Source organism: Phyllobates terribilis, unplaced genomic scaffold, assembly GCF_046119375.1.
Source record: "Phyllobates terribilis strain yellow unplaced genomic scaffold, ASM4611937v1 Scaffold_11__3_contigs__length_659146591, whole genome shotgun sequence".
Lineage (NCBI taxonomy): Eukaryota > Metazoa > Chordata > Amphibia > Anura > Dendrobatidae > Phyllobates > Phyllobates terribilis.
Genome location: NW_027362771.1, coordinates 629,570,414 through 629,714,592, shown reverse-complemented (window position 1 = coordinate 629,714,592; position 144,179 = coordinate 629,570,414). Strand labels below are relative to the sequence as shown.

General features: G+C 44.4%; 3 protein-coding genes across 3 annotated transcripts; 1 reads left to right on the top strand and 2 right to left on the bottom strand.

Annotated features, from left to right (window-relative positions):
• Nucleotides 1–14,217: 14,217 nt before the first annotated feature.
• LOC141167484 (olfactory receptor 2A12-like) lies at nt 14,218–31,609 on the bottom strand. Its single transcript, XM_073654885.1, has 2 exons — nt 31,604–31,609; nt 14,218–15,135 (listed from the first exon to the last, which is right to left on the bottom strand). The coding sequence occupies exons 1-2, from the start codon at nt 31,607–31,609 to the stop codon at nt 14,218–14,220; spliced, it is 924 nt and encodes a 307-aa protein (XP_073510986.1).
• Nucleotides 31,610–47,309: 15,700 nt separating this feature from the next.
• On the bottom strand, nt 47,310–95,817 carry LOC141167483 (olfactory receptor 1500-like). Its single transcript, XM_073654884.1, has 2 exons — nt 95,635–95,817; nt 47,310–48,227 (listed from the first exon to the last, which is right to left on the bottom strand). Exons 1-2 carry the CDS (start codon nt 95,815–95,817, stop codon nt 47,310–47,312), a joined length of 1,101 nt encoding a protein of 366 aa, XP_073510985.1.
• A 57-nt stretch (nt 95,818–95,874) lies between these two features.
• LOC141167482 (olfactory receptor 2A12-like) lies at nt 95,875–110,449 on the top strand. Its single transcript, XM_073654883.1, has 3 exons — nt 95,875–95,889; nt 107,297–108,177; nt 110,362–110,449. The coding sequence occupies exons 1-3, from the start codon at nt 95,875–95,877 to the stop codon at nt 110,447–110,449; spliced, it is 984 nt and encodes a 327-aa protein (XP_073510984.1).
• Nucleotides 110,450–144,179: the final 33,730 nt, after the last annotated feature.

The window sequence follows — 144,179 nt, the reverse complement described above, 5'->3', positions numbered from 1 at the left end:
CTCTGTCCCCTCTCTTATACATCCTAGTGACGGAGCACCTGCTCTCATCAATTCGCCATAACCCCAATATTAGGTGGATTGAGGTGGGAGGCACCGAGTACAAGTGCTCTCTATTTGCTGATGATGTCCTAGTATATATCACTCAATCACATATATCCATCCATGCTGTTATGGCTGAAATAGATCACTTTGTTACATGGTAAAATTTTAAAATCAATGCAGCGAAGTCTGAGGCCCTCGATGTCTCCCTCCCCAAATCCATATAGGATTCCATCCAGTCCAACTTTCCCTTTGCCTGGCCCTCACAGGGTATCAAATACTTAGGAATTCCTATTCATAGAGACCTCTCCCATCTATGTTATCTTAATTTTGGGCCCTTTATTGAACAACTCCATACAGACCACGGTTGGCAAGTTAGAACTGTAAGATTCACTACGTGAACCACTGGTGTTTTGTGGAAAAGCACATGTACACTGCGTTCCAAATTATTATACAAAAAGTGTTTAGGAGTGATAAGGGAAGAATTTGTTTGTTTGTCAGTTAAACTCATTGATGGTGATGTGTGTCAGGGCTCTTTATATCACTGTAAGCAATTGCAGACACCTGTGCTAATTAGTTTGGCAGGTGTCTCCAATGAAAGGCAAGACTACTTAAGAAGGCTCTCTCACATTATTAAGCAGCCTACATTTTCTGCCAAAATGGGAAAGAAAAAGGATGTGTCGGCTGCTGAGAATCAACAAATTGTGGAGTGTTTAGATCAAGGCATGACTACAATCAACATTGTGCGATGATCAGGATGAAGTGTCTTGGCAATCAAGAAGTATGTAGCTGATTCACAGTACACACGTGTGCGTGCTGATAAGGGCAAATTGAGGACTCTTTCCTACAGGCAATTACGTCAGGTTGAAAGAGCAGCGGCAAAAAAGCCTTGTCATAGCAGCAGACAAGTTTTTGAAGCTGCTTGTGCCTCCAACGTCCCCCGAACAACAAGATGCAGGGTCCTTCAGAGGTTTGCAGCTGTGCATGCGCCATCCTGTCGACCTCCTCTATCCACTTCACACAAGCAGAAACGGCTCCAGTGGGCCAAACATTACATGAAGACTGATTTCAAAACTGTTTTGTTCACGGATGAGTGCCGTGCAGCGCTCGATGGTCCAGATGGATGGAGTGGAGGATGGCTGGTTGATGGACACCCCACGCAAACACGGCTACAGCGCCAACAAGGAGGAGGTGGAGTAATGTTTTGGGCTGGAATCATGGGGAGAGAGATTGTCGGCCCCTTTAGGATCCCTGAAGGCGCTAAAGATGAACTCCATAATGTATGTGGATTTTCTCAAACAGCACTTCCTGCCATGGTTCAAGAAGAAGAACCGTGTATTTCACAGCAAGATCATTTTTCTGCATGATAATGCACCATCTCATGCTGCACATAAAACATCTGCATCTCTGGCTGATATGGGCATAAAAGGGGACAAACTTATGGTGTGACCCCCATGCTCCCCTGACCTCTACCCCATTCAGAACCTTTGGAGCATCATTAAAAGGAGTGTCTATGATGGCGGGAGGCAGTTCACATCTAAGCAACAGCTCTGGGAGGGTATTCTGTCCTCATGCAAAACAATTGAAGCAGAAACCATCCAAAACCTGACAAATTCAATGGACGAGAGAGTTCAGAAGCTCCTTTCGAACAAGGGGTCCTATGTGAAAATGTAACATCACCTAGAATAAAGTTTTGAGTTGAAAACTGTTTGATTTCAGTTTCTAACTACCTGCTAATGCTTATAATTTCAAATATGACCATTTTTTTGGTCTTTATTAAAATGAAAAGGTTGATCGAAAAGTTTGGGGGATCTAAGAGTGTGGCAACCCAGTAGTATTGATTACTTCGAATTCTGACAATATGAGGGTCATGCTGCAGGTAGTGCAGCAAGAAGGCACTTATGTGTCTTGCGCATCTCGGAGCCCCAAAATTATTTTCCGGGCTAGATGCAGCTAAAAATTATTATTAATTTTAAATCTGGTGAAGCTTTAGTATAGATGGCCTAATAGGATCAGTGCTGCACACTGCTACAAAGCCCAAATTATTTTCCAGTCAAGATACAGATAAACATGATTAGTAATTTGAAAGCTTAAAACGGTTGGTAGGGTGATTTTAACCAATCATCAAGCTTTTACTCTCCCCAGGATGACACAGGGGTAGAAAAGTCGTTTCGGATCCATGATTTGTTCATCTTTATGAACGTGAGTCTGTCTACATTATCAGTGGAGGGCCGCGTGCGCTTATCTGTCAGCACACCACCAGCAGCGCTGAACACACGTTCAGAGAGAACGCTGGCTGCGGGGCATGACAAGATCTCCAAGGCGTAAGTGGCTAGCTCCGGCCATTTATCCAGATTGGAAGCCCAAAAAGAGCAAGGGTCCAGTGACACAGTCGTGGCTTCAATGTTTACTTGGAGATACTCCTGTACCATCGTCTCTAGGCGTTGACTATGTGTCAGACTTCTTGTCTCCTGTGGCCATGCAAAGGATGGGCTAAAAAAGTGGTGAAATGATTCCGCAAAATTGATGTTACCAGCAGATACTGTGGTTCTGTTACGGTTTGAGTGCTGAACGCTTGACGGTCCCACTGTTGGCAAGTTGGAACTGTGAGATTCACTACGTGCACCACTGGTATTTTGTGGAAAAGCACATGTAAGATTCTGCAACAGTCTCTGCTGATACTCCTGCATGCGTGCATCCCTTTCTATGGCAGGAATAATTTCTGCAAATTTAATTTTGTACCGGGGATCTAACAGTGTGGCAACCCAGTAGTCAGGATTATTTCTAATTCTCACAATTCGAGGGTCATCTTGCAGGTAGTGAAGCAAGAAGGCACTCATGTGTGTTGCGCATCCAGGAGCACCAAGTCCCTGTTGTGTGGGTGGCGAGGTAACAATCATGCTTCCTTCCTCTGTCCTCTCCCCCCAACCTCGCACAACAGAAATGTGATCAAGGTCTCCCTCATCTGATGAGTCTTCCATCAGTTCGTCCTCCACTTCTTCCTGGGCTCCTGCACCTTCCTCACTAGTTTGGCTGCTACCATGCGCCCTGGTAAAACCATCTCCCCCACCCTCACATGCCTGCCGCCTTGGTGCTGCCGACCGTCTGGACCTTGCAGATGTTAGCCCTTCCGCATACAACTCCTCCTCCTCTACTTCCTCCACCTCCTCTTGTGCCACCACCTGACTCCGAATTCTGTTTAACATATGCTTCAGCATGTAAATCACCGGAATAGTAATGCTGATAATGGCATCGTCAGCACTAAACATCTTCGTCGCCATTTCAAAACTGTGCAGAAGGGTGCATAGGTCCCTGATCTGAGACCACTCCTCCAGCGTGATTTGCGCCACCTCTGAATCTCGTTGGCCCAGGCTATACGTCAGAACGTATTGCACCAGGGCTTGTCGGTGCTGCCATAGTCGCTGCAACATGTGCAGAGTTGAATTCCACCGGGTAGGCACATCGCATTTTAGCCGGTGAAGTGGCAGGCCCAACGACTTCTGTAGAGATGTAAGTCGCTGAGCTGCGGGATGCGAACGGCGGAAGTGAGCACACAGCGACCGTGCCCTCTGCAGAAGGCCATCTAGTCTGGGATAGTGGGCTAAAAATTGCTGGACAACCAGGTTCAACACGTGAGCCATACAAGGCACGTGTGTGACATTGCCCCGGCGAAGGGCCGCACCCAGGTTTGCAGCATTGTCGCACACGGCCTTCCCTGGTTTCAGGTCCAGTGGAGACAACCATTCATGAAATTGGTTCTCCAGAGCTGACCACAACTCCTCAGCTGTGTGACTCACATTTCCCAGACATTTCAATGTAAAAACCGCCTGATGACGTTGAGCCCTACTGCCAGCATAGTAAGGAGGTGTGCAGGATCCCTTCTGCGCAGTTAGAAAGCTTGTGGCATGACCAGACAGGCTTTGGGTGCAGGTGGAAGACCGAGAGGAGGTTGAGGAGGCAGAAGCAGTGGAGGAACTTTGACATAAAGAGGATTGACGCACAACTCGTGGGGACGGCAAGACTTGGACAGCAGCCCCTTGTCCTGCTGTCACCATAGTTACCCAGTGCCCAGTCAGCGACATGTATCGCCCCTGTCCATGCCTACTCGTCCAAGTGTCTGTGGTGAAATGCACCCTGTCACACACAGAGTTTCTCAAAGAAGCGGTGATGTTGTGTGCGACATGCTGGTGGAGCGCAGGCACACCTTTCTTTGAGAAGTAGTGCCGACTGGGCATCTGGTACTGGGGCACTGCGACGGACATAAGGTCTCGAAAATCCTCTGTGTCCACCAGGCGGAAAGGCAGCATTTCTGTAGCCAAGAGCTTGCAGATGGTGAAATTCAACCTCTTAGCTTTCTCATGGCTAGGAGGAAATGGTCTTTTACTTGTCCACATCTGAGGGACCGAGGGCTGGCTATTGTGCTTAGACGGGGTTGATAAGGGTGTCCCCGGCAAACTGCCGGTCTGAGAGGAAGATGCAGGCGGACATGTTAGGTTGCCTTGATCCAAAGGTGGTGCTATCGATGTCGGACAGCGCTCAACACCAGCTGGTGTTACCACCTCCAAAGAAAATGATGACCTGCCAATCACGCTGGCTGTTGCGGGTAAAGAGGTGGCAGGTCTGCGCCCCAAAACAGGTGTGACTGCTGTCCCCCCAGTCACAGAGGATGAAGAGGCCACGGATGCACAAGATATGGCAGACGGTGATTGGCCCGGCCGGCTAGGCCGCATTGTAGCACACTGAGCTTCCCACTGCAACTTATGCTTCATGTCCATGTGCCGGTTCATGCATGAAGTACTCAAACTATGTATTTTTTCTCCTCTACTTAGCTTTTGCTGACAAATGTTACAGATAACACGAGTTGGGTCATCTTTATCGATCTGAAAAAATGCCCAGGCTATGCAAGGCTTAGCACCCATGCGACCTGAAGAGCCACCACGACTTGTGGTGAGAGGCAGAGTTGTGTTTGAGGATGCAGTTGTTGACGTGCTTCCAGTACTACGTCTCTGTCCAGGAAGGCGCAACCTGACCTCGTCGTCACTAGCATCTTCCTCCACCGCCTCTGCTGACCTCATCTCTTGGCTGACTGTGGGTTGACAGTAAGTGGGATCTCCGACCTCATCATCATCACCCTGTGCGTTATCACACCCGTCGTCCTCAGAGCCAACCTGTTCCTGCCCTGACAAAAAACTAAAGTTGTCGCTCCAATCAGGTATTTGAGTCTTATCATCGTCTTCCTCATTGTCTCCACCAACAGGAGTTACTGTTTGGGAATGAGGGTCTACATTATGGTCAGAACCTTCTGCGTCTGGTCCTGGATCCGACTCATAAAGATTCTGGGCATCAGTGCAGATCATTTCCTCGTCTGGATTCACAGAAGCGCTGGAGTCGACCTCTGATTCCCAGGCTATAGTATGAGTAAACAGCTCTGCAGACTCAACCATCTGTTCTACCTCATACTCAGACGGGCAGCTGGAGATTTGGGAGCTGTGAGGAAGCAAGTGCGATTTGGGTGACACCTTTGAGGACTGGAGTATTTGTGATGTTGAAGTTGATGTGGAGGAGAGCCCACTTAAAGGAGCACTTGATATCCATTGAAGCACCTGCTGTTTTTGTGCCTCATCTGGAATTTGTAGCGATTGGCGTGGCCGTAAGAAAGGGATCTTATCACATTGTCCGCTAAAAGAAGTAGACATTTTAGTTTGGCTGGAAGATGGTCTTTCTTCTGCAGATGTTACTGTTGCTTTAACACCTACCCCACGGACACAACCTTTTTTCCCCTTCCCAACACGCCTATTCCCCTTTCACCCAGCAGCAGGCCTTTTTCCACTCATTTTGGTGGTTAACTAATTCACAACTCTGGAGTTGTTTGCACAAAAAAACAATGGATGGTAACCGAGCAGAGCTGAGTGGCCAAACTGTGGTATTAGGCCAAAACTATTGGCTGGGTTAGATGCAGAAAAAAATTATTTTGAATTTGCAACCTGATGGAGGTCAGTATAGATGGACTAATACAAATAGTCCCACACACTGCTAGAAGCCCAAATATTTTTTCAGAGGTACTGTAGATGCAGATAAAAATTATTTTTAATTTGCAAACTGATGGAGGTCAGTATAGATAGACTAATAGACCAAGTCCCACACACTGCTAGAAGCCCAAATATTTTTTCAGAGCTAGATGCAGAAAAAAATTATTTTTAATTTGCAACCTGATGGAGGTCAGTATAGATGGACTAATAGACCAAGTCCCACACACCGCTAGAAGCCCAACTATTTTTTCAGAGCTAGATGCAGAAAAAAATTATATTCAATTTGCAACCTGCTGGAGGTCAGTATAGAAGGACTAATAGAACAAGTCCCACACACTGCTAGAAGCCCAAATATTTTTTCAGAGCTAAATGAAGAAAAAAATTATTTTTAATTTGCAACCTGATGGAGGTCAGTATAGATGGACTAATAGACCAAGTCCCACACACTGCTAGAAGCCCAAATATTTTTTCAGAGCTAGATGCAGAAAAAAATTATTTTTAATTTGCAACCTGATGGAGGTCAGTATAGATGGACTAATAGACCAAGTCCCACACACCGCTAGAAGCCCAAATATTTTTTCAGAGCTAGACGCAGAAAAAAATTATTTTTAATTTGCAACCTGATGGAGGTCAGTATAGATGGACTAATAGACCAAGTCCCACACACTGCTAGAAGCCCAAATATTTTTTCAGAGCTAGATGCAGAAAAAAAATATTTTTAATTTGCAACCTGATGGAGGTCAGTATAGATGGACTAGTAGACCAAGTCCCACACACCGCTAGAAGCCCAAATATTTTTTCAGAGCTAGATGCAGAAAAAAATTATTTTTAATTTGCAACCTGATGGAGGTCAGTATAGATGGACTAATAGACCAAGTCCCACACACTGCTAGAAGCCCAAATATTTTTTCAGAGCTAGATGCAGAAAAAAATTATTTTTAATTTGCAACCTGATGGAGGTCAGTATAGATGGACTAATAGACCAAGTCCCACAAACCGCTAGAAGCCCAAATATTTTTTCAGAGCTAGATGCAGAAAAAAATTATATTCAATTTGCAACCTGCTGGAGGTCAGTATAGAAGGACTAATAGAACAAGTCCCACACACTGCTAGAAGCCCAAATATATTTTCAGAGCTAAATGAAGAAAAAAATTATTTTTAATTTGCAACCTGATGGAGGTCAGTATAGATGGACTAATAGACCAAGTCCCACACACTGCTAGAAGCCCAAATATTTTTTCAGAGCTAGATGCAGAAAAAAATTATTTTTAATTTGCAACCTGATGGAGGTCAGTATAGAGGGACTAATAGACCAAGTCCCACACACCGCTAGAAGCACAACTATTTTTTCAGAGCTAGATGCAGAAAAAAATTATATTCAATTTGCAACCTGCTGGAGGTCAGTATAGAAGGACTAATAGAACAAGTCCCACACACTGCTAGAAGCTCAAATATTTTTTCAGAGCTAAATGAAGAAAAAAATTATTTTTAATTTGCAACCTGATGGAGGTCAGTATAGATGGACTAATAGACCAAGTCCCACACACTGCTAGAAGCCCAAATATTTTTTCAGAGCTAGATGCAGAAAAAAATTATTTTTAATTTGCAACCTGATGGAGGTCAGTACAGATGGACTAATAGACCAAGTCCCACACACTGCTAGAAGCCCAAATATTTTTTCAGAGCTAGATGCAGAAAAAAATTATTTTTAATTTGCAACCTGATGGAGGTCAGTATAGATGGACTAATAGACCAAGTCCCACACACTGCTAGAAGCCCAAATATTTTTTCAGAGCTAGATGCAGAAAAAAAATATTTTTAATTTGCAACCTGATGGAGGTCAGTATAGATGGACTAATAGACCAAGTCCCACACACCGCTAGAAGCCCAACTATTTTTTCAGAGCTAGATGCAGAAAAAAATTATATTCAATTTGCAACCTGCTGGAGGTCAGTATAGAAGGACTAATAGAACAAGTCCCACACACTGCTAGAAGCCCAAATATTTTTTCAGAGCTAAATGAAGAAAAAAATTATTTTTAATTTGCAACCTGATGGAGGTCAGTATAGATGGACTAATAGACCAAGTCCCACACACTGCTAGAAGCCCAAATATTTTTTCAGAGCTAGATGCAGAAAAAAATTATATTCAGTTTGCAACCTGATGGAGGTCAGTATAGATGGACTAATAGAATGATGCTATGCCCAAAAGGTTTTACTTCACTAGGTGCAGTAAAAAAATTGGTATTCTATACACAGGTGTTATATCTTGCAACACAGATAGGCTACTCCACTGACTAACACACTCTGCAATAGGCCAAAAAGGATTAGCTTTGCTAGATTCAGCCAAATGCTGTGAAAAAAACTTGCACAGCACTGGCACAGACCTGCCTGGCAAAAACTGATAGGAACTCATGTAACCTAGTCCTGAAAAGGACTCCAATTACAATTAGTCTTTACTCCCACAACCTATCTATTTAAGAGCACAGACCTCCCTGATAAAAGTCGTAGGAAATGCTGTAACCTAGTCCTTAAAAGGACTGCAATCACAACTATTCCCTACTCCCAAGCTATCTGTATATTTGTGCGAAAATTGGCTTGAAATTAACAAGGTATAGCGCACACAGCAACAGCGGTGCCGTCTAACACGCAGCTGCAGCAGTGAGAAAATGGTGGCGACGGGGAAAATGGCTTGGTCTTATAGGGCAAGGACATGTGACATACACTGCCAATGACACATGCCCTTGCTTGTGTGAAACAAAGCACTTCGCTCCGTGTGTGCGCTGCTGATAGGCTGACAGATTGCACCTCCCCACTGCAAATGCGGGAAAGAGAAAAAAAAATGGAGATCTTCATTGTTCCTGCAGAGATCCATCCCCTGCCCCTCCCCCCACCCCGCTGTACACTCAAACTGCGTATTAACATTAATTTTCATCATTACTGAGAAAAAATCCAGTTATGATTTTGGTGCACGAACAGTTATCGAACATATCCTCGAACAGCCGAATTTTTCTCAAATTGTTCGTGTTCGCCGAACGGCTCGAACACCGCCCAAAACAGCTCGAATTTGAGATTGGCGAACAGTTCGAGTAGAACAACGCTCATCTCTAAAGCTAAACATATTTGAAAAAGAATTATGGGACATCGCTTTAAGGGTATGTACACGCAATCCTGAGCCGCTGCCGGTTTGACGCTGCGTGCTTATGCAGCGTCAAACCTGCAGCGGCCAGAAGTTACAGCATAGCGGATGGGATTTGTAGAAATCCCATGTCCACTATACATTCATCTGTTCCTGCGGATCACCCGAGGACACAGACATGCAGCGCATCTTTCAAGACTTCACCATGTCAATTTCTCTTGCGGAGTCGCTAGTGTCTGCTAGAGAAATCTGATCAGTACAATGTATTGAATGAGGTGAATCCATATGGTTCAATGAACACATGCGGATTCACCTGCGTTCAATAGAACGCAGCACTTTGGAGCCAGCATAAAGTATTCTGTATCCAAAACGCTGCCAGTCCAGATCATGTGCACATACCTTAACCCTTGGGTTACCGTCAAACTAGGAGTGAGTATTTTCGCTTGGTCCAAAATGCTGCGTCATAATGCCACACTTCTTTTGTCAGTACATGCGGATACACCACATGTAATAACATTTCAATTGGTCAAAATCTGCAGCGGAGACTTGCGTCTTCGCTACAGAAATTGACATGCTGTTGGTGAGTTTACGCAGCATCAAAAACAAGCACAATGGGCATGGGATTTCTTATCAATGAAATAAAATGAAGAATTAAATTAAATAAATGGTGTGGGCTCCCGTGTCATTTTCTTAACCAGCAGAGGGAAATCTGACTGCTGGGGGCTGATATTACAAGCTGGGGAAGGGGCCTTTAGCCAAAGATGTTCCTTATCTATTAATAACAGCTCACAGCTGTTTGCTTAGCCTTACTGGCTAAATTACAGGAGGACCCCAGAAAAAAATTGACGTAGTGCCCCACTATAAAAATCTAACCAGCAAAGGCTAAACAAACAGCTGTGAGCTGGTATTAATAGCCAGGTAAGGGGCCATGGATCCTGGCCTGCTCCGAGGCTAATAACATTAGCTGATCTTCAGCTGTTTGAACTCCGTTGACCTCAGTGCCAGCAGCTACTTGCAATACACTGTGGGAGCCATAGTGCTCCAGCCAGTGTATCGTCAGCTGTCAGATAGCACGGTCACATCTCCGGATGTGGATGTGCTATCACGAACATCGACGTTGGACATTCGGTATATGGACTATGGCGGACAGGTGAGGGTGAGGTTGGTTTATTATTTTATCTTTATTGCAGGGACATGGGTATCAGGGATTAGCTGTAAAGTGAGTATATGGTGTTTTTTATTTTTATTTTTTACAGGGGACGAGAGCATTGGGGTCAAGGTGTAGGTATAATAAGTGATAGGTGGGTATAATGTGTTTATTACTTTTGTTTAAATAATTATTTATATAAACTTTTTTTTTCTTTCACTTTCACTGCGCAAGTGTAGCTGATGAGAGATTACTTCTCCCATCAGCAGCGCTTGGGCAGCTTGTGTACTGTGACAGAAGGCGCCGGATGATGGAGCTAGTAGTCCTATCAGCATGCGACAGTAACCTGCAGTAAGCTTTTTACCACAGGTCACTGTCACAACTGCGAGATCACGCTGACACTTGTCTGCCCCTAATTTTTGGAAATGTTTGGACTTCAAGTTGGGTCTCCTTCATGTGTGCTCCCTGTACCAGTAGGGCTCCCAGACCGGCAGGCCTGCACTTACTTTCAGTCAAATACCTGTGTTGCTATACTTACAATTTTCTAACAATAGTCTACGAAGCTGATATTTTTCCCACTTGAGTGCGGCTGAGCACAAAAGCAGTTTGAGCTGTTGCATGAGGTATCAGGGCTCCCAGAACAACAGGCCTACACTGGTCTCTCATCCACCTCTTAATTTTAACTTAAATTCAAAGCTGTAAATGCTGGCCCAGACCCTGTCTCATGCATGGCCCATGCTTGACTGCTGCCGTGCCATTATAACATTTCTACTGTGGGTCAATTGATGCCAGTTTTGCTGGTGTCTGCCCCTAATTTTTGGAAATGTTTGAAATCAAAACTGGTTGGACTCCTGTTCACGAAACAGAACAGAACATTGAAAGGTTCGCTCATTTCTAATCTCGACTGACACAACCATCCATGAGAAACTGTAGAGATAAAATACTAAGCTCAGAAAAGGCGACCACATCCTGTATATGCAAAGTACAAGAGATTACTACAAAACCAAAGGAAGAAGCCAGACTATAAGTTGGCATACATGTAAAGTGTAAGAGCACATTCACACTGTGGCCATTTCAAGACTCTGCTATGCTTTTGCATTGCAGAATATTAGAGCTGTCAATCAAGCAGATAAATGCTGCTTTTACTATTAACAACGGCATCAAAGGGGTTAAATTCCCACATTCAGCCCTAGCATCGACCATAGTCATTACTGCAGAGTGTCAGCTATGATGTATATATACTAGTGAGCCGATTTGATCTTCGCGCCATACAATGATTTGTGGAAACACACTTCCCGTAGTGCCATATATGTATGGCAGATGTCGGTAAGGGGGTAATGATCTGATATTTTTTTATTGTTGTTGTTTTGATCTGTACACATTGTCTCAAAGTTTATTCCAGTAGTTAAGTGCATACTAATTTGAACAAGGCTAAAAAAAGTAGAATAAGTACTTTTTAGAAAATTATTGAAATATAACTTTTGATTTGTAATTATAAAATATATACCAACATACAAGACAAACATCATCAATATTAAAAAACATGTAGGGGCATAGGTTTATTACTATTAAGTCTCTTGATCTTTCTCCTGTTTTACCAGTGGTATTGGCTGGCATACATTCCTGCGCAGTGGCGCCTCCACTCATCGGCGGCTAAACCTACTTTCCCTATCAGGCTTTGTATAGAGAAAGAGGGGTTGGAGACCAATCTTTTCAAAAAAAGTGCTATTGTCGTTATAGAAAAGAAAAAGAGACAAAGTGTAATCAATTGGTATTAAGAGGAGGTGCAAATCACATGGATTATAAAATGTATCTAGTGTAAAGACAATTCGCCTTTGGCATAAGGTGAAAGTAAATTGTATCTTGATGGTATCAAATATTGGAAATCAGATACTACAAGATATATGGAAGGTAGGTAAACCGGAGATATATCAGTTGAGGAACATGTTCTTACTCCTATCAATTATCTCACTCTTAGGGCTCTTTCACACATCAGTATCTCCCGTACGAGTGGTGACAGTTTCCACACGTGCCTGAGACAGTGACACATTCAGACCCATTCAAATGAATGGGTCTGTGCACATCTCAGTGTGATTTCACAGACCTTGTGTCTGTGTGCTCCACAAGGAGACAAGTCCATTTTTCTGCAGTTACATGGTCCACAAAACCTTCCACACGGATGATGTCCGTGTGTCATCCGTGTGACACGTACCAGTGCCTGGGAATAGCGCTGTTCCCAAGCACTGGTGCTGAACGCTGCCTTCATCATGGCTTGCTGCCCGCGCTGCGATCAGCACCAGCAGGACAGTGATGAGGGTAGCTGTAGTCTGTTCCCGGTGTCCCCACATGTCAAAATAATAAAATAATAAAATATATGTATTCACCTCTCCTAGGTGTCCCCTGCTGTTTCCATGTGACCGCTGAAGCAGAGAAGCCAAGTAGAATGAGCGGCTCTGGAGCTGTGCTCAATGAGTGACAGGACACCGCTCCTGAGATGCAGCTCTCGAGCAGCTCAATCTCCCTGGCTCCTCGGCAGCAGCGGTGAATACATGGATTTTATTATTTTATTCTTATTTTGACTGGTGGGGACACTGCAGGAGCATACTATCACTACCCTCATCATTGTCCTTGCTGGTGATGATGGCAACGCCGGCAGGGAACCGTGATGAGGGTAGTGTTCAGCACCAGCGCCTGGGAACAGCGCTACCTGTTGCGCTTATTCCCAGGCACCTGTCCGTGTGATCCTCATGTGGCACATGAGCGGCACACGGATGCAACACGTAAAACACACATGGACACACGGGCCATTTTTTCCGGTACCAGAGATATGCGGACGTGTGAATCCGGCCTTTCTCCTACCTTGCACTAAAGGTTGTCACCATAGACCTGCGCAGATGGCGCCCCCACTCAGGGGCTTACCCTTCTTTCCCTGTTACGCTCTATTGATTGGAGAGATGATGAGGGGACACCAGTGCCATAGATAGATAACACACGTTATAGCCCAGTTTTAATGATAAGATAGAAAACAAAGAAGCCTTTCAGTAAGGCTTGGCAGAAAAACTCCACATTAAATCAGAGTAGATGTACAGTCAGAATCGTAACATCTCATAAATATCAATATACGTCCATATAATGAATTTTCTTAATAGAAATGAAATTGGGTGATCAAACCAAGGTGTGGTTAAAACAGCCAGTAAGACTGAATAGATACAGATCAACAATGCTCAACATAATATACAACTTGATTGGACATCTTAATGGCAGGCAGGCTTTTTAGGTGTAAGAAAATGGAACTTTTGACTTTTTGGATTAAAAAATTAATTTTTTCAAAGATTTCTCAGGTTATTATAGCAGCATGCATAAAATATCTCCCATCCATGGGTCAACCTACTGTCAACACAGCACCTGTACTATGCTGAGGACACACCCAGCAATCCAGTGATCGCTGGGACCAATTGATGGATCACCACTGCTGAGTATTCTCTTTTCTATGTATCACTCATTGAGCGCTATATATCTTGGAACAGAGAATACATAAATGATAATAAATGACTTACATGCACTCCACATGGTCTTCGACTCTCTTTCATACCTGGAGACCAAGCTTGATCCTACAATAAAAGATGCTTTAATACAGCATTTTCAGAAGAAATAACTGCACACTTGGGACCCTCACTGCCCACCATCACAAATCCGTTCTGTACTACTCACACCTGAAAAAAGAAAACATCTATCAAGATCAATTGTCTTCCAAATAAATACTTTTTAATGAAACTTTACAAGATAATGCAATGAAAAACAAGTAGGCTGAGAATCTTCAGTCTCAGTGACATGAGCAGTATTATTGATAAATTACTAGACTATTCACTTATAAACTACTCCTTGTACGGCTTTTATAATATCTTTATTCCTTAGACAGTATATAATGGGGTTGATCAAAGGAGTAAACACAGTGTATAGCAGGGATAGGATCTTACTCGTGGTGAGTGTACGACCCTTTGATGGGAAAATATAAACACTGATCATTGTCCAGTAGAATATGGAGACCACAGTGAGGTGGGAGCTACAGGTGGAGAAGGCTTTCTGTCTGCCGGTACTTGATGGGATCCTTAAGATTTCTAAAGCAATATAAGTATAGGTCACTACAATGACTGTGGTTGGACCTAAGACAATAGGAAAACCTATCAAATATATCTCCAAGTGAACCATGTAGGTATCAGAACAAGCAAGTTCTAGTAAGGGGAGAATGTCACAGAACACATGGTCAATGATATTTATGGCACAGAATTTTAGTTTTGCTGTAGTTATGATGTAAATCAAAACAGTAGAAAATCCAAACACCCATATGATGACAGTCCATATTGTACAATATCTACTTGTCATGATGGTGGAGTAACGAAGGGGATTACAGATGGCCACATATCGGTCATAAGACATCATACCAAGGAGAAAACATTCAACTGTTTCTGAGGCACCTAAAAAATAAAACTGAGTGATGCAGACAACAAAAGTAATGGTCGACCCATTGTTCAGTAGGATGTGGAGTATCTTAGGGACAATATCTATGATCACCAAGATATCACTGATGGACAGTTGTGAGATGAAGAAGTACATTGGAGTGTGGAGGTTCTTGCTGGTGGACACCAGGGTGATTATTAGGAAATTCCCACATATTGTCCCACAGTAAATCACAAGCAAAAAGTTGAACAAGAAAATTCTTGAACCTTGACTGACTTGAAATCCTAAAAGGAAAAATTCTGTGATCATAGTCAGATTGTTCTCCTGTATGTAGAAGAAATGTTATGATATAATTAATAAGCATTCAACTTATCCAAATACATGTTTTGGACTTAAATATCTAACTACAGAGTACGTAATGTACCCTAATGTATATTATATAAAAATGTATGTTTATTAGTGTTGAGCCACCCCCGTAGTGTTCGAGTTCGGTTCGGTTCGTCAAACACCCTTGTGTTCGTCGAACTGTTCGTCGAACTGTTCGTTGAACTCCTTCGAACACCTTTAAAACCAATGGCAGGCAAACAAAAACACATAGAAACACATAGAAAACACCTTCAAAGGTGTCCAAAAGCTGACAAACTGCTCAGAAGACATAACTAACACATGGAAAAGTGACAAGTACATATAGTCATGCGAAAAGAAAAGAGGTGGAGGAGTAAAAGGAGGGGGAGACACAGATATAGGCATGTCATGCAATTCTAAAATCCAAAAAGTGAGAAGCTGACACGGCCAGTCCGTTCCTGCCCGTGCCACCTCCATGTCGCCGGGTTTGTGCCAGAGCCGCGGTGGACCCTGACGACCAGCCCCCCTCTCCTAATACTGGTGCCTGTCCGCTGGTGGGTCCAGCAAGCCCCCCTGTGGTGGAGGCAGGTCTAAGCTTTTTAATTTAAATTGTCTCTCTAATTTGAATTAATACACTTTAAATCCTTTTACAAGGATCTATTGGAGGGCAAGTCTCATGCCAGCAGCTGCGTAATTCCTGCTCCAGTAGCGTCCACTAAAGCTGCTGCAGTTAAAAAGCTTTTATAAGGATCGAGCTCAGGGGTCCACCGCAAGGCGTCCTACCGCCAGTCCCAGCCCCTATGCCTTGGGGTGCCTCCTGATGCTCTTCACTGAGTATCCCGGGGTCCCGAAGCATTTCCTTTGAAAAAATTAAGTGTCCAAACTACAGGTGGAGTAGCTTGCTTAAGAGCTGGGATAATCCGCTGACTAGCAGACACTGCTACTAGGTACAAAGTATTTCCTGGGCTAGATGCAGTTAAAAATTTGTAATTAGATACTCTCGTTGGATGTTGAGAAAGCATTCCATAGAGTCTCCTGGCACGCCATATATTATTCTCTTAAAAAGCTTGGGGTAGGGGTCTAGGGGACCCTTTTATAGCCAAAATCACGGCCCTGTATCACAATACGTTACCTAGGCTGAAGATAAATGGAACTGTAGCACCTCGAGGGCTCGGTTGCTACAGAGGTATTGCACCCAGAGGTGTGATATCTCACTCTCAGGTAAGGATGGAGTGTGGATCAGTTCCCCAACACCTGCATGCATTACACCACATTGCCGTGGGGCAGGGCGACCAATATGCCCGTGAGATGGGCATGACAGTCCCTGTCCCTGGCTGTAGTGGGGTGAGGGAACACTGAGGAAGGGGAACCCTGTAGTGCAGGAGCAGGGAGGAAGCAGTTCCTGGGTGCATTGAGAAGGGAGTATAAAAGGTGGGCACCATCTTAGTTCAGTACAGAGAAGTCTGTGCAGAAGTGACAGGGAGCAGGGGCTCTGCATGAGCTCTGCTTGGGAGGCGGGCCTAGTATTAGAGGCCCAGGCCTGGAAGAGGAGAAGGAAGGAAGAGGAGTGGAGAAGGCTCCAGGAACGAGGAACAAAGGGATCCCAGGGGTGCGGACAGGCGAGTCGCCACCGCACGCCCGAATCCACCCGCGTGGAGGGGTCAGGCCAACGGTGGAGACCGGTCCCCGAAACTAGTGGAGGCGGGAAACGACCCTCAGCTAGAAACCGGAGGCTGTGACATTTTATGTGGCGCAGCCCCTCACTACACCCGCTAGGAAGGCGCCACATAGGGTCAGGGAAACTGGCACCAAGTTTACCAAGACGAGGCCCGAGGCAGCCGGACATAAGCGTTGGTAAGAAAGGCCAGACAGAGGACACACAAAGGGGGTCCTGTGAAGCACTCCAAAGTTCTGTAGGAGTTGTCTGAGCCCCTCACCTGGTGAGCACAGTACGACGTGGGCAGCCGTTACCTGCAGAAGTGGTCTGGATAATAAGAACTGTGAGTAAAGGCCTTTGACTTCATCACTGTCTCGGTGTCGTTACTGCTGCTGCCCTGCACCATCACTCCCATCCTCAGCATACACTGCACTGAGGCTATACTCCTCCTGTGGGGAGTTTTACTATGCTCTGCTGCACCCACAACACCAGCCTCAGCGGTCTGCCCGGCAGCGGCGGTTCACGCTGACCGCAATCCACGGGTGGCGTAGTCGGACATTTAAACATCATAACCACATAAATAGTTCCGCCACTGGTTTGACCGCCCTGAGCCAGGGAATCGGGTCGCAACCACGGAGACTACAACCACCAGCATCCACCAAAAAGGGTCCGGCTCCGGGGGTCCCAAGGCCCAGGGGCGCGTCAGAACATTTTCATCACCTTTCATAATCACCAATGGGACAAGGCAGGGATGTCCTCTGTCCCCTCTCTTGTACATCCTAGTGACGGATCACCTGCTCTCATCAATTCGCCATAACTCCACTATTAGGTGGATTGAGGTAGGAGGCACCGAGTACAAGTACTCTCTATTTGCTGATGATGTCCTAGTATATATCACTCAATCACATATATCCATCCCTTCTGTTATTGCTGAAATAGATCACTTTGTTACATGGTCAAATTTTAAAATCAATGCAGCGAAGTCTGAGGCGCTCTATGTCTCCCTCCCCAAATCCATACAGGATTCCATCCAGTCCAACTTTCCCTTTGCCTGGCCCTCACAGCGTATCAAATACTTAGGAATTCGTATTCATAGAGACCTCTCCCGTCAATGTTATCTTAATTTTGGGCCCTTTATTGAACAACTCCATACAGACCACGGTTGGCAAGTTAGAACTGTAAGATTCACTACGTGAACCACTGGTGTTTTGTGGAAAAGCACATGTACACTGTGTTCCGAATTATTATGCAAAAAGTGTTTAGGAGTGATAAGGGAAGAATTTGTTTGTTTGTCAGTTAAACTCATTGATGGTGATGTGTGTCAGGGCTCTTTATATCACTGTAAGCAATTGCAGACACCTGTGCTAATTAGTTTGGCAGGTGTGTCCAATGAAAGGCAAGACTACTTAAGAAGGCTGTCCCACATTATTAAGCAGCCTACATTTTCTGCCAAAATGGGAAAGAAAAAGGATGTGTCAGCTGCTGAGAAGCAACAAATTGTGGAGTGTTTAGGTCAAGGCATGACTACAATCAACATTGTGCGATGATCAGGATGAAGTGTCTTGGCAATCAAGAAGTATGTAGCTGATTCACAGTACACACGTGTGCGTGGTGATAAGGGAAAATTGAGGACTCTTTCCTACAGGCAATTACGTCAGGTTAAAAGAGCAGCGGCAAAAAAGCCTTGTCATAGCAGCAGACAAGTTTTTGAAGCTGCTGGTGCCTCCAACGTCCCCCGAACAACAAGATGCAGGGTCCTTCAGAGGTTTGCAGCTGTGCGTAAGCCATCCTGGCGACCTCCTCTATCTACTGCACACAAGCAGAAACGGCTCCAGTGGGCCAAACAATACATGAAGACTGACTTCAAAACGGTTTTGTTCACCGATGAGTGCCGTGCAACGCTTGATGGTCCAGATGGATGGAGTGGAGGATGGCTAGTTGATGAACACCCCACGCAAACACGGCTACAGCGCCAACAAGGAGGAGGTGGAGTAATGTTTTGGGCTGGAATCATGGGGAGAGAGATTGTCGGCCCCTTTAGGATCCCTGAAGGGGTAAAGATGAACTCCATAATGTATGTGGATTTTCTCAAACAGCACTTCCTGCCATGGTTCAAGAAGAAGAACCGTGTATTCCACAGCAAGATCATTTTCATGCATGATAATGCACCGTCTCATGCTGCACATAACGCATCTGCATCTCTGGCTGATATGGGCATAAAAGGGGACAAACTTATGGTGTGACCCCCATGTTCCCCTGACCTCTACCCGATTCAGAACCTCTGGAGCATCATCAAAATGAGTGTCTATGATGGCGGGAGGCAGTTCACCTCTAAGCAACAGCTCTGGGAGGGTATTCTGTCCTCATGCAAAACAATTGAAGAAGAAACCAACCAAAAACTGACAAATTCAATGGACGAGAGAGTTCAGAAGCTCCTTTCGAACAAGGGGTCCTATGTGCAAATGTAACGTCACCTAGAATAAAGTTTTGAGTTGAAAACTGTTTGATTTCAGTTTCTAATAACCTGCTAATGCTTATAATATCAAAAATGACCATTTTTTGTTCTTTATTGAAATGAAAAGGTTGATCGAAGAGTGTGGGGGATCTAAGAGTGTGGCAACCCAGTAGTCAGGATTACTTCGAATTCTGACAATCTGAGGGTCATGTTGCAGGTAGTGCAGCAAGAAGACACTCATATGTCTTGCGCATCTAGGAGCCCCAAAATTATTTTCAGGGCTAGATGCAGCTAAAAATTATTATTAATTTTAAATCTGGTGGAGCTTAGTATAGATGGCCTAATAGAATCAGTTCTGCACACGGCTACAAAGCCCAAATTATTTTCCAGGGAAGATACAGATAAACATGATTAGTAATTTTAAATCTGGTGGAGCTTAGTATAGATGGCCTAATAGAATCAGTACTGCACACTGCTACAAAGCCCAAATAATTTTCCTGCCAAGATACAGATAAACATGATTAGTAATTTGAAAGTTTAAAACAGTTGGTGAGGTGATTTTAACCAATCATCAAGCTTTTACTTTCCCCAGGATGACTCAGGAGTAGAAAAGTCATTTTGGATTCATGATTTGTTCATCTTTATGAATGTGAGAATGTCTACATTATCAGTGGAGAGCCGCGTGCGCTTATCTGTCAGCACACCACCAGCAGCGCTGAACACACGTTCAGACAGAACGCTGGCTGCGGGGCATGACAAGATCTCCAAGGCGTAAGTGGCGAGCTCCGGCCATTTATCCAGATTGGAAGCCCAAAAAGAGCAAGGGTCCAGTGACACAGTCATGGCTTCAATGTTTACTTGGAGATACTCCTGTACCATCGTCTCTAGGCGTTGACTATGTGTCAGACTTCTTGTCTCCTGTGGCCTTGCAAAGGATGGGCTAAAAAAGTGGTGAAATGATTCCGCAAAATTGATGTTACCAGCAGATACTGTGTTTCTGTTATGGTTTGAGTGCTGAACACTCGACGGTCCCACGGTTGACAAGTTGGAACTGTGAGATTCACTACGTGCACCGCTGGTGTTTTGTGGAAAAGCATATGTTAGATTCTGCAACAGTCTCTGCTGATACTCCTGCATGAGTGCATCCCTTTCTATGGCAGGAATAATTTCTGCAAATTTACTTTTGTACCGGGGATCTAACAGTGTGGCAACCCAGTAGTCAGGATTATTTCTAACTCTCACAATTCGAGGGTCATGTTGCAGGTAGTGCAGCAAGAAGGCACTCATGTGTGTTGCTCATCCAGGAGCACCAAGTCCCTGTTGTGTTGGTGGCGAGGTAAAAATCATGCTTCCTTCCTCTGTCCTCTCCCCCCAACCTCGCACAACAGAAATGTGATCAAGGACTCCCTCATCTGATGAGTCTTCCATCAGTTCGTCCTCCACTTCTTCCTGGGCTCCTGCACCTTCCTCACTAGTTTGGCTGCTACCATGCGCCCTGGTAAAACCATCACCCCCACCCTCACATGCCTGCCGCCTTGGTGCTGCCGACCGTCTGGACCTTGCAGATGTTAGCCCTTCCGCATACAACTCCTCCTCCTCTATTTCCTCCACCTCCTCTTGTGCCACCACCTGACTCAGAATTCAGTTTAACATGTGCTCCAGCATGTAAATCACCGGAATAGTCATGCTGATAATGGCATCGTCAGCACTAAACATCTTCGTCGCCATTTCAAAACTGTGCAGAAGGGTGCATAGGTCCCTGATCTGAGACCACTCCTCCAGCGTGATTTTCCCCTCCTCTGGATCTCATTGGCCCAGGCTATACGTCAGAACGTATTGCACCAGGGCTTGTCGGTGCTGCCACAGACGCTGCAACATGTGCAGAGTTGAATTCCACCGGGTAGGCACATCGCATTTTAGCCGGTGAAGTGGCAGGCCCAACGACTTCTGTAGAGATGTAAGTCGCTGAGCGGCGGGATGCGAACGGCGGAAGTGAGCACACAGCGACCGTGCCCTCTGCAGAAGGCCATTTAGTCCGGGATAGTGGGCTAAAAATTGCTGGACAACCAGGTTCAACACGTGAGCAATACAAGGCACATGTGTGACATTGCCCCGGCGAAGGGCCGCACCCAGGTTTGCAGCCTTGTCGCACACGGCCTTCCCTGGTTTCAGGTCCAGTGGAGACAACCATTCATGAAATTGGTTCTCCAGAGCTGACCACAACTATTCAGTTGTGTGACTCACATTTCCCAGACATTTCAAAGTAAAAACCGCCTGATGATGTTGAGCCCTACTGCCAGCATAGTAAGGAGGTGTGCAGGATCCCTTCTGCACAGTTAGAAAGCTTGTGGCATGACCAGACAGGCTTTGGGTGCAGTTGGAGGACCGAGAGGAGGTTGAGGAGGCAGAAGCAGTGGAGGAACTTTGAGATAAAGAGGATTGACGCACAACTCGTGGGGACGGCAAGACTTGGACAGCAGCCCCTTGTTCTGCTGTCACCATAGTTACCCAGTGCCCAGTCAGCGACACGTTACGCCCCTGTCCATGCCTACTCGTCCAAGTGTCTGTGGTGAAATACACCCTGTCACACACAGAGTTTCTCAAAGAAGCGGTGATGTTGTGTGCGACATGCTGGTGGAGCGCAGGCACACCTTTCTTTGAGAAGTAGTGCCGACTGGGCATCTGGTACTGGGGCACTGCGACGGACATAAGGTCTCGAAAATCCTTTGTGTCCACCAGGCGGAAAGGCAGCATTTCTGTAGCCAAGAGCTTGCAGATGATGAAATTCAAACTCATAGCTTTCTCATGGCTAGGAGGAAATGGTCTTTTACTTGTCCACATCTGAGGGACCGAGGGCTGGCTGTTGTGCTTAGACGGGGTTGATAAGGGTGTCCCCGGCAAACTGCCGGTCTGTGAGGAAGATGCAGGCGGACATGTTAGGTTGCCTTGATCCAAAGGTGGTGCTATCGATGTCGGACATCGCTCAACACCTGCTGGTGTTACCACCTCCAAAGAAAATGATGACCTGCCAATCACGCTGGATGTTGCGGGTAAAGAGGTGGCAGGTCTGCATCCCAAAACTGGTGTGACTGCTGTCCCCCCAGTCACAGAGGATGAAGAGGCCGCGGATGCACAAGATGTGGCAGAAGGTGGTTTGCCCAGCCGGCTAGGCCGCATTGTAGCACAGTGAGCTTCCCACTGCAACTCATGCTTCATTTCAATGTGCCGGTTCATGCATGAAGTACTCAAACTATGTATTTTTTGGCCTCTACTGAGCTTTTGCTGAAAAATGTTACAGATAACATGAGTTGGGTCATCTTTATCGATCTAAAAAAATGCCCAGGCTATGCAAGGCTTAGCACCCATGCGACCTGAAGAGCCGCCATGACTTGTGGCCAGAGGCAGAGTTGTGTTTGAGGATGCAGTTGTTGACATGCTTCCAGTACTATGTCTCTGTCCAGGATGGCGCAACCTGACCTCGTCATCACTAGCATCCTCCTCCACCACCTCTGCTGACCTCATCTCTTGGCTGACTGTGGGTTGACAGTAAGTGGGATCTCCAACCTCATCATCATCACCCTGTGCGTTATCACACTCGTCGTCCTCAGAGCCAACCTGTTCCTGCTTTGACAAAAAACTAAAGTTGTCGCTCCAATCAGGTATTTGAGTCTCATCATCGTCTTCCTCATTGTCTCCACCAACAGGAGTTACTGTTTGGGAATGAGGGTCTACATTATGGTCAGAACCTTCTGCGTCTGGTCCAGGATCTGTCTCATAAAGTTTCTGGGCATCAGTGCAGATCATTTCCTCGTCTGGATTCACAGAAGCTCTGGAGCCGACCTCGGATTCCCAGGCTATAGTATGAGTAAACAGATCTGCAGACTCAACCATCTGTTCTACCCCATACTCAGACGGGCAGCTGGAGATTTGGGAGCTGTGAGGAAGCAAGTGCGATTGGGGTGACACCTCTGAGGACTGGAGTATTTGTGATGTTGAAGTTGAGGTGGAGGAGAGCCCACTTAAAGGAGCACTTGATATCCGTTGAAGCACCTGCTGTTTTTGTGCCTCATCTGGAATTTGTAACGATTGCCGTGGCCGTAAGAAAGGGATCTTATCACATTGTCCGCTAAAAGAAGTAGACATTTAGTTTGGCTGGAAGATGGTCTTTCTTCTGCAGATGTTACTGTTGCTTTAACACCTACCCCACGGACACAACCTTTTTTCCCCTTCCCAACACGCCTATTCCCTTTCCACCAGCAGCAGGCCTTTTTCCACTCATTTTGGTGGTTAACTAATTCACAACTCTGGAGTTGTTTGCACCAAAAACAATGGATGGGAACCGAGCAGAGCTGAGTGGCCAATCTGTGGTATTAGGCCAAAAGTATTGTCTGGGTTAGATGCAGATAAAAATTATATTGAATTTGCAACCTGATGGAGGTCAGTATAGATGGACTAATAGAACAATTCCAACACACTGCTAGAAGCCCAAATATTTTTTCAGAGCTAGATGCAGAAACAAATTATATTGAATTTGCAACCTGATGGAGGTCAGTATAGATGGACTAATAGACCAAGTCCCACACACTTCTAGAAGCCCAAATATTTTTTCAGAGCTAGATGCAGAAAAAAAATATATTGAATTTGCAACCTGATGGATGTCAGTATAGATGGACTAATAGACCAAGTCCCACACACTGCAAGAAGCCCAAATATTTTTTAAGAGCTAGATGCAGATAAAAATTATTTTTAATTTGCAACCTGGTGGAGGTTAGTATAGATGGACTAATAGACCAAGTCCCACACTGCTAGAAGCCGAAATATTTTTTCAGAGCTAGATGCAGAAAAAAATTACATTGAAATTGCAACCTGATGGAGGTCAGTATAGATGGACTAATAGACCAAGTCCCACACACTGCTAGCAGCCAAAATATCTTTTCAGAGCTAGATGCAGAAAAAAATTATATTGAATTTGCAAACTGATGGAGGTCAGTATAGATGGACTAATAGACAAAGTTCCACACACTACTAGAAGCCGAAATATTTTTTCAGAGATAGATGCAGATAAAAATTATTTTTAATTTGCAACCTGGTGGAAGTTAGTATAGATGGACTTACAGACCAAGTCCCACACACTGCTAGAAGCCCAAATATTTTTTCAGAGCTAGATGCAGAAAAAAATTATATTGAATTTGCAACCTGATGGAGGTCAGTATAGATGGACTAATAGACCAAGTCCCACACACTGCTAGAAGCCGAAATATATTTTCAGAGCTCGATGCAGAAAAAAATTATATTGATCTTGCAACCTGGTGGAGGTCAGTATAGATGGACTAATAGACCAAGTCCCACGCACTGCTAGAAGCCCAAATATTTTTTCAGAGCTAGATGCAGATAAAAATTATTTTTCATTTGCAACCTGGTGGAGGTTAGTATAGATGGACTAATAGACCAAGTTCCACACACTGCTAGATGCCCAAATATTTTTTTAGAGCTAGATGCAGAAAAAAATTATATTGAATTTGCAACCTGATGGAGGTCAGTATAGATGGACTAATAGAACAAGTCCCACACACTGCTACAAGCCCAAATATTTTTTCAGAGCTCAATGCAGAAAAATATTATATTGAATTTTCAACCTGGTGGAGGTTAGTATAGATGGACTAATAGAATGATGCTATGCCCAAAAGGTTTTACTTCACTAGGTGCAGTAAAAAAATTGGTATTCTATACACAGGTGGTGTAGCTTGCAACACAGATAGGCTACTCCACTGACTAACGCACTATGCAATAGGCCAAAAAGGATTTGCTTTGCTAAATTTAGCCAAATGCTGTGAAAAAAACTTGCACAGCACTGGCACAGACCTGCCTGGCAAAAAGTGATAGGAACTGATGTAACGTAGTACTGAAAAGGACTGCAAATTCAATTAGTCTTTACTCCCAACCTATCTATTTAAGAGCACAGACCTGCCTGATAAAAGTCGTAGGAAATGCTGTAACCTAGTCCTTAAAAGGACTGCAATCACAACTCTTCCCTACTCCCAAACTATCTGTAGATTTGTGCAAAAATTGGCTTGAAATTAACAAGGTATAGGGCACACAGCAACAGCGGTGCCGTCTAACATGCAGCTGCAGCAGTGAGAAAATGGTGGCGAGGGGGAAATGTCTGGGTCTTATAGGGCATGGACATGTGACATACACAGCCAATGACACATGCCCTTCCTTGTGTGAAAAAAAGCACTTCGCTCCATGTGTGCGCTGCTGATAGGCTGACAGACTGCACCTTGCCATTCTAAATGCGGTAAAGAGAAAAAAAAGTGGAGATCTTCATTATTCCTCCAGAGATCCATCCCCCGCCCCGCTGTACACTCAAACTGCGTATTAACATTAATTTTCTGCATTACTGAGAAAAAATACAGTTATTATTTTGGTGCACGAACAGTTATCGAACATAACCTCGAACAGCCAAATTTTTTTCAAATCGTTCGTGTTCGCTGAACGGCTCGAACACCTCCCAAAACAGCTCGAATTTGAGATTGGCGAACAGTTCGAGTCGAACACCGCTCATCTCTAATGTTTATGACTAGTGATGAGTGAACCCATGGATGTTCAGGTTTGCCGTGTTCAGCTGTGCTTTTTAAAAAATCTGGATCGGGACCTGAAGTTGACCCAAGCTTGACCACGGACAACGAACCACATTTAAGTCAATGGGGACCCAAACTCAAGAGCTGTAAAATGGCTGTAAAAATGATTGTAATAAGGGCTAGGTGGCTGCAAAAGGAAGAAAAATGGGGTAAGGGCAAGACAAAAGCCCTGCAGTGGAGGAACTTTGAGATAAAGAGGATTGACGCACAACTCGTGGGGACGGCAAGACTTGGACAGCAGCCCCTTGTTCTGCTGTCACCATAGTTACCCAGTTCCCAGTCAGCGACACGTTACGCCCCTGTCCATGCCTACTCGTCCAAGTGTCTGTGGTGAAATACACCCTGTCACACACAGAGTTTCTCAAGGAAGCGGTGATGTTGTGTGCGACATGCTGGTGGAGCGCAGGCACACCTTTCTTTGAGAAGTAGTGCCGACTGGGCATCTGGTACTGGGGCACTGCGACGGACATAAGGTCTCGAAAATCCTTTGTGTCCACCAGGCGGAAAGGCAGCATTTCTGTAGCCAAGAGCTTGCAGATGATGAAATTCAAACTCTTAGCTTTCTCATGGCTAGGAGGAAATGGTCTTTTACTTGTCCACATCTGAGGGACCGAGGGCTGGCTGTTGTGCTTAGACGGGGTTGATAAGGGTGTCCCCGGCAAACTGCCGGTCTGTGAGGAAGATGCAGGCGGACATGTTAGGTTGCCTTGATCCAAAGGTGGTGCTATCGATGTCGGACATCGCTCAACACCTGCTGGTGTTACCACCTCCAAAGAAAATGATGACCTGCCAATCACGCTGGATGTTGCGGGTAAAGAGGTGGCAGGTCTGCATCCCAAAACTGGTGTGACTGCTGTCCCCCCAGTCACAGAGGATGAAGAGGCCGCGGATGCACAAGATGTGGCAGAAGGTGGTTTGCCCAGCCGGCTAGGCCGCATTGTAGCACAGTGAGCTTCCCACTGCAACTCATGCTTCATTTCAATGTGCCGGTTCATGCATGAAGTACTCAAACTATGTATTTTTTGGCCTCTACTGAGCTTTTGCTGAAAAATGTTACAGATAACATGAGTTGGGTCATCTTTATCGATCTAAAAAAATGCCCAGGCTATGCAAGGCTTAGCACCCATGCGACCTGAAGAGCCGCCATGACTTGTGGCCAGAGGCAGAGTTGTGTTTGAGGATGCAGTTGTTGACATGCTTCCAGTACTATGTCTCTGTCCAGGATGGCGCAACCTGACCTCGTCATCACTAGCATCCTCCTCCACCACCTCTGCTGACCACATCTCTTGGCTGACTGTGGGTTGACAGTAAGTGGGATCTCCAACCTCATCATCATCACCCTGTGCGTTATCACACTCGTCGTCCTCAGAGCCAACCTGTTCCTGCTTTGACAAAAAACTAAAGTTGTCGCTCCAATCAGGTAATTGAGTCTCATCATCGTCTTCCTCATTGTCTCCACCAACAGGAGTTACTGTTTGGGAATGAGGGTCTACATTATGGTCAGAACCTTCTGCGTCTGGTCCAGGATCTGTCTCATAAAGTTTCTGGGCATCAGTGCAGATCATTTCCTCGTCTGGATTCACAGAAGCTCTGGAGCCGACCTCGGATTCCCAGGCTATAGTATGAGTAAACAGATCTGCAGACTCAACCATCTGTTCTACCCCATACTCAGACGGGCAGCTGGAGATTTGGGAGCTGTGAGGAAGCAAGTGCGATTGGGGTGACACCTCTGAGGACTGGAGTATTTGTGATGTTGAAGTTGAGGTGGAGGAGAGCCCACTTAAAGGAGCACTTGATATCCGTTGAAGCACCTGCTGTTTTTGTGCCTCATCTGGAATTTGTAACGATTGCCGTGGCCGTAAGAAAGGGATCTTATCACATTGTCCGCTAAAAGAAGTAGACATTTAGTTTGGCTGGAAGATGGTCTTTCTTCTGCAGATGTTACTGTTGCTTTAACACCTACCCCACGGACACAACCTTTTTTCCCCTTCCCAACACGCCTATTCCCTTTCCACCAGCAGCAGGCCTTTTTCCACTCATTTTGGTGGTTAACTAATTCACAACTCTGGAGTTGTTTGCACCAAAAACAATGGATGGGAACCGAGCAGAGCTGAGTGGCCAATCTGTGGTATTAGGCCAAAAGTATTGTCTGGGTTAGATGCAGATAAAAATTATATTGAATTTGCAACCTGATGGAGGTCAGTATAGATGGACTAATAGAACAATTCCAACACACTGCTAGAAGCCCAAATATTTTTTCAGAGCTAGATGCAGAAACAAATTATATTGAATTTGCAACCTGATGGAGGTCAGTATAGATGGACTAATAGACCAAGTCCCACACACTTCTAGAAGCCCAAATATTTTTTCAGAGCTAGATGCAGAAAAAAAATATATTGAATTTGCAACCTGATGGATGTCAGTATAGATGGACTAATAGACCAAGTCCCACACACTGCAAGAAGCCCAAATATTTTTTAAGAGCTAGATGCAGATAAAAATTATTTTTAATTTGCAACCTGGTGGAGGTTAGTATAGATGGACTAATAGACCAAGTCCCACACTGCTAGAAGCCGAAATATTTTTTCAGAGCTAGATGCAGAAAAAAATTACATTGAAATTGCAACCTGATGGAGGTCAGTATAGATGGACTAATAGACCAAGTCCCACACACTGCTAGCAGCCAAAATATTTTTTCAGAGCTAGATGCAGAAAAAAATTATATTGAATTTGCAAACTGATGGAGGTCAGTATAGATGGACTAATAGACAAAGTTCCACACACTACTAGAAGCCGAAATATTTTTTCAGAGCTAGATGCAGATAAAAATTATTTTTAATTTGCAACCTGGTGGAAGTTAGTATAGATGGACTTACAGACCAAGTCCCACACACTGCTAGAAGCCCAAATATTTTTTCAGAGCTAGATGCAGAAAAAAATTATATTGAATTTGAAACCTGATGGAGGTCAGTAAAGATGGACTAATAGACCAAGTCCCACACACTGCTAGAAGCCGAAATATATTTTCAGAGCTCGATGCAGAAAAAAATTATATTGATCTTGCAACCTGATGGAGGTCAGTATAGATGGACTAATAGACCAAGTCCCACGCACTGCTAGAAGCCCAAATATTTTTTCAGAGCTAGATGCAGATAAAAATTATTTTTCATTTGCAACCTGGTGGAGGTTAGTATAGATGGACTAATAGACCAAGTTCCACACACTGCTAGATGCCCAAATATTTTTTTAGAGCTAGATGCAGAAAAAAATTATATTGAATTTGCAACCTGATGGAGGTCAGTATAGATGGACTAATAGAACAAGTCCCACACACTGCTACAAGCCCAAATATTTTTTCAGAGCTCAATGCAGAAAAATATTATATTGAATTTTCAACCTGGTGGAGGTTAGTATAGATGGACTAATAGAATGATGCTATGCCCAAAAGGTTTTACTTCACTAGGTGCAGTAAAAAAATTGGTATTCTATACACAGGTGGTGTAGCTTGCAACACAGATAGGCTACTCCACTGACTAACGCACTATGCAATAGGCCAAAAAGGATTTGCTTTGCTAAATTTAGCCAAATGCTGTGAAAAAAACTTGCACAGCACTGGCACAGACCTGCCTGGCAAAAAGTGATAGGAACTGATGTAACGTAGTACTGAAAAGGACTGCAAATTCAATTAGTCTTTACTCCCAACCTATCTATTTAAGAGCACAGACCTGCCTGATAAAAGTCGTAGGAAATGCTGTAACCTAGTCCTTAAAAGGACTGCAATCACAACTCTTCCCTACTCCCAAACTATCTGTAGATTTGTGCAAAAATTGGCTTGAAATTAACAAGGTATAGGGCACACAGCAACAGCGGTGCCGTCTAACATGCAGCTGCAGCAGTGAGAAAATGGTGGCGAGGGGGAAATGTCTGGGTCTTATAGGGCATGGACATGTGACATACACAGCCAATGACACATGCCCTTCCTTGTGTGAAAAAAAGCACTTCGCTCCATGTGTGCGCTGCTGATAGGCTGACAGACTGCACCTTGCCATTCTAAATGCGGTAAAGAGAAAAAAAAGTGGAGATCTTCATTATTCCTCCAGAGATCCATCCCCTGCCCCTCCCCCCGCCCCGCTGTACACTCAAACTGCGTATTAACATTAATTTTCTGCATTACTGAGAAAAAATACAGTTATTATTTTGGTGCACGAACAGTTATCGAACATAACCTCGAACAGCCAAATTTTTTTCAAATCGTTCGTGTTCGCTGAACGGCTCGAACACCTCCCAAAACAGCTCGAATTTGAGATTGGCGAACAGTTCGAGTCGAACACCGCTCATCTCTAATGTTTATGACTAGTGATGAGTGAACCCATGGATGTTCAGGTTTGCCGTGTTCAGCTGTGCTTTTTAAAAAATCTGGATCGGGACCTGAAGTTGACCCAAGCTTGACCACGGACAACGAACCACATTTAAGTCAATGGGGACCCAAACTCAAGAGCTGTAAAATGGCTGTAAAAATGATTGTAATAAGGGCTAGGAGGCTGCAAAAGGAAGAAAAATGGGGTAAGGGCAAGACAAAAGCCCTGCAAACAAATGTGCATAGGAAAAATACTTAAAGGGGTTATTTCACCATAGCAATCATGGTAATATAGGAAGTAAATGAATAATATGAAAATTTTAACAGTGCACAGAGACTGAGGCTTTCACCCACAAGTCCAGTTAAAAAACTCACCCACAGAGCATGGGTGAGAGTATCTCCACAGAAGCAGCTTACAAACTTCACCACTAGATCATAGGGCTCAGTTCCCTCACAGTACCCTACGTTGAAAAAAATACTATTTAAAGCAAACAACCACATCTGCTAGGGATAATGTAATTCTACTCTGTTTCTATTTTCTTGTTTGTTTGAACTGGGGCCGTGATTAGCAGGGGACCCGGTGGATCACAAAGTGAAAGACCAGGATGCACTCTCTGTCATCCAATCTCACACCACCCATAGTCAGGGCTGTAGAGTTCACACGTTTAGCGGAGAAACAGGATCTATTTCGGAGACGCAACCTGATAAATGTGTACCTGTTACGGGTCAGGGAGGTGGAACCTCTGTGCTTCAGTGCAAGGAGGGACAAGAGGGGCGTAACTAAGTACCTACTCAGCTTGATCAAGGTCGCACAGCGGTTCAATCGACTCCTTGAACCAGGGAGGGACCGAGCAGGGGGACCAGGTGCAACTCTGGGACCGACCTTGTGTGAGAGCAGGTGACTCCCAAGGGTCAGATTGCTGAAGCTGACCGGTACAATGGATGAGCACGGCTGGAAGGCTGACGGGAGGTCTGGGTAGACAACCTAGCGGGCACGACAGGTAACAGGCAGGTGCTCCAGGTAGGCTGGCAGGCGGGCACAACAGGTAACAGGCAGGTGCTTCCAGGTAAGCAGGCTGGCGGGCACAACAAGTAACAGGCAGGAGCTTCCAGGTAAGCAGACTGGTGATCCAAGCATGAAACTGGCAGGCAGACTGGCAAGCAGGACTGACAGGCAGACAGGTGGGCTGGACTAACAGGCAGACAGGCGAGCAGGACTGACAGGCAGACTGGCGGGCAGGACTGACAGGCAGATTGGCGGGCAGGACTGATAGGCAGCAGGACCTGAGGGCTGAAGCAAGTGTTAGCACATGGAACAACAACCATTGTACACGCACCTCCATATTGGAGGAGGTGCTCTAAATAGGGGAAGCTCTCCGGCCATTGGCCGGGGACTTTTTAGGATGACGCCTGCGGCCCCTTTAAGAGGGGGGAGTGCGTGCGCGCCGTAAGCACAGTGCCTGGGAAGCTGCGCGCAGTACACGCCACAGTAGCTGCAGGACGGGAGCCGGAAGACGCCGGACCAGGACCGTGGTGGTGAGGTGAACCACAACCGGGCAGAGACGCCGATGCTACAGTGCCACATCCAAGAAATGCAGCAGTCAAGAAAATTAACCACTTCTCAAGTGAGTCAGGAGCTGATATTACAAGACAGAATAGCAATCCATGACAATGTCGAGGCTGTATAATTAGAATGATTAGTTAAATCCTTTAATGAGCATTAGGCTGGGCCACAAAGGTAGAGTAGAATAATTTTGGCAGGACACTACTAGTGATGAGCGAGCACTAAATTGTTTGGATGTTCGTTACTCAGGACGAGCAAATCATAATGCTCAGGTGAAAACAGCGGCTTTTAGCACAGTACTAACACATTAATAATGCATATACAGGTTGCAGAGTAAACGCAGCATTTTTTTTGTTGCAGAGTGCAACAGTCAGAATCTCTCCCTCATACCAGCTGCGTTCCATCCCTACAATAATTAGAGCATAATGACGGCGGCACTCGCGATCCGGCCTTTGTACAGGCTTGGTCAAGTCGTGCGCAGGCCCATCACAGCTATGCCAATACTTGGGATGGCTGTGACGGCTCTGTACATGCGCACAGTTCAAAAGCTTGTTGATTGGCTATGCTGCAGCCTTTAAACAAGCTTTATTAGACTGGCAAAGCCGAACAAGAAACCGGACGTACAGTAAAAAAGTCAGTGTTTAGGGCTTGGTAATAGACACTGGGTGTCCGGTATTGACCTCGAACTTTCCCGTTTGGGGTCTCTCATCCCTATTTATGACAAATGGTCCTTATCTTCATTCCATGGCAAAGTGCATTCAAAGCATAGATTTAAGCCATTTGTCTGCTATTGATTCTCGTGGTCATGGAACTATGAATTCAATAAACCCTTAAAAATTCCACAAGTAATTATCACATTACATGTCTATTCCACAAGTCATATCAAAATTACACTAATAATGATAATTTTGCTTCATTCCAGTAAAAAATTAATATAATTAAATACATGTATTATTCCTATTTTTAGCAAGCTAAGTATAAGAAATGTATAACAAAATATAATAAAATAATTTTATGTGTAATAAATGAAAACTGCAAATTGTAATGGAAAATAAAAACCTCTTGCTAAAACTGTAAAGTTAAGTTACACCAAATAGCAGAAGGAGAGCCCAAAGTCACCCAGACCAGAACTGGTTAGATTTTCAAACTTCATTTCACTATACAAAATTGAAATAAAATAAAACAAAAAAACAATTCGGAAGGACAAAAAATGGGATAAGTATCAGTTTTGAACAATTCTTTGCACCTTAGTATTACTCCAATTTGAATCCATTGTTAATCATTTACATTTAGAGTCGAAACAGGACTGGTCCAACAAATCTAGAGAAAAAACAAAACATGAAATACAGCATTGTCACTGCATAAAATATATTTTTTTATTTCTAAACATATAGCTTGTCCTGTTTCCTCGATGATAAACAATAGCACAAAGAAAACACAATTACATACAATTAAATTTAATAGCTTGTAAAAGATGAAAATAGAATTTTCATAAACCGGTGCGAATTTCACTCCTATTGCAGTTCCATTACACTGCAAATAAAATCCCCCCCCCCCAAAAAAAATAATTATGTTCCAGGATGTATTCCAAAAAATCAAGAATGAATTGCTTTTGTGTATCCGCAATCAGTGGGTCAATTTCTAAACACTTTCCCACTGCTCTCAAACCTTTCTCATGTGGTATGCTGGTATGGAGAGCATTAACATCTAGCATTATCCAAATCATATTGTTTTCCCTCTCAATATCCTTCAAAGGGGACAATAAATGCCCAAAGTCCTTCAAATAAGCAGGTAGACTCAGTACAAACCTCTGGAGCTATCCACATATTCAGCCAGTGCAGTGGTAAGGCTGTTACAGCCAGCAATAATTGGGCATCCTGGTGGTTTTTAGGGGTTTTATGGAGTTTGGGGAGAAAATAAAAAAAAATGTGTTGAGGGATTTAGAAAATTAACATAATTTCCTTCATCTTTTGTTAAAATTCCATTTTCATATGCTTTGAATTAAATGAGTGAATTTAGGTTTATACATAGGCAGGGGGTCTTTGTCCAATTTTCTATACGTGGACAAATCATCCAAAATTCTATTTGCTTCCACCATATAGTAACCAACATCCATAATAACTGTCCCCCTCCCTTATCTTTTTCTTAATAATAATTTTATCATTCTTCAAAGCTTTTTTACATCTCTCATTTAAAAAAACGGATCCCCTTTTCCAGAATGTAATTGTCTTTATCCAAATCCCTAAGATTATTCAATACCAGATCATAAAATGTATTAATACATGGGCCTTTACTATTCACATGATAAAAAATTTACTTTTTCTTTAGTGTATTGTGGATAGCACCATTGTACATATATTCTGCTAGAGTTTCTCAATCCTGTAATTCCAAGCCTATCAAATCCTCTGGTTTATCCTTAACCTTCCGTTTCTTGATTTCATAATGACTAGTGACTGTAATTCATCCAGAGGAAGTCCGTGTTCGTTGTCTGGGACTGAACAGTAGATGTTTAGTACGGACGCCGAACTTTAATATTCAGGTTCGCCCAACTCTAGTAATGGATGTTGATCAATATATAATGGAAGCAAATAGAATTTTTGGATGATTTGTCCAGGTATAGACAATTGGACAAAGACCCCCTGCCTATGTTTAGACCGAAATTCATTCATTTAATTCAGAGCATAAGAAAATGGGATTTTATCAAAAAATTTAAGAAATTCTGTTAATATTCTAAATCCCTCAACACTCTTTTTTATTTTATCCCCAAATACCATAAAAACCCTAAAAAGGACCAACCCAATTATTGCTGGCTGTAACAGCCTTACCACTGCAGTGGCTGAATATATGGATAGTTCCAGAGGTTTGTACTGAGTCTACCTGCTTATTTGAAGGACTCTGGGCTTTTTTTGTCCCTTTTAAAGGATATTGAGAGGAAAGTGATATTGAGGGAAAGTGGTTAGAGATTGACCCACTGATGGCGGTTACACAAAAACAATTCTTTGGAATACTTCCTGGAGCATAATTTTTTTTTTTTTGGGGGTGGGATTTAATTTGCTGTGCAATGGGCCCTCAATGGGTGTGAAATTAGCACCAATATATGCAAATTTATACATGGGGCGTTTGACGAGGGGTTTATACATAAAACATTTTTTTTCTGCATATTTTCACTTTTACAGATGATTTATTGATGACATGGTTTTCATTTGGAAGGGGCCCAAGGAGACACTTATTGATTTTTTTAAATATTTGAATGGCAAAGAGTGGTGGTGAGTTTTTAGTGAACATTTTAACAGTCAATAAATATTTTTTTCTGGATTTAAACCTATTTATAAAAAAGGAAATATTCATTTAAAATCACTTTTAAGACAGTGAATGCAAACAGTTTTTTGGGATTTTAGGATTAACCATTTTAAAATATGGAAGACAAACATGCCATTCAGTCAAATGATGTGCATGAGGAGGAATTGTGCAGAGGATAAAGATTTTTTGGTTCAGATGAATAAAATAGCCGATAGATTACAGGAAAAAGGCTATCCTAAACAAATCATAGAAGGGGTAATAAAAAAAGCCCCCAAAGAAGATAGATCCCAGTGCATCAGTACTAACATGAATAAACAAGAACAAAGCCTAGCCTGGGAAAGAAAATATGATTTGGCTTTTGTCACTAGATATAGCAATAATGACAAACTAATACAATATATCTTTAAGAAGCATTGTGGGATCCTGTACAATGATCCATACTTGGTGAAGGATTTAAGTAGCACTCCAACTATGGTTTATGGGAGAGCAAAAACAATGAAAGAAATCATGGTCCCCTTCTATCCAAATTTAAAGAAAAAGAAAATCAGTAATGATACTAAAAATAAGTGGTTAAATATTAACAGGGATTATAAATGTGGGAAAGAAAAGTGTGATACTTGTTAAGTGATCACCCACAGACAAAAAAACAGTTAAGAGCAACAATACAAGAGAAGTTTTTCAAACACAACAGCTTTGAAATGGGGGAGCAATTTTGTTATTTATGTACATGAGCGCCCTTGTGGACTCCAGTATGTAGGAAAACTACTATGATGACCCTAAGAAAAAAGATTAGCAAGCATATATATAACACCAAACATAAAAATAAAAATCGTAGTGTATCTAATCATTTTTCGGTAATGCATGGTGGTGGTTCAGTTGTCTAAAAGTAATAGCTAAAGAACAAGTAATGCATTCCCTCTGCAGATTCAAGGATTTATGCAGGAAGGAGATGTTTTGGATTTTCTGCCTTGGATTGTTTGACACCTAAAGTGTTAAATATCTCAGCAGAAAAGTTTTTTGGTGATTTGTTATTTAAATATAATTTAACCTATGCATATTGTAGTTTTTATTTTTATTACTTAATGCTGTTAGTATTTTTTATTTTGCTTATTTTGTATAATATATAGATGCTTTAAAATATGAGAGTATAGCCTTAACAGAATGAAGATTTGTCATTTCCTGGGAGGGACATCTAAGGAAGAAATGTGCTGTAGTATATGAAGCAGTTAGAATTGTTTTTGCCCAACCAGATGAAGGGGAAACCTAAAACCGGTATATTTGTCTCTCTTTGTTTATTTGTTATTGAGTTGTAAAAGTTTTTTCATCTATTAAATTAATTCTGCAAGTCTCTTGTTGGATTGGCAATCACTCAAGTATATGGTTTAGCTTTCACTGCATTGTTCAGTGTGCAAGAAGAGAGGCTGACCTTGAAGAAGGGGGATGCAAATCTTTCTCTCCCCTACGAAGAAAGTGTAGCTTCAGTCCTTCAACTCTCCTACTCCCCATGTGGACCTTCCGTGCTCGTCAGCTGGCGCTCCTTTTTTTGTTTGTTTGTTTTTTCAGTTGTCTAATAACGCAAGAATCCTTTCAACACATACATTATTATACTGAATTTTTTTTTTAGATGTAAACATTGTATTTCAGACACTTTGGGAGACACTTTGGGCGAATTTAGCATCCAATGATTCACAAATGTTTCCTTAGAATACTTACATCAGATATTTTTTGCTCTTTAAGATTCTTCTATTAATCTCAATGATTCCTTTGACTCTAGTGGGAACAGACTGATTTGGCAAACAGAAAAATAGTCGAGTTGTGCAGCCGTCGGGCAGATGAATGAGCTACAACAAAAATTTATATAGACAGTATAAAACAAGGAAATGTGTGTCATAAGTCATGGGAGATTTGTTTGCCATTCTCTCTAGAGTCCCCTTTGTTTTCTTACATATAAAAATAAAATTAATACATTTAATAAATTGATTTTGAAAAAAAGGTGACTATTAATTTGTTGTAAAACTTTTAAATGAAAAACAAGAAATAGTGTTAACATATGAAATTGTTTTGTTTTAATTTTTACCTAATTTTTTTATTTATTTCATTATTGTTCCTAAATTTCCAAGTAACATATCACAAAAGATGAGTGTGAGAAGATGTGCTTATTGGGGTTTTCAGGTTTTATATAAAGAAAGCTTACTAAGTGACAGAGCCCTATTTTAGCCCTATTTTTTTAAATCTGACATGTCACTACATTTGGATTTACTAATTTTAGTGATTCTGAAATTGTTTTTGTGACATTTTATGCTTCATGCTAGTAGCAAATTCAGATTATTATAAATTGCCTGTATTAATAAAAATATCAGATATTTGGTGACAATTTTTTAAAAAAGTCGTTTTTAAAATTAAAATTTGTAAGCCCTTAAAATAGATAGTGTCACGGGTGTATCAGAGGTGACAGACAGTCGCCCTGCAGTTGGTTACAGGAAATCTCTTCGTTTGGCATTGCAGACAGCATCTTTCATAAGAGGCTGTCTTTAGGACCTAGCGGCTACCTCACTCTTGCTAATTAGCTCTCTGGCCAGGTTGTATATTTAACTGGTGGTGTCTGAGAGGGAGTTGCCGGCTATATTCATTTCTACTTGTGAGGCTTAGCAGGAGCAGTACTTCGTCCTCTCTGAAGCTTGAGGTCGTGTGTATATTTGGACTCATCTAAAGCTAAGCAATTTCCCCCTGTTTTGTCTTCCATTGTTGTCTATAGTGTTTAGTGGAGGTTGACTAGTGCTCATCTCCTTCCATCCCTAGCCGTAGCCGTACACCAAGGAACATAGGACAAGGCACGCGTGTGGCGATTGCTGAAGACGCAATATAGGGACAGTAGTTGAGACAGGGTGACGGTAGACCAGACTAGGAGGTCTCCACTTCCCACCTTAAATTAAATCAAAATACCATCCATTATCCATACCCCCTTCCTCTGATTCCTGATTTTTTCAGCCAGATGTAGGAGCTAAGGTATTCTCCATGTTGGATTTAAGGGGAGCCTACAATCTGGTTAGAATCATAGAAGGGGACGAATGGAAGACAGCGTTCAATACCCCGGAAGGACATTTCATGAGTCTGGTTATACCATTTTGCTTGACCAATGCACCTGGGGGTCAAACATACCACTAAGTCCCTTCTACGGCCCTATTGGTGGCCCCAGAATGTCAAGGACTTTGTAAACGCGTGTCCTGTCTGTGCGAGAGATAAATCTTTTTGCCAGAGACCGGCGGGTTCTTACTCCCTATCACCCGTGAAGGTTTCTACACATAGAGAACCAGTTGGCACTGCTTCCCGTCCTAAGAGAGGGTACCCTGTACACTGGAGGGGTCACTGTTTCGTGAATCCTCTCTGTGACCCGTTGGACCACTTCCTTGCCCCCAGGCTCATGGAGGAAAATGAGCATCAAGGGGAGGGGGATGTTAAAGGGGGAGTATAATGTTAGGCGTCGGTCTGGTGCTGGATTCGAAATGGGTCCAGGGCCTTCTGTGGTCTCCCATTTCAGTCTAGCCAGGGCTGATGCTGCTCAGCATCACCATCAGCCCCAACACCTAGCTGGTCTGTGAGCACTGTTTGTATCCCAGGTAGTTGTGCCTAGAAATGTTAAACCTGGGTTGTTGAGGGAGATAGGGCTTGTGAAGTCTAAGTCCAGGATTCGCCGCACTGAGCACGTCCATGACCTGGCAGATCATGATTGGTGGTTTGGCACCCACCTGACCCGGTGTCCTGGCACCGCCTGATTGGTCCACGGGTAACGTCACCAATGGCGCGTCGGTGGGCAGGGCTTAGTCTTTAAAAGGCTCGCCCACCAAGATGGCGACGCGCTCAGATCATTTGGGCTGGCTGTTTGTGGTGTTCACGCTTACTCTTGGGCTTCTCGTAGAGTCATAGCTTTAGCTAGGCAGGTCTGAAAAAGTCTGTTCCGCCTGTGAGCTATATAGAGCAGGTTTGCTCAGTCCGGTAGCATGCTGGCTAAGTGCTCGAATACCCGGCGGGAATCACACCCGCACGCTAGTGCCTTCTCCTAAGCGTAGCGCCTGTATCGAAGACAGGGCTACTGCTCCTAGTCCGGTCACACGTCTCCCTGTGGTTCTTGGAGATTGTGTGAACTGCTTTAGCGCCATTCCCCATAGCGTAGCGCCTGTATCAAAGACAGGGCTACTGCTTCTCCCATGGTCGCACTTTTTCCTGCGGATCTTGGAGATTGTGCGAACCGTCTTACCCTTTCCGTGTGCATTAACACAAAGGGCTAAGATATTTGATAGGTGCGTTACTGGTCATTCTCCCTCCATGCAGTTAGCGGAGATAGAGCGTACTGCTTTACCCGTTCCTGTGTGAAGAAACACAGAAGGGTTTAACATTTAAGTTGTCTCTTGGCAGCAGTCCTTCAGGTTGCATCGCGGACCCCGGGGTCGGTTGCTTTCCATTTAAATAAAGTTGTCTGCAACCGCCCTCTTAACAGTCATATTTGACACTAACCTTTCCTTTACTCCCTATATCCGATCACTCACTCGCTCTTGTCACCTGCATCTTAAAAACATCTCCAGAATCCGACCTTTTTTCACCTTTCAAACTGCTAAAACTCTTACTGTCAGTCTTATTCACTCTCATCTTGACTACTTACTCTTTGACTCTTACCAAACTTTCTCCTCTCCAATCTATCCAGAATGCGGCAGCCAGGGTTGTATTTCTGTCCAGCCGCATGACCAATGCCTCCATCTTGTGCCAGTCATTACACTGGATGCCCATTCGCTACAGGGTCCAATATAAACTCATCGCTCTCACCCACAAATCTCTCCACAGTTCAATACCGCCTTATTTTTCCTCTCTCATCTCTGTCTATAGCCCTTCTAGTTTCCTCCATTCTACAAATTACCTAAGAATAACATCCCCGATAATCCAAACCTTGCACCTCCGTCTCCAAGACTTCTCTCGTGCTGCACCAGTTCTCTGGAATGCTCTACCCCAGACAATCCGGCTGATGCCTAGCCCACACGTCTTCAAGCTCCCTTTTCAAAGCTCTCTTTAAACTAGTCTACCACCTGAAATGCTCAGTAAACTAAGTTTCCCCTATTCCCTCCTTCTAAATATTTTTCTGAATCTGCACCCTAATAGTCATCTGTCTCCACACCCTCCATGCACACAATAACTGCACTCGATACTTGAATACTGTACTTAAACATACCGGCTGATGACCGGATCATGCAGTCTTATGTGAAAATCCCTACTTATTATAATTACTGTTATGATCTGCTACAGAGACTAAGGAAAGGCAGGAGATCTGTCCCTACAATAGAACTAAACTAGATCCCTATGATGTAACGGGGAACCTGCGATCAGACCCGCTAAAGTCCTCGGCTAGTCTGAACGCAGACCTATAGATGTGGGGGAGGGATCCCTACAAGATCTAGGGACTGGAATAAGTTGGACACCTCCTAGCAGAAATAGTAGCAGTCAAAGACAAACACACAACAAAAAGCAAAGAGGTCATAAGACCTAGCAAAACTAAAAGAGAACGGCAATAGAGCAACAAGCTAGCTCAACAGTAGTAAATACAAATGAAGTCCAGCAAAGCCAGGAGGGCGGAGCCGGATTAAATAGGCAAAATGGTCTTGTGACCAGCAAAATAAAAAAAAAACTAACAGGAGAGTTGTAACAATTACCAGACCTGAAATATCAAGCACTTTTCACCTATTGTGTCCATCTATTTCCTTGTAGAACATAAGCTTGCGAGAAGGAACCTCACTCCTTATGTAATTGATTAAACTGTCTTACCTTGTATTAAATTTATTGTACGTATATGTCCCCAATTAAATGTAAAGTGCTGCGGAATATGTTGGCGCTATATAAATAAAAATTATTATTATTATTTGAATTATTAGGCTGTAAAGTGCCTAACTCAAATATCTAACGTAATTCTTTTCTTTATGACATCTTCTCAATCACCCTGAACCTCAACTGGTTCACTGAATGTCTGTTCTCCAGAGAATGTCTAGAAACAGAGTCCAGTATGGATTGTACTCCATCGTGGTCTTGCCAACAAAGACTGGTCAAAATTGGCATACAAAAATGTAAAAACTAGATGAACATGTATACTTCTTAACAGTTAGCAGATGAGAGAATGTATTTCCCTTGATCAAATCTCAGCAACAAGCAAGAGAGATTCCCTATTCTTGGAGTACTCAATGTCATCTGTAGAGATATCTTGGATGAACCAAAATCCAATCTCACCAACCAATCCTTTAAATTCTGACCTCACCTATAGGATACGAGGTTGCCAAGATTTTACAGTGATTTTTATGGGTGTTATCGCCTGCTTTTTTGCGCAATTTTGGCCCATTTTTTTCAAGATTTTCCCTGCTTTTTTTCAGTGCATTCAATGCATTGAGAATTGACATGCTGAAAATTATTTTCTATTTTTGCTTTTGATGCGATTTGCCTGCATTTTTCACCTATTGAATGCACTGAAAAAAATGAAGTAAAAAAATGATGCAAAAACGCAGAGAAAATTGACATACTGATGATTGTTTTGTGCACCAAATCTGCAAGTCAAAAGATACTGAACGTGTGCATGACACTTCACATTTCTCATTCACTTTGCTGCAGAGTCTTTGGTGCGGTTTTTGCATGCGTTTTTGTACAGCAATGAATGCTTTTGAAGCTAAAGATATTTGAAAAAGAAATATGGGACATCGCTTTAAGGGTATGTACACAAAATCCTGAGCCGCTGCGGGTTTGACACTATGTGCTTATGAAGCGTCAATCCCACAGCGGCCAGAAGTTACAGCATAGTGGATGGGATTTGTAGAAATCCCATGTGCACTATACATTCATCTGTTCCTGCGGATCACCCGAGGACACGGACATGCAGCGCATCTTTCAAGACTGCACCATGTCAATTTCTCTTGCGGAGTCGCTAGTGTCTGTAAGAAAAATCTGATCAGTACAATGTATTGAATGAGGTGAATCCATATGGTTCAATGAACACATGAGGATTCACCTGCGTTCATTAGAACGCAGCACTTTGGACCCAGCATAAAGTATTCTGTATCCAAAACGCTGCCTGTCCAGATCGTGTGCACATACCCTAACCCTTGTGTTACCGTCGAAGCAGGGGTGAGTATTTTCGCTGGGTCCAAAATGCTACGTTATAATGCAACACTTCTTTTGTCAGTACATGCGGATCCACCACATGTAATACCATTTCAATTGGTCAAAATCTGCAGCGGAGTCTTGCGTCTTCGCTACAGAATTTGACATGCTGTTGGTGAGTTTACACAGCATGAAAAACAAGCACAATGGGCATGGGATTTCTTATCAATGAAATAAAATGAAGAATTAAATAAAAAAATGGCTTGGGCTCCCGTGTCATTTTCATAACCAGCAGAGGGAAAGCTGACTGCTGGGGGCTGATATTACAAGCTTGGGAAGGGGCCGTTAGCCAAAAATGTTCCTTTGCTATTAATAATAGCTCACAGCTGTTTGCTTAGCCTTTACTGGCTAAATTACAGGGGGACCACAGAAAAAAATTGACGTAGGGTCCCACTATAAAAATCTAACCAGCAAAGGCTAAACTGACAGCTGTGAGCTTGTATTAATAGCCAGGTAAGGGGCCATGGATCCTGGACTCCTCTGAGGCTAATAACATTGGCTGATCTTCAGCTCTTTGAACTCTGATGACCTCAGTGCCAGCAGCTACTCGCAATACACAATGGGAGCCATAGTGCTCCTGCCAGTGTATCGTCAGCTGTCTGATAGCACGGTCACATCTCCGGATGTGGATGTGCTATCACGGACATCGACGTTGGACACTGGGTATATGGACTATGGCGGACAGGTGAGGATGAGGTTGGTTTATTATTTTATTTTTATTGCAGGGACATAGGTATCAGTGATTAGCTGTAAAGTGAGTATATGGTGTTTTTTATTTTTATTTTTTACAGGGGATGAGAGCATTGGGGTCAAGATGTAGGTATCATAAGCTATAGGTGGGTATAATGTGTTTATTACTTTTATTTAAATAATTATTTATTTAAACTTTTTTTTTTCTTTCACTTTCACTGTGCAAGCGTAGCTGATGAGAGATTACTTCTCCCATCAGCAGTGCTTGGCACTTTGTGTACTGTGACAGAAGGCGCTGGCTGATGGGGCTAGTAGTCCTATCAGCATGCGCCAGTAACCCACAGTAAGCATTTTACCACAGGTCACTGTCACAGCTGTGAGATCACGCTGACACTTGTAAGCGTGATCCTGCAGCATTTTGACAGGCGGTAACAATCTTACCGCCAGTCACAGCCCTTGATTGCCGTGCTGTCACGCAGATGGCAACACGGGAAACCAGGGATGTTTGTGTTCGGGGCCAACTTTTGCTGATTTTTGAGAAAAAGCTGGGTAACCCGAACACGACTGTGCCATATTCGTGCCTAATTTGAAATTGGTGATCGGTTTCCAAATAAATTCGCACATCTCTACCCACTTTGTGTGAACCCTGAGGCATGCAGACTATTATACAATTTCTATTTTGGGAAAATTTATGCCACTTTAGTGGAGTGTGGCAATAATTTTTTGAAATGTGAAGACTTCAATTTGGGTCTCAATCTGGTGTGTTATCTGTAGTGGAAGGGGTGTCAGAGCCCTATCATACTGTTTCTACTCATGGGATATTTATTCCACTTTAGAGGTGTCTGCCCCTAATTTTTGGAAATGTTTGGACTTCAACTTGGGTCTCCTGCATGTGTGTTGCCTGTAGCAGTAGGGCTCCCAGACCGGCAGGCCTACACTTACTTTCAGTCAAATACCTGTGTTGCTATTCTTACATCTTACTCTATAAAGCTGATATTTTTCCCACTTGAGTGCGGCTGAGCAGAAAAGCAGTTTGAGCTGTTGCATGAGGTATCAGGGCTCCCAGTAACAGCAGGCCTACACCGGTCTCTCACCCACCTCTTAATTTGAACTTAAATTCAAAGCTGTTAATGCTGGCCCAGACCCTGTCTCATGCATGGCCCATGGGTGACTGCTGCTGTGCCATTATAAAATTTATACTGTGGGTCAATTGATGCCAATTTTGCTGGTGTCTGCCCCTAATTTTTTGAAATGTTTAAACTCAAAACTGCTTGGACTCCTGTTCAAGAAACAGAACATTGAAAGGTTCGCTCATTTCTAGTCTCGACTGACACAACCGTCCATGAGAAACTGTAGAGATAAAATACTAAGCTCAAAAAAGGCGACCACATCCTGTATTTACAAAGTACAAGAGATTACTACAAAACCAATGAAATAAGACTATAAGTTGGTATACATGTAAAGTGTAAGAGGACATTCACGCTGTGGCCATTTCAAGACTCTGTTATGCTTTTGCATTGCAGAATATTAGAGCTGTCAATCAAGCAGATCAATGCTGCTTTTGCTATTAACAACGGCATCAAATGGGTTAAATTTCCACATTCAGCACTAGCATCGACCATAGTCATTACTGCAGAGTGTCAACTATGATGTATAGCTGACACTCGCTGATGATTTTGTATGCTATACTAGTGAGCCAACTTGATCTTCGCCCCATACAATGGTTTGTGGAAACACACTTCCCGTAGTGCCATATATGTATGGCAGATGTCGGTAAGGGGGTAATGATCTGACATTTTTTTATTGTTGTTGTTTTGATCAGTACACATTGTCTCAAAGTTTATTCCAGTAGTTACGTGCTTACTAATTTGAACAAGGCTCTAAAAAGTAGAAAAAGTACTTTCTAGAAAATTATTAAAATAGAACTTTTAATTTGTGATTATAAAATATATACCAATATACAAGACAAACATCATCAATAATAAAAAGCATGTAGTGGCATAGGTTTATCCCTATGAAGTCTCTTGATCTTTCTCCTGTTTTACCAGTGGTATTGGCAGGCATCCATTCCTGCGGAGTGGCGCCTCCACTCATCGGCGGCTAAACCTACTTTCCCTATCAGGCTTTGTATAGAGAAAGAGGAGCAGGAAACCAATCTTTCCAAAAAAGTGCTATTGTCGCTATAGAAAAGAAAAAGAGACAAAGTGTAATCAATTGGTATTAAGAGGAGGTGCAAATCACATGGTTTATAAAATGTATATAGTCTAAAGACAATTCGCCTTTTGGCATGAGGTGAAAGTAAATTGTATCTTTATGGTATCAAATATTGGAAATCAGATACTTCAAGATATATGGAATGTAGGTATGTAGGTAAACCGGAGATATATCAGTTGAGGAACATGTTCTTACTCCTATCAATTATCTCACTCTTAGGGCTCTTTCACACGTCAGTATGTCCGGTACGAGTGGTGACAGTTTCCACACGTGCCGGAGACACTGACACAGGCAGAACCATTCAAATGAATGGGTCTGTGCACATCTCAGTGTGTTTTCACTGACCGTGTGTCTGTGCGCTCCACACGGAGACAAGACTATTTTTCTGCAGATACACGGTCCGCAAAACTTACCACACGGATGATGTCCGTGTGTCATCCATGTGACACATACCAGTGCCTGGGAATAGCGCTGCTCCCAAGCACCGGTGCTGAATGCTGCCCTCATCATGGCTTGCTGCTGGCGCTGCGATCAGCTCCAGCAGGACAGTGATAAGGGTATCGGTAGTCTGTTCCCGGTGTCCCAACCTGTCAAAATAATAAAATAATAAAATCTATGTATTCACCTCTCCTAGGTGTCCCCTGCTGTTTCCATGTGACCACTGAAGCCGAGAAGCCAAGGAGAATGCGCGACTCTGGAGCTGTGCTCAATGAGAGACAGGACACCACTCCTGAGCTGCAGCTCTCGAGCAGCTCATTCTCCCTGGTTTCTCGGCAGCAGCCGTGAATATATGGAATTTATTATTTTATTCTTATTTTGACAGGTGGGGACACTGCAGGAGCACACTATTACTGCACTCATCATTGTCCCTGCTGGTGATGATGGCAGCGCCGGCAGGGAACCATGATGAGGGTAGTGTTCAGCACCGGTGCCTGGGAACAGCGCTGCCTAAAGCCCTTATTCCCAGGTGCCTGTCCGTGTGATCCTCATGCAACACATGTTCGGCACACGGATGCAACACGTAAAACCCACATGGACACACAGGCCACGGATATGCAGACGTGTGAAATCGGCCTTACTCCTACCTTGCACTAAAGATTGTCACCGTAGACCTGCACAGATGGTGCCCCCACTCAGGGGCTTACCCTTCTTTCCCTGTTACGCTCTATTGATTGGAGAGATGATGAGGGGACACCAGTGCCATAGAGGCATAACACATGTTATAGCCCATTTTTCATGATAAAATAGAAAACAAAGATGCCTTTCAGTAAGGCTTGGCAGAAAAACTCCTCATTACATCATAGTAGATATACAGTCAGAATCATAACATCTCATAAATATCAATATACGTCCATTTAATGAATTTTCTTAATAGAAATTAAATTGGGTGATCAAACCAAGGTGTGGTTAAAACAGCCAGCATAGACTGAATAGATACAGATCAACAATGCTCAACATAATATACAACTTGATTGGACATCTTAATGGCAGGCAGGCTTTTTAGGGTCAAAAAAAGGGAACTTTTGACTTTTTGGATTAAAAAATACATTTTTTCAAAGATTTCTCAGGTTATTATTATAGCAGCATGCATAAAACATCTCCCACCCATGGGTCAAAATACTGTCAACACAGCACCTCTACTATGCTGAGGACACACCCAGCAATCCTGTGATCGCTATGACCAATTGATGGATCGCCACTGCTGATTCTTCTCTTTTCTACATATCACTCTTTGAGAGCTATATATCTTGGAACAAAGAATACATAAATGATAATAAATGACTTGCATGCACTCCACATGGTGCTCAACTCTCTTACCTGGAGACCAAGCCTGCTCCTACAATAAAATAAGCTTTAATACAGCATTTTCAGAAGAAATAACTGCACACTTGGGACCCTCACTGCCCACCATCACAAATCCTTTCTCTACTACTCACACATGAAAAAAGAAAACGTCTATCAAGATCAATTGTCTTCCAAATATATACTTTTTAATGAAACTTTACAAGATAATGCAATGAACAACAAGTAGGCTGAGAATCTGCAGTCTCAGTGACATTAGCAGCATTATTGATAAATTACAAGACTATTCACTTATAAACTTCTCCTTGTATGGCTTTTATAATATCTTTATTTCTCAGGCTGTATATAATGGGGTTGATCAAAGGAGTAAACACAGTGTATAGCAGGGATAGGATCTTACTTGTGGTGAGTGTACGACCCTTTGATGGGAAAATATAAACACTGAACAGGGTCCAGTACAATATGGAGACCACAGTGAGGTGGGAGCTACAGGTGGAGAAGGCTTTCTGTCTGCCGGTACTTGATGGGATCCTTAAGATTTCCAAAGCAATATAAGTATAGGTCACTACAATGAGTGTGGTTGGACCTAAGACAATAGGAAAACCTATCAAATATATCTCCAAGTGAACCATGTAGTTATCAGAACAGGCAAGTTCTAGTAAGGGAAGAATGTCACAGAACACATGGTCAATGATATTTATGCCACAGAATTTTAGTTTTGCTGTAGTTATGATGTAAATCAAAACAATAGAAAATCCAAACACCCATATGATGACAGTCAATAGTGTACAATATCTACTTGTCATGATGGTGGAGTAACGAAGGGGATTACAGATGGCAACATATCGGTCATAAGACATCATACCAAGGAGAAAACATTCAACTGTTTCTAAGGCACCTAAAAAATAAAACTGAGTGATGCAGTCAACAAAAGTAATGGTCGCCCCATTGTTCAGTAGGATGTGGAGTAACTTAGGGACAATATCTGTGATCACCAAGATGTCACTGATGGACAGTTGTGAGATGAAGAAGTACATTGGAGTGTGGAGGTTCTTGCTGGTGGACACTAAGGTGATGATCAGGAAATTCCCACATATTGTCCTACAATAAATCACAAGCAAAAAGCTGAACAAGAAAATTCTTGAAACTTGACTGACTTGAAATCCTAAAAGGAAAAATTCCATGATCATAGTCAGATTGTTCTCCTGTAAGTAGAAGAAATGTTATGATATAATTAATAAGCATTCAACTTATCCAAATACATGTTTTGGACTTAAATATCATACTACAGAGTACTCAATGTACCCTAATGTATATTATATAAAAATGTTTATGACTAGTGGTGAGCGAACCCATGGATGTTCAGGTTTGCCGTGTTGTGCTTTCCTTTTAAAAAATCCAGTTCGGGACCTGAAGTTGACCCAAGCTTGACCACGGACAACGAACCACATTTAAGTCAATGAGGACCCAAACTTCAGAGCTGTAAAATGGCTGTAAAAATTATTGTAATAAGGGCTAGGGGGCTGCAAAAGGAAGAAAAATGGGGTAAGGGCAAGACAATAGCCCTGCAAACAAATGTGCATAGGAAAAATACTTAAAGGGGTTATTTCACCATAGCAATCATGGTAATATAGGAAGTAAATGAATAATATGAAAATTTTAACAGTGCACAGAGACTGAGGCTTTCAACCACAAGTCCAGTAAAAAAACTCACCCACAGAGCATGGGTGAGAGTATCTCCACAGAAGCAGCTTACAAACTTCACCACCAGACCATGGGGCACAGTGCCCTCACAGAGCATGGTAAACAATGTGTACTCTGTACAATGTACTGTGTGTACGGCAAATGCATCTGAAAAAAACATAGTAGGTACCGAATCCCAAAGAGTTTACCTTGAAAAAAATACTGTTTAAAGCAGACAACCACGCCTGAATACTTCAGCTAGGGATAATGGAATTGTACTCTGTTTCTATTCTCTTGTTTGTTTTAACTGGGGCCATGGATCACAAAGTGAAAGAACTAGATGCACTCTCTGTCATCCAATATCAAACCACCCACAGTCAGGGCTGTAGAGTTCACACGTTTAACGGAGAATCAGGATTCTATTTCGGAGACGCAACATGATAAACGTGTACCTGTTACAGGTTTGGGTGATGGAACCTCTGTGCTTCAGTGCAAGGAGGAACCAGAGGGGCGTAACTAAGTTCCTACTCGGCCTGACCAGGGTTGTAAGGCGGTACAATCGACTCCGTGAACCAGGAAGGGACCGAGCAGGGGGACCATGTGCCACTCTGGGACCGACCTTGTGTGAGAGCAGGTGACTCCCACGGGTCAGATTGCTGAAGCTGATCGGTACAACGGATAAGCATAGCTGGAAGGCAGATGGAAGGTCCAGGTAGACAACCCAGCGGGCACGACAGGTTACAGGCAGGTGCTCCATGTAGGCAGGCGGGCACAACAGGTAACAGGCAGGTGCTTCCAGGTAAGTATGCTGGCGGGCACAACAAGTAACAGGCAGGTGTTTCCAGGTAAGTAGGCTGGCGGGCACAACAGGTAACAGGCAGAAGCTTCAAGGTAAGCAGGCTGGTGAGCACAGCATGTAACTGGCTGGCAGACTGGCAAGCAGTACTGACAGGTAGACAGGTGGGCAGGACCGACAGGCAGACATGCCGGCAGGACTGACAGGCAGACTGGTGTGCAGGACTGACAGGCAGACTGGTGTGCAGGACTGACAGGCAGACTGGTGTGCAGGACTGACAGGCAGACTGGGGGCAGGACTGACAGGCAGCGGGATCTGAGGGCTGAAGCAAGTGTTAGCACACGGAAGAACAACCATTCCACAGACACCTCCATATTGGAGGAGGTGCTTTAAATAGGGGAATTTCTCAGTCCATTGGCTGGGGACTTTTAGGATGGCGCCTGCGGCCCCTTTAAGAGGGAGGGAGCGTGCGCATACCCTAAGCACAGTGCCTGGGAAGCTGCACTCAGTGCGCACCACAGTAGCTGCAGGACGGAGCTGGAAGACACCAGACCAGGGCCTTGGCAGTGAGGGGAACGGTGTCTCTTTCCGGCAGGAGGCAGAGATACCGATGCTACTGTACCCCCCTACTTACGCCCCCCCTTCTTTAAGCCCGAGAGAAATTTTTAAAAAAGAAGAGGGACATGAATGTTCTCCTTGGGTTCCCAAGACCTATTCTCCTGGCCAAACCCCTTCCAATCCACAAGAAAGAAAGACTTTCCTCTTACCCTCTTGGTGACCAAAATGTTTTATACCTCAAAGACGTCCTCAGTGGAGACTGGAGCTGGAGAGGTACCTGGATCATCAGAGAATGAATTAAGGACAACAGGTTTGAGGAGGGATACATGAAAGGAGTTGGGAACCCATAAGGTGACTGGGAATTTCAGCTTGTATGCCACGGGATTGATTTGGTTCAGAACTTCGAACTGACCAATGAACCGCACACCCAACTTATAGGAAGGTATCTTGAGACGGACATATTTGGAGGAAAGCCAGTCCTTGTCTCCCGGACGAGATTGAGGAGGATCAAGACGTCTCTTATCAGCATGCTTCTTCATCCGCTCGGAAGACTGAAGAGACGCAGATCTCTTCAATATGACGTAGTGGTCATGGGAGATTTCAACTATCCATTAATTTGCTGGGAATCTCTCTCCAGTAAAACTAACAGGTCAAGCAAATTCTTATCCTCTCTTGCTGACAACTTTATCTTCCAAAAGGTAGGGGAGAAAACAAGGTGATCTGCTACTTTGGATCTAATCCTTATAAACAGGGAGGAAATGGTTGAGGAGGTAAAAGTGGCTGGGACCCTAGGAGGCAGCGATCATGCTATTATAGAATTTTGGATAACTAGAGGAGGAAGACATATGAAGACTCAAACTTCAAGGTTACATTTTAGAAAGGCAGATTTTAAGAGACTCAGAAAGAGAATAGGAGAGATCGAATGGCTGGATGTCCTTAAGGACAAAAATATCCATGAAGGATAGGAAATTTTTTCAAAGGACAATTATTAATAATCCCAAAAAGTAGGAAGAATGGGAAGCATTTAAGGAAACCAGGATGGATGAACACAGAACTTAAACACATGCTATAAAGAAAGAAAGAAATGTTTATCAAATTGAAAGTGGGAGGCATATCTAAAGAAGATTATAATGCAGTCTGTAGATCCTGCAGGGCACGTATCAGGTTAGCTAAAGTTGACAATGAATTAAGGCTTGCAAGAGATGTCAAAAGCAATAAAAAAGGATTTTGGGGGTATGTCAAAAGTAAAAGAAAAGTCAAAGATGCTATAGGATTTTTACAAAATGAAAATGGTGAAATGGTAAGAAAGGATGATGAGTAGTGTTGAGCCACCCCCGTAGTGTTCGAGTTCGGTTCGGTTCGTCGAACACCCGTGTGTTCGCCGAACTGTTCGTCGAACTGTTCGTCGAACACCTTCGAACACCGTTAAAACCAATGGCAGGCAAACAAAAACACATAGAAACACATAGAAAACACCTTCAAAGGTGTCCAAAAGCTGACAAACTGCTCAGAAGACACAACTAACACATGGAAAAGTGACAAGTACATATAGTCATGCGAAAAGAAAAGAGGCGGAGGAGTAAAAGGAGGGGGAGACACAGATATAGGCATGTCATGCCCTTCTAAAATCCAAAAAGTGAGAAGCCGAGACGGCCAGTCCGCTCCTGCCCGTGCCACCTCCGTGTCGCCGGGTTTGTGCCAGAGCCGCGGTGAACCCTGACGGCCAGCCCCCCTCTCCCAATACTGGTGCCTGTCCGCTGGTGGGTCAAGAGAGCCCCCCTGTGGTGGAGGCAGCTCTAAGCTTTTTAATTTAAATTGTCCCTCTAATTTGAATTAATACACTTTAAATCCATTTACAAGGATCTATTGGAGGGCAAGTCTCATGCCAGCAGCCGCGTAATTCCAGCTCCAGTAGCGTCCACTAAAGCTGCTGCAGTTAAAAAGCTTTTATAAGGATCGAGCTCGGCTGTCCACCGCAAGGCATCCTAGTGCCAGTCCCAGCCCCTATGCCTTGGGGTGCCTCCTGATGCTCTTCACTAAGTATCCCGTGGTCCCGAAGCATTTCCTTTGAAAAAATTAAGTGTCCAAACTACAGGTGGTGTAGCTTGCTTAACAGCCGGGATAATCCGCTGACTAGCAGACACTGCTACTAGGCACAAAGTATTTGCTGGGCTAGATGCAGTTAAAAATTTGTAAGTAGATACTCTCGTTGGATGCTGAGAAAGCATTCCATAGAGTCTCCTGGCACGCCATATATGATTCTCTTAAAAAGCTTGGGGTAGGGGTCTAGGGGACCCTTTTATAGCCAAAATCACGGCCCTGTATCACAATACGTCACCTAGGCTGAAGATAAATGGAACTGTAGCACCGATGGCTCGGTTGCTACAGACGTATTGCACCTCACCCAGAGGTGTGATATCTCACTCTCAGATAAGGATGGAGTGTGGATCAGGACCCGAAACCTGCATGCATTACACCACATTGCCGTGGGGCAGGGCGACCAATATGCCCCTGAGATGGGCACGACAGTCCCTGTCCCTGGCTGGAGTGGGGGGAGGGAACACTGAGGAAGGGGAACCCTGCAGTGCAGGAGCAGGGAGGAAGCAGTTCCTGGGTGCATTGAGAAGGGAGTATAAAAGGTGGGCACCATCTTAGTTCAGTGCAGAGAAGTCTGAGCAGAAGTGGCAGGGAGCAGGGGCTCTGGATGAGCTCTGCTCCGGAGGCGGGCCTAGTAACAGAGGCCCAGGCCTGCAAGAGGGAGAAGGAAGGAAGAGGAGCGGAGAAGGCTCCAGGACCGAGGAATGAAGGGATCCCAGGGGTGCAGACGGGCGAGTCGCCACCGCACGCCCGAATCCACCTGCGTGGAGGGGTCAGGCCAAAGGGGGAGACCGGTCCCCGAACTAGTGGAGGCAGGAAACGACCCTCAGATAGAAACCGGAGGCTCTGACATTTTATGTTGCGCAGCCCCTCGCTACACCCGCTAGGAAGGCACCACATAGGGTCAGGGAAACTGGCGCCAAGTTTACCAAGAGGAGGCCCGAGGCAGCCGGACAGAAGTGTTGGTAAGAAAGGCCAGACAAAGGACACACAAAGGGGGTCCTGTGAAGTGCTCCAAAGTTATCTGGGAGTTGTCTGAGCCCCTCACCTGGTGAGCACAGTACGACGTGGGCAGCCGTTACCTGCAGACGTGATCTGGATAATAAGAACTGTGAGTAAAGGCCCTGAACTGCATCACTGACTCCGTGTCGTTACTGCTGCTGCCCTGCACCATCACCCCCATCCTCCGCATACACTGCCCTGAGGCTATACTCCTCCCGTGGGGAGTTATGCTACGCTCTGCTGCACCCACAACACCAGCCTCAGCGGTCTGCCCTGGAGCGGCGGTTCACTCTGACCGCAATCCACGGGTGGCGTAGTCGGACATTTAAACATCAAAACCACATAAATAGTTCCGCCACTGGTTTGACCGCCCTGAGCCACAGAACCGGGTCGCCACCACGAAGACTACAACCACCAGCATCCACCAAAAAGGGTCCATCTCCGGGTGTCCCAAGGCCCAGGGGGTGCGTCAGAACATTTTCATCACCTTTCACAATCACCAATGGGACAAGGCAGTGATGTCCTCTGTCCCCTCTCTTATACATCCTAGTGACGGAGCACCTGCTCTCATCAATTCGCCATAACCCCAATATTAGGTGGATTGAGGTGGGAGGCACCGAGTACAAGTGCTCTCTATTTGCTGATGATGTCCTAGTATATATCACTCAATCACATATATCCATCCATGCTGTTATGGCTGAAATAGATCACTTTGTTACATGGTAAAATTTTAAAATCAATGCAGCGAAGTCTGAGGCCCTCGATGTCTCCCTCCCCAAATCCATATAGGATTCCATCCAGTCCAACTTTCCCTTTGCCTGGCCCTCACAGGGTATCAAATACTTAGGAATTCCTATTCATAGAGACCTCTCCCATCTATGTTATCTTAATTTTGGGCCCTTTATTGAACAACTCCATACAGACCACGGTTGGCAAGTTAGAACTGTAAGATTCACTACGTGAACCACTGGTGTTTTGTGGAAAAGCACATGTACACTGCGTTCCAAATTATTATGCAAAAAGTGTTTAGGAGTGATAAGGGAAGAATTTGTTTGTTTGTCAGTTAAACTCATTGATGGTGATGTGTGTCAGGGCTCTTTATATCACTGTAAGCAATTGCAGACACCTGTGCTAATTAGTTTGGCAGGTGTGTCCAATGAAAGGCAAGACTACTTAAGAAGGCTCTCTCGCATTATTAAGCAGCCTACATTTTCTGCCAAAATGGGAAAGAAAAAGGATGTGTCGGCTGCTGAGAAGCAACAAATTGTGGAGTGTTTAGGTCAAGGCATGACTACAATCAACATTGTGCGATGATCAGGATGAAGTGTCTTGGCAATCAAGAAGTATGTAGCTGATTCACAGTACACACGTGTGCGTGCTGATAAGGGCAAATTGAGGACTCTTTCCTACAGGCAATTACTTCAGGTTGAAAGAGCAGCGGCAAAAAAGCCTTGCCATAGCAGCAGACAAGTTTTTGAAGCTGCTTGTGCCTCCAACGTCCCCCGAACAACAAGATGCAGGGTCCTTCAGAGGTTTGCAGCTGTGCATGCGCCATCCTGTCGACCTCCTCTATCCACTTCACACAAGCAGAAACGGATCCAGTGGGCCAAACATTACATGAAGACTGATTTCAATACTGTTTTGTTCACGGATGAGTGCCGTGCAGCGCTCGATGGTCCAGATGGATGGAGTGGAGGATGACTGGTTGATGGACACCCCACGCAAACACGGCTACAGTGCCAACAAGGAGGAGGTGGAGTAATGTTTTGGGCTGGAATCATGGGGAGAGAGATTGTCGGCCCCTTTAGGATCCCTGAAGGCGCTAAAGATGAACTCCATAATGTATGTGGATTTTCTCAAACAGCACTTACTGCCATGGTTCAAGAAGAAGAACCGTGTATTTCACAGCAAGATCATTTTTCTGCATGATAATGCACCATCTCATGCTGCACATAAAACATCTGCATCTCTGGCTGATATGGGCATAAAAGGGGACAAACTTATGGTGTGACCCCCATGCTCCCCTGACCTCTACCCCATTCAGAACCTTTGGAGCATCATTAAAAGGAGTGTCTATGATGGCGGGAGGCAGTTCACATCTAAGCAACAGTTCTGGGAGGGTATTCTGTCCTCATGCAAAACAATTGAAGCAGAAACCATCCAAAACCTGACAAATTCAATGGACGAGAGAGTTCAGAAGCTCCTTTCGAACAAGGGGTCCTATGTGAAAATGTAACATCACCTAGAATAAAGTTTTGAGTTGAAAACTGTTTGATTTCAGTTTCTAACAACCTGCTAATGCTTATAATTTCAAAAATGGCCATTTTTTTGGTCTTTATTAAAATGAAAAGGTTGATCGAAAAGTTTGGGGGATCTAAGAGTGTGGCAACCCAGTAGTCATGATTACTTCGAATTCTGACAATATGAGGGTCATGCTGCAGGTAGTGCAGCAAGAAGGCACTTATGTGCCTTGCGCATCTCGGAGCCCCAAAATTATTTTCCGGGCTAGATGCAGCTAAAAATTATTTTTAATTTTAAATCTGGTGAAGCTTTAGTATAGATGGCCTAATAGGATCAGTGCTGCACACTGCTACAAAGCCCAAATTATTTTCCAGTCAAGATACAGATAAACATGATTAGTAATTTGAAAGCTTAAAACGGTTGGTAGGGTGATTTTAACCAATCATCAAGCTTTTACTCTCCCCAGGATGACACAGGGGTAGAAAAGTCGTTTCGGATCCATGATTTGTTCATCTTTATGAACGTGAGTCTGTCTACATTATCAGTGGAGAGCCGCGTGCGCTTATCTGTCAGCACACCACCAGCAACGCTGAACACACGTTCAGACAGAACGCTGGCTGCGGGGCATGACAAGATCTCCAAGGCGTAAGTGGCTAGCTCCGGCCATTTATCCAGATTGGAAGCCCAAAAAGAGCAAGGGTCCAGTGACACAGTCGTGGCTTCAATGTTTACTTGGAGATACTCCTGTACCATCGTCTCTAGGCGTTGACTATAGGTCAGACTTCTTGTCTCCTGTGGCCTTGCAAAGGATGGGCTAAAAAAGTGGTGAAATGATTCCGCAAAATTGATGTTACCAGCAGATACTGTGGTTCTGTTACGGTTTGAGTGCTGAACACTTGACGGTCCCACGGTTGGCAAGTTGGAACTGTGAGATTCACTACGTGCACCACTGGTATTTTGTGGAAAAGCACATGTAAGATTCTGCAACAGTCTCTGCTGATACTCCTGCATGCGTGCATCCCTTTCTATGGCAGGAATAATTTCTGCAAATTTACTTTTGTACCGGGGATCTAACAGTGTGGCAACCCAGTAGTCAGGATTATTTCTAATTCTCACAATTCGAGGGTCATGTTGCAGGTAGTGCAGCAAGAAGGCACTCATGTGTGTTGCGCATCCAGGAGCACTAAGTCCCTGTTGTGTTGGTGGCGAGGTAACAATCATGCTTCCTTCCTCTGTCCTCTCCCCCCAACCTCGCACAACAGAAATGTGATCAAGGTCTCCCTCATCTGATGAGTCTTCCATCAGTTCGTCCTCCACTTCTTCCTGGGCTCCTGCACCTTCCTCACTAGTTTGGCTGCTACCATGCGCCCTGGTAAAACCATCTTCCCCACCCTCAGATGCCTGCCGCCTTGGTGCTGCCGACCGTCTGGACCTTGCAGATGTTAGCCCTTCCGCATACAACTCCTCCTCCTCTACTTCCTCCACCTCCTCTTGTGCCACCACCTGACTCCGAATTCTGTTTAACATGTGCTCCAGCATGTAAATCACCGGAATAGTCATGCTGATAATGGCATCGTCAGCACTAAACATCTTCGTCGCCATTTCAAAACTGTGCAGAAGGGTGCATAGGTCCCTGATCTGAGACCACTCCTCCAGCATGATTTGCCCCACCTCTGAATCTCGTTGGCCCAGGCTAACGTCAGAACGTATTGCACCAGGGCTTGTCGGTGCTGCCACAGTCGCTGCAACATGTGCAGAGTTGAATTCCACCGGGTAGGCACATCGCATTTTAGCCGGTGAAGTGGCAGGCCCAACGACTTCTGTAGAGATGTAAGTCGCTGAGCTGCGGGATGCGAACGGCGGAAGTGAGCACACAGCGACCGTGCCCTCTGCAGAAGGCCATCTAGTCTGGGATAGTGGGCTAAAAATTGCTGGACAACCAGGTTCAACACGTGAGCCATACAAGGCATGTGTGTGACATTGCCCCGGCGAAGGGCCGCACCCAGGTTTGCAGCATTGTCGCACACGGCCTTCCCTGGTTTCAGGTCCAGTGGAGACAACCATTCATGAAATTGGTTCTCCAGAGCTGACCACAACTCCTCAGCTGTGTGACTCACATTTCCCAGACATTTCAATGTAAAAACCGCCTGATGACGTTGAGCCCTACTGCCAGCATAGTAAGGAGGTGTGCAGGATCCCTTCTGCGCAGTTAGAAAGCTTGTGGCATGACCAGACAGGCTTTGGGTGCAGGTGGAAGACCGAGAGGAGGTTGAGGAGGCAGAAGCAGTGGAGGAACTTTGACATAAAGAGGATTGACGCACAACTCGTGGGGACGGCAAGACTTGGACAGCAGCCCCTTGTCCTGCTGTCACCATAGTTACCCAGTGCCCAGTCAGCGACATGTAACGCCCCTGTCCATGCCTACTTGTCCAAGTGTCTGTGGTGAAATGCACCCTGTCACACACAGAGTTTCTCAAAGAAGCGGTGATGTTATGTGCGACATGCTGGTGGAGCGCAGGCACACCTTTCTTTGAGAAGTAGTGCTGACTGGGCATCTGGTACTGGGGCACTGCGACGGACATAAGGTCTCGAAAATCCTCTGTGTCCGCCAGGCGGAAAGGCAGCATTTCTGTAGCCAAGAGCTTGCAGATGGTGAAATTCAACCTCTTAGCTTTCTCATGGCTAGGAGGAAATGGTCTTTTACTTGTCCACATCTGAGGGACCGAGGGCTGGCTATTTTGCTTAGACGGGGTTGATAAGGGTGTCCCCGGCAAACTGCCGGTCTGTGAGGAAGATGCAGGCGGACATGTTAGGTTGCCTTGATCCAAAGGTGGTGCTATCGATGTCGGACAGCGCTCAACACGAGCTGGTGTTACCACCTCCAAAGAAAATGATGACCTGCCAATCACGCTGGCTGTTGCGGGTAAAGAGGTGGCAGGTCTGCGCCCCAAAACAGGTGTGACTGCTGTCCCCCCAGTCACAGAGGATGAAGAGGCCGCAGATGCAAAAGATATGGCAGACGGTGATTGGCCCGGCCGGCTAGGCCGCATTGTAGCACACTGAGCTTCCCACTGCAACTTATGCTTCATGTCCATGTGCCGGTTCATGCATGAAGTACTCAAACTATGTATTTTTTGGCCTCTACTTAGCTTTTGCTGACAAATGTTACAGATAACATGAGTTGGGTCATCTTTATCGATCTGAAAAAATGCCCAGGCTATGCAAGGCTTAGCACCCATGCGACCTGAAGAGCCACCACGACTTGTGGTGAGAGGCAGAGTTGTGTTTGAGGATGCAGTTGTTGACGTGCTTCCAGTACTACGTCTCTGTCCAGGAAGGCGCAACCTGACCTCGTCGTCACTAGCATCTTCCTCCACCTCCTCTGCTGACCTCATCTCTTGGCTGACTGTGGGTTGACAGTAAGTGGGATCTCCGACGTCATCATCATCACCCTGTGCGTTATCACACCCGTCGTCCTCAGAGCCAACCTGTTCCTGCCCTGACAAAAAACTAAAGTTGTCGCTCCAATCAGGTATTTGAGTCTTATCATCGTCTTCCTCATTGTCTCCACCAACAGGAGTTACAGTTTGGGAATGAGGGTCTACATTATGGTCAGAACCTTCTGCGTCTGGTCCTGGATCCGACTCATAAAGATTCTGGGCATCAGTGCAGATCATTTCCTCGTCTGGATTCACAGAAGCGCTGGAGTCGACCTCTGATTCCCAGGCTATAGTATGAGTATACAGCTCTGCAGACTCAACCATCTGTTCTACCTCATACTCAGACGGGCAGCTGGAGATTTGGGAGCTGTGAGGAAGCAAGTGCGATTTGGGTGACACCTTTGAGGACTGGAGTATTTGTGATGTTGAAGTTGATGTGGAGGAGAGCCCACTTAAAGGAGCACTTGATATCCGTTGAAGCACCTGCTGTTTTTGTGCCTCATCTGGAATTTGTAGCGATTGGCGTGGCCGTAAGAAAGGGATCTTATCACATTGTCTGCTAAAAGAAGTAGACATTTTAGTTTGGCTGGAAGATGGTCTTTCTTCTGCAGATGTTACTGTTGCTTTAACACCTACCCCACGGACACAACCTTTTTTCCCCTTCCCAACATGCCTATTCCCCTTTCCACCAGCAGCAGGCCTTTTTCCACTCATTTTGGTGGTTAACTAATTCACAACTCTGGAGTTGTTTGCACAAAAAAACAATGGATGGTAACCGAGCAGAGCTGAGTGGCCAAACTGTGGTATTAGGCCAAAACTATTGGCTGGGTTAGATGCAGAAAAAAATTATTTTGAATTTGCAACCTGATGGAGGTCAGTATAGATGGATTAATAGAACAAGACCCACACACAGCTAGAAGCCCAATATTTTTTCAGAGGTAGATGCAGGAAAAAAATATTTTCAGTTTGCAACCTGATGGAGGTCAGTATAGATGGACTAATACAACAAGTCCCACACACAGCTAGAAGCCCAATATTTTTTCAGAGGTAGATGCAGAAAAAAATATATTCAGTTTGCAACCTGATGGAGGTCAGTATAGATGGACTAATACAACAAGTCCCACACACAGCTAGAAGCCCAAATATTTTTTCAGAGGTACTGTAGATGCAGATAAAAATTAGTTTTAATTTGCAACCTGATGGAGGTCAGTATAGATGGACTAATAGAGAAAGTCCGACACACTACTATAAGGCCAAATATTTTTTCAGAGCTAGATGCAGAAAAAAATTATATTCAGTTTGCAACCTGATGGAGGTCAGTATAGATGGACTAATAGAGAAAGTCCGACACACTACTAGAAGGCCAAATATTTTTTCAGAGCTAGATGCAGAAAAAAATTATATTCAGTTTGCAACCTGATGGAGGTCAGTATAGATGGATTAATAGAACAAGACCCACACACAGCTAGAAGCCCAATATTTTTTCAGAGGTAGATGCAGGAAAAAAATATATTCAGTTTGCAACCTGATGGAGGTCAGTATAGATGGACTAATACAACAAGTCCCACACACAGGTAGAAGCCCAAATATTTTTTCAGAGGTACTGTAGATGCAGATAAAAATTAGTTTTAATTTGCAACTTGATGGAGGTCAGTATAGATGGACTAATAGAATGATGCTATGCCCAAAAGATTTTACTTCACTAGGTGCAGTAAAAAAATTGGTATTCTATACACAGGTGGTATATCTTGCAAGACAGATAGGCTACTCCACTGACTAACACACTCTGCAATAGGCCAAAAAGGATTAGCTTTGCTAGATTCAGCCAAATGCTGTGAAAAAAACTTGCACAGCACTGGCACAGACCTGCCTGGCAAAAACTGATAGGAACTGATGTAACCTAGTCCTGAAAAGGACTCCAATTACAATTAGTCCTTACTCCCACAACCTATCTATTTAAGAGCACAGACCTCCCTGATAAAAGTCGTAGAAAATGCTGTAACCTAGTCCTTAAAAGGACTGCAATCACAACTATTCCCTACTCCCAAGCTATCTGTAGATTTGTGCGAAAATTGGCTTGAAATTAACAAGGTATAGCGCACACAGCAACAGCGGTGCCGTCTAACACGCAGCTGCAGCAGTGAGAAAATGGTGGCGACGGGGAAAATGGCTTGGTCTTATAGGGCAAGGACATGTGACATACACTGCCAATGACACATGCCCTTGCTTGTGTGAAAAAAAGCACTTCGCTCCGTGTGTGCGCTGCTGATAGGCTGACAGATTGCACCTCCCCACTGCAAATGCGGGAAAGAGAAAAAAAAATGGAGATCTTCATTGTTCCTGCAGAGATCCATCCCCTGCCCCTCCCCCCACCCCGCTGTACACTCAAACTGCGTATTAACATTAATTTTCATCATTACTGAGAAAAAATCCAGTTATGATTTTGGTGCACGAACAGTTATCGAACATAACCTCGAACAGCCGAATTTTTCTCAAATTGTTCGTGTTCGCCGAACGGCTCGAACACCGCCCAAAACAGCTCGAATTTGAGATTGGCGAACAGTTCGAGTAGAACAACGCTCATCTCTACTCTTCACTTCCCCCTTTCCCTAGTGTCTGGACTCCGTTTCCCTTTTCCCTTTGTGTTGCACTAATACCTGGCATGACAGTAACATGAAAAATTGATATATATTAACATTAACCACACATCTACTTCATATTAGAATCATTTTTAAAATATTTAAAAATTTTGAGAAGAATTGAAAATTCATATCAAAAATAGCACAAGATAGAAAGGGCTGTCGGGTCCCAATCCCTAATTTCCAAACTCATAATCATATACATATGTCTATCTAGCTATCTAGCAGCCAGATGAGATTTAATAAAACTTAACTTTTATTAGTATATTCATTAAAACAGTTAGGTAATATAAAATGAAAATACCTCAGTTTTCTTAGATAAGATTAAATAAAACAGACAGCCACAGTGGTGGAAAAATATCTGTATATGAAACAAATCCAGCAGAGGCTCTTAACATGTTAAATGCTGCATACTCCACAGAAGAATATCTGGAAATGACAGTGGTCATATACAGTACACATGAAGGTCACAAGAAACACCAATACCAACATTTACAGTCTTGCATGAAAAAAAAAATGGAAATCTCTCACCCAGTGTTGTGGTCAACAATGCTACCAAATAGATCCCTTCCCATCCAGTGCATCAGAGTACAAAATCCTCATCAGGTCTGGAAAGGGCAGAGACAGGAGAATTAGTCCTATTAGGCCCTAAGGTCACTAGGATTGGCCCCACAAACCCCATAACTCATGCCCTTACTAGGGCAGTGCACAGCTTTCCCTCAGCTGGACATGCCCTAGTAACTTATTAGGAGAAACGTGTCGGGGGGCACGCAGAGCTATCTAGGCAAGTCCAGCTGATGGAAATCTTCTATGGAGTGCACACTCACAGGTGTGTTTCATATACAGATATTTTGTCCACCACTGTGGCTGTATGCTTCGTTTAATCTTATCTAATAACACTGAGGTATTTTCATTTTATATTACCTAGCTGTTTTAATGAATATACTAGTAAAAGATAAGTTTTATTAATTCTCACCTGGCTGCTAGATAAGAATTTGTTAATCTTTCAGGTCCTTTGCAGAAATTAATGCTAAGTGGAATGAATGAAACCATGAAAAATTATTTTTTTCATTAAAAGGTTGCTTTAATCCTATTTTTTTCCATTTTCACAAATAGAAAATGTACCTCAAACTTGTTAGATATATCCTCCTAAGTGTGGCAATAGCCCATATGTGGTCAGAAACTACAGTTGGGCGCAGAAGGGGATCAAAAGGGAAAGAATACAATTTCAATTTTGAAGTGCCAATTTGGGTTTAGTGGATTACCCATGCCATGTCACATTTGAAGAGCCTCTGAGATGCCAACCAGTAGAATTCCCCAAAAGTGACATTTTAGAAATAATACCACTTAATGAATTAATTTAGAAGTGAGGTGAACATCTTGAACCAAAAGGCAGAACACTGAATTTTATAAAATTGGGCTGTGAAAATGAATAATGAAACTTTTTTCCATTAAAATTTTATTTTAGCCACAAATTGTACATTTGTAGATGGGTTATTATTAGAAGAAAATAGATCACACAATTTTTTGGGCAATTTCTTCTGAGTGCAGTAGGACCCAATATTTTGTTGGAGACTGATGGTTGGGCATATGGCTGAGCCTGCATCTTTCTTGGTACATGACAGCTGAATATATCAGGGATCTACCAGAGGCTCTTAATATGTTAAATGCCGCTTTCATTCTCTGACAGTGGCATTTAACTTGCGCTTACTGGAAGCGTGTCACAAACCCCGCCCATTGGCAGCGCTGTCACATGATTGTTGGGCGCCAATGGATTGGCATGACAACCGGGGGTCTGCAGGAGACCGTGGCTGGAATTCATAGGAGATAATCATTTTTGCTACATCGATCAGTAAATGGCGATGTCACGCCATAAACGTCAAAACCGGGAGATGGCTGAGTGTTGGAATCCGCACCTGTCCCTGCCACACTAGGGGGCCCTGACTTTCCCTTATCTCAGGGGTACCTCTGAAAGTGAGGAGGCCTGAGTCTCCAGCATCTTCTTATCTCCTATGCTGGCCCTGACAGTGACCCCTCTCCCCCCAGGGAGGAAGACAGTGCAAAATAATGATACTGTGACAATACAGGGAAATACAGACAGGGTAAATAGAAATAGCAGTCACACGACAGGAATCACAAGGGAGTTAAGGAGGGGAAACCAAAAAGGAGAGAAAACAGGTAAACACGCAGCAAAACAGCAACCACGATAGCAAAGTAAACCTCCAGCTCCTATACGCAACGCTCCTCCTTCACTCTCCAAGTCAGGCAGAATGTTAAGGGGAGCGGATGCAGACAACTTTATTTAATGGAACGCAACCGACCCCGGGGTCCGCGATGCAGCCTAGAGGACTGCTGCCGAACACTTCCCGGGTGGAAAGGCAAACGACAACTAAAAGATAAACCCTTCTGTGTTAACTACACACCGGACAGGGTATAGCGGTATGCTCTATCTCCATTTACTGCACGGAGGAGAGAGCGACCGGCGACGCACCTAACAAATATCTTAGCCCTTCATGTTAACGCACATGGAAGAGTAAGACGGTACGCACATTCTCCAAGAACTGCAGGGAGACGTGCATCCGTGGGAACAGCAGTAGCCCTGTCTTTGACACAGGCGCTATGCTATGGGAATTGGCGCTAAAGCGGTTCACACAATCTCCAAGAACCGCAGGGAGACGTGTGACCGGACTATGAGCAGTAGCCCTGTCTTCGGTACAGGCGCTACACTATAGTAGACGGCGCTAGCGTGCGGGTGATTCCCGCCGGGTATTCGAGCACTCAGCCTGCATGCTACCGGACTGAACAAACCCGCTTTATTTAGCTCACAGGCGGCTCGGGGTGTAAGGCGAACCCCCTGGTTAGAGCCAGTCAGCGAGGCGAAGCTACCTGCTTACTTAAAACTATGGCTCTTTGAGCCCGGCCTGCCTAGCTAAAGCTATGGCTCTTTGAGCCCGGAGTAAGCGTGCACACCACAAACAGCTAGCTCAAATGATCTGAGCATGCCGCCATGTTTGTGGGCGGGCCTTTTAAAGATTAAGCCCTGCCCCACTGTCGCACCGTTGGTGACGACACCCGTGACCAATCAGGCGGTGCCAGGTCACCGGGTCAGGTGGGTGCCAACCCACCAATCATGATCCGCCAGGTCACGGACATGCTCAGTGTGGCAAATCCTGGACTTAGATTCCGCAAGCCCTGTCTCCCTCTGTAACCCAGGCTTAACATTGCTAGGCACAACTACCTGGGAGATAAACAGTGCTCGTGGACCAGCTAGGCGTTGGGGCTGACGGTGATGCTGAGCAGCATCAGCCCTGGCTGGACTGAAATGGGAGACCACAGAAGGTCCTGGACCCATTTCGAATCCAGCACCAGACAGATGCCTAACACAGAAGAACTGATCACTGACAACCCAGGAAGTCAGAGCTGAGTCTATATAGGAGAGAAGAGTAGTTAACCCAAATCAGCTGAGAGACCAGAATCAGAGCAATCCAGCAACCTAGATTAACTCCTGCACTGCTGGAGAAAAGCAGTTAATAAACTGGAGAGGAGCTTTGGCTTAGTGTGTGTGAACTATGCCCAGAACGCTGCAGTTCTCTAGAACCTGTCTGTCGCGGTAACCCCATGACAGATGGGCTCAGAACAAAAGGAGCACCATTTGACTATAGAGAGCAAATTTGGCTGGAATACATTATGGGTTCCATGTCATATTTGAAGAGGTCTATAAATGGCAAACCAGAAGAAACCCACCAAAGCATGAACCCATTATGGAAACAAATCCCTTCATATTATTCAACTAGTGGTAAATTGAGCATTTTGAACCAATAGGTTTTAACAACATTTTTGAACATTTTGCCAAGAGAATGAACATATTCAATTTTTCCACTAAAATGTTGACTTTGACTATTTTTTCTAATTTCTCAATAAGTGATAGGATAAAGTGGGCATTACAATTTGTTATGTGATTTCTCCCAATAGTGAAAAGATCATGTATTTTGGCGAAAGCTACTTTAGCTAAATTCCTAAAAAAAATTTTGTTATGCATTTTCTTTTTGTGTTTTTTTTGTGGGCGAAAGACGAGGAGTAGTTGTTTTTACGGTGTATATTAGCAGTAAAAATAACCTGGCATTATAATTCTCCAGGTCAGTACATTTATGGACATACCAAACATGCACTGATTTTTTTTGTTTTTTCTTTATAAGTAATGAATAAAAAATTGAAAATTCATTAAAAAATAAATTTTGCTACTGTTGCTTTTTTCCAAGACCCAAAAAACATTCATCTTTCGGTTTATGGCGCCGTGCAGAGACTTGTTTTTTGCGTAGCAAGCTGACATTTTTATGGATACCATTTTGGGGTAGATATATTGTTTTGACCACTTCTTAGTGCATATTTTTGTGGTGTTGTGGTTTTCTTCATGGTATTTAGAGATTAGGTAATTAATATTACATTTTGATAGATCTGACTTTTTTGATGCTGCAATATTACGTATGTAAATTTTTAATTTGATTTTCTTTTTTTTAATAGAAAAAAGTGGGAGTGATTCAAACTTTATTTTTTTTTATCTCTAAAAACATTTTTTTTTCCTTTTTACTTTATTTGCAAGTTTTCTTAGGGGATATGAACCTGTGATTATAAGATAGATTTTATTATACACAGCAGTGCTATAGTATTTATATAAAGACAAGTTAAAGGCTGAACCTTAATGGAGCACCATCAAGACAAGCACAGGGGTCTTAAGCAGACCTTCAACTTTCATGGCAGCTTATCCAAAAACTAATGGGCACTCAGAATGGCTTGCCCACCAGACTGCACACTGTAAATGCTGCTGTCAGAGATTTATTCAGCTACATGCCATAGTCAGCTCTAATTGCAGCTATCAGATGTGGAATAATACAGCTATTATCTGACAGGAAAAATGCCGGCTCAGTTCCTGAGCCCGCATCAAAAGACAGGGAGGCAACATTTGATGTATCAGTACATCCAGTATAGGTAAGCGTTTAAGATTATTACAAAAAAATTAAAAAATACATTCCGTTACTTATAGAGCTTATATAAATAGAATATTTGGTTCTCATTTGTGTGAAGCGGTTAGCATCATCACATATGAAGGGTCAGTAGAGGGCATAGTAGGAGGAATAGATGTTCTTCAGTGGGAGCACCATTTGCCAAATTTTTTAGAGTACTAACCTCTGTGGCAAGGCAGGGGCTAGTCTAGGGCACAAAAAGGTTTTTGAGATGAGAATTTTTGTTGTAGATAACTGTCAAAAGCTTTATTGTTAGCCTTATCCAGATCTATAAAAAGTACCCTGTAGTTTATTGTGCAAATTCTCCCAGCAATATTGCAAACTTAGTTCAGGCACCCAGAAGGACTTAGAATAGAAGAGAAACAATTTAAATTTTGGAGCACAGATTTTGCAGAAATATTTTCTGTGTGAAAATGATTTGGGCCCATTTATCTGTTTCAATCATAAGATTTGATTTGGACCAAAATAATGATTTCTGCACAAAATAAAATTGCTTCAAAGCTTCTGCTTTCCCTAAAAGACATATATGGCATTGTGAGATCTCCTAGCACTGTATTAAACCCCTTTCAAGCTCTTCAATGTTCTTTATGGTCAAAGTAACATAACCGGATATAGTAGCAAAAATAAATAAATATTAGTAGATACATGGATGTTATCAGTGGTAGCAAACAACTTATTTAATATTGTAATGCTGGTGGGTGTAGGTCCACTGTGCCTCAGCCGGGCGTAGCCTGGAGGGGTGTGAATAGGTGACTATAGGGTCTTCACAAAAGCCTCTGGTGGTAAGGATAGGCTGGTCTGCCAATGGACACCAGGTACCAATCCTGGGCAGTCCCCAGGACTGTAGTAGCTGACCAGGGGGTCAGAGGCATGTGTACGAGAGACAGGAGAGTGAGACAGAGGCATAGTCAGACAGTCCGAGCTCAGGGCAGGCAGCACAGGATCAGAGTACAGAGTCAATGTCAGGAGCGGAGAGGTCAGGCAAGACAGGTAAACAAAACGGGTCGAAAATGGGACAATCAATACAAACAAAGTGTGAACAGGAGGCTAGCAGACGATCTAACTAGGAGTCAACGTACGGGCGAGGAGTGGTGGGAGGAGCTACCTAACATTGGCCCTGTTGGCATGGGATATGCCGGGGAATCTAATCTCTGAAGGACACAGCGGGGTTAAATTCCTGCATAAACTGGCCACACCCATCTAAGGCAAAATGGAACCCACATGCAGATGGAGCAGTGCTGAAGAGAGCTGAAAGAAGCAATCTCAGTGGGACGGCCTGACACCATGAGAAGCTGCATGGTGACTAAAGAGGCGCTGAGGAGGCATGTGATTTACCATCATGACAAATATGACACTTCAATTTTGGGTTCTTAAAAATATTAATAGGTCAAACATTATCTCTCTTTATCACAGTTGCTTGCCAGTTATTATCCACATACAGTTGTATTGAAAGAAGTAATAGCTTTTATTCGAAGAAGTAATAGCTTTTTAAAAACCAGTGATGATCAGTTTTGTGGAGAAGGGGTTTTGGCGCCCCTGAGGGTTCGACCGCCACAGGGATGCTGCACTTCTCTAATGGAGTGTAGTGTTCCTCCTCTGAGGTAAGAACAGTGTGATAATCAGGACCTCACCTCCACATTCAACACCACACTTCTCCCACCAGAGGGGGCTAGAATGCGCTAGGTGCTGCCCCTCCTGGTACTCGGGAGACTGGGGAACCAAGAGATAGGGGAACCATTTAGTGGGTGAGGGTGGAGGACTCACATTTTAGTGACACTGTAAATTTCATATTTAACACACAGCCATCCTTGGTCTCATGGTTCTTTAACTGTTCTTCTATCGTGATTTCCCTCCCTGAGAGTGGATACTGTGTGGGCCTGCAGCGGATGGAGACATGGCCCTCGTAACCCGGCCTTTGGTCGAGGGGCATGTTGCAGATAATGGATGTCTCAACCCGGTCAAGGACCATGACCAAGAAGGCCCGGAGCTTAAGTGTGTAGCTCCACTGCAAATGGATCCCAGGGAGAATGCAGAGGGAGCGGTATACGCGAGCTGTCCTCGCCAATCTGATCTATTCAAAGGGATTACGGCTGCAAGAGGGGTACCGGCCCCCGACACCCGACCTTGCTACTCCACGTTCTGGTCGGGAAAGCCAGGAAGGCCCAGAGGATCCCACCGGGTAATGGAAAGAGCAGAGCTGTCACCGGTACCCTTTTTCTGAGTGAAGTTCAGAGGGCGACCCGGCCTATTTACACACACACAAACAGGAAAGGACCCGGTCTGATGTCTACGAACACTCTGGTGTGGGGTCCTGATTGAACACTGGACTTACTCGGAGGTTGTCGGACACCCCCCCATTTCTGGTGACCGCAGAACTCCGCGAGGAGAAGGGAGAAGCCTTGCAGCTGTACTCTTCAACGTGAGTAAAGACCCTGGAAGTTAACCCCTATGGTCTCCGGACTCTTTATTCTGCATTACACCACACTACGCAGCACCCGACCTCCTAGACTACTACCCCCTCCATCTTGTCCCTCTGCCCTGAGGCCCTGCTCTGCCTGTGGGGAGTAGTAACAACAATGGCTGCCATAACACCATGCCTCAGCAGACTGCTGCAGCGCTGGAGGCCTTCACCAGGTGCCACAGGTGGCGTAGTCGAGAGCAGCCACTCAACCCAGATAAGCCCATACCATCTCTTTTGTTTTAGTGTGATGACCCTGGGCATGGAGCGGGTCTGGGCCATGGCTGCACCCCATCTCTACATCACAGGACCCGACTCCAAGTCCCCCATCTCCCAGGGTAGGGCTTACAGAAGGACGCGCGTGTGATTAATAACCAGTGATGATCAGTTTTGTGGAGAAGGTGTCATTTGAAAAAAATTATCCCATTTGTGGAGAAGCAACAGATATAATATATGCAGAGTAAAGGAGCAATGATTTCAATCATCTATCCAAAAATATACATTTTTGTGATAGGCAACAGGTTTATTGTTTGAAAAGTAAAGAAGAAATAGCTTATTTAGACATCAAAAACTTATCCCTTTGTGGGAGAATCTTCAGACTTGTTAAATTTATCCTGTACAATGTAGGGTTCTCAGAAATACAGTACATACCAAAAGTTTGGACACACCTTCTCATTTAAAGATTTTTCTGTATTTTCAAGACTTTGTATATTCACACTGAAGGCATCAAAACTATGAATTAACACATGTGGAATTATATACTTAACAAAAAAGTGTGAAACAACTGAAAATTTGTCTTATATTCTAGGTTCTTCAAAGTAGCCACCTTTTGCTTTGATGACTGCTTTGCACACTCTTGGCATTCTCTTGATGAGCTTCAAGAGGTAGTCACCGGAAATGGTTTTCACTTCACAGGTGTGCCCTGTGAGGTTTAATAAGTGGGATTCCTTGCCTTATAAATGGGGTTGGGACCATCAGTTGTGTTGTGCAGAAGTCAGGTGGATACACAGCTGATAGTCCTACTGAATAGACTGTTAGAATTTGTATTATGGAAAGAAAAAAGCAGCTAAGTAAAAAAAAACGAGTGGCCATCATTACTTTAAGAAATGAAGGTCAGTCAGTCCGAAAAAGTGGGCAAACTTTGACAGTGTCCACAAGTGCAGTTGCAAAAACCATCAAGTGCTACAAAGAAACTGGCTCACATGAGGACCGCCCCAGGAAAGGAAGACCAAGAGTCACCTCTGCTTCTGAAGAAAAGTTTATCCGAGTCACCAGCCTCAGAAATCACAGGTTAACAGCAGCTCAGATTAGAGACCAGGTCAATGCCACACAGAGTTCAGGCAGCAGATACATCTCTTCAACAACTGTTAAGAGGAGACTTTGTGAAGCAGGCCTTCATGGTAAAATAGCTGCTAGGAAACCACTGCTAAGGATAGGCAACAAGCAGAAGAAACTTGTTTGGGCTAAAGAACACAAGTAATGGACATTAGACAATTGGAAATCTGTGCTTTGTTCTGATGAGTCCAATTTGAGATCTTTGGTTCCAACCACCGTGTCTTTGTGTGACGCAGAAAAGGTGAACAGATGGACTCTACATGCCTGGCTCCCACCGTGAAGCATGGAGTAGGAGGTGTGATGGTGTGGAGGTGCTTTGCTGGTGACACTGATGGGGATTTATTCAAAATTGAAGGCATACTGAACCAGCATGACTACCACAGCATCTTGCAGCGGCATGCTTTTCCATCCGGTTTGCGTTTAGTGGGACTATCATTTATTTTTCAACAGGACAATGACCCCAAACACACCTCCAGGTTGTGTAAGGGCTATTTGACCAAGTAGGAGAGTGATGGGGTGCTACGCCAGATGACCTGGCCTCCACAGTCACCAGACCTGAACCCAATTGAGATGGTTTGGGGTGAGCTGGACAGCAGAGTGAAGGCAAAAGGGCCTACTAGTGCTAAGCATCTCTGGGAACTCCTTCAAGATTGTTGGAAGACCATTTCCGGTGACTACCTCTTGAAGCTCATCAAGAGAATGCCAAGAGTGTGCAAAGCAGTCAGCAAAGCAAAAGGTGGCTACTTTGAAGAACCTAGAATATAAGACATATTTTCAGTTGTTTCACTCTTTTTTGTTAAGTATATAATTCCACATATGTTAATTCATAGTTCTGATGCCTTCCGTGTGAATGTACAATTTTCATAGTCATGAAAATAAAGAAAAATCTTTAAATGAGAAGTTGTGTCCAAACTCCTGATCTGTACTGTAAATTATGGAATGTAATGGACAAGATGGAGATATCTTCCTGTGTAGGTGTAGTAGCACTGGCAGCAGCGGTTTAGTATGAAACATAATTTATAGTTTAGAGTAATGCAGCTGTGTAATGGTGGTGTTAGCCTTAGCAATGGCAAAACAACATCAACATGCATTGAAACCTTCAAGAAACAAAATGAGCATAAACCATTCTGTAAATAAATAAGTAAAAAGCAAGATGAGGAGGCAGATGACTGCTCGTGTAACCCATAGAGATGAGCGAACTTATTCGGAAACGTGTGCCAATCTCAAAGTAGGCTCGAACAATGCACATTCGGATTTGTGTTCAAATTCCCAAGCATTTTCTTTCAAATCGGCAAAATTCTGCCATAGTTCAGTATATGATCGAGTTTCTACTAATGCTTTTCCTAGGACTTTGGCTAGGATAGTGGTACTTATGATGAATGGGGCAGATGAGTTTGATAGTGTGGTCCAGACACCAGGCCATATTTTAGAATCTAAATCCTTTCTGCTAATAGAGTAGTCCAGACCCCATGCCACATTTCAGTTTTGATATCCTTTCTGCTAATAGTGTGGTCCAGACATAAGGCCACACTTTAAAATCTAAATAGTTTCTGCTAACAGTGTTGTCAAGACACACTATCTCATCAAATATATACTGATTGTTAATTTAGTGACCGGTGACTGACAGGCCTGTGCCTAGCATTGTAACAGCTGGTTAAAAGAGGGGAAGAATACAGCCAACATGAGTGGGAAAAAGTGAGGTCGTGGTGGAAGGGGGAATAGGCTTTGTGTTCAAGGTGAACATGAGGTAGGTGATAATGTTACTAAAACCTCTACTGAACAAACACTATCTCATCCTATCCAAGCACAACTAACAACTACTGTTAATTTAGGGACCACTCGACGCCCTTTTTTGGCAGCCGCAAAGCGGTACGCCTTGTAGATCATGGCCAGAAAGAGCATGTGCTTCAATGGATGGCAAGCGCTGCATCAAGTGGCCTCTCCTCCTCTTCCTCTTCCTCCACCTTAACATCTCACACAGTACAATCCTCAGAGGTGGCCCCCAAATTACCCTTGTTTTTCCCCATGTCACAGCTCTTCAATCTCCCAACTGACTGTGGAGAACCGCAGATGGGCAAGTCTGTAGAGCTGTTCACATATTCTATTCCATGGGCATCTTAGGTCTGCCCCAAATATTCACAGACTCAAAAGGAGGAAAGCCTCTGCAGCAATGCCCCAATTTTTTTTCAGTTAGGTCTAGAGTCGGAAGAAATAGAGTAGGAGCAGAATCCAGAATCTCGTCACCAGACGTTAACCCCCAGAGGTGGATACCTGAGGTGCACGCAGACTGTACTGTCCTGTGCTGGCAGGAAGAGTGTGACTCTCAGGACAAGGAGAGGGAAAATAGAGAGGATGATGATGAGGTTGTAGATCCCGTTTGGTGAGAACCCAGAGGCATAGTAGAGGATGTGGAAGAGGTGGAAGATGAGGAGGTTACGTTGTGGCTTCCCGCACTGACATGAAGTGATGCAACCACGACAAGCACTGCATTCTCAGCCACAACTCTGGTTGTGGCCCACAGCGGTCATGGGTCTGCAGTTCGCAGGAGCAGTAAGGGATGCCTAGCCTTGGCCTTTTGAGGACGCAAAGGATGACCCAACTCACGTTATCTGGCAATTTTGTAAAAAATGACTCAGTAGAGAAAAAAATGCAATAATTTGACTACTACATGCATGAAACGGCACATGCACTATCAGCATATGCTAGTCTGGGAATTTCACTCTGCTAAAATGCAAACTAGAGGTCCTTGCCAACCATTGGCCACTAGTATGAGTGAGCACACTCGCAAGTACTCGTTACTCGCCTGAGCATCTCAGTACTCAAGATGCTCTGAGCTCACCGAGTAATTGCGAGATGCTTGGGTGGATGCTCGGGTCCGTTCCCTGCATGTTTTGCGCTCCTCAAAATAGTTACCTGCAGGCCAGGTATTTAAACTTTGGTTTTCTCTGTCACACGGATCACATTCACATATAATTGCGCTGAAAATACTGCCATTTTTTGTTATGAACTGCTACAAGCACTAAGGAAAGATAGGAAAACTGTCCTTACAATAGGACTAAGCTGATTCCCTACGATGCAGCGGGGGACCTGTTCCTTGTGAACAGACCTGCCTATGTCCTCGGCTAGTCTGAACGCAGACCTATAGATATAAGGGAGGGGTCCCTACAAGAACTAAGGACTGGGATATAGTTGGACACCTCCTAGCAGAAATTGTAGCAGAGCAAAGACAAACAAACAAAAGGTACTAGTGGTCAAAAGACCAAGAAAACTACAGAGTAAGGTACAAGGCACCTGGCTAGCTTAAGAGTAAATGTAACACTGAAGTCCAGCAAGGCCAGAAGGGCGGAGCTGGATTATATAGGCAGAAAGTCATGTGACCAACAAAATAGAAAAAAAAACTAACAGGAGGGTTCTAACAGTACCCCCTCTTCTATGAGGATCCTCCGGATCCTCCAGGCCCAGGTCTATCAGGAAACCTCCGGTGAAACGCTCCGACAAGTCTAGAAGCAGAGACATCATCCGCCTTTACCCAGGAGTTATCCTCAGAACCGAAACTTTTCCAAGCGACGAGATACTTCAATCTCCCTCTATGCCATCTAGAATTAAGAATGCGAAAAATTTCATATTCACTGTCTTCCACCACTGGAGGAACAGAGACAGTGGCGTCCCTATCAGAAACAACAGCTTTTTTCAATAAGGAAACATGAAACACCGGATTAATCTTCCAGGAGTTAGGAACCTCCAACCTAACAGCAGATTGGTTAACTACCTGAAGCACCTTAAACGGACCTACAAACTTCGGGCCCAATTTCTTAGAAGGAATCCTCAAACACAGATTCCTAGAGGACAACCAAACCATGTCACCAACCGTAAACAAAACCTCTTGACGTTTCCTGTCAAAGTACCTCTAGGATTTTTTGTTAGCCTCTTGAAGGTTACGACGTACATCAGTCCAAACTCTCTCCAAATCACTGGAAAAATTCTCCTCCTCCGGCACAGCCGATACCAATTTGGAGAATGACCCAAACGACGGAAGTCTCCCAGTACAACAAAAAAAAAGGAGAACACCCTCAGAAGAGGATGTATGGTTGTTAAGAGCAAATTCAGCCAGGGGCAGAAACTCAGACCACCCCTCTTGATTGTTAGCCACAAAGCAACGCAAAAACTGTTCAACATCCTGGTTCTTTCTTTCTGTCTGTCCATTAGACTCAGGATGATATCCTGATGAAAATGACAAATGAACTCCCAACCTGTCACAAAAAGCAAGCCAAAAACGAGCCACGAACTGAGGACCCCTATCGGAAACAATGTCGGGAGGAACGCCATGGAGCCTGACAATTTCCTTAACAAAAGCCTTAGCGAGTGTCTTAGCGCAGGGCAGTTTGATGAAGGGATCCAAGTGACACATCTTGCTAAAATGGTCCACGACCACCCAGATGACAGTGAAACCCTCAGGCAGGAAGTTCAGTAATAAAATCCATAGCAAGATGCGTCCAAGGTGCACTAGGTACCTCCAGAGGGCAAAGCAACCCCGCAGCAGGAGCATTTGAAGACTTAGATCTAGCACACACAGTACATTGACGCACCCTCTTAATGACTTCCTTCTGCCACCCAGGCCACCAAAAACTGCGTCCTACAAGTCTCTTAGTCTCCGAAATTCCTGGATGACCTGCCAACCGAGACTCATGACACTCCACAAACAAATCTCTCCTAAAGTTCCTAGGCATAAACAACCTCCCATGGGGAGTGTTAGATGGGGCATCCTCCTGGACTTTCAGAATCCCATCTTCCAAAACGGAGTCCAATGCTGCTATCACAACTAGAGATGTGCGTTGTTCTACTCGAACTGTTCGCCAATCTCAAATTCGAGCTGTTTTGGGCGGTGTTCGAGCCGGTCGGCGAACACGAACAATTTGAGAAAAATTCGGCTGTTCGAGGTTATGTTCGATAACTGTTCGTGCACCAAAATCATAACTGGATTTTTTCTCAGTAATGATGAAAATTAATGTTAATACGCAGTTTGATTGTACAGTGGGGCGGGGGGAGGGGCAGGGGATGGATCTCTGCAGGAACAATGAAGATCTCCATTTTTTTTTCTCTTTCCCGCATTTGCAGTGGGGAGGTGCAATCTGTCGGCCTATCAGCAGCGCACACACGGAGCGAAGTGCTTTTTTTCACACAAGCAAGGGCATGTGTGATTGGCAGTGTATGTCACATGTCCTTGCCCTATAAGACCAAGCCATTTTCCCCGTCGCCACCATTTTCTCACTGCTGCAGCTGCGTGTTAGACGGCACCGCTGTTGCTGTGTGCGCTATACCTTGTGAATTTCAAGCCAATTTTCGCACAAATATACAGATAGCTTGGGAGTAGGGAATAGTTGTGATTGCAGTCCTTTTAAGGACTAGGTTACAGCATTTCCTACGACTTTTATCAAGCAGGTCTGTGCTCTTAAATAGATAGATTGTGGGAGTAAAGACTAATTGTAATTGGAGTCCTTTTCAGGACTAGGTTACATCAGTTCCTATCAGTTTTTGCCAGGCAGGTCTGTGCCAGTGCTGTGCAAGTTTTTTTCACAGCATTTGGCTGAATCTAGCAAAGCTAATCCTTTTTGGCCTATTGCAGAGTGTGTTAGTCAGTGGAGTAGCCTATCTGTGTTGCAAGATATACCACCTGTGTATAGAATACCAATTTTTTTACTGCACCTAGTGAAGTAAAATCTTTTGGGCATAGCATCATTCTATTAGTCCATCTATACTGACCTCCATCAGGTTGCAAACTGAATATAATTTTTTTCTGCATCTAGCTCTGAAAAAATATTTGGGCTTCTAGCAGTGTGTGGGACTTGGTCTATTAGTCCATCTATACTGACCTCCATCAGGTTGCAAATTAAAAATAATTTTTTTCTTCATTTAGCTCTGAAAAAATATTTGGGCTTCTAGCAGTGTGTGGGACTTGTTCTATTAGTCCTTCTATACTGACCTCCAGCAGGTTGCAAATTGAATATAATTTTTTTCTGCATCTAGCTCTGAAAAAATATTTGGGCATCTAGCGGTGTGTGGGACTTGGTCTATTAGTCCATCTATACTGACCTCCATCAGGTTGCAAATTAAAAATAATTTTTTTCTGCATCTAGCTCTGAAAAAATATTTGGGCTTCTAGCAGTGTGTGGGACTTGGTCTATTAGTCCATCTATACTGACCTCCATCAGGTTGCAAATTAAAAATAATTTTTTTCTTCATTTATCTCTGAAAAAATATTTGGGCTTCTAGCAGCGTGTGGGACTTGTTCTATTAGTCCATCTATACTGACCTCCATCAGGTTGCAAATTAAAAATATTTTTTTTCTGCATCTAGCTCTGAAAAAATATTTGGGCTTCTAGCAGTGTGTGGGACTTGGTCTATTAGTCCATCTATACTGACCTCCATCAGGTTGCAAATTAAAAATATTTTTTTTCTGCATCTAGCTCTGAAAAAATATTTGGGCTTCTAGCAGTGTGTGGGACTTGGTCTATTAGTCCATCTATACTGACGTCCAGCAGGTTGCAAATTGAATATAATTTTTTTCTGCATCTAGCTCTGAAAAAATATTTGGGCTTCTAGCGGTGTGTGGGACTTGGTCTATTAGTCCATCTATACTGACCTCCATCAGGTTGCAAATTAAAAATAATTTTTTTCTGCATCTAGCTCTGAAAAAATATTTGGGCTTCTAGCAGTGTGTGGGACTTGGTCTATTAGTCCATCTATACTGACCTCCATCAGGTTGCAAATTAAAAATAATTTTTTTCTTCATTCTTCTCTGAAAAAATATTTGGGCTTCTAGCAGCGTGTACGACTTGTTCTATTAGTCCATCTATACTGACCTCCATCAGGTTGCAAATTAAAAATAATTTTTTTCTGCATCTAGCTCTGAAAAAATATTTGGGCTTCTAGCAGTGTGTGGGACTTGGTCTATTAGTCCATCTATACTGACCTCCATCAGGTTGCAAATTGAATAAAAAAATTTTCTGCATCTAGCTCTGAAAAAATATTTGGGCTTCTAGCGGTGTGTGGGACTTGGTCTATTAGTCCATCTATACTGACCTCCATCAGGTTGCAAATTGAATATAATTTTTTTCTGCATCTAGCTCTGAAAAAATATTTGGGCTTCTAGCGGTGTGTGGGACTTGGTCTATTAGTCCATCTATACTGACCTCCATCAGGTTGCAAATTAAAAATAATTTTTTTCTTCATTTATCTCTGAAAAAATATTTGGGCTTCTAGCAGCGTGTGGGACTTGTTCTATTAGTCCATCTATACTGACCTCCATCAGGTTGCAAATTAAAAATAATTTTTTTCTGCATCTAGCTCTGAAAAAATATTTGGGTTTCTAGCAGTGTGTGGGACTTGGTCTATTAGTCCATCTATACTGACCTCCATCAGGTTGCAAATTAAAAATAATTTTTTTCTGCATCTAACCCAGCCAATAGTTTTGGCCTAATACCACAGTTTGGCCACTCAGCTCTGCTCGGTTACCATCCATTGTTTTTTTGTGCAAACAACTCCAGAGTTGTGAATTAGTTAACCACCAAAATTAGTGGAAAAAGGCCTGCTGCTGGTGGAAAGGGGAATAGGCGTGTTGGGAAGGGGAAAAAAGGTTGTGTCCGTGGGGCAGGTGCAGAAGAAAGACCATCTTCCAGCCAAACTAAAATGTCTACTTCTTTTAGCGGACAATGTGATAAGATCCCTTTCTTACGGCCACGCCAATCGCTACAAATTCCAGATGAGGCACAAAAACAGCAGGTGCTTCAATGGATATCAAGTGCTCCTTTAAGTGGGCTCTCCTCCACATCAACTTCAACATCACAAATACTCCAGTCCTCAAAGGTGTCACCCAAATCGCACTTGCTTCCTCACAGCTCCCAAATCTCCAGCTGCCCGTCTGAGTATGAGGTAGAACAGATGGTTGAGTCTGCAGAGCTGTTTACTCATACTATAGCCTGGGAATCAGAGGTCGACTCCAGCGCTTCTGTGAATCCAGACGAGGAAATGATCTGCACTGATACCCAGAATCTTTATGAGTCGGATCCAGGACCAGACGCAGAAGGTTCTGACCATAATGTAGACCCTCATTCCCAAACTGTAACTTCTGTTGGTGGAGACAATGAGGAAGACGATGATAAGACTCAAATACCTGATTGGAGCGACAACTTTAGTTTTTTGTCAGGGCAGGAACAGGTTGGCTCTGAGGACGACGGGTGTGATAACGCACAGGGTGATGATGATGAGGTCGGAGATCCCACTTACTGTCAACCCACAATCAGCCAAGAGATGAGGTCAGCAGAGGAGGTGGAGGAAGATGCTAGTGACGACGAGGTCAGGTTGCGCCTTCCTGGACAGAGACGTAGTACTGGAAGCACGTCAACAACTGCATCCTCAAACACAACTCTGCCTCTCACCACAAGTCGTGGTGGCTCTTCAGGTCGCATGGGTGCTAAGCCTTGCATAGCCTGGGCATTGTTTCAGATCGATAAAGATGACCCAACTCGTGTTATCTGTAACATTTGTCAGCAAAAGCTAAGTAGAGGCCAAAAAATACATAGTTTGAGTACTTCATGCATGAACCGGCACATGGAAATGAAGCATAAGTTGCAGTGGGAAGCTCAGTGTGCTACAATGCGGCCTAGCCGGCCGGGCCAACCACCGTCTGCCATATCTTGTGCATCCGCGGCCTCTTCATCCTCTGTGACTGGGGGGACAGCAGTCACACCTGTTTTGGGGCGCAGACCTGCCACCTCTTTACCCGCAACAGCCAGCGTGATTGGCCGGTCATCATTTTCTTTGGAGGTGGTAACACCAGCTGGTCTTGAGCGCTGTCCGACATCGATAGCACCACCTTTGGATCAAGGCAACCTAACATGTCCGCCTGCATCTTCCTCACAGACCGGCAGTTTGCTGGGGACACCCTTATCAACCCCGTCTAAGCACAATAGCCAGCCCTCGGTCCCTCAGATGTGGACAAGTAAAAGACCATTTCCTCCTAGCCATGAGAAAGCTAAGAGGTTGAATTTCACCATCTGCAAGCTCTTGGCTACAGAAATGCTGCCTTTCCGCCTGGTGGACACAGAGGATTTTCGAGACCTTATGTCCATCGCAGTGCCCCAGTACCAGATGCCCAGTCGGCACTACTTCTCAAAGAAAGGTGTGCCTGCGCTCCACCAGCATGTCGCACACAACATCACCGCTTCTTTGAGAAACTCTGTGTGTGACAGGGTGCATTTCACCACAGACACTTGGACGAGTAGGCATGGACAGGGGCGTTACATGTCGCTGACTGGGCACTGGGTAACTATGGTGACAGCAGGACAAGGGGCTGCTGTCCAAGTCTTGCCGTCCCCACGAGTTGTGCGTCAATCCTCTTTATGTCAAAGTTCCTTCACTGCTTCTGCCTCCTCAACCTCCTCTCGGTCTTCCACCTGCACCCAAAGCCTGTCTGGTCATGCCACAAGCTTTCTAACTGCGCAGAAGGGATCCTGCACACCTCCTTACTATGCTGGCAGTAGGGCTCAACGTCATCAGGCGGTTTTTACATTGAAATGTCTGGGAAATGTGAGTCACACAGCTGAGGAGTTGTGGTCAGCTCTGGAGAACCAATTTCATGAATGGTTGTCTCCACTGGACCTGAAACCAGGGAAGGCTGTGTGCGACAATGCTGCAAACCTGGGTGCGGCCCTTCGCCGGGGCAATGTCATACACATGCCTTGTATGGCTCACGTGTTGAACCTGGTTGTCCAGCAATTTTTAGCCCACTATCCCAGACTAGATGGCCTTCTGCAGAGGGCACGGTCGCTGTGTGCTCACTTCCGCCGTTCGCATCCCGCAGCTCAGCGACTTACATCTCTACAGAAGTCGTTTAGCCAGCCACTTCACCGGCTAAAATGCGATGTGCCTACCCGGTGGAATTCAACTCTGCACATGTTGCAGCGACTGTGGCAGCACCGACAAGCCCTGGTGCAATACGTTCTGACGTATAGCCTGGGCCAACGAGATTCAGAGGTGGGGCAAATCACGCTGGAGGAGTGGTCTCAGATCAGGGACCTATGCACCCTTCTGCACAGTTTTGAAATGGCGACGAAGATGTTTAGTGCTGACGATGCCATTATCAGCATGACTATTCCGGTGATTTACATGCTGGAGCACATGTTAAACAGAATTCGGAGTCAGGTGGTGGCACAAGAGGAGGTGGAGGAAGTAGAGGAGGAGGAGTTGTATGCGGAAGGGCTAACATCTGCAAGGTCCAGACGGTCGGCAGCACCAAGGCGGCAGGCATGTGAGGGTGGGGGAGATGATTTTACCAGGGCGCATGGTAGCAGCCAAACTAGTGAGGAAGGTGCAGGAGCCCAGGAAGAAGTGGAGGACGAACTGATGGAAGACTCATCAGATGAGGGAGACCTTGATCACATTTCTGTTGTGCGAGGTTGGGGGGAGAGGACAGAGGAAGGAAGCATGATTGTTACCTCGCCACCAACACAACAGGGACTTGGTGCTCCTGAATGTGCAACACACATGAGTGCCTTCTTGCTGCACTACCTGCAACATGACCCTCGAATTGTGAGAATTAGAAATAATCCTGACTACTGGGTTGCCACACTGTTAGATCCCCGGTACAAAAGTAAATTTGCAGAAATTATTCCTGCCATAGAAAGGGATGCACGCATGCAGGAGTATCAGCAGAGACTGTTGCAGAATCTTACATGTGCTTTTCCACAAAATACCAGTGGTGCACGTAGTGAATCTCACAGTTCCAACTTGCCAACCGTGGGACCGTCAAGTGTTCAGCACTCAAACCGTAACAGAACCACAGTATCTGCTGGTAACATCAATTTTGCGGAATCATTTCACCACTTTTTTAGCCCATCCTTTGCAAGGCCACAGGAGACAAGAAGTCTGACACATAGTCAACACCTAGAGACGATGGTACAGGAGTATCTCCAAGTAAACATTGAAGCCACGACTGTGTCACTGGACCCTTGCTCTTTTTGGGCTTCCAATCTGGATAAATGGCCGGAGCTAGCCACTTACGCCTTGGAGATCTTGTCATGCCCCGCAGCCAGCGTTCTGTCTGAACGTGTGTTCAGCGCTGCTGGTGGTGTGCTGACAGATAAGCGCACGCGGCTCTCCACTGATAATGTAGACAGACTCACGTTCATAAAGATGAACAAATCATGGATCCGCAACGACTTTTCTACCCCTTTGTCATCCTGGGGAGAGTAAAAGCTTGATGATTGGTTAAAATCACCCTACCAACCGTTTTAAGCTTTCAAATTACTAATCATGTTTATCTGTATCTTGACTGGAAAATAATTTGGGCTTTGTAGCAGTGTGCAGCACTGATCCTATTAGGCCATCTATAATAAGCTTCACCAGAATTAAAATTAAAAATAATTTTTAGCTGCATCTAGCCCGGAAAATAATTTTGGGGCTCCGAGATGCGCAAGACACATAAGTGCCTTCTTGCTGCACTACCTGCAGCATGACCCTCATATTGTCAGAATTCGAAGTAATCATGTCTACTGGGTTGCCACACTCTTAGATCCCCCAAACTTTTCGATCAACCTTTTCATTTTAATAAAGACCAAAAAAATGGTCATTTTTGAAATTATAAGCATTAGCAGGTTGTTAGAAACTGAAATCAAACAGTTTTCAACTCAAAACTTTATTCTAGGTGATGTTACATTTTCACATAGGACCCCTTGTTCGAAAGGAGCTTCTGAACTCTCTCGTCCATTGAATTTGTCAGGTTTTGGATGGTTTCTGCTTCAATTGTTTTGCATGAGGACAGAATACCCTCCCAGAGCTGTTGCTTAGATGTGAACTGCCTCCCGCCATCATAGACACTCCTTTTAATGATGCTCCAAAGGTTCTGAATGGGGTAGAGGTCAGGGGAGCATGGGGGTCACACCATAAGTTTGTCCCCTTTTATGCCCATATCAGCCAGAGATGCAGATGTTTTATGTGCAGCATGAGATGGTGCATTATCATGCAGAAAAATGATCTTGCTGTGAATTACACGGTTCTTCTTCTTGAACCATGGCAGGAAGTGCTGTTTGAGAAAATCCACATACATTATGGAGTTCATCTTTAGCGCCTTCAGGGATCCTAAAGGGGCCGACAATCTCTCTCCCCATGATTCCAGCCCAAAACATTACTCCACCTCCTCCTTGTTGGCGCTGTAGCCGTGTTTGCGTGGGGTGTCCATCAACCAGCCATCCTCCACTCCATTCATCTGGACCATCGAGCGCTGCACGGCACTCATCCGTGAACAAAACAGTTTTGAAATCAGTCTTCATGTAATGTTTGGCCCACTGGAGCCGTTTCTGCTTGTGTGAAGTGGATAGAGGAGGTCGACAGGATGGCGTATGCACAGCTGCAAACCTCTGAAGGACCCTGCATCTTGTTGTTCGGGGGACGTTGGAGGCACAAGCAGCTTCAAAAACTTGTCTGCTGCTATGACAAGGTTTTTTTGCCGCTGCTCTTTCAACCTGACGTAATTGCCTGTAGGAAAGAGTCCTCAATTTGCCCTTATCAGCACGCACACGTGTGTACTGTGAATCAGCTACATACTTCTTGATTGCCAAGACACTTCATCCTGATCATCGCACAATGTTGATCGTAGTCATGCCTTGACCTAAACACTCCACAATTTGTTGCTTCTCAGCAGCCGACACATCCTTTTTCTTTCCCATTTTGGCAGAAAATGTAGGCTGCTTAATAATGTGAGAGAGCCTTCTTAAGTAGTCTTGCCTTTCATTGGACACACCTGCCAAACTAATTAGCACAGGTGTCTGCAATTGCTTACAGTGATATAAAGAGCCCTGACACACATCACCATCAATGAGTTTAACTGACAAACAAACAAATTCTTCCCTTATCACTCCTAAACACTTTTTGCATAATAATTTGGAACGCGGTGTACATGTGCTTTTCCACAAAACACCAGTGGTTCACGTAGTGAATCTTACAGTTCTAACTTGCCAACCGTGGTCTGTATGGAATTGTTCAATAAAGGGCCCAAAATTAAGATAACATAGATGGGAGAGGTCTCTATGAATAGGAATTCCTAAGTATTTGATACCCTGTGAGGGCCAGGCAAAGGGAAAGTTGGACTGGATGGAATCCTATATGGATTTAGGGAGGGAGACATCGAGGGCCTCAGACTTCGCTGCATTGATTTTAAAATTTTACCATGTAACAAAGTGATCTATTTCAGCCATAACAGCAGGGATGGATATATGTGATTGAGTGATATATACTAGGACATCATCAGCAAATAGAGAGCACTTGTACTCGGTGCCTCCCACCTCAATCCACCTAATATTGGGGTTATGGCGAATTGATGAGAGCAGGTGCTCCGTCACTAGGATGTATAAGAGAGGGGACAGAGGACATCCCTGCCTTGTCCCATTGGTGATTGTGAAAGGTGATGAAAATGTTCTGACGCACCCCCTGGGCCTTGGGACACCCGGAGCCGGACCCTTTTTGGTGGATGCTGGTGGTTGTAGTCTTCGTGGCGGCGATCCGGTTCCATGGCTCAGGGCGGTCAAACCAGTGGCGGAACTATTTATGTGGTTTTGATGTTTAAATGTCCGACTACGCCACCCGTGGATTGCGGTCAGAGTGAACCGCCGCTACAGGGCAGACCGCTAAGGCTGGTGTTGTGGGTGCAGCAGAGCGTAGCATAACTCCCCACGGGAGGAGTATAGCCTCAGGGCAGTGTATGCGGAGGATGGGGGTGATGGTGCAGGGCAGCAGCAGTAACGACTCGGAGTCAGTGATGTAGTTCAGGGCCTTTACTCACAGTTCTTATTATCCAGACCACGTCTGCAGGTAACGGCTGCCCACGTCGTACTGTGCTCACCAGGTGAGGGGCTCAGACAACTCCCAGATAAGTTTGGAGCGCTTCACAGGACCCCATTTGTGTGTCCTTTGTCTGGCCTTTCTTACCAACACTTCTGTCCGGCTGCCTCGGGCCTCCTCTTGGTAAACTTGGCGCCAGTTTCCCTGACCCTATGTGGTGCCTTCCTAGCGGGTGGAGCAAGGGGCTGCGCCACATAAAATGTCAGAGCCTCCGGTTTCTAGCTGAGGGTCGTTTCCTGCCTCCACTAGTTCGGGGACCGGTCTCCCCCTTTGGCCTGACCCCTCCACGCAGGTGGATTCGGGCGTGCGGTGGCGACTCGCCCGTCCGCACCCCTGGGATCCCTTCATTCCTCGTTCCTGGAGCCTTCTCCGCTCCTCTTCCTTCCTTCTCCCTCTTGCAGGCCTGGGCCTCTGTTACTAGGCCCGCCTCCGGAGCAGAGCTCATGCAGAGCCCCTGCTCCCTGCCACTTCTGCTCAGACTTCTCTGCACTGAACTAAGATGGTGCCCACCTTTTATACTCCCTTCTCAATGCACCCAGGAACTGCTTCCTCCCTGCTCCTGCACTGCAGGGTTCCCCTTCCTCAGTGTTCCCTCCCCCCACTCCAGCCAGGGACAGGGACTGTCGTGCCCATCTCAGGGGCATATTGGTCGCCCTGCCCCACGGCAATGTGGTGTAATGCATGCAGGTTTCAGGTCCTGATCCACACTCCATCCTTATCTGAGAGTGAGATATCACACCTCTGGGTGAGGTGCAATACGTCTGTAGCAACCGATCCCTCGGTGCTACAGTTCCATTTATCTTCAGCCTAGGTGACGTATTGTGATACAGGGCCGTGATTTTGGCTATAAAAGGGTCCCCTAGACCCCTACCCCAAGCTTTTTAAGAGAATCATATATGGCGTGCCAGGAGACTCTATGGAATGCTTTCTCAGCATCCAACGAGAGTATCTACTTACAAATTTTTAACTGCATCTAGCCCAGGAAATACTTTGTGCCTAGTAGCAGTGTCTGCTAGTCAGCGGATTATCCCGGCTGTTAAGCAAGCTACACCACCTGTAGTTTGGACACTTAATTTTTTCAAAGGAAATGCTTCGGGACCACGGGATACTCAGTGAAGAGCATCAGGAGGCACCCCAAGGCATAGGGGCTGGGACTGGCACTAGGATGCCTTGCGGTGGACAGCCGAGCTCGATCCTTATAAAAGCTTTTTAACTGCAGCAGCTTTAGTGCACGCTACTGGAGCTGAAATTACGCGGCTGCTGGCATGAGACTTGCCCTCCAATAGATCCTTGTAAATGGATTTAAAGTATATTCATTCAAATTAGAGGGACAATTTAAATTAAAAAGCTTAGAGCTGCCTCCACCACAGGGGGGCTCTCTCAACCCACCAGCGGACAGGCACCAGTATTGGGAGAGGGGGGCTGGCCGTCAGGGTTCACCGCGGCTCTGGCACAAACCCGGCGACACGGAGGTGGCACGGGCAGGAGCGGACTGGCCGTGTCGGCTTCTCACTTTTTGGATTTTAGAAGGGCATGACATGCCTATATCTGTGTCTCCCCCTCCTTTTACTCCTCCACCTCTTTTCTTTTCGCATGACTATATGTACTTGTCACTTTTCCATGTGTTAGTTGTGTCTTCTGAGCAGTTTGTCAGCTTTTTGACACCTTTGAAGGTGTTTTCTATGTGTTTCTATGTGTTTTTGTTTGCCTGCCATTGGTTTTAACGGTGTTCGAAGGTGTTCGACGAACAGTTCGACGAACAGTTCGGCGAACACACGGGTGTTCGACGAACCGAACCGAACTCGAACACTACGGGGGTGGCTCAACACTAATCACAACACCTTCCTGTAAAATGCTCTCCTCCTCCTCGGTACCAATCATGGGAGAAAAGCTGCGAGATAAAGCATCAGCTTTTACATTCTTGGATGTAAGTAACTGAAAAATTAACCGCGAAAAAAAAAGTGCCCACCTAGCCTAACGGGCATTCAAGCGCTTGGCAGCATCAAGATAGATCTGATTCTTATGATCAGTGAAAACCTGAATGGGAAATTTAGCACCTTCCAAGAGATGACTCCAATGTTCAAATGCGAGTTTAATCGCCAGCAATTCCCGATTACCGACATCGTAATTAAGTTCGGTCTCAGAAATTTTTTTGGAAAAAAAGGCACAGGGATGTACTCCATCCTTGTTTTCCTGAGACAAAACAGCACTGACCCCCACCGAAGAAGCATCAACCTCGACCAAAAAAGGCTTGGTCTCATCAGGCTGCATAAGAATGGGGGCAGAACTGAACCTCTCCTTGAGATACACAAAAACTTCAATGGCCTCAGTAGTCCACTGGACCGTATTTGCACCTTTCCTGGTGAGATCGGTCAGCGGCTTAACAATTATAGAAAAATTCTTAATGAATTTTCTGTAATAATTGGCGAAGCCCAAATTTCTCTGTATCGATTTCAAACCAATAGGCCTAGCCCATTCCTGCACCGCTTGAACCTTCACCTGGTCCATCTCAAAGCCCTCGCTGGAGATAATGTAGCCCAAAAAACTAATTCTCTGCACAGCGAACTCACATTTCTCCAGTTTAGCAAAGAGTGAATTGTCACTTAACAACTGCAATACCTCACGTACGCTCTGCCAATGAGACTCCAGATCCGGCGAATAAATCAAAATGTCATCCAAATACACCACCACATTCTTACCGATCAACGGTCTTAGGATGTCATCAATAAGGTTCTGAAAAAACGCTGGTGCGTTGGTAAGACCAAAAGGCATAACCAGATTCTCAAAATGACCCACCGGAGTGTTAAAAGCAGTTATCCACTCATCACCTTCCTTCATATGTAAGCAATTGTATGCCCCCCGGAGATCAATTTTAGAGAACCACTTGGCCCCCACTAACTGGTTGAACAAGTCAGGAATTAATGGCAGTGGGTCGGAATTGCGTTCTGTAATTTTATTAATTTCGCGAAAGTCCAGACATGGACGTAAACCGCCGTCCTTTTTTTTTACAAAAAAAAATCCAACAGCCACAGGTGACTTAGAAGGTCTATTGTGACCGGCGGCCAAGCTTGTCTGTATGTATTCCTCCAAGGTCTTTCTCTCATGGATAGTAAGATTAAATAAGCGACTCTTGGGAAGAGTAGCTCCAGGGACAAACTCAATAGTACAATTATAGTCCCTATGAGGAGGCAAAACTTGTGACTCCTCCCCAGAAAAAACCTTCCAAAAATCCTGAATAGGTACAGGTATTTCCCCTCTTTCCACAGCAGCAATGCAACCGTTACAACATTTATCATAACACTTAGGACTCCAAGACTCAATTTCATTGGTAGACCAGTCCAGTACAGGATTGTGCAATTTTAACCAAGGTAACCCCAAAACCACTGGAGAAGGCAAATTATTTAATACCGCCAAATCCAAATTCTCTTGGCGAATACCATTAATGGTGAGGGGAAATTCCAAAACCTTGTGAGTAATACATTTCAAGGGACAGCCATCAACAGCAACCACAGAAATAGGAGATGACAAAAGTTTGGATTCTAATTTATATTTTTCCAAAAATCCCTCATCAATCACATTGAGTGTAGAACCACAATCCACAAATACCCGAAATTCAATCAACTCCTCCTGGAATGAGGTGCTTCCAGAAAGAAATACTCCTTTTGAGTTTAAACAAGCTATACGGGCGTAACTGACCTCTTTTTTTTTTCTTTGTTCAAACGAAGCACACAGTTCTTAATAAAGTGGTCAGATTTACCGCAATAAAAACATAATCCTTTAGCAAACCTGCGGTCTTTTTCCTAAGAGTGGGGTGACATCGCCCCACTCTCCATCGGTTCTCCACCTTCTGAACAGACCCTCTGAAAACTAGGAGCTGCCATAGCAGTAGATTTCGCTTCATTAATCCTAGCACACAGTCTCCTGTCCACACGTATAGCTAATTGCATTGCCTCCTTCAAGGTTCCAGGTTTTGGGAAGGCAATCAGCAGATCCTTAACCCTTTCACCTAGACCAGCATGAAACAGACATTTTAATGCCGAGTCATTCCATTCCACTTCAGCCGACCATTTTCTGAAGTATTTACAATAATTTTCCACATCATCTGATCCCTGCTTCAAACGTCTTAATTCAGTTTCAGCAGATGAGACTCGATCAAGATCATCATACAACAACCCCATAGCAGAAAAAAAATCTTCCACAAATATAAAACACGGATCATTAGGTTGTAGAGAAAAGGCCCATTCCTGTGGTTCTTTGCGCAAAAGTGACATTATAAACCCAATGCTCTGTGATTCATTCACAGAGGATCTGGGTCTTAAACGAAAATATAATAAGCGTTTTTAAAGGAAAAAAAATCTTGCTGTTTACCATAAAAAAAATCTGGCAGTCCTACTTTCGGTTCGACAAAATGCGCTCCAGGACAGCTACTCACGTGTTGCTGGAGCTCGGCCACCTCCAAAGACAGTCCCTGCAGGCGTTGAGCCAACTCCTGAACCGACACCATGCTGCTATCTGGATTTATTTCCTTAAAGTGTTTTATTTTTTGGTTGGACTTACTGTTATGAACTGCTACAAGCACTAAGGAAAGATAGGAAAACTGTCCCTACAATAGGACTAAGCTGATTCCCTACCATGCAGCGGGGGACCTGTTCCTTGTGAACAGACCCGCCTAAGTCCTCAGCTAGTCTGAACGCAGACCTATAGATATAAGGGAGGGGTCCCGCAAGAACTAAGGACTGGGAAATAGTTGGACACCTCCTAGCAGAAATTGTAGCAGAGCAAAGACAAGCAAACAAAAAGTACTAGTGGTCAAAAGACCAAGCAAACTACAGAGTAAGGTACAAGGCACCTGGCTAGCTTAAGAGTAAATGTAACACTGAAGTCCAGCAAGGCCAGAAGGGCGGAGTTGGATTATATAGGCAGAAAGTCATGTGACCAACAAAATAGAAAAAAAACTAACAGGAGGGTTCTAACATTTTTGGCCTCCATTCAAATATTTTCAGTGTGTCAGCAAAGATTTTGGCACCGATTTGCTGTTCAAAAAAGTTACCTACAGGCCAGGTATTTATAACTGTGGTTTCTCCATCACACTGATTACATATAACTTCGTTCCAAATTCAGCCATTTGTAGTGAGCGTGGAAGATATTGTCCTCCTGTATTGCAGCGGCTTGCAGCATTACTGTAATGGTCCAGGGTGTGTTTTGGCTGACCATGTACCTCCCCCAGGTGACTGGTCACATGACTGTGACATCGCACAGGTCCTGTGCAACAGAATATCTGATCACATGACTGTGACATCAGCACAGGTTCTGTGTGTGCACTGGAAGATATATAAACCCTGGTAGGTTTGAGACAGGGTGTGTAAGGCGTGAGGCCTGTTCCTGTGTGTGGGACACCGTTAGCCTGGAGAGGCTTAGTGAGGCCTAGTGAGGCCTAGTGAAGCCTGGCGAAGCCTGAAAGGCAGAGGCTGGATTCTTAGGTGTAAGCGATACCAGTAGCCTTGGAGGGCCAGAGGCTTGGAAGGCAAGAGTCATGGAAGGCAGAGGCTGGATATTAGGTGAGACAACATAGCAGTCGCCTTTGAAGGAATGAGGGCTGGAGACCCCCATCTGGGAAGCCATAAAGCCACAGTGGTGGCAGAACAAATCGGACTGAAGCAGCTAAAACCCGGCAAAGGTAAAACACTGCATTATATGGACGTTGTTATAAGTGACTTTGCTGGAGGCTGTTACTGGAGCCAAGTGGGCCTGTCTGCCACTTGAAAGGCTCCTGGAAATTATATGTGTATGTCGGAGAGCCACTGAGTTGGACTCGGTGATAAGCAGTAGTGAAGTATAATAAACTGCTGGATTGTGAAATACTGGAAAACGTGGCTGGTGTGCTCTAATTGACCCGGTGCAGCAAGTGTCCCCAAGCATGATGACTAGCGCTGCCTTACACCTCCATTTAAAATGGGCAAGGAACGTGGCAAGGGACGGGGATAGTGCATGCAGAGGCCGAGGCCAAGTCCGTGGGCAAGGTGAAATTGTGCTACAACAAACACCCACATCTTCTCGCCCGAACTTCCTGTCCCAATTCCTAGGGGACAGCAGCACACCACTATTGAACCCAGAGCAGTGTCAAAAGGTTGTTGGTTGTATGGCGGAAAATGATTCTAGTCACTTAGCCACCACCACCACCCTGCCTTTCACACGGTCAAGTCTCAGTTGCTGTGAGTCTGGACTGCATATTCCTCACTCTGATCCTCCTTCCTCCCTCCATGCTGAGTGCCCGGAGACAAATGATCCCACTCTTGGAAACTCTGAAGATCTGTTCACTTTTCCATTTTTAGATTCGGGCCTCTCGCCCGATTAACTTGAAGCGGGGCTAGAGAAGATCGCATGCAGCGATGCCCAAATATTTGAGCAGCCACGGTCACACGAAGACGACTGTGTGAAAGTGTCACAAGAGGTGGACGATGATGAGACAAAATTGGGAGAAAGTCAGGAGGAGGACCAGGGTGCGGAAGTGGAAGACGAGGTGGTGGATGATATAGTAACTGATCCAACCTGGCAGGAGGACATGCAGAGTGAGTACAGCAGCACACAGGGAGAGGGAGGCAGAGCACCCCAACAGGCAGGAAGAAGCAGTGTGGAGGCTGCAGACAGAAGGCAGGCAACCGTTCCCCGTAACACCAAGAGGAAGGAAGTTGCCAGTACAAATGTTAGGTCTTCCCGAGTCTGGTTGCTTTTTAAAGACTCTGCCGATAACCCCAAAAAGGCCTTTGGCACCACCTGCCAGGCCAGCATTAGCAGAAGTGGCAAAACTATCAGCCTGACCATCACCAGCATAATCAGGCACATGGCAGCAAGGCACCCGACTTTGTCAGCTGAAACTCATGGTCCAGGAACCGTAAATATGCAGCCAAAGCCACACTACTAAATTCTCACATTTCACGACTGCTTGCACTCGAAATGTTGCCTTTTAGGCTATTGGAGACAGAAGCATTCCGCAACCTGATGGCGGCGGCCGTCCCTCGGTACTCGGTCCCCCCGTCGCTACTATTTCTCCCTGTGTGCTGTCCCTGCATTACACATGCACGTGTGCCAAAACATTAGTTATCGGGAAAGTCCACCTAACCAAGGACAGATGGACAAGTGCTTGTGAGCAGGGATTGTACATCTCGCTGACGGCACACTGTGTTAACATAGTGGAAGCTGGACCCAGTCAGACCTTGGGACTGAACACATCCTCCTGATGCCAAGGAATGCGGCCCTAGGTAAATCAGGGTAGCCCCCACGGTCTACAGCTCCAGCACCTTCTCCTCCTCAGCCTCTTCCTCCTCTTCAGCCTCCATCTCCAAAATAACCACATCAGTCACAAGCTGGAAGCACTGCAGCACCTCCTCGGCCAAGCAGCAACAGGCTGTGCTGAAGCTAATATGCTTAGGTGACAAACCACACAATGCTGAAGAGTTGTGGACAGCTCTGAAAGAGCAGGCAGATCTGTGGCTCACACCGCTCAACCTACAGCCAGGCATGGTCGTGTGTGACAATCGCTGGAACCTGGTGGCGGCTCTGAGGCGAGGCGAGTTTACACATGTACAATGCCTGGCCCATGTGCTTAACCTCGTGGTTCAGCGGTTTCTCAAATCATACCTGGAGCTGCCGAATCTGCTTGTTAAAGTACGCCGCCTGTGTGCCCATTTTAGAAAGTCACCTACAGCTTCCGCCGCCCTTGCCGTGTTTGAGCAGCGCTTGAAGCTTCCAGCACACAGACTGGTGTGTGATGTCCCCACGCGTTGGAACTCTACACTGCAGATGTTGGGACAGATTTGTGAGCAAAAGAGGGCAGTTATTGAGTACCAGCATCAACAGCACCGTCGGTATTCAATTCAGACTCCACACATAAGACATCACGAGTGGACATGGATGTCAGACATATGTACCATCCTCCAAAACTTTGGAGACTTCATCAAGAGAGTGAGCGGCGATGACACCTAATTAGCATCACCATCCCGCTTCTCTGTCTTGTGAAATGCTCTCTGCTGCAATCTAAGAGGATGCATTGCAGGCGGAGCATGATGAGATGGAGCAAGGAACCATACAGGGTGATTACACACAGCCCAGCCTCATCTCATCCCAATGTGGATTGGGTGACAATGAGGAAGTGGAGGAGGAGGAAGGACAGTAGCTAGTTTCATGCACTATAGACAATACTACCTGCACATCTGTCATACCATCTGTTCAGCGTGGTTAGCCAGAGGACAGAGAGGAGAAGGAGAGCATGGTCAGTAATCCTCTTGGTGAAGACACGGAAGTCTTGTCTGGTAGCAGTATGGCATGCATGGCTGAGTTTGTTACACTGCCTTTCCCATGACCCTCGTGTTCTCAAAATTTTGGGTGACAGTCATTACTGGTTGGTGACACTTCTAGACCCATGCTATAGGGAGAAATTTATATCTCTTATTCCTGAGGCAGACAGGTCTACAAAAATGGGGCTCTACCAGAAGGACCTTGTTGCGGAACTAATAAAAAAGTTCCCTTCTGAAAACGCTGTCGGCTTAGGTCACAGTTCATTTGACAACCAAGGAGTACAGGCGAGAGAGACACAACTTCAATCCAGCAGAGGCATGGGAACACTGTCTAATTTCTGGGAGAATTTTCTCAGCCCCACCCATCGCACAGGCCCTGATGCACGGGGTACTCTCACAAGCAGTGCAAAGTTTGTGAAGATGCTGAGGGAGTACCTTGCCAACCGTACCAACATCCTCCGTGACTCCTCTGTGCCTTATAATTATTGAGTATCCAAGCTGGATATGTGGAATGAACTGGCTCTCTATGGCTTGGAGGTCCTGGCCTGCAGTGCCGCCAGCGTTTTATCAGAGTGGGTTTTTAGTGCCGCTGGTGGAATTATAACTGATAAGCGCATCTGCCTGTCAACTGAAAATGCTGATAGGCTGACTGTTATAAAAATGAACAAGGGCTGGATTGGGCCAGACTTCTCAATACCACCAAATGATAGCAGCGTAACATAAACTCAAATTCAGTGTCTTTTTTTGGGAAATGTATTCCCTTGCCCCTCTTCACACCCACACATGGGTATACTCTTCCTGATTTTGGCTATTTGCTCTTTTCCTCCTCCTTCTCCTCATCCTCATCCTCCACCACCATATCACCAGGGTGAACGTGGTCCATGATGCAACACCCACATAATTTTTTAAAGGGTGTTTATGATGCCCATAACATTTTTTTTTATAAATTATGTTCATATATACCCCCCAAGGGTAAATGTTTGTCAGTCCATACACATAGTGCATGGGCATTACAAGTATATGAGGCCCACTACTTTCTAATGGGAACATTTTTTTATGAGGCCCTCCTCCACGTCTATTCCAAGGGGCATTGGAGTGCCTCCCAATTTTTGGCAGCCCTTGCATTCACTGCATAGGCTAACACAATGAGAGACCCACTTCCTAATAATGGGAACATTTTTTTCAGGAGTCCCTCTGACATCCACGTCTCATCCAAGGGACATTGGAGTGCCTCCAAATTGTTGGCAACCCTTGCACTCACTGCATAGGAAAATGCAATGGGAGACCTACTTCCTAATAATGGGAACATTGTTTTCAGGAGGCCCTCCTCTAAGTCTCTTCAAAAGGGTATTGGGATGCATCCAAATTTTCAAAGTGGTATTGGAGTGCGTCCAAATTTTGGGTAGCCATGCCACTCACTGCATACGCAATAACAGTATAGGAGACCCACTCTTTAGTAATGGGAACAATAAAACATAGCCGGCTGATGGCTCTCTAAGAATAGTCAAGGCCGACTGCTGGCCCTTTAAGAATAGTAAAGGCCGCCTGATGGCCCTATAAAAATAGGCTTTGTGACTTTCAGAGTCTCTCCTTCATAAATGAAACGCGATGTGTTTGATGATATCTCACACACCACATGGCCAGATAAGGTTGTAAAATGTTAAAATGACATTTCCTCGTTTATGCATTTGTCACGGTTCAAAGCAATGCAAAAGTGAAAAAACGCACCAAAAACGCTACGTGTGAACATAGCCCAAGGTGTGGAGGAGCATTTTTGTTTTTGGTTATTTATTTTGCTTTATATACAAGTCACTACCCTGGAAAGGATGTTCCTTATCATATTTCCCAGGAAAATCCATTTTGTTTCGTTTTGGTATGTTTTATTGTGAGTCCGTAAAAGAGGCGTAATACCTCTGACAACGTTGTTGACAGAAGTGACCTGGGAGTCTGAAATGATTCCAGGGGTCTTCCCCATGCTGTCCCCATGTCATTTGAGCACTGTTCCCATCAATTTAAGCAATTTTTAAGCCCTCTACAGACCGCCGGGGGGAGCCGCCTGAAAAATGCTCGAGTTTCCCATAGACTTACATTGGGCTCATTGCTCGGGTCGAGCACCCGTGTATTCCAATGTGCTCGACCCGAGCATCGAGCACCCGAGCATTTTAGTGTTCGCTCATCACTATTGGCCACCCCATCAACCGCATCTGCTGCTTCTTCCACCTCCGTCACCATGCCAAGTGTTCTCAATAGGGCTCTGGCTGCAGAACAACCGCTTGTTTACCCTCTACAATCCGGGTGTGTGAGAGCCCATAAGATGTTATGGAAGTGTACATTCCTGCTGTTTTTGTTTCAACAAGCACACCGCATATTTCTCAATCCACCATAACATCTCCGTCTGCACCTCACTCCAGTAGTTTGGCATGTTCAGCATAATCCACCCTCTCTCAGCACAGCAGCCAGCCCTTGGTCTCGCAGTTACCTCCTACACATGCCAAAGCTAAGAGATTGAACTCCACGATCAACAATCTGTTGGTCACGGGAATGAAACCTTTCTGCATGGTGGGTACAGATGGTTTCCAAAAGCTGATGGCCATCGCCGTGCCAGAGTACCAGTTGCGTAATTGCAATAACTTCTCTAAGAAAGCTGTGACTGCGCTACGCCAACATGTCATAAGTAACATCACCCGTACCTTGAAAAAATCTACGTCTGACAGGGTGCATTTCTCCACCGACACCTGAATTAGCAAGCATGGCCAGGGAGTTACACCTCACTGACTGGGCACTGAGTGACTCTGGTGGCTGTGGGGGCAGGCGGGGAATTGGCTGCTCAAAAAAGTCTTGGAATACCTAAGGCTTGAGGGACAAACCTCTGTATCTAACACTTCTTCCACTGTTTCTGTCTCCTCCTTCTGCCTCCTCCACCTCATCTAGGGCCCTCACCTGCTCCCTCAACCTCTCTCTAATAAAACACATGCTCCAACAGTGCAGAGAGAATCCCCCACCTGTGCATGGCGCAGTCAGGGCTCACTGCAATCAGACATTGTTTAAATTAATATGCCTTGGAGATTGCAGTCACACAGCTCCAGTTGTGGACAGCTATCCAGGCCGTGTTAGAGCAATGGCTGTCTCCACTGAACCTGGTGGCAGCCCTATACCATGGGAATCTCATACACCAGCCTTGCATGGCCCATGTCCTCAACTTGGTGGTACAGCAATTTATCCACCATTATCCCAGACTGGATGCACTGCTTCAGAAAGAACAGTCGTTGTGTGCTGACAGTTGCCATTCGCACCCGACTTGCATCGCTACAGAGGTCAATTAACCAGTTGATATGCATTTTGCCGACACGGTGGAAATCCACTCTGCACGTATTGCAGTAACTGTGGCTGCAACGATGAGCATTGGTGCAGTAAGTCATTTTGTGAAGCATGGACCAATGCTGTAAAGACGTGGTGCAAATCACGCTTGTTGGAGTATCGAAACAAATTGTAGACAATCATAAGAGTGGTTTTACCCAAGATAACAGTGAGGCACACAGTGTGCATCGCAGTTCTAGACTTTCATCCCCGGGAACATTGAGTCATCAATGCAAAAATATTAGCAGCAGCAGCAGTGTAATTGGCAGAAGCAATTTCTGTGACTTGTTTCACACATTTTTTAGACCAGTCCATGCACCAGAATAAAATACAGGTCTGACGCGTAGTGAATGACTGGAGAGTATGGTGCAGTAGTATCTTAAGCTCAATATCAATGCCATCAGGGGGATCCTGGGCCCTTTTGCATTTTGCTCTTCAAAAATGGAAGAGTGGCCTGAGCTCGCCTTTCATGCCTTGGAGGTTTTGTCATGCATGTCAGCCAGCGTTCTCTCTGAACGTGTATTCAGTGCTTCTTTGGTGTCCTGATGGATAAGTGCATCCGGCTGTCCCCTGAAAGTGTAGACCACCCAACTCTCATCAAGATGAACAAATCATGGAACTCCAATGACTTTTGCACCCCAATCGCAGACTGTTCAGACTAGGCGATGGTGTAGTTTTTAGTGTGCTGCTGTAATCTCGCGTTATTGCAATCTATGACATCTTTGTCGTGGCTTCTGTCCCTGCTGTTACTACTGCTGCTGAGGCTACTAACAATTTTTGGAAATAGGTAAACTCTAAGTTAGGTCTCCATATGTTTGGTTGCTTGTAGTGGAAGAGGTGTCAGAGCCCCATTATACTATTTCTACTCTGGGGAAATTTATGCCACTTTAGTGGTGTGTGGCAAAAACTTTTTGGAATGTGGAGACTCGAAGTTGGGTCTTCATCTAATGAGTTGCCTGCAATGGAAGCGGTGTCAGAGCCCCATTATACTATTTCTAGTCTGGGGAAATTGATGCCACTCTAGTGGTTTGTGGAAATCATTTTTTTAAATGTTTGGACTCCAAGTTGGGTCTCTTTCATGTGTATTGCCTGTAGCAGTAAGGCTCCCAGACCAGCAGGCCTACATTTTTTTCAATCAACTACCTGTGTTACTATCCTCATATTTTTCTACTAATAGTAGTCTACAAAACTGATGCTTGTGCCACCTTAGTGTTGCTGAGCAGAAAAGCAGTTTGAGCTGTTTCATGAGTTATCATTGCTCCCAGCACAGCAAGCCTACACCGGTCCCTCACTCATCTCGTTTAAATTTGAACTTAAATTCAAAGCTGTAAATGCTGGCCCAGACCATGATACCTCATGCATGGCCCATGGCTGACTGCTGTTGTGTCATTATGAAATTCCACCTGTAGATCAATTGATCCATCAACTACCTGTGTTACTATCCTTAAATTTTTCTACCAATAGTAGTCTACGAAACTGATGTTTGTGGAACCTGAGTGTGGCTGAGCAGAAAAGTAGTTTGAGCTGTTACATGAGGTATTAGGGCTCACAGCACAGCAGACCTACACCGATCCCTCACCCACCTCATCTTAAAGTGGTGGTCCAGTCAAAAGTGATAAGTTGGCAGTCACTCTGTGTTACTGCAGACTTATGAATCCCCCGTGTGCACGTATTATGCACTGATTTGATTCGCCGGTTTCAGGACTGGAGGGTATGTATGAGTTATACATACCGCTGGCCAGTGGGTGTGGTCTCATACTCGATACACTTGTATTGAGTGAGACCTTCTAGTCGGACGCGCCCATTAACCGTCTGCTTCACTAGACGAGCCGTTCCCTCACTCAATACAAGTGTATTAAGTGAGGTGGCACCGACTGTCCAGGGGTATGTATTACTTATACATACCCTCCGTTACCGTGTCTGAAACAGGCAAATCCCCACAGTGCACAGTGCATGCACTGGGGGGATTCATAAGGCTGCAGTCACACAGAGTGACTGCAGACTTATCACTTTTGACCGGGCAACCCCTTTAATTTGAACTTAAATTCAAAGCTGTAGATGCTGGCCTAGACCCTGATACCTCATGCAATTATCCACAACCACACTGAAGTGTCCAGATCAACCACTGGAAAACAATTTTTCATGAAATAGCATTTTTTTAGCTTTACATAAAGATGGCCACAGTGAACATGAAGATAATGTGAACGTAAATCTCTTGAGAAGATTAGAATGTCATCCAGGTAGACTAAGACATACTGGTACAAGACATCAAAGAAGATCTCATTAACAAAGTTTAAGTGTCTTTTAGATATTTTTCATCGGAGGAGTGAACTTCTACTCACTTTGAGTAGAAAACAGAATTTTGAACTTTTTAAAAGTTAACTCATTGGGTGCCAAATAACGTTTATGCATTAATTACAATATATGTAGCAGTAAAAATAAAACTCTTTGATGGCATAGAAACAAGATACAACTTAAAATATTTATTGTCAGATTTGAATTCAGGAGGTCATTTCATAACTGAACTTGACAACTTTTGAAATTTTGTTGAACAGTGTGACTTACAGGTTAATTTTTCAATCCTCCATTGGCTAGAACACCAGAGACAACTAATGTAAAATCAGAGATATCTCAGGGGTCTTATTCTACCTGGCACCTTACCTTTATTTTATACATAAATATTCACAGGTATTGCCTCACATTTATGTGTCTGGTTGCCAATACTTTGCCGACTAACATTATTATCCGTCTCATAGGAGCAGCAGGAAGATAATATTGTGAAAATGAATGCCAGGAACAAAGAAATGTATAATGTGAGTAGCAATTAAATATTTTAACCAAGAGTCTAATATAAAGCCATTGCACAAAAAAAATACATGTTTACCTACATTTATAATTTTATACATTTATATTTTATGTATCATAAGTAGTGATGAGCGAGTATATTCGGTTAACCCTTTTGGGCGAGTATACTCGGGCGAGCACCTAGTATCTTCAGCGAACTCAGTGATATGTTTGAATCGCTCCCGTGTGCGTGATTTGCGACTGTTTGACAGCTTTATTACATGGGAGGAATGCTTGTTTATCAAGCCTTTGCTTTTGTGCTTAACCATTTTTGTGCCTTTTATGCTACTGCATGAATAAAGCAATTCTTTTAAGAGGATGAACGTTCTGGCTGTCGTTTAGACTGTTGATAACACTGGAGTATTTTGTTGTGCACTCGGACAGGGGAGCTGATCGCGCCTTTTTTGCAAAAGCTATAACACAGTACAAAGTGGACAGTGCTCAGAAGAGGCACAGATGCATTTAAGTTGCATGCTTTTTTTCCAACCTTTTCACTTGAATAGACAAAAATTATCGACAAACTGGATCAAAAATGATCATGGCCAATTTTTTTTTTTTAAGCACCACTCCAGAGTTTTTTTTTATTTTAGTACTAAAGTAATGTTTTAAACCTACAGTCCCAACACTACACTTATACTCCCTGTCTGCTGTTTTCACCGTTTTTAAGTGTTGCTTTGGTCCCGCGGTGCCATCTTGTAACTACAGGTCCTGACTGGCTGGAAGTCAGAAGCTTCATCACAGGCTCTCAATGCAAGTCTATGAGAGCCAGAATGAGCAAGAAAAATGATCTCATTGACTTCTTTTGAGCTGCGACCTCTGGCTCGCTCCAAGAAACATTGGAGCAGCTGGGGGGTCACAAACTGCAGGAGAACGATGGGATAATAGATAAAAACAAAACACAGATCATGAGACTGTAAATAGGTCCTAAATGTGATTAGTCTCTGGATTGTGTTCATTCATTTTTGAAAACCAGATTCAGATGAGCAGAATAGATGCGGAAATGCATTAAATCTGCAGCATATTTGGTAGCAACCCTAAGGGATGTTTAGAAGGCCTAACAAACAATTCTGAGCCTGTTTTTAATTTGTCAATATTTATACATATATATATATTTTTTTTATGTAGATAATGTAGTAATTCTAGAAGACTTATCAGATATGCAGAGAAATGTAAAATATGTTAAAGCTATAATTACTTTATTTAAGGTTATTATTATTTTGACCTGTATGCTTTATACCTAAGTTATTTTCCCTTCTTCGTTCCTTCTGTCTCCTTCCCTTTGCTTTCTTACTCATCCATCTATTTATTTCTATTCTTTATTAATCTCTTGTTAAAGGCTGTTTAATGTTATTTCATGTCGTAAATGTAACGATTACAATGTACCCTTTTGATTGACTCACCTTCTTTCTGTATCCCCTAGCTGTAACTATTTGTATAGAACAAATAACAATTTTATTTGATTATAGGCAATAGGGTATCTCTGCGATTGTTCCATGCATATAGCAAAAGCTAATAGAAATCTATTCACACACTGCAGAAATAACCTCATTAAGATAAATGGAGTTAATTTTGAAACACATAAGCTTCAGCAACAAACCTGTCTCATGTGAACAGGCCCCTACGAGTTTGTGCTGCATATTCTTGCACTTATGCTTATATTTCTCCGGTCTTAAAGTGTAACCGTCGTTTTAATTTTTATTTCATAAATCAACAGCACACATGAAAATAAACAACTTTGTAATATATTTTATTAGAAAAATCTGCTTCTTTCTTTTCCTGGACTGATCTTCATTCTCAATTCAGGTGTAAAATCTGTATTTAGTGACAACAGATTTTCCCATCACTGAAATAGGAGACGACAATTGGCTCTATAGAGGGGAGAAATGAGGACCAAAATTCGGGCAGACATTCTGCTGCAAGTTCACCGACTGCCACCTCCTATCTCAGTAATGGGAAAGTCTATATTCACTAAAGACACATTTTACCAGTGAATTGAGAATTTTAAGAATGAATGATCAGTCCAGGCAGAGAATGAAGCCGATTTCTCTAAAGAGATATATAACAAAGTTTCTTATTCTCATGTGTACTATTGATTAATGAAATAAAAATTAAAATGAAGGTTACAATTTAACCCCTTCATAACATCCGCTGTACATGTATGGTACTGTGCGAGGAGCGTTTCCGCACACCGCCGTATGCGTATGGTGTGAGGATCGCTTGGGCTCATTCCGAGCGACGGCGCTATATGAGAGCTGACACCCTGCAGAAAAGCCCACGATGGGTGATAGTGCCAATAACAGTGCGTTTAACCCCTCTGATGCCACTGTCAATTGCTACAGCGATATCAATTTGTTTGCAGGGGGGGAGAGATCCCTCGCCGGTCCGATAGGCAGAATATGATTGCGATCTTGTTGTGTCAATGGTAACCATGGTGACCCCAGTCTGAAAGATGGCCGCAGGGTCACCCAGGTACTGACACGCCTTCTCCCAAAAGCATTGCAAAGTATTAAATCAGCTATCAGAGCATAGAAACTTGATGTCCCATTCTGGGATATAGTAAAAAAGTTAAAAAAAAAGAGTTTTAAAAATTGTAAAAATAAAAAAAAACACAATATAAAGAACAAAAGAAAAAGAAAAATTTGAATCCAATAAATACATTTATTTATGTAAAAGCAAAAATAAACAAATAAAGTACACACATTTGTTATTGCCGTATCCATAATGACCCCACCTAAGTGTCGCACTAGTTCAGTGGACAATGTAAAAGCAAAAGAGGCAAAAAATGTTTTTTTTTTCTGCTAATCAAGAAGTGGAATAAAACGCGATCAAAAAGTTGAACATAAATAAAAATGGTATCTCTGAAAACATCATCTTGTCCGGCAAAAAATAAGCTGCTATACAACTCCACCAGCAGCAAAATAAAAAAGTTATAGCTCTCAGAATAAAGCGATGCAAAAACAACTCTTTTTTTGTAAAATTGTTTTTATTGTGGAAAAGTGCCAAAACTTAAAAAAAATTATGTAAGTGTGGTATCTCTGTAATAATACTGACTCAAAAATAAAGCTGCCTTATCAATTTTACCACACAGTGAACAACATGAAAAAGCCCCAAAAATCTTTTCTTGAATTGCTGGTTTTAAAAAATGACTGCTCATTCCGCAAAAAACAAGCCCTCACATGACTCTGTTGGCAGAAATATAGAAAAATTATCGCTGTTAAAAATGGTGATGCAAAAACTTTGTTTTGCAAAAAAAAAGTGTTTTCTAGTGTGTGACAGCAGCCAGACATAAAAAAACTATATAAATCTGGTATCGCTGTAATCACACCGAACCAAAGAATAAAGTAATCTCATCGCTTATACCGCATGAGGAACAGCATAAAAAATAAATAAAACCAATTCTTCTCCTGCTGTTAATATGTTTATTTTGCCTCCTAAATATTGCAGTAATTCTCGGCTCACACTTATCCTGCACTTTGCGCTGAGCGCTTAAACCAGGATACAGTGTAAATCTTTGAAATATGTGATTCAGATGGAACCCGCGGTGGAAGATTACCTATAATGAGGCTGATGGAGGCACTGTGGACGTCATCTGGCTAATGATCCGGAGGAGTCCGTCTTTTTAGGCATGCATAAAAGTGTGGTTGGCCACAGTTGTGTGCACCTCTGAAAAGACAGACAACACTGAAAAGAGGCCAGACAGAGTCCATAGTAACTCTGCTGCCTCACTATGGTCAATGAATCCCTAGGGGGTTTCATCTGAATCATGTCATTCGGAGATTCAGATGGAAACCCCAATTTAGGTGCTCAGTGTAGAGCACAGGATAAATGTGATTCAAAGTGATCTGTAAAATGTTTCCAATAAAAGTTGCAAATCAATTCAGCACAAAACTGGATTGAGTTGAAGCACAACAGTAGCACAAAGGCTCTGGAAAAGCGCTATTGTTCCTTGTCCCCTAAAAGAAAACCAGTGAATTCTGTGCTCCCAAATCCAAATTCCTCCCTCCCTTCTGAGCCCCACAGTTTGTCTAAACCACATTTAGCATTCACATGTTTGGCATCTCTGTAGTGATCAGAGCCTGCTTAGCTTACGGGGTCCATGTCTGCCGAAGCATGAGCTAGGCACAATGCATGGGCACTACAATGTATGGGCACTACAATGTATGGGCTCTACAGTTGCAGAACTGCAATTTTAACTCAGTGACATTCACGGCTGCATATTTCTGCCAATCATCCATGGAGTCAAAATTGTCACGACATCTGTAGAGGTGTAATTTACAAAAATTGGGTCACTTAATGTGAGATTCTTCTCTTCTTGCACTTAGGGGCTCTGTATATGAAATCATCAAACTATTATAGCAAATTCTGCTCTCCGAAAGTCAAATAGCGCTCTTTCCCTCCCGATTCTTGCCATGTAGCTAAGCAGTAGTGCACAGCCACAAATAGGATATTGCCACATTTAGCAGAAATCTTGTGACTAATTATTGTGCCATTTTTAGTCATTTCCCCTTGTGAAAATGTATAATATATGGATAAAACACAGGTTGTAGGGGTTTCTCCTGCTTTGGCATGTTAGGGGCTCTTCAAATGTGATAGGTCGTCCACTATATATTGCAGCCAAAATGGCACTCCAGAAATCAGTTGGTTCTCTTCCCCTTCGGAACCCTGCCATGCGCCCAAACAGTAGTTTTCAACCACATACACTACCGTTCAAAAGTTTGGGGTCACCCAGACAATTTTGTGTTTTCCATGAAAACTCATACTTTTATTTATCAAATGAGTTGCAAATTGATTAGAAAATATAGTCCAGACATTGACAAGGTTAGAAATAATGATTTTTATTTGAAAGAATAATTTTCTCCTTCAAACTTTGCTTTCGTCAAAGAATGCTCCCTTTGCAGCAATTACAGCATTGCACACCTTTGGCATTCTAGCTGTTAATTTGCTGAGGTAATCTTGAGAAATTTCACGCCATGCTTCCTGAAGCTCCTCCTACAAGTTGGAATGGTTTGCGTAGCATACAGTCAAGCTGCTCCCACAACAGCTCAATGGGGTAGTTTCTTGGCAATTTCTCGCATGGAATAGCCTTCATTTCTAAGAACAAGAATAGACTGTCGAGTTTCACATGAAAGTTCTCTTTTTCTGGCCATTTTGAGAGTTTCATAGAACAAACAAATGTAATGCTCCAGAATCTTAACTAGCTCAAAGGAAGGTCAATTTTATAGCTTCTCAAATCAGCCAAACCATTTTCAGCTGAGCTAACATACTTGTGCAAGGGTTTTATAAGGTTTTCTAAACATCCATTAGCTTCTTACACAGTTAGCAAACACAATGTACCATTAAAACACTGGAGTGGAGGTTGTTGGAAATGGGCCTCTAAACACCTATGTAGATATTGCAATAAAAACAAGACGTTTGCAGCTAAAATAGTCATTTACCACATTAACAATGTATAGAGTGTATTTCTGATTCATTTACTGTTAGCTTCATCGAAAAAAATTGTTCTGTTCTTTAAAAAATAATGACAATTCTAAATGACCCCAAACTTTTGAACGGTAGTGTATGGTGTATCGGTGAACTTAGGAAAAATTGCATAACAAATTATACAATCCATTTTTTCCTGTTCCTCTTGTGAAAATGAAATATTTGAGGCTAAAGCAACATTTTTGTGGGGAAAAATGTATTATTTTTCATTTTCACAGCTCCACGATATAAAATTATGTGAAGCACCTGTGGGCTCAAGGTGCTCACAATACATCTAAGTAAATTTCTTTATGGGTGTAGTTTACAAACTGGGTCACTTGTGGTGGGTTTCCACTGTTTAAGTACATCAGGGGCTCTACACATACTGTACGACATGGCGTTTTCTCTCGATTCCAGACAATTTTGCGCTCCAAAAGTCAAATGCAACTCCTTCCCTTCTAAGCCCTGTCATTCGTCCAAATAGCAGTTTTCCTACACATATGGGGCATTAGCGTATTCAGGAGAAATTGTAAAACAATTGTATGGTTAATTTTTTCCTGTTACCCTTGTAAAAATGCAAAATTTGTGGCTAAATTAACATTTTTGTGGGAAAAATTTAAATGTTAATTTTTTCCTTCTACATTGCTTTATTTCCTGTGAAGCACCTAAACGATTAATACATTTATTGATTATGGGTTTGAGAACTTTGAAGGGCGAAGTTTTTATTATGGTGTCACTTTTGGGTATTTTCTTTCACATACACCCCTCAAAGTCACTTCAAACTTGATTTGGTCCCTAAAAAAATGTTTATTTAATTTTTTTTGGAAAAATTAGAAATTGCTAATAATTATGCCTCTAACTTCCTTACAAAAAAATGTTTAAAAAATGATTCTGATGTAAAGTAGACATATGGGAAATGTTATTTATAAATTATTTTGTGCAGCAAGACTAAATGGTTCAAAATTCCGATATTTTTACAAATCAGTGCAAAAGTTTCAACCTATGTTTACCACTATCATAAATTACAATGTGTCATGAAATAATATTCTTAGAATCACTGATTCAATGAAGCGTTTAAGAGTTATGACCACATAAAGTGACACTGGTCAAGAAGGTGAAAACAGGCATCGGGGTGAAGGGTTTAAGTTTCTGTGGTCTTTTCGTAGGTTCGATTTTTAACATAGCAAGCATAATATACTGTATTTTGTGGATTATAAGATGCACTGTACTATAAGACTCACCATAAATTTTGAGGTGGAAAATAGGAGAAAACATTTTTTTAAATAAAATAGTAGTAGTTGCTGACATCTAGTGGGCGCCCAGACACCACTGCATCGCCTGATACAGCGACCTTGTCTCCTGTGACCCAGCTCCACAACAGCCGACCCCTTCCCCAGGTAAGCTTACTTTGGATTTTAAGATGCACCCCCATTTTTCTCCAAAATTTGGAGGGAGAAAAGTGTGTCTTATAATCTGAAAAATGCTATATTTATGAATTGCATCATATGTATATTATTCTTTTCCAATTTTTTTAATTAACATTTAACAAATAAATGAAATATGTAGGAAGGAAGTGGGGAAAGGATCAATGGGGTGAAAAGGGGAATGAACAATACAATAAACCTGGGATAGAGAACTTGAAGGTTACAATAATAGTGTTAAAATAAAAATAAAATAATTATAAATCATACATTTAAATATCAAATTCACCTGAATGTAAATTATCAAGTAGTAGGATCTAAGGATATAGTTTCATCCAACTAGACCATTTTTTAACATATATGTTAAAACATTCATTAGTTATGGCAAACTTTTATTCGAAGGTCCTATGTAATTTTATTCTTTCTAAAATATCATGGAAAAAGGGAGGTTCAGACTTTTTCCAATGGAAGGCGATCGCATTTTTGACAGCCAAAAATATATGAATAATGATTGGTCTATCAGATGTATCAAAACATTCCAATCCAATGGACAACAGAGCCATTTATGGAGTAAGATTAATTGTCTTATTGAAAATTTTCCCAATAAGTTCAGAGGTTTGAGACCATAGTGATTTAATTTTCGGCCATCTCCAAAAAATATGTAATAAATCTCCATTTAGTCCACTATTTCGCCAGCAATTTGGATGAAATACTGAATTGATGTGTGATAACCTAGATGGGGCACAGTACCATCTTGAGAGGAGTTTAAAATAAGACTCATGGAGAGGCATGGATATATTTGAAGAGTATGTATGAGTAATTACATTCTCCCATTCTTCTGGTTGGAAAGGGAAATTCAATGTTCTTTCCAATTTAGACATATAGGAATTTTTAATCATTTTTGTGTCATTGTTATACCATTTGTAAATATAATTAGTGATCCAAAAAATCTTATGATTGTGATTAATTAAAAGATTAGAGGAAGCTTCAGAACAAAATGGTTTGTTGACAATTAAGTTATTGATAAGGTCCTTTAATAGTAAACATGATAAAAAATCATTTGTATTGAGGTTGAATTTCTCTTTAAGAACTTTAAAAGGGAAACAATTTTCCCCATCATGGATGTCTTTTAGTTTTTTAATTCCTACCTCCAGCCATCGTTGGGATATTGAGGAACTAAATAGTGAGGGAATAAAAGTAAGCAAAAAGTTTCTTAAGTAGTTGGTTCTGTCTGAACCTCTATAGAATTTAAATGGTTTTCTCCAGGCTTGGATGAGAGCGCTGAAGATGGGACGCGAATAGTTCAAATGTTTGTTAGTAAGAATGTGGCTAAAAAGTAAATTGCGGGGATAAGAGTTATTATTTAGGAACGTTTCAAGGTCGAGCCAAGCCGGAGTTTCTAGGGGAGAGAACCAATATGAGCTTTGTTTAATGAGATTTGTATAATAATAAGCCGAAATATTTGGAAATCCAAGACCATATCTATATTATTCTAAACTTTCATATCATGGTCAATTTATACATAGCATTCATGTGCTAATGCCTATATTCCCATCATATACTATCAGTTGAAATGATGTCAGTACAGTGGAATTGATAGTATAGAACACAATATATAGTGTGTTATTATGTTTTCTATAAGTCATATATTGAGGGTCCTCTAAGTTTTGTGTCTTATGATAAAAGTTATTATTTTTTAATACATGATTTAACCATTTCTTTGCTCAACATTCAGGAGGACAACAAGACGGATGTCATAGAATTCTATCTCTTAGGATTTCAAGTTGGCCAAGGATTAAAAATTTCACTCTTCTCCTTGTTCCTTTTCGTTTATTGCCTTATATTTTGTGGAAATCTCCTAATCATCACCTTGGTGTCAACCAGCAAGAACCTTCACACCCCAATGTACTTCTTTATTTCACAACTCTCCATTAGTGACCTCTTATTGCCTACAGATATTGTCCCCAACATGCTCCACATACTACTGAATAATGGAGAGGCTTTTACTTTTATTGGCTGCATCACTCAGTTGTATGTATTTTGCGCTTCAGAAGTTTTTGAATGTTTTCTCCTCGCTGTGATGTCTTACGACAGATATGTGGCCATTTGTAATCCCCTCCATTATACAACTATTATGACAAGCAGACATTGTGTGATATTGACCACCATGTGTTGGTTGTTTGCATTTTCTTTAGTTTTGATTTACATTGCAACAACAGCGAAACTCATTTTTTGTGGGTCAAATATCATTGACCATTTTTTCTGTGATCTTGTTCCTTTACTGGAACTTGCCTGTTCTGACACCTTCTTTGTTAATTTAGAGGTTTATTTACTAAGTATTCCAATCATTATAATTCCAGTCACAATCATTGTAATATCTTACATTTATATTGTTGTATCAGTCTTAAGAATCCCATCCAGTTCCGGCAGACAGAAAGCCTTCTCCACTTGTAGCTCCCACCTCACTGTGGTCTCCATATTCTACTGGACTATATTTTGTGTATATGTTGTCCCATCTCAGGGCCGAACAGTCACCATGAGTAAAATACTATCACTGCTATATACTGTGTTTACTCCTTTGGTCAACCCATTGATTTATAGTTTGAGAAATGAAGACATTAAGAAACCCATACAGATAATACTTTATAAGCATGCAATTTGGGAAATGATTCACAATATTCTGTAGTGATAATCCACAAAAGGGAGAAAAGGTCAAATCTAATGGCACTGCAAGTCATTAATCTTTAAAGTGTATGATAAAGATTTTTTTTCCCTTTTATGAACTTAATGCCAAGGTTGTCTTCAAATCTGAAGATCAACCAAACTGGTGTGACACCATTTTCTAAGCAGAACTGTATCGGTAATCATTACATCAGGTGGGCAACAATCCACATGACCGATCAGTCACATATGTAATATTTTCAAAATTGATTACACAATGAGTCTCTGGTGGTCTGTTCTTAGCTTATGTCATGGACAATTATCTACCCATCACTGAAATACCTGATGACTGAGCCTTCAGAAAATCAGAAGTTATTCCAAAGAACCAAAACTATAACATAATGATGAACTCCAAACGTTCTATAGAAGACTATGTAATTTGAAGATGACTTTATAGTCAATGGCATACTACTAGACCATTCGCTTACTACTATATATACTGTAAATATAAATATACATCAATGTCTTAACGCTATATATTTCATATTGTTTCACAACAACCCACTGTATTTATAAATTTACAAAGTTATTGAGGCTACAACATCAGATTTCTATAAGGTTCAATTATAAATTGTTGGAAAACCTCAAGGCCATGTGTGATCATTTGAACAGCTGCCCATTTTGTTTATGTTTTAAATGTGCTTATCTGCCATTGTATTAAGGCAATTCATAGTTTTAGTGTTCATAAGGTGGCGTACATCATTAATGTCAATAATGTGCATCACCCACCACTGCTCAGGTGAATGTTTGAGGTCTCAGCATCTGTAGAACGAAAGACTGGTGGAGATGACATAAAGACAGGTAAGGACCTAGAGATGGTGATTTCAATGTATTTTATTATTTTTTAATTCATTTCCTCACTTCTTTTTCTGCTTTAGAGTCTAGAGAAACTTCTGTGAATAATAAACTTCTTTTTAGGGCACTTTTGTTTAGAACTGATTTTACTCTGGCAAATACAAATCTACCAACCAAATCGAGCAAATCTGCCTAAATACAAATTTCAGGATATTTGCTCATCTGTAATCAAAAATTATTTTGAAAATGCAAGTAAATAAAACAAGTTTTATCAACTTTATGAATTATTTATAGTGAGTGGCAAATAGTGAAGAGTGTATAGTGGCACATTAGATTCCAGTACATTTACATGGCATAGCGATTCAACAAAAACAATAACCAATGTAAATCTGCAAACTCGACATCCATAATCAATCACTAGAGATCTGAAATATGTATTCAAGTAGAAATGGATTGTACTCAAATTTTACAATAATACATATTTTCTTTAGATAGCTCATGCAAATACAGCAAAGTTGTGGCCAACTATGGTTACCACCTTGCTGAACAGAAGAGAGCCGTGAAAATGTTAAAAAGAAAAAAAAAGCCTTACCACTCACCTTTGCTCCTCTCTGCCCACAGTCAAGTCCCCTACACTATTACTAAGTATCTATTATTATCTTTCACCGTGACTGTTATTAATTATCTCCAATTCTTGTTTAAGGGGTTCTCTGTTAATTGTTACAATTTGGACATTTGAGTAGAGGTGTTAGCCTTATTATGGACACACCCAGTTTATTATTTTAGCCCCTTTGGCTTTTGAAATGTTGTAATTGTGTGCTGTAATTGAAATTGTAATTGAAAATTCTTGGAGAACAGGAGAAGTCCCAGAAGACTGGAGAAGAGCAAATGTTGTTCCTATCTTCAAAAAGGGGAAGAAGGTGGACCCAGGGAACTATAGGCCGGTGAGTCTGACTTCTATACCAGGAAAGATCTTTGAACAAATTATTAAACAACATGTATGTAAGTACCTGGATAAGAATGAAGTGATTAACCAGAGTCAGCATGGGTTTGTAACTAACAAGTCATGTCAGACTAACTTAATTTCCTTCTATGACAGAATCACTGACTGGGTGGATCTGGGAAATGCTGTAGATATAGTATATCTTGACTTCAGCAAAGCATTTGACAAAGTATCTCACACCATCCTTATTGAAAAAATGACCAAGTATGCAATGGACCAGGCTACTGTTAGGTGGATTCATAACTGGCTTAGTGATCGGACTCAAAGGGTGGTTGTAAATGGCTTCACATCCAGCTGGATGAATGTCTCAAGTGGGGTACCACAGGGCTCTGTCCTGGGACCTGTATTGTTCAACATCTTTATCAATGATTTAGATGAAGGAATTGAGGGTAAACTGATTAAATTTGCTGATGACACAAAGCTAGGAGGGATAGCTAATACTAGAGAAGAGAGAGAGAGGATTCAAAAAGACCTAAATAAACTGGAGCAGTGGGCAGCAACCAACAGAATGGTTTTTAACAGGGAAAAATGCAAAGTACTACATCTGGGCAATAAAAATGAAAAAAGCATATACAGAATGGGAGGAATAGAGCTAAGCAACAGTACATGTGAAAAAGACTTAGGTATACTAATAGATCATAGACTGAACATGAGTCAACAATGTGATGCAGCAGCAAAAAAGGCAAATACAATTCTGAGATGTATTAACAGAAGCATACAGTCTAGATCACGTGAAGTCATTATTGGCCTTTTCTCCTCTTTGGTCAGACCTCATCTGGAATACTGTGTACAGTTTTGGGCACCACATTTTAAAAAAGACATAGACAAACTGGAGCAAGTTCAGAGAAGAGCGACCAGAATGGTGACTGGTCTGCAAACCATGTCCTATGAGGAACGGTTGCAGGATTTGGGAATGTTTAGCTTGCAAAAAAGAAGACTGAGAGGAGACTTAATAGCTGTCTACAAATATGTCAAGGGCTGTCACATTGTAGAAGGATCATCTTTATTCTCATTTGCACAAGGAAAGACTAGAAGCAATGGGATGAAACTAAATGGGAGGAGACACAGATTAGATATTAGAAAAAACTTTTTGACAGTTAGGGTGATCAATGAGTGGAACAGGCTGCCACGAGAGGTGGTGAGTTCCCCTTCAATGGACGTCTTCAAACAGAGGCTGGACAGACATCTGTCTGAGATGATTTAGTGAATCCTGCTTTGAGCAGGGGGTTGGACCAGATGACCCAGGAGGTCCCTTCCAACTCTACCATTCTATGATTCTATGATTCTATGATTCTATAATTTGTCCTCATACCAAAATAAAGTATAGATATTCTCTACTTGGTGATCCCAGCATCTATGCATACTTTTTTCTTCTTTTTTACATGTTCGGTCTTAAAGTGCGAGGCTGGCTGATCCTTATGGAATTAGCCATCCCCTCAGTTTTCTTCTTGTCCCACGATGACTTGTGTTTTACATAGTAATGCAGCAGAAATCACCGGCCAGCGTTAACAGAAGGAAAATTTTAAAAATGCTGCCCCCCCCCTGTATCTAATGCTGTGGCTTATTCTTAAAAGGGAATCATGTCAAAAGCTAAAACACGCTAAAGCCACCTATATGAGCATGAGCATCATAGGAAGTTCAATAATCTCAAACATTAATATCTGAGATCTGATGAATTATTGCAGAGAAAGCTTGGGCATATGCAGATCGCCAGTGTCCTCGCTTGAAAGTACTGCTCTGCTCTTTCTATGGGCAAGGACTTCAACTTCCTTCTATGCAGGTGCTGCTCAGCCATGCAAATGGAAGTTTAAGCTATTGCTCAAAGAAGGACAGAAAACTGCACGGAAGCAAGGACAATGGTGATATGGGCACAGCCAAACTTTCATGAACAGAGCCTAAAATGAAACATGCAGCTTGCGGGTCAAATTTTGTAAAGAGTAGTGATGAACGAGCACTAAAATTCTTGGGTACTCATTGTTCTAGTTGAGCAAATTGGAATGCTTGAGTGCTCGGACCGAGTAGCGAGCTCAATGTAAGTCTATAGGAAACTCGAGTATTTTTCAGGTGTCTTCCAGCGGTTCTCTGCAGAGGGCCTAACACTTGCCCAAATCGATGAGAACAGTGCTCAAATGACATGGGGACAGCATGGGGAAGACCCCTGGAAGCATCTCTGACTCCCAGGTCACTGCTGTCAACAACGTTGTCAGAGGTATTACGCCACTTTTATGGACTCACAATAAAACATGCAAAAACAAATCCAAAATGGATTTTCCTGGGAAATATGTTTTTGAACATCCTTTCCAGGGTAATGACTTGTATATAAGGCAAAAATAAATAAGCAAAAACATAAATACTCCTCCACACCATGGGATATGTTCACACGTAGCGTTTTTGATGCGTTTTTTGCACTTTTACAATGCTTTTAACCAAGACAAATGCATTCACTGGGAATTGTCATTTTAACATTTGACACATCATCAGACACAAGTATACAGTGCTGAAAAGACATGGGAACAGAATGGGTAAGACACCTGGAAGCATCTCTGACTCCCTGGTAAACTGACAGATTTCTGGGCAATTGCTTGCACTTGAAATGTGGCCTTTTAGGCTCATGGAGGCGGAAGCTGTCCATAACCTCATGGCGGCTGGGTCTCCATACTCGGTCCCAAGCCACCACCATTTCTCCAGGTGTCGTCTCCGCCTTCCACAAGTTCGGGTCCCACAACATTACCCGAGCCCTCCCCAGAGCACTTACTGGGAAGGACCACCTAACAACAAACACATGGTCAAGTGAATGTTGCCAGGGACGGTACAGAGCCAGTCCACATTAAAAGTGCAGCCACAGAGAGTCCAGGAACCTTCCTACACACTTTTGTTAGCAAGGTCTGCTTGTCAGCAGGGTTGGAAAGGCCAACCAGAGAATCCTTGAGTGGGCCCTGGCTTCTCCATCAGGAGAGATCATGATAGGTGCAAACTAAGGTGGGCCTTCAGAATGAATTCCTGTGGTTGGCCTAATGTTTTTCAGTCTGACTCTGCTTCTCATCATTCATTTTGTAGCATCGGCATCTCTGCCTGTTGCTGGGCAGAGACACCATTATCCTAACCGTCGCAGTCCAGGTCCGGCGTCGTCCTGCTCCCCTGCTGCTGTGGCGCGCACCACATGCAGCTACCCGGGCACTGTGCTTAGGGCGCGCTCGCTCCCTCCCTTTTAAAGAGCCGCGCGCGCCGTCCTATAGAGTTGCAGGCCAATGGCCGGAGGACTTCCCCTATATAAGGCACCTCCTCCAAAATGGAGGTGCCTGTGCAAGGTTGTTGTTCCATGTGCTAAACACTTGCTCCAACCCTCAGGTCCCGCTGCCTGTCAGTCCTGCCTGCCAGTGTGTCAGTCAGTCCAGCCCGCCAGCCTGTCTAACAGTTCTGTCGTCCAGTCTGTCTACAGTTGTGCCACCACCCAGCCTATCTGGAGCATCTGCCTGTTACCTGTGGTGCCTGCCAGCCAGTCTACCCGGAGCACCTTCCAGTTACCCTCCGTGCTCGCCTCCTCGCCTACCCGGAGCACGAGTCTGGCTATCTGCCGAACCAGCCTGCTTATCTACCCGGTCCACCCGTCTGCCTTCCTGCCATGGTCATCTGCTGTACCGGTCAGTTCCTGCCATCTGACCCGTGGGAGTCACCTGCTCTCACACAAGGTCGGTCCCAGAGTGGCACCTTGTCCACCTACCCGTAACAGTTTGCTCAGGCCATGGAACCCGGTGGCCCCCAGGCTCCTTCGCTCTCTGACCTGTACCAGGAGGTCTCAAATCAGAGATCTCAACAGGAAACTATCCTGTCCTATATGCGGACTATCAACTCCCATCTGGACACGCTGTCCATCCCGTCTGTGTCCGTCTCTAGCTGAGCGGCACCCGCTCCGGCGGCACCTCAACCCACTGGGGCTATGACACCCGGCTCTGGACAATGGCTCTATGCACCTCCCCGTTTTGGTGGTGACTCCGTCTTATGTCGGGGCTTCTTAAATCAGTGAATGCTGCACTTTGAACTCCTGGCACATCAGTTCCCCTCCGACCTGGCCAAGATGGTATTCATCATGTCTCACCTCACCGGGGAAGCATTGTCATATCTAAATCCTCTGTGGGAAAGAGGGGATCCCCTGGTGTCTGATCTTCTGGCTTTCCTCGCTGCCTTCTTCGATGAGCCCGGACGAAAATCTTCTACTGCCTCCTCTCTTCTCTGTCTCCGCCAGGGGAGTCTCTCCGTGGGCCAGTATTCCGTACGTTTCCGAACCCTCGCATCTGAGCTTGCCTGGAACAATGAGGCCCTGGTGTACACCTTCTGGAAGGGTCTTCCAGACAGATCAAGGATGAGCTAGCCGGTCGTGACATCCCTTCCACCCTGGACGACCTGGTGTCATTAGCTACCCAGATTAACATCAGTTTTCTGGAACGTGCTAAGGAGACTACCCGGGAGAGAAGATTTCCGTGTCTCGCTCCTGGATTCCAAAGGCCAGCCTCGCAACCTGCAATTCCCCAGGAATGTTTGCCTGAGCCTATGCAAATGGACCAATCCAAGATGGTCAAGTCTCATCAGGAGACGCGCCGAGCCGAGGGGAGTTGCTTCTACTGTGGCAGTAAAGAGCATCTGATCCGTTCCTGCCCGGTGAAGCGCGGAAACTACAGTGTCTTGGACCGCTCAGAGAGGTCATCCTAGACAAGAGTAAAACCTCTCCTTTCTTGACTCTGTCTGTTTCTATTTCCAGTGGTGAGACCCGCTTCTTCGAGATTGCCCATCTTGATTCCGGAGCTGCTGGAAATCTCATTCAACCGACTGTTGTGGAGTGGTATCAGATTCCTACTGTACGTCTGGCTGATTCATTGGCGATTGCCTCCGTGGATGGGAGGCTTCTTCCGGAGACCATCTTGCTCATCACAGAGCCTGTAACCCTTCAGGTGGGAATGCTGCACTCTGAGAATATCTCCTTTCATGTGCTGTCCGGTCTCTCTCACCCACTCTTGCTTGGTCTACCCTGGTTACAAGGATATGAGCCCGTCCTGAATTGGAGATCTGGTGAAGTCCTCCGTTGGGGTCAGGAATGCCATGAATCCTATCTGGTACCGGTTCGTCCAGCTCGACCTCTTTCTACTCCGGCAAGCCTACCTGGTCTGTCGGCACCCTTCTGGTCCTATGCGTAAGTCTTTGACAAAAAGGAAGCAGAGACACTACCACCTCATAGGCCGTATGATTTCCCCATCGACATTGGTACCTGGTGCTTCTCCTCCCCGTGGGCGTATCTACCCCTTGTCGCTGGCTGAGACCAGGGCCATGTCTGAGTACATAAAGGAGAATCTTGCTAGGGGATTTATCCAGAAATCCACCTCTCTGGCTGGAGCAGGATTCTTCTTCATCAAGAAGTTCTCTACGTCCCTTTATTGATTACAGGGGTCTTAACCAGATTACCATCAAAAATAAGTACCCCGTGCCTCTCATCTCGGTGCTGTTCAACCGCCTTAAAGACGCGAAGATCTTCCCAAGCTCGATCTTCGTGGGGCGTACAATTTGGTCCAGATACGCCAGGGAGACGAGTGGAAGACAGCATTCAACACCCGGGACGGTCACTATGAATACCACGTAATGCCCTTTGGTCTCTGTATTGCTCCGGCAGTCTTCCAGGAGCTGGTTAATGACATCTTCCGTGATCTCCTGTATTCTTGTGTGGTGGTGTACCTGGACGATATCTAGGTCTTCTGTCCTGATCTGCCCTCACACCAGAGGGATGTTTGTCAGGTTCTGCTAAGGCTCCGGAAGAATTGCCTATACACTAAATTCGAGAAATGCCTCTTTGAGCAGAACTTTCTACCATTCCTGGGCTATATTATCTCCGAGACTTGTCTGCGGATGGATCCCGAGAAGGTCTCTGCCATCTTAAAGTGGCCCTGACCAGAGGGATTGAAGGCGGTTCAGCGATTCCTGGGCTTCACAAATTATTACCTCCTCTTCATTCCTCATTTCTCCTCCCGGACTGCTCCCATCCCCGTGCTCACCCGTAAAGGAGAAAATCCCAGGGAATGGACTGAAGCTGAGCAGGCCTTGGTCTCCCTAAAACAAGACTTCTCCTCCGCTCCTGTGCTACATCGTCCAGATTGCAACAAGCAGTTCTTCCTGGAGGTTGATGCATCCTCCTATGGAGCCGGAGGGGTGCTCACCCAGAAATCCTCGTCCAGGAGAATGGTAACCTGCAGCTTCTTCTCCAAGCTCTTCTCCTCATCCGAGCGCAACTACTCCATAGCAGATTGTGATCTGCTGGCCATCGAATTAGCGCTGGAGGAGTGGCACTACTTGCTGGAGGGGGCTCTGCACCCGGTGGTCATCTACACTGACCATAAAAACCTTGCTTATTTACAAAACGCCCAAAGACTAAATCTGTGCCAGGCCAGGTGGTCTCTTTTCTTTGCCCGATTCTGCTTCACTCTGCATTACCGCCCAGTGGACAAGAAGATTAAAGCTGACGCTGTATTCCGCACATTCCTGTCATCCGACCAAGAGGAGGAGCCTCTACATATTATTGACCCCTCCAAAGTAATGACTGTGGCTCCGTTTGACCTGTCTCATCTTCTACCCGGTAAGACCTTTGTAGCGGTTCCGGATCATTAGAAGGTTTTACTCTGGGGACATTCATTCAAAATAGCCGGTCATGCCGGCCAGAGAAAGACCTTTCTGCTCATCGCCCGACATTACTGGTGGCCTTCCCTGCGCAAGGATGTTGCGGACTTCGTCACGGCTTGTTCCTCCTGTGCCCGTAACAAGGTTCCCAGGCACCTTCCATCCGGCCATCTCCTTCCTCTTCCCCTGCCTTCCGCTCCGTGGCAACACATTGCAATGGACTTCATTATGGATCTCCCTGTTTCTGCCGGTTGTATTGTAATTTGGGTGGTCGCTGATCGCTTTTCTAAAATGGCCAACTTCATCCCTCTGCCTAGCTCTTCCATCTGCATCTGTGCTGGTAAAGACTTCATCCATCACATCTTTCGTCTTCACGGCCTACCCCTCCACATTGTGTCTGATCGCGAGGTTCAGTTCACTTCGCGCTTCTGGAGAGCTACGTGCAAGCTGCTGGATGTCTCCTTGGATTTCTCCTCTGCTTATCATCCTCAATCCAATGGTCAAGTGGAACGTATCAACCAGGTCCTTACCAGCTTTCTAAGCCACTTTGTCAATGCTCACCATAACAATTGGGTTGAGCTCCTGCCCTGGGCCAAGTTCTCCTTTAACAACCATGAGAGTGAGTCTTCTTCTAAATCCCTGTTCTTTGTGGTCTACGGTCAACACCCCCGTATTCCGTTTCCCGTCTCCTCTTCAGTGGACAATCCTGCCATTGGGTCTCTGGCCAGCGAATTTTCGGCTATTTAGGAAGACACTAGATCTGCACTTCTTCAGTCCTCCGAGCGGATGAAGAGACTTTCTGATAAGAGACGTCTGGATCCGCCTCAATTCCGTCCTGGAGACAAGGTCTGGCTTTCCTCCAAATATGTTCGTCTCATGAAACCTTCCTATAAGTTGGGTCCGCGATTCAATGGCCCGTTCGAGGTTCTGAACCAAATCAATCCCTTGGCTTACAAACTGAAACTCCCGGTCACCTTACGGATTCCCAACTCTTTTCATGCATCACTTCTCAAACCTGTTGTCCTTAATTCTTTCTCTGATGATCCAGGTACCACCCAAGCTCCAGTCTCCACTGAGGTCATCTTTGAGTTAGAAAACATTTTGGCCACCTAGAGGGTAAGTGGAAATACTTTCTTTCTTGTGGATTGGAAGGGGTTAGGCAATGAGGAGAGGTCTTGGGAACCAGGGAGAACATTCATGCCCCTCATCTTCTTAGAAAAATTAAAAAATTTCTTACGGGCCTTAAGAAGAGCGGGCGTAAAGGGGGGGAATGTAACATCGTCGTCTCTGCCTCCTGCAGGGCAGAGACGCCTTTCCCCTTACCGCATCGGTCCAGGTCTGGCGTCGTCCTGCTCTCCTCCTGCTATAGCGCACACAACGAGCAGCTTCCCGGGCACTGTGCTTAGGGCAAGCTCGCTCCCTCCCTCTTGAAGGGGTCGCGCGCGCCGTCCTAAAGAGTCCACGGCCAATGGCCGGAGGACTTCCCCTATATAAGGCACCTCCTCCAAAATGGAGGTGCTTGTGCAAGGTTGTTGTTCCGTGTGCTAAACACTTGCTCCAGCCCTCAGGTCCCGCTGCCTGTCAGTCCTCCCTGCCAGTCTGTCTGTCAGTCCAGCCAGCCAGCCTGTCTAACAGTTCTGTCCTCCAGTCTGTCTACAGTTGTACCACCAGCCTGCTTACCTGGAACACCTGCAAGTTACCTGTTGTGCCCACTAGCCAGCCTACCTGGAGTACCTGCCTGTTTCCTGTCATGCTCGCCAGCCAGTCTGCCCGAAGCACCTGCAAGTTACCTGCCGTGCCCGCCTGCTCATCCACTGTACCGGTCAGTTCCTGCCATCTCACACATTGGAGTCACCTGCTCTTACACAAGGTCGGTCCCAGAGTGGCATCTGGTCCACCTGCCCGGTTCCTCCCTGGTTCACGGAGTCGACTAAGCCACAGTGTGACCTTGGTCGGGCCGTGTAGGCACTTATTCACGCCCCTCTAGTCCCTCCTTGCACCGAATCACAGAGGTTCCACCACCCGGACCCGTAACACATTTCAACATGTATTTCATCACAGCCAAATTCTTTAGCTTGGTGAAAGGACTAGCATAGAGGGAAAGCGTATCTACTCTGGGTGTCATTTCTCCCAGGAAGTCCTCTAATGCAGCTTGTTGCATAAGCAATGGCAGCCCGTCCAACATCAGCTCACACTTGTTGGTGGTGCTTCGACACGGAAACATCTTTCTTTGCGCCTTTAATTTCATGACTACAGAGTTGGGCAATGGCCTGATCTGCAATGCGGTTTGAGAAATAACATGCATAAGCAAGTCCAATCCACATTAAAAAAGCAGCCATAGAGTGTCCGGGAACCTTCCCACACACTTTTCTTAGCCATGGCTGCTTCTCGGCAGGGTTGGAGGGGTCCACCAGCCCTCGCTTCTCCATCAGGAGAGTTTATATTGCCGAGATGAGGCCATGATGATGATAGAGGCCACCATCTGCTGAATTTTCTGTTACTTAGAATGCAAGCGCAAATATTCAGCCAGCCACCCACCCACAGACAGCAATAGTAAACTGTCACATTTCTGGGCAGCTGCTTGGACTTGAAATGTGCCCTTTTAGGCTCAAGGAGGCGGAAGCTGTTCACCACCTCATGGCGGTGGCGGCCGGGTGTCCATACTCGGTCCCCAGGCACCACTATTTCTATCGGTATCATCTCCGTCTTCAACAAGCATGGGTCCCTGAACATAACTGCTGGTACTTTTCTGTGGAAATCTGCTTGCCTCCTACCAGCCTGGAATATTTCCAGTAAACCATGGTACGACTGCCCCCAATGCCAGTAGGGAAGCCATCCCCAATTTCCTTCTCAGGAATTTTATTTGGTAGACTGAGTGGCTGCCCAAATACATTTGTTTCTCACAAAGGAGCTGAAGATAGAGTGGCAGTAGGTGCAAGTTTCTCCAGCCTGTTAGATATGAGAGGGTGAATGGTAGCACATTGGCTCAGTGGTTAGCACTGAAGCCTTGCAGCGCTGGGATCCTGGGTTAAAATCCCAGCAAGGACAACATCTGCAAGGATTTTGTATGTTCTCCCTATGTTTGCGTGGATTTCCACCTCAGTAAAAAAGCAGCCATAGAGTGTCCGGAAACCTTCCCACACACTTTTCTTAGCCAGGACTGCTGCTCGGCAGGGTTGGACAGTCCCACCAGAGAATTCTTGGGTGGGAGGTGGCTTCTCCATCAAGAGAGTTCATGATAGCGCAAATTTTGCAGCTGCTATGGGGCCCTTGAGTGTTGGAGAAAGGTGAGACCTCAGAATCAAATCCTCTGGTGGGTTCAATGTTTTTCAGTTTGAAAATGCTTCTCAGTGAGAGTTGTATTTCACCACAGCCATATTCTTTAGCTCGGTGAAAGGACTGGCATAGAGGGAAACCATATCTACTCTGGCTGTCATTTCTCCACTACCAGGTTCCACCCATTGTCACACACGACCTTGCCTGGCTGTATGTTCAGTGGTGAAAGCCACAGATCAGGCTGCTGTGTTACAGCTTTTATCAACTCTGCAGCGGTGGACGGTTTGTCACCTAAGTATTAAGCATGTTATCTTCAACACAGCCTGTTGCCACTTGGCCAAGGCAGAGCTGGAGTGCTTTCAGCTTGTGACTGATGTGGTCATTTCGGAGATGGAGGCCAAACTGGAGGAGAAGGAGTCACGTGACACTATTCTTATCCCACCAACATGGCGCCTAGCGGCGACATATTTTCCCTGACGCGTCACTTCCGGTGACGCACCTAGAAGTTAATCATGTGATCTCCTGGCGCTCCATCAGCACCGCGTTCCGGAAGTACAGAAGTAGTATAAAAACAAGCTCGATCCCGTGGGCACACAGCGCTTTCCTCATTGCACGGTAGTGATTTTCTCATACAAGCGCCCATTACCTACTTCATCCTCTTCTGTGACCCTGGTGAGCTGCACTTTGGTTTTGAAATCATATATATATATATATATATATATATATATATATATATGTTGTAATGTGGTTGTGTGCACTTACATAGTGATCTGTGCTATGTCTTTCTCTCTTACAGCCATTGGTTGGTTTTTCCACATATCCACTGGGCAGAACCTTGGTAACAATGATTTATAATGACTCATAATGATACATAAAGAATGATATATTAATAGATATTGCTAGATTTAGCTGTTATGTCTACTATTTAGTTTCATGTTTGTGAATCACTCCAGTTTAGAGATTAACGTTGTTCGACTCGAACTGTTCGCCAATCTCAAATTCGAGCTGTTTTGGGCGGTGTTCGAGCCGTTCGGCGAACACGAACGATTTGAGAAAAATTCGGCTGTTCGAGGTTATGTTCGATAACTGTTCGTGCACCAAAATCATAACTGGATTTTTTCTCAGTAATGATGAAAATTAATGTTAATACGCAGTTTGAGTGTACAGCGGGGTGGGGGGAGGGTCAGGGGATGGATCTCTGCAGAAATAATGAAGATCTCCATTTTTTTTCTCTTTCCCGCATTTACAGTGGGGAGGTGCAATCTGTCAGCCTATCAGCAGCGCACACACGGAGCGAAGTGCTTTTTTTCACACAAGCAAGGGCATGTGTCATTGGCAGTGTATGTCACATGTCCTTGCCCTATAAGACCAAGCCATTTTCCCCGTCGCCACCATTTTCTCACTGCTGCAGCTGCGTGTTAGACGGCACCGCTGTTGCTGTGTGCGCTATACCTTGTTAATTTCAAGCCAATTTTCGCACAAATCTACAGATAGCTTGGGAGTAGGGAATAGTTGTGATTGCAGTCCTTTTAAGGACTAGGTTACAGCATTTCCTACGACTTTTATCAGGCAGGTCTGTGCTCTTAAATAGATAGATTGTGGGAGTAAAGACTAATTGTAATTGCAGTCCTTTTCAGGACTAGGTTACATCAGTTCCTATCAGTTTTTGCCAGGCAGGTCTGTGCCAGTGCTGTGCAAGTTTTTTTCACAGCATTTGGCTGAATCTAGCAAAGCTAATCCTTTATGGCCTATTGCAGAGTGTGTTAGTCAGTGGAGTAGCCTATCTGTGTTGCAAGATATACCACCTGTGTATAGAATACCAATTTTTTTACTGCACCTAGTGAAGTAAAATCTTTTGGGCATAGCATCATTCTATTAGTCCATCTATACTGACCTCCATCAGGTTGCAAATTGAATATAATTTTTTTCTGCATCTAGCTCTGAAAAAATATTTGGGCTTCTAGCAGTGTGTGGGACTTGTTCTATTAGTCCATCTATACTGACCTCCATCAGGCTGCAAATTAAAAATAATTTTTATCTGCATCTACCTCTGAAAAAATATTTGGCCTTCTAGCTGGGTGTGGGACTTGTTCTATTAGTCCATCTATACTGACCTCCATCAGGTTGCAAATTGAATAAAAATTTTTTCTGCATCTAACCCAACCAATAGTTTTGGCCTAATACCACAGTTTGGCCACTCAGCTCTGCTCGGTTCCCATCCATTGTTTTTTTGTGCAATCAACTCCAGAGTTGTGAATTAGTTAACCACCAAAATGAGTGGAAAAAGGCCTGCTGCTGGTGGAAAGGGGAATAGGCGTGTTGGGAAGGGGAAAAAAGTTTGTGTCCGTGGGGTAGGTGTTAAAGCAACAGTAACATCTGCAGAAGAAAGACCATCTTCCAGCCAAACTAAAATGTCTACTTCTTTTAGCGGACAATGTGATAAGATCCCTTTCTTACGGCCACGCCAATCGCTACAAATTCCAGATGAGGCACAAAAACAGCAGGTGCTTCAACGGATATCAAGTGCTCCTTTAAGTGGGCTCTCCTCCACATCAACTTCTACATCACAAATACTCCAGAACTCAAAGGTGTTACCCCAATCGCACTTGCTTCCTCACAGCTCCCTAATCTCCAGCTGCCCGTCTGAGTTTGAGGTAGAACAGATGGTTGAGTCTGCAGAGCTGTTTAATCATACTATAGCCTGGGAATCAGAGGTCGACTCCAGCGCTTCTGTGAATCCAGATGAGGAAATGATCTGCACTGATGCCCAGAATCTTTATGAGTCGGATCCAGGACCAGACGCAGAAGGTTCTGACCATAATGTAGACCCTCATTCCCAAACTGTAACTCCTGTTGGTGGAGACAATGAGGAAGACGATGATGAGACTCAAATACCTGATTGGAGCGACAACTTTAGTTTTTTGTCAGGGCAGGAACAGGTTGGCTCTGAGGATGACGGGTGTGATAACGCACAGGGTGATGATGATGAGGTTGGAGATCCCACTTATTGTCAACCCACAGTCAGCCAAGAGATGAGGTCCTATGCACCCTTCTGCACAGTTTTGAAATGGCGACGAAGATGTTTAGTGCTGACGATGACATTATCAGCATGACTATTCCGGTGATTTACATGCTGGAGCACATGTTAAACAGAATTCGGAGTCAGGTGGTGGCACAAGAGGAGGTGGAGGAAGTAGAGGAGGAGGAGTTGTATGCGGAAGGGCTAACATCTGCAAGGTCCAGACGGTCGGCAGCACCAAGGCGGCAGGCATGTGAGGGTGGGGGAGATGGTTTTGCCAGGGCGCATGGTAGCAGCCAAACTAGTGAGGAAGGTGCAGGAGCCCAGGAAGAAGTGGAGGACGAACTGATGGAAGACTCATCAGATGAGGGAGACCTTGATCACATTTCTGTTGTGCGAGGTTGGGGGGAGAGGACAGAGGAAGGAAGCATGATTGTTACCTCGCCACCAACACAACAGGGACTTGGTGCTCCTGGATGCGCAACACACATGAGTGCCTTCTTGCTGCACTACGTGCAACATGACCCTCGAATTGTGAGAATTAGAAATAATCCTGACTACTGGGTTGCCACACTGTTAGATCCCCGGTACAAAAGTAAATTTGCAGAAATTATTCCTGCCATAGAAAGGGATGCACGCATGCAGGAGTATCAGCAGAGACTGTTGCAGAATCTTACATGTGCTTTTCCACAAAATACCAGTGGTGCACGTAGTGAATTTCACAGTTCCAACTTGCCAACCGTGGGACCGTCAAGTGTTCAGCACTCAAACCGTAACAGAACCACAGTATCTGCTGGTAACATCAATTTTGCGGAATCATTTCACCACTTTTTTAGCCCATCCTTTGCAAGGCCACAGGAGACAAGAAGTCTGACACATAGTCAACGCCTAGAGACGATGGTACAGGAGTATCTCCAAGTAAACATTGAAGCCACGACTGTGTCACTGGACCCTTGCTCTTTTTGGGCTTCCAATCTGGATAAATGGCTGGAGCTAGCCACTTACGCCTTGGAGATCTTGTCATGCCCCGCAGCCAGCGTTCTGTCTGAACGTGTGTTCAGCGCTGCTGGTGGTGTGCTGACAGATAAGCGCACGCGGCTCTCCACTGATAATGTAGACAGACTCACGTTCATAAAGATGAACAAATCATGGATCCGAAACGACTTTTCTACCCCTGTGTCATCCTGGGGAGAGTAAAAGCTTGATGATTGGTTAAAATAACCCTACCAACCGTTTTAAGCTTTCAAATTACTAATCATGTTTATCTGTATCTTGACTGGAAAATAATTTGGGCTTTGTAGCAGTGTGCAGCACTGATCCTATTAGGCCATCTATACTAAAGCTTCACCAGATTTAAAATTAAAAATAATTTTTAGCTGCATCTAGCCCGGAAAATAATTTTGGGGCTCCGAGATGCGCAAGGCACATAAGTGCCTTCTTGCTGCACTACCTGCAGCATGACCCTCATATTGTCAGAATTCGAAGTAATCATGACTACTGGGTTGCCACACTCTTAGTTCCCCCAAACTTTTCGATCAACCTTTTCATTTTAATAAAGACCAAAAAAATGGTCATTTTTGAAATTATAAGCATTAGCAGGTTGTTAGAAACTGAAATCAAACAGTTTTCAGCTCAAAACTTTATTCTAGGTGATGTTACATTTTCACATAGGACCCCTTGTTCGAAAGGAGCTTCTGAACTCTCTCGTCCATTGAATTTGTCAGGTTTTGGATGGTTTCTGCTTCAATTGTTTTGCATGATGACAGAATACCCTCCCAGAGCTGTTGCTTAGATGTGAACTGCCTCCCGCCATCATAGACACTCCTTTCAATGATGCTCCAAAGGTTCTGAATGGGGTAGAGGTCAGGGGAGCATGGGGGTCACACCATAAGTTTGTCCCCTTTTATGCCCATATCAGCCAGAGATGCAGATGTTTTATGTGCAGCATGAGATGGTGCATTATCATGCAGAAAAATGATCTTGCTGTGAAATACACGGTTCTTCTTCTTGAACCATGGCAGGAAGTGCTGTTTGAGAAAATCCACATACATTATGGAGTTCATCTTTAGCGCCTTCAGGGATCCTAAAGGGGCCGACAATCTCTCTCCCCATGATTCCAGCCCAAAACATTACTCCACCTCCTCCTTGTTGGCGCTGTAGCCGTGTTTGCGTGGGGTGTCCATCAACCAGCCATCCTCCACTCCATCCATCTGGACCATCGAGCGCTGCACGGCACTCATCCGTGAACAAAACAGTTTTGAAATCAGTCTTCATGTAATGTTTGGCCCACTGGAGCCGTTTCTGCTTGTGTGAAGTGGATAGAGGAGGTCGACAGGATGGCGCATGCACAGCTGCAAACCTCTGAAGGACCCTGCATCTTGTTGTTCGGGGGACGTTGGAGGCACAAGCAGCTTCAAAAACTTGTCTGCTGCTATGACAAGGCTTTTTTGCCGCTGCTCTTTCAACCTGACGTAATTGCCTGTAGGAAAGAGTCCTCAATTTGCCCTTATCAGCACGCACACGTGTGTACTGTGAATCAGCTACATACTTCTTGATTGCCAAGACACTTCATCCTGATCATCGCACAATGTTGATTGTAGTCATGCCTTGACCTAAACACTCCACAATTTGTTGCTTCTCAGCAGCCGACACATCCTTTTTCTTTCCCATTTTGGCAGAAAATGTAGGCTGCTTAATAATGTGAGAGAGCCTTCTTAAGTAGTCTTGCCTTTCATTGGACACACCTGCCAAACTAATTAGCACAGGTGTCTGCAATTGCTTACAGTGATATAAAGAGCCCTGACACACATCACCATCAATGAGTTTAACTGACAAACAAACAAATTCTTCCATTATCACTCCTAAACACTTTTTGTATAATAATTTGGAACGCAGTGTACATGTGCTTTTCCACAAAACACCAGTGGTTCACGTAGTGAATCTTACAGTTCTAACTTGCCAACCGTGGTCTGTATGGAGTTGTTCAATAAAGGGCCCAAAATTAAGATAACATAGATGGGAGAGGTCTCTATGAATAGGAATTCCTAAGTATTTGATACCCTGTGAGGGCCAGGCAAAGGGAAAGTTGGACTGGATGGAATCCTATATGGATTTGGGGAGGGAGACATCGAGGGCCTCAGACTTCGCTGCATTGATTTTAAAATTTTACCATGTAACAAAGTGATCTATTTCAGCCATAACAGCATGGATGGATATATGTGATTGAGTGATATATACTAGGACATCATCAGCAAATAGAGAGCACTTGTACTCGGTGCCTCCCACCTCAATCCACCTAATATTGGGGTTATGGCGAATTGATGAGAGCAGGTGCTCCGTCACTAGGATGTATAAGAGAGGGGACAGAGGACATCACTGCCTTGTCCCATTGGTGATTGTGAAAGGTGATGAAAATGTTCTGACGCACCCCCTGGGCCTTGGGACACCCGGAGCCGGACCCTTTTTGGTGGATGCTGGTGGTTGTAGTCTTCGTGGCGGCGACCCAGTTCCGTGGCTCAGGGCGGTCAAACCAGTGGCGGAACTATTTATGTGGTTTTCATGTTTAAATGTCCAACTACGCCACCCGTGGATTGCGGTCAGAGTGAACCGCCGCTACAGGGCAGACCACTGAGGCTGGTGTTGTGGGTGCAGCAGAGCGTCGCATAACTCCCCACGGGAGGAGTATAGCCTCAGGGCAGTTTATGCGGAGGATGGGGGTGATGGTGCAGGGCAGCAGCAGTAACGACACGGAGTCAGTGATGCAGTTCAGGGCCTTTACTCACAGTTCTTATTATCCAGACCACGTCTGCAGGTATCGGCTGCCCACGTCGTACTGTGCTCACCAGGTGAGGGGCTCAGACAACTCCCAGATAACTTTGGAGCACTTCACAGGACCCCCTTTGTGTGTCCTTTGTCTGGCCTTTCTTACCAACACTTCTGTCCGGCTGCCTCGGGCCTCCTCTAGGTAAACTTGGCGCCAGTTTCCCTGACCCTATGTGGTGCCTTCCTAGCGGGTGTAGCGAGGGGCTGCGCCACATAAAATGTCAGAGCCTCCGGTTTCTAGCTGAGGGTCGTTTCCTGCCTCCACTAGTTCGGGGACCGGTCTCCCCCTTTGACCTGACCCCTCCACGCAGGTGGATTCGGGCGTGCGGTGGCGACTCGCCCGTCCGCACCCCTGGGATCCCTTCATTCCTCGTTCCTGGAGCCTTCTCCGCTCCTCTTCCTTCCTTCTCCCTCTTCCAGGCCTGGGCCTCTGTTACTAGGCCCGCCTCCGGAGCAGAGCTCATGCAGAGCCCCTGCTCCCTGCCACTTCTGCTCAGACTTCTCTGCACTGAACTAAGATGGTGCCCACCTTTTATACTCCCTTCTCAATGCACCCAGGAACTGCTTCCTCCCTGCTCCTGCACTACAGGGTTCCCCTTCCTCAGTGTTCCCTCCCCCCACTCCAGCCAGGGACAGGGACTGTCGTGCCCATCTCAGGGGCATATTTGTCGCCCTGCCCCATGGCAATGTGGTGTAATGCATGCAGGTGTCGGGTACTGATCCACACTCCATCCTTACCTGAGAGTGAGATATCACACCTCTGGGTGAGGTGCAATACGTCTGTAGCAACCGAGCCCTCAGGGTGCTACAGTTCCATTTATCTTCAGCCTAGGTGACGTATTGCGATACAGGGCCGTGATTTTGGCTATAAAAGGGTCCCCTAGACCCCTACCCCAAGCTTTTTAAGAGAATCATATATGGCGTGCCAGGAGACTCTATGGAATGCTTACTCAGCATCCAACGAGAGTATCTAATTACAAATTTTTAACTGCATCTAGCCCAGGAAATACTTTGTGCCTAGTAGCAGTGTCTGCTAGTGAGCGGATTATCCGGGCTCTTAAGCAAGCTGCACCACCTGTAGTTTAGACACTTAATTTTTTCAAAGGAAATGCTTCGGGACCATGGGATACTTAGTGAAGAGCATCAGGAGGCACCCCAAGGCATAGGGGCAGGGACTGGCAGTAGGATGTCTTGCGGTGGACAGCCGAGCTCGATCCTTATAAAAGCTTTTTAACTGCAGCAGCTTTAGTGGACGCTACTGGAGCTGGAATTACCGCGGCTGCTGGCATGAGACTTGCCCTCCAATAGATCCTTGTAAATGGATTTAAAGTGTATTCATTCAAATTAGAGAGACAATTTAAATTAAAAAGCTTAGAGCTGCCTCCACCACAGGGGGGCTCGCTCGACCCACCAGCGGACAGGCACCAGTATTGGGAGAGGGGGGCTGGCCGTCAGGGTTCACCGCGGCTCTGGCACAAACCCGGCGACACGGAGGTGGCACGGGCAGGAGCGGACTGGCCGTGTCGGCTTCTCACTTTTTGGATTTTAGAAGGGCATGACATGCCTATATCTGTGTCTCCCCCTCCTTTTACTCCTCCACCTCTTTTATTTTCGCATGACTATATGTACTTGTCACTTTTCCATGTGTTAGTTATGTCTTCTGAGCAGTTTGTCAGCTTTTGGACACCTTTGAAGGTGTTTTCTATGTGTTTCTATGTGTTTTTGTTTGCCTGCCATTGGTTTTAACGGTGTTCGAAGGTGTTCGACGAACAGTTCGACGAACAGTTCGGCGAACACACGGGTGTTCGACGAACCGAACCGAACTCGAACACTACGGGGGTGGCTCAACACTAATTATTAGCATTAGCAGGTTATTAGAAACTGAAATCAAACAGTTTTCAACTCAAAACTTTATTCTAGGTGATGTTACATTTTCACATAGGACCCCTTGTTCGAAAGGAGCTTCTGAGCTCTCTCGTCCATTGAATTTGTCAGGTTTTGGATGGTTTCTGCTTCAATTGTTTTGCATGAGGACAGAATACCCTCCCAGAGCTGTTGCTTAGATGTGAACTGCCTCCCGCCATCATAGACACTCCTTTTGATGATGCTCCAGAGGTTCTGAATGGGGTAGAGGTCAGGGGAGCATGGGGGTCACACCATAAGTTTGTCCCCTTTTATGCCCATATCAGCCAGAGATGCAGATGTTTTATGTGCAGCATGTGATGGTGCATTATCATGCAAAAAAATGTTCTTGCTGTGAAATACACGGTTCTTTCTCTTGAACCATGGCAGGAAGTGCTGTTTGAGAAAATCCACATACATTATGGAGTTCATCTTTAGCGCCTTCAGGGATCCTAAAGGGGCCGACAATCTCTCTCCCCATGATTCCAGCCCAAAACATTACTCCACCTCCTCCTTGTTGGCGCTGTAGCCGTGTTTGCGTGGGGTGTCCATCAACAAGCCATCCTCCACTCCATCCATCTGGACCATCGAGCGCTGCACGGCACTCATCCGTGAGCAAAACAGTTTTGAAATCAGTCTTCATGTAATGTTTGGCCCAATGGAGCCGTTTCTGCTTGTGTGAAGTGGATAGAGGAGGCCGACAGGATGGCATATGCACAGCTGCAAACCTCTGAAGGACCCTGCATCTTGTTGTTCGGGGGACGTTGGAGGCACAAGCAGCTTCAAAAACTTGTCTGCTGCTATGACAAGGCTTTTTTGCCGCTGCTCTTTTAACCTGACGTAATTGCCTGTAGGAAAGAGTCCTCAATTTGCCCTTATCAGCACGCACATGTGTGTACTGTGAATCAGCTACATACTTCTTGATTGCCAAGACACTTCATCCTGATCATCGCACAATGTTGACTGTAGTCATGCCTTGACCTAAACACTCCACAATTTGTTGCTTCTCAGCAGCCGACACATCCTTTTTCTTTCCCATTTTGGCAGAAAATGTAGGCTGCTTAATAATGTGAGACAGCCTTCTTAAGTAGTCTTGCCTTTCATTGTACACACCTGCCAAACTAATTAGCACAGGTGTCTGCAATTGCTTACAGTGATATAAAGAGCCATGACACACATCACCATCAATGAGTTTAACTGACAAACAAACAAATTCTTCCCTTATCACTCCTAAACACTTTTTGCATAATAATTTGGAACACAGTGTACATGTGCTTTTCCACAAAACACCAGTGGTTCACGTAGTGAATCTTACAGTTCTAACTTGCCAACTGTGGTCTGTATGGAGTTGTTCAATAAAGGGCCCAAAATTAAGATAACATAGATGGGAGAGGTCACTATGAATAGGAATTCCTAAGTATTTGATACCCTGTGAGGGCCAGGCAAAGGGAAAGTTGGACTGGATGGAATCCTATATGGATTTGTCGAGGGAGACATCGAGGGCCTCAGACTTCACTGCATTGATTTTAAAATTTGACCATGTAACAAAGTGATCTATTTCAGCCATAACAGCATGGATGGATATAAGTGATTGAGTGATATATACTAGGAGATCATCAGCAAATAGAGAGCACTTGTACTCTGTGCCTCTCACCTCAATCCACCTAATATTGGGGTTATGGCGAATTGATGAGAGCAGGTGCTCCGTCACTAGGATGTATAAGAGAGGGGACAGAGGACATCCCTGCCTTGTCCCATTGGTGATTGTGAAAGGTGATGAAAATGTTCTGATGCACCCCCTGGGCCTTGGGACACCCGGAGCCGGACCCTTTTTGGTGGATGCTGGTGGTTGTAGTCTTCGTGGCGGCGACCCGGTTCCGTGGCTTAGGGTGGTCAAACCAGTGGCGGAACTATTTATGTGGTTTTGATGTTTAAATGTCCGACTACGCCACCCGTGGATTGCGGTCAGAGTGAACCGCCGCTGCAGGGCAGACCGCTGAGGCTGGTGTTGTGGGTGCAGCAGAGCGTAGCATAACTCCTCACGGGAGGAGTATAGCCTCAGGGCAGTGTATGCGGAGGATGGGGGTGATGGTGCAGGGCAGCAGCAGTAACGACTCGGAGTCAGTGATGCAGTCCAGGGTCTTTACTCACAGTTATTATTATCCAGACCACGTCTGCAGATAACGGCTGCCCACGTCGTACTGTGCTCACCAGGTGAGGGGCTCAGACAACTCCCAGATAACTTTAGAGCGCTTCACAGGACCCCCTTTGTGTGTCCTTTATCTGGCCTTTCTTACCAACCCTTCTGTCCGGCTGCCTCGGGCCTCCTCTTGGTAAATTTGGCGCCAGTTTCCCTGACCCTATGTGGTGCCTACCTAGCGGGTGTAGCGAGGGGCTGCGCCACATAAAATGTCACAGCCTCCGGTTTCTAGCTGAGGGTCGTTTCCTGCCTCCACTAGTTTCGGGGACCGATCTCCCCCTTTGGCCTGACCCCTCCACGCAGGTGGATTCGGGCGTGCGGTGGCGACTCGCCCGTCCGCACCCCTGGGATCCCTTCATTCCTTGTTCCTGGAGCCTTCTCCGCTCCTCTTCCTTCCTTCTCCCTCTTCCAGGCCTGGGCCTCTGTTACTATGCCCGCCTCCGGAGCAGAGCTCATGCAGAGCCCCTGCTCCCTGCCACTTCTGCTCAGACTTCTCTGCACTGAACTAAGATGGTGCCCACCTTTTATACTCCCTTCTCAATGCACCCAGGAACTGCTTCCTCCCTGCTCCTGCACTACAGGGTTCCCCTTCCTCAGTGTTCCCTCCCCCCACTCCAGCCAGGGACAGGGACTGTCGTGCCCATCTCAGAGGCATATTGATCGCCCTGCCCCACGGCAATGTGGTGTAATGCATGCAGGTGTCGGGTCCTGATCCACACTCCATCCTTACCTGAGAGTGAGATATCACACCTCTGGGTGAGGTGCAATACCTCTGTAGCAACCGAGCCCTCAGGGTGCTACAGTTCCATTTATCTTCAGCCTAGGTGACGTATTGTGATACAGGGCCGTGATTTTTGCTATAAAAGGGTCCCCTAGACCCCTACCCCAAGCTTTTTAAAAGAATCATATATGGCGTGGCAGGAGACTCTATGGAATGCTTTCTCAGCATCCAACGAGAGTATCTAATTACAAATTTTTAACTGCATCTAGCCCAGGAAATACTTTGTGCCTAGCAGCAGTGTCTGCTAGTCAGTGGATTATCCCGGCTGTTAAGCAAGCTACACCACCTGTAGTTTGGACACTTAATTTTTTCAAAGGAAATGCTTCGGGACCACGGGATACTCAGTGAAGAGCATCAGGAGGCACCCCAAGGCATAGGGGCTGGGACTGGCAGTAGGATGCCTTGCGGTGGACAGCCGAGCTCGATCCTTATAAAAGCTTTTTAACTGCAGCAGCCTTAGTGGACGCTACTGGAGCTGGAATTACGCGGCTGCTGGCATGAGACTTGCCCTCCAATAGATCCTTGTAAATGGATTTAAAGTGTATTCATTCAAATTAGAGAGACAATTTAAATTAAAAAGCTTAGAGCTGCCTCCACCACAGGGGGGCTCGCTCGACCCACCAGCGGACAGGCACCAGTATTGGGAGAGGGGGGCTGGCCGTCAGGGTTCACCGCGGCTCTGGCACAAACCCGGCGACACAGAGGTGGCACGGACAGGAGCGGACTGAACGTGTCGGCTTCTCACTTTTTGGATTTTAGAAGGGCATGACATGCCTATATCTGTGTCTCCCCCTCCTTTTACTCCTCCACCTCTTTTCTTTTCGCATGACTATATGTACTTGTCACTTTTCCATGTGTTAGTTGTGTCTTCTGAGCAGTTTGTCAGCTTTTGGACACCTTTGAAGGTGTTTTCTATGTGTTTCTATGTGTTTTTGTTTGCCTGCCATTGGTTTTAACGGTGTGCGAAGGTGTTCGACGAACATTATTATAGCAGCAGCAACTGTACTTTCAATGGACCGTATATATACAGTATAGACTAAAAGCTTGGACACACCTTCTCATTTAAAGATTTTTCTGTATTTTCATGACTTTGAAAATTGTACATTCACACTGAAGGCATCAAAACTACGAATTAACACATGTGGAATTATATACTTAACAAAAAAGTGTGAAACAACTGAAAATATGTCTTATATTCTAGGTTCTTCAAAGTAGCCTCCTTTTTCTTTGATGACTGCTTTGCACACTCTTGGCATTCTCTTGAAGAGCTTCAAGAGGTAGTAACCGGAAATGGTTTTCTCTTCACAGGTGTGCCCTGTCAGGTTTAATATGTGGGATTTCTTGCCTTATAATTGGGGTTGGGATCATCAGTTATGTTGTGCAGAAGTCTGGTGGATACACAGCTGATAGTCCTACTGAATAGACTGTTAGAATTTGTATTATGGCAAGAAAATAGCAGCTAAGTAAAGAAAAAGGAGTGGCCATCTTTACGTTAAGAAATGAAGGTCAGTCAGTGCGAAAAATTGGGCAAACTTTGAATGTGTCCCCAAGTGCAGTTGCAAAAACCATTAAGCGCTACAAAGAAACTGGCTCACATGGGGACCGCCCCAGGAAAGGAATACCAAGCGTCACCTCTGCTTCTGAGGATAAGTTTATCCAAGTCACCAGCCTCAGAAATCACAGGTTAACAGCAGCTCAGAATAGAGACCAGGTCAATGCCACACAGAGTTCTAAAAGCAGACACATCTCTACAACAACTGTTAAGAGGAGACTTTGTGCAACAGGCCTTCATTGTAAAATAGATGCTGGGAAACCACTGCTAACGACAGGCAACAAGCAGAAGAGACTTGTTTGGGCTAAAGAACACAAGGAATGGATATTAGACCAGTGGAAATCTATGCTTTGGTCTGATGAGTTCAAATTTGAGATCTTTGGTTCCAACCACCGTGTCTTTGTGCAAACAATTGTCAGGAAACACTTGGTCAAACCTTGCAGCCCTCTGGCGCCCCCTTATCCTGCTGGTCAACTACGGTATTGACCAAAGATAAGCAACAGGGTGCAGCTGCTCTCATTTATGTCGACTATTGTGACACGTGATGTGACAGGACGTATATATACCACCAGTTCCTTCCAGGAACGTATATATACCTCAATCCAGCCACCCTTAACCACAATATCACATAAATATACAGTATGCTGCCACCACCAATCTCTTAATAGGTGGATCGGGTACCCGTTAGGTACCGTGAAATTAGCGGGTGAGTAACGTGTTTGCTCGACATAGGACAAGAAGAACGAAGCTGGTAAATAATAAGAATTTACTCCCGAAATTTGGCAGTATTTACAAAAGATATACAAGATATTATAAAATCCCACAATGTCTGTCCGCTATTTCCTCCTTCTCCTCTGCTAAATTTCTAAAACTTAACATGGACAAAACAGAATTCATCATCTTTCCGCCATCTCATTCACCCCCCCAACTGACCTATCTATCAACGTCAATGGCTGTCCACTCTCCCCAGTCCCTCAAGCTCACTGCCTTGGGGTATCCCTGGACTCTGAACTCTCCTTCAAACCACATATCCAAGCCCTTTCCACTTCCTACCGACTCCAACTCAAAAATATCTCCCGGATCAGCACATTCCTTAACCATGGATCCGCAAAAACACTAGTGCATGCGTTCATCATCTCCCGCCTTGACTACTGAAACATCCTGCTCTGTGGCCTACCTTACAACTCTCTCTCACCCCTCCAATCCATCCTAAACTCTGCTGCCCGACTAATCCACCAGTCTCTCGACTATTCCCCGGCCTCTCCTCTCTGCCAATCTCTTCACTGGCTCCCCATTGCTCAGAGACTCCAGTTCAAAACCCTAACCATGACATACAAAGCCATTCACAACCTGTCTCTTCCATATATCTCTGACCTAGTCTCCCGTTACATACCCGCACGCAACCTACGATCCTCACAAGATCTCCTTCTCTAATCCCCTCTTATCTCCTCCTCCCACAATCGCATACAAGATTTCTCCCATGCTTCCCCCCTACTGTGGAACTCTCTACCCCAGCACATGAGACTCTCGTCGACCGTGGAAACCTTCAAAAGGAGCTTGAAGAGACACCTCTTCCGACAAGCCTACAACCTGCAGTAACCACCGCTGCACGACCAGCTCTACCCTCACCTACTTTATCCTCTCCCATTCCTTTTAGACTGTGAGCCCTCGCGGGCAGGGTCCTCACTCCTCCTGTACCAGTCGCTGTCACATTGTGTTCAAGATTATTGTAATTGTTCTTGTATGTATATCCCTTTTTCACATGTAAAGTGCCATGGAATAAATGGCGCTATAATAATAATAATAATAATAAAAGGTGAACGCATTGGCTCTACATGCCTGGTTCCCACCGTGAAGCATGGAGGAGGAGGTGTGATGGTGTGGGGGTGCTTTGCTGATGACACTGTTAGGGATTTATTCAAAATTGAAGGCATACTGATCCAGCATGGCTACCACAGCATCTTGCAGCGGCATGCTAACCCATCCGGTTTGCATTTAGTTGGACCATCATTTATTTTTCAACAGGACAATGACCCCAAACACACCCCCAGGCTGTGTAGGGGCTATTTGAACATGAGGGAGAGTGATGGGGTGCTACGCCAGATGACATGGCCTCCACAGTCACGAGACTTGAACCCAATCGAGATGGTTTGGGGTGAGCTGGACCGCAGAGTGAAGGCAAAAGGGCCAACAAGTGCTAAGCATCTCTGGGAACTCCTTCAAGATTGTTGGAAGACTATTTCCGGTGACTACCTCTTGAAGCTCATCAAGAGAATGCCAAGAGTGTTCAAAGCAGTCATCAAAGCAAAAGGTGGCTACTTTGAAGAACCTTGATTGTAAGACATATTTTCAGTTGTTTCACACTTTTTTGCTAAGTATATAATTCCACATGTGTTAATTCATAGTTTTGATGCCTTCAGTGTGAATGTACAATTTTCATAGTCATGAAAAATCTTTAAATGAGAAGGTGTGTGCAAACTTTTGGTCTGTACTGTACATATAAACATATATATATATATATATACTGTAAATATATACATATATATATGTATATGTTGTGGAACACCAATACTAACAGGACATTCAATGGACCCTTTTGTGCTGTATCATCCACTGCAGTCTGCCTCATACCCTGCCTCCCTGCCTAACTCCTGCTATCACCGCTGATTATATGCTGCTGGATTAGTCCTCAGAGGGACTGTTAGTTCCAATGGCTATAGATATACAGTACAGACCAAAAGTTTGGACACCTTCTCATTTAAAGATTTTTCTGTATTTTCATGACTATGAAAATTGTACATTCACACTGAAGGCATCAAAGATATGAATTAACACAAGTGGAATTATATGCTTAACCAAATATTGTGAATTTACTGAAGATATGTCTTATATTCTAGGTTCTTCAAAGTAGCCACCTTTTGCTTTGAAGTCTGCTTTGCACACTCTTGGCATTCTCTTGATGAGCTTCAAGAGGTAGTTACCGGAAATGGTTTTCACTTCACAGGTGTGCCCTGTCAGGTTTAATAAGTGGGATTTCTTGCCTTATGAATGGGGTTGGGACCATCAGTTGTGTTGTGCAGAAGTCTGGTGGATACACAGCTGATAGTCCTACTGAATAGACTGTTAGAATTTGTATTTTGGCAAGAAAAAAGCCGTTAAGTAAAGAAAAACGAGTGGCCATCATTACTTTAAGAAATGAAGGTCAGTCAGCGCGAAAAATTGGGAAAACTTTGAAAGTGTCCCCAAGTGTAGTTGCAAAAACCATAAAGCGCTACAAAGAAACTGGCTCACATGAGGACCGCCCCAGGAAAGGAAGACCAAGAGTCACCTCTGCTTCTGAGGATAAGTTTATCCGAGTCACCAGCCTCAGAAATCGCAGGTTAACAGCAGCTCAGATTAGAGACCAGGTCAATGCCACACAGAGTTTTAGTAGTAGACACATCTCTTCAACAACTGTTAAGAGGAGACTTTGTGCAGCAGGCCTTCATGATAAAATAGCTTCTAGGAAACCACTGCTAAGGACAGGCAACAAGCAGAAAAGACTTGTTTGGGCTAAAGAACACAAAGAATGGACATTAGACCAGTGGAAATCTGTGCTTTGGTCTGATGAGTCCAAATTTGAGATCTTTGGCTCCAACCACCGTGTCTTTGTGCGACGCAGAAAAGGTTAACGGATGGACTCTACATGCCTGGTTCCCACCGTGAAGCATGGAGGAGGAGGTGTGATGGGGTGGAGGTGCTTTGCTGGTGACACTGTTGGGGATTTATTCAAAATTGAAGGCATACTGAACCAGCATGGCTACCACAGCATCTTGCAGCGGCATGCTATTCCATCCAGTTCGCGTTTAGTTGGACCATCATTTATTTTTCAACAGGACAATGACCCCAATCACACTTCCAGGCTGTGTAAGGGCTATTTGACCAAGAAGGAAAGTGATGGGGTGCTACGCCAGATGACCTGGCCTCCACAGTCACCAGACCTGAACCCAATCAAGATGGTTTGGGGTGAGCGGGACCGCAGAGTAAAGGCAAAAGGGCCAACAAGTGCTAAGCATCTCTGGGAGCTCCTTCAAGATTGTTGGAAGACCATTTCCGGTGACTACCTCTTGAAGTTCATCAAGAGAATGCCAAGAGTGTGCAAAGCAGTCATCAAAGCAAAAGGTGGCTACTTTGAAGAACCTAGAATATAAGACATATTTTCAGTTGTTTCACACTTTTTGTTAAGTATATAATTCCACATGTGTTAATTCATAGTTTTGATGCCTTCAGTGTGAATATACAATTTTCATAGTCAGGAAAATACAGAAAAATCTTTAAATGAGAAGGTGTGTCCAAACTTTTGGTCTGTACTGTATGTTGTGGAATACCTATACTAACTATAAACAAGCAAATCTATCCCTGATGCAGCAGCACCTTTCCCTACTCTGCCTGTTTCCAGGGTAGACTGTGACGAGCATGGTGTCGCCAGGTCTAATATACATCTGATGATGCTGTGTGGCCAGCCAATCACTGATATGCCCACAACCAACATGGCTATGGCATTATAGTGCATGACAGGTAATCCCTGCAAGTTCATTGTCTCTCAAAAGAGCGCCAAACAAGCATGGAGGGGACCCGAGTTCCCACCCAAGCAACCCAGAAATACTCGCTGAGCCCCGAGCTTGTCTAGCACAGTGATGCTCCATTGAGTACCTAGCAGTGGCGAGCACCTTCGCTCATCAGTATAAAAGAGGTATCATTAAGCATTAAAAGAAGATCTGAATGCAGACTCTCAAAAAAATCTCTGTCCTGCCCAGAGATCTTTACACCTCATTTACATTAATTACTAGGAAAAATTTGGATTTGTTCTGCATTAAATCATCAGATCGAAAATATCAAGCTATCAGTTTATTCAACTTTCTATGACCTCCATGCCCATATAGATGGCTCAGGATGGTTGATCCTTTTGACAAATTTTATTTAGGTATATAACTTTTTTTTTCTCTTGTTCGAGTAAAAACCTTTACTTACTCTTCCTGAGACAGTCCTGTTTGACTTTATACTTTAAAGGCTTTTCTTCTTCATAACTAGCCAGGATTAAGCTTCTTATGCTGCTTTCTCTGATTTACAAATGTGTTCTCATTTACAGGAAATATGTAGAATCTAATATGTTTTAAATTTATTTGTAAGATATTAGCTTGTCAGCTTCTTTCTGTATCCAATTTGCATTAATGTTAAAAGCTGTTTAAAATATATTGTAACACAACAAAAATAAAAGCAAAAAATATATATTTTTGTAATTATAAATTCATTTTTTTTTCCTGAAAGAATAAAAACTTTTACGATCATTAGATTTCTGAAAAGGTAATATTAAAAATGTTTATGTCTAAGAAGTTAAAAATAGTCGGGTCTTTCAAGAGTTGATTATATCGATGATTTAGCCTTGAAGACCCCATGGCTAGAAATATGCATACATACCAAAACTTGAATTTGCTATTTTTTTTTCCAATTTGGATGGTAAATTTGAATCATATCTAATTTATTCAATGTGAATAAAATGTTCAGTCAAATACATTTTCTATGCTTTGAGCTCTCTCCAGTTTGAAGAGCATAATAAATAGAGTGGCTTAAAAAATTAATTAAAATGATAACATTATGTTACAGATCCGGGTGGTGGAACATCTGTGCTGTGATGCAAGGAGGGACCAGAGGGGTAGAACTAAGTGCCTACCCGGACCGATCCTGGCCACACGGCGGCTTAGTCGACTCAGTGAACCAAGGAGGTACCGGGAAGGTGAACCAGGTGCCACTCTGGGACCAATCTCGAGGGAGCAGGAGACTCCCACTGGACTGATGAATGAAGCTGACAGGCACAGCAGATGAGCATGGTTGGTAGACAGACAGATGATGGGGGTAGGCAAGCAGGTGGGCACGGCAGGTAGACAGGCTGGTGGGCACGGTTAAAAGACAGGCTGGCGGGCACGGCTGATAGACAGGCAGGTGAGCATGGCTGATAGTCAGGCTGGCAGGCTCGGCTGATAGACAGGCTGGCGAGCACGGCTGATAGACAGGCTGGAGGGCACTGTGACCTGAGGACTGAGGAGAGTGTTAGCATACAAACAATAATCTTGCATAAGCACCTCCATTTTGGAGGTGGTGCCTTATATAGGGGAAGTACTCCAGCCATTGGCCGGGGACACTTTAGTATGGCTCGCACAGCCCCTAAGCACAGTGCCCAGGGAACTGCACGCAGTGCGTGCACCCCGGGCAGACGCAGGAAGGGAGCAGGAGGATGGCGGACCGGGATCGCGGCGGTGAGGGGATCGGCGTCTCTACCCGGCTGGAGGCAGAGACACCAACGCTACACATTATACTTAACTCCCTTTAGCCCATCCTGGCATTGTAGCACTCTGTCCGATCCTCTCCTGGCTCCCTCCATCTCTCCGACTCTTGTCTTATATGAAATGTCAAGACAGAAGAGAAAACCAAAACCAGATGGAGGAAAAAATTAACAGAAGGATAGGGAAATGAGCTGAAGATTTTTTGGGCTTTTATTATCCCTTTATTATCCCTTAAATAATGAAGCAAAATAGCTGCTGAATTTAATGGCAAACAATTGGAATTCTGAAAAATCCAGAATACTCTTGTGAAATTTGGAATTAATTTGGACTTCAGCCTAGGGACATTGGTTCCAGCTGGTGGATTACAGAACTGCTCCAATGCTGTTAGAACCTTGCTGTTAGGTTTTTTTTCCTTTGCTGGTCACATGACCTTGTTGGCCTATTTAATCCTGCTCCGCCCTTCTGGCTTTGCTGGACTTCATTGTATATCTACTTTCTAGCTAGCCTGTGCTCTGTATCTAGCTCTGTTAGTTTGCTTGGTCTACGGACCTCTATGTTCTATCTATTTTGTTTGTTCGTTTGTCTGCTACTATTTCTGTTAGGAGGTGTCCCATATTCCTCCCAGTCCTTAGTACTTGTAGGGATTCCCTCCCCACATCTATAGGTCTCCGTACAGACTAGATTAGGACTTTAGCAGGTCTGATCGCAGGATCAGGTTCCCTGTTACATCGTAGGGATTCAGCTGAGTCCTATAGTAGGGACAGATCTCCTCTCTTTCCTTAGCTTTGGTAGCAGAACATAACAGTAAGTACAGCCTGCAAATTCTCTAAGGAAAGATTTATTTATTTATTTTTTTTTTTTTGTTCCATCATGGTGTCGGTTCAGGATTTGGCTAAACACCTGCAGGGACTCTCTCTGGAAGTGGCCGAGCTCCGTCAGCACGTGAGTAACTGTCCTGGAGCATATTTCTTGGAGCCTAAGGTATGTTTGCCGGATTTATTTTTTTGTGAACATCGAGAATTTTTTTCATTTAAAAATGCTTGCTTATTGTATTTTCGTTTGAGACCCAAGTTCTCTGGGGATGAATCCCAGCGCGTAGGGTTCATAATGTCACTTTTGCGCAAAGAGCCTCAGGAGTGGGCCTTTTCTTTGCAACCTAGTGATACATGCTTCAGATCAGTGGATAGTTTTTTTTCTGCTTTAGGATTATTATATGATGATCCTGACCGTGTGGCATCAGCTGAGACTGAGTTGAGACGTTTAAAACAAGGATCAGGTAATGTGGAAAAATATTGTACTCATTTTCGTCGTTGGTCCACTCAAACAGGGTGGAACGATTCTGCTCTGAAAAGTCTATTTCTTGCTGGGCTCAGTGAAAGGGTTAAAGACCTGCTAATTGCTTATCCTACACCTGAGGATTTGCAACAGGCTATGCAATTAGCTATACGGGTGGATAGAAGACTGCGTGCTAGGGTTAATGAGAGCAAATCCTCTGCTATGTCAGTTTCTGGTTATGATAATGTGTGTACTAACAGTGGTGAACCGATGGAGATTGGATCGGTGGCACCTCGCTCTCAAGAAAAAGACCGTCGTTTTTCGGAAGGCTTGTGTTTCTATTGCGGAAAATCTGGTCATTTGATTAAAGGCTGTGAGCTTCGTATGAAGAAAGAAAAAAAAATGGTCAGTCACGCCCGTATTGCCTGTTTAAATTCCAAGGGTATATTTTTAGCTGCTTCCACGATTGCTCAGGAAAAATTAATGGAATTTCGGGTGTTTGTTGATTGCGGGTCTACACTGAATGTAATTGATGGGGGATTCGTGGAAAAACTCAATTTAAAACCCGAACCTTTATCATCCCCCATTGCTGTGGTTTCGGTGGATGGTTCCCCTTTGAAGAATATTACTCTCAAGGTCAGTGAATTTCCTCTCACTATTAATGGTGTTCACCATGAGAAATTGGATTTGGTAGTGTTGAATAACTTGCCTTCTCCAGTAATATTGGGTTTGCCCTGGTTAAAATTTCACAATCCTGTACTGGATTGGTCTACCAGTGAAATTAAATCCTGGAGCCATAAATGTTATGACAAGTGTTGTAACGGACGTATTGCAGCTTTGGATAGGGGAGAATTGCCTGTTCCTATTCAGGATTTTTGGAGAGTTTTTTCTGAGAAAGAATCCCAGGTTTTGCCTCCCCATAGAGACTATGATTGTTCTATTGAATTTGTCCCTGGAGCGATTCTTCCTAAAAGTCGTTTATTTAACCTTACTATTCCTGAGAGGAAGGCTTTGGAGGACGGGGAATATGAAATTTCTCGCATCCTTGACTCTAGACGGTATAGAGGTAGTTTGCAGTATCTTGTGGCCTGGAAAGGTTTCGGACCCGAGGATAACTCTTGGGTGAGGTCATGATGTTTCCGCGTCCAGACTTATCAGAGCGTTTCACAGGAGATTTCCTGATAAGCCTGGTCCTAGGGGATCCGGAGGATCCTCTTAGAAGGGGGGGTACTGTTAGAACCTTGCTGTTAGTTTTTTTTTCCTTTGCTGGTCACATGACCTTGTTGGCCTATTTAATCCTGCTCCGCCCTTCTGGCTTTGCTGGACTTCATTGTATATCTACTTTCTAGCTAGCCTGTGCTCTGTATCTAGCTCTGTTAGTTTGCTTGGTCTACGGACCTCTATGTTCTATCTATTTTGTTTGTTTGTCTGTCTGCTACTATTTCTGTTAGGAGGTGTCCCATATTCCTCCCAGTCCTTAGTACTTGTAGGGATTCCCTCCCCACATCTATAGGTCTCCGTACATACTAGATTAGGACTTTAGCAGGTCTGATCGCAGGATCAGGTTCCCTGTTACATCGTAGGGATTCAGCTGAGTCCTATAGTAGGGACAGATCTCCTCTCTTTCCTTAGCTTTGGTAGCAGAACATAACAAATGCCCTACACTGAGTCTACAAATTTGTTTGGATAACCCTGGTTGGGACAATCCGATCACCTGGCAACATGCCTTGTGCTCGATCAGCTTCATAGGCTTGCTGCTACCTACTCTCTGTGGGTGCCCACCAAAAGCAGGGTGCTTCAGGTGGGGGAAGTTGGCTATGGATGCCTTGAAGTCACGGAAGTTCTAATCCCCAGTGAATTTCAATAACAGCAGAGTAGCAGCAGAAGCCACATGGTAGAAAATTATAATTGGACAGCTAAAACATCTGGTCCATCATGTCACATATACTGCTGACGCACAAGAGGAAGTGTTAAGAGAGTGGAGATGGTTGTCCTGGTATGACAAGTGGACATTCTGCAAAAGCATAAGTAAGCAGGAAATACAGCTTAGTAATACACCAATTTGAACTCCTTTTCAGAATCTGCAAAAATTGCAGATTTTTCTTTTTTAATTAGCCTTACAGAGCAGGTAACAGAGCTTATCCAAGGAGTATCCCAATTTAGACACCCTTTTGGAAGCAGGAAATAATTCACCCATTTTGCTTTTATAGAGATGGTCTAAAAGTATCGCTATTCAACAGTAGCAAATAGTAATGATGCACCTGTCATCCCGCAAGCATTTCAGTATACAGATTGCCCTGCTTTCTGGCACGATCGAGAGCAGCACTCTTTTACGTTTCACACCCTTCTATGAGGGTTGGTCATAATGGCCAGGATCATCAATGTCAACATTTTCACTCTCACTATCAGCCTTGTCACACCAACTGTGCCAACTCAATATCTGCACAATATGTGCCTCCTTTAAGTCATGTGCATTGTTCTACAGGGGAAATTGATCTAAAAAAATCAATTTAGAAGAAAATGAGAATTTTGTACTACTCGAATACCAAGAATTTTATTTTATAAACTACAACAATTTTGCCCTTTCTTCCCTGTGCTCAGGTCCAATTCTACACAGGCTCCTACCGGGGGAAGCAATACCACTGGATGTTTTCCAAAAAATTCTCATATGTGTCAAAAATGTGTCACATGTGTTAGATGCTACAGGCATAAAATGGTTAACTCAGCCAGATGTAGTTACTCTGCCTGGCAGATTCCAGAGAAATCTCAACTTTCACTTATTACCCCTTTTACAGGGATCTGGTCTTTCAACAGGGTCCACTATATAGCTTCCACGAAGAGGCTGTCAGCTGTAAGATCGATCCAGAGGCAAGCAGTGTCACTACACGAGGTCAATGCCAAGAAGTCACCTCAGAGGCAAAATCAGAATACAAGAGGATTATCATAATTTAAGCCAAGGTCTGAAAATGGGAGAAATAATGAACACAACACAAGAGCAAGGACCAGAGATACAATCCTGGTAAGCAGATTCATTGACTGGCAGTCGAAGTCAGAGACCAAAGGGTTTACATAGCAGGCAGCCTGGCCCAGGGCTCTCAGAAAGGAGATGGTCAAGCTAGATGTATTTCTAAGATCCTGCTGAAATATTGGCCCATTTTGAGGGCTGAACCTGATTAGAGATGAGCGAACTTTTTGATGTTCGGGTTCATCGACTAAACCCGAACATCAAAGAAAGGTTCATATTCGGGCACCTGAGCCCATACGCAAACCTGAACGGGGCCCAAAACATCAGTGG

Excerpts from the sequence above, each read along its gene's own strand:
- LOC141167482 (XM_073654883.1), top strand. Across the intron at positions 108,178-110,361 it reads TATAGTTTGAGAAATGAAGA|GCTTCACATCCAGCTGGATG; the intron begins CATTAAGAAACC and ends TGGTTGTAAATG.
- LOC141167483 (XM_073654884.1), bottom strand. The coding sequence starts at position 95,817 with ATGCATATCAACTGGTTAATTGACCTCTGTAGCGATGCAAGTCGGGTG. Across the intron at positions 48,228-95,634 it reads TGGTGTATGAGATTCCCATG|GAGAACAATCTGACTATGAT; the intron begins GTATAGGGCTGC and ends TTCTACTTACAG.